The sequence below is a fragment of the Diceros bicornis genome, chromosome 24 (genome assembly GCF_020826845.1).
Source record: "Diceros bicornis minor isolate mBicDic1 chromosome 24, mDicBic1.mat.cur, whole genome shotgun sequence".
Lineage (NCBI taxonomy): Eukaryota > Metazoa > Chordata > Mammalia > Perissodactyla > Rhinocerotidae > Diceros > Diceros bicornis.
Window position 1 is genome coordinate 22,757,767 of NC_080763.1, and position 143,732 is coordinate 22,901,498.

General features: G+C 41.2%; 4 protein-coding genes across 9 annotated transcripts in view; 2 read left to right on the forward strand and 2 right to left on the reverse strand.

Annotated features, from left to right (window-relative positions):
- Positions 1–343: 343 nt before the first annotated feature.
- YLPM1 (YLP motif containing 1) lies at positions 344–67,131 on the forward strand. 2 transcript variants are annotated; one of them, XM_058567356.1, is made up of 21 exons: positions 344–1,327; positions 10,471–10,707; positions 11,881–12,060; positions 12,848–13,842; positions 29,602–31,722; positions 34,329–34,449; positions 39,707–40,127; positions 40,242–40,334; positions 40,555–40,750; positions 41,233–41,351; positions 42,520–42,674; positions 45,147–45,209; positions 45,500–45,619; positions 45,865–46,041; positions 46,129–46,212; positions 46,495–46,578; positions 51,987–52,067; positions 55,221–55,272; positions 60,354–60,484; positions 66,223–66,405; positions 66,738–67,131. In XM_058567356.1, exons 1-20 carry the CDS (start codon positions 458–460, stop codon positions 66,367–66,369), a joined length of 6,447 nt encoding a protein of 2,148 aa, XP_058423339.1. In that variant the 5' UTR covers positions 344–457; the 3' UTR covers positions 66,370–66,405; positions 66,738–67,131. The 2 variants fall into 2 exon arrangements, with proteins under 2 accessions (XP_058423339.1, XP_058423340.1); XM_058567357.1 differs by lacking the exon at positions 29,602–31,722.
- Positions 67,132–85,051: 17,920 nt separating this feature from the next.
- Positions 85,052–106,033, reverse strand: PROX2 (prospero homeobox 2). Its single transcript, XM_058567367.1, has 6 exons — positions 105,885–106,033; positions 97,040–97,120; positions 94,847–96,329; positions 90,944–91,051; positions 89,689–89,883; positions 85,052–88,180 (listed from the first exon to the last, which is right to left on the reverse strand). The coding sequence occupies exons 3-6, from the start codon at positions 96,164–96,166 to the stop codon at positions 87,995–87,997; spliced, it is 1,809 nt and encodes a 602-aa protein (XP_058423350.1). The 5' UTR covers positions 96,167–96,329; positions 97,040–97,120; positions 105,885–106,033; the 3' UTR covers positions 85,052–87,994.
- Positions 106,034–109,897: 3,864 nt separating this feature from the next.
- On the forward strand, positions 109,898–134,887 carry DLST (dihydrolipoamide S-succinyltransferase). Of its 2 annotated transcripts, XM_058567384.1 has the most exons (16): positions 109,898–110,008; positions 110,574–110,607; positions 113,437–113,485; positions 115,731–115,817; positions 116,040–116,095; positions 116,231–116,305; positions 116,528–116,583; positions 117,109–117,220; positions 124,435–124,584; positions 125,123–125,199; positions 126,081–126,178; positions 130,062–130,192; positions 131,645–131,718; positions 132,031–132,114; positions 132,535–132,702; positions 133,899–134,887. In XM_058567384.1, exons 1-16 carry the CDS (start codon positions 109,946–109,948, stop codon positions 134,031–134,033), a joined length of 1,449 nt encoding a protein of 482 aa, XP_058423367.1. In that variant the 5' UTR covers positions 109,898–109,945; the 3' UTR covers positions 134,034–134,887. The 2 variants fall into 2 exon arrangements, with proteins under 2 accessions (XP_058423367.1, XP_058423368.1); XM_058567385.1 differs by lacking the exon at positions 115,731–115,817 and having other exon boundaries at positions 109,901–110,008.
- Positions 134,888–134,989: 102 nt separating this feature from the next.
- The window catches only part of RPS6KL1 (ribosomal protein S6 kinase like 1), an 18,013-nt gene continuing 9,270 nt past the window's right edge, over positions 134,990–143,732 (reverse strand). For 2 of the 4 annotated variants that reach the window (XM_058567377.1, XM_058567376.1), the window contains 7 exons: positions 143,191–143,238; positions 142,655–142,787; positions 140,886–141,494; positions 140,367–140,456; positions 140,127–140,209; positions 138,618–138,713; positions 136,122–138,323 (listed from right to left, as the gene is read on the reverse strand). In XM_058567377.1, the coding sequence (XP_058423360.1) occupies positions 138,213–138,323; positions 138,618–138,713; positions 140,127–140,209; positions 140,367–140,456; positions 140,886–141,494; positions 142,655–142,787; positions 143,191–143,238 (1,170 nt within the window). In that variant the 3' untranslated portion in view covers positions 136,122–138,212. Of the gene's footprint in view, positions 136,081–136,120; positions 138,324–138,617; positions 138,714–140,126; positions 140,210–140,366; positions 140,457–140,885; positions 141,495–142,654; positions 142,788–143,190; positions 143,239–143,732 lie in introns of those variants that run through there. The other 2 variants (XM_058567378.1, XM_058567379.1) reach the window with 2 other exon arrangements.

A 143,732-nucleotide genomic window follows, 5' to 3' on the forward strand; every position in this document is an offset into this window, starting at 1 on the left:
TGTTTTTTGTTGTTGCTGTTGTGATTGTTGCTATTGTGAATGGAACCTTTTTTTTTTTTCATTCAAAAATGAAGCCGTGGAGCGATAGGATCTCTACCACCCCCTTCAGCTGTGAACTCTATGGTTCCTGAGTTCTATGAGAGCATTCTACTCGCGCCTACATTATCCGAACCTGAAGGAAGATGGCAACCGAGAGTCGCCAAGCACAGGGCCGCTCTATCTCGCCTTTGTTCGCCTCTCGGTGGCTACTGCGCAGGCGTAGTCGCTCCAGTATCGTCCCCGCCTTGCCGGTCGCGGGCCCAGCTCAGTAGCGCCGGTGCACTGGCGCGCTCCGTTTACACGCTCCGGGGCCTGTAGGCGCCGCGAGTTCCGGTTGTCGCCGTCGCCGCCGCAGCTCCTGGAGGTCGGTTGCGACGAGTAACGGCGCCAGGACGAGCCGTGCGCCTTCTTCTCCGATATGTACCCGAATTGGGGCCGGTATGGCGGGAGCAGCCACTATCCGCCGCCGCCGGTCCCGCCGCCGCCTCCGGTGGCCCTTCCTGAGGCCTCGCCGGGGTCCGGGTACTCGAGCTCGACGACTTCCGCGGCCCCCTCCTCCTCGGGCTTCATGAGCTTCCGCGAGCAGCACCTGGCGCAGCTCCAACAGCTGCAGCAGATGCACCAGAAGCAAATGCAGTGCGTGCTCCAGCCCCATCACCTTCCTCCGCCCCCCCTGCCACCCCCGCCGGTGATGCCGGGGGGGGGCTACGGGGACTGGCAGCCACCGCCACCACCGATGCCCCCGCCACCTGGGCCGGCCCTCAGCTATCAGAAGCAACAGCAGTACAAACACCAGATGCTCCACCACCAGCGAGACGGGCCTCCTGGTTTGGTTCCCATGGAGCTGGATTCCCCCCCTGAATCTCCCCCTGTACCGCCGGGGTCCTATATGCCCCCGTCTCAATCTTACATGCCCCCTCCTCAGCCGCCACCTTCGTACTACCCCCCGGCCTCGTCTCAGCCCTACCTGCCTCCCGCTCAGCCGTCCCCTTCTCAGTCCCCACCTTCCCAATCCTACCTGGCGCCTACCCCTTCTTATTCTTCCTCTTCCTCCTCGCAATCCTATTTGAGCCATTCCCAGCCTTACTTGCCCCCTTCTCAGGCATCTCCTTCCCGCCCCTCCCAAGGCCATTCTAAATCCCAACTACTTGCTCCACCACCACCGTCCGTCCCTTCTGGGAATAAGACAACTGTCCAGCAAGAGCCTTTGGAGAGTGGGGCCAAGAACAAGAGTGCTGAACAGCAGCAAGCTGCCCCTGAGCCGGATCCCTCTACAATGACTCCACAGGTAAGAAAGCATCTGCCTGAGCCTCATCTTGCACCTAGAGGGCCCTAAGTGAGCAGGCCTCAGGGCTTTAACTAGTGCTTAGCCTAATTCCAACACACGCAATGACTAGCTAATTTACACTCCAAAGGATTCCTTAAGAATCAGAGGTCTGACATTCCCAACTTTTTAATTAGCTAAATGTGGATTATTAAAAAAAAACAGTGTTTGAAGAGGTTTCTTGGTGCCACAGAGTTGTGGGGTGGCTCAAGACTTCTCAGATATATTCCTGGGTTTTCTTTGACTAGCCTCCTAGATTTTGTTGCTGGTGCAAAGGGCTTTGTTTTAAAATTATATTTAAACTAAAATTTCCATTTGAGAGGCAGCATAAAAAAGAAACTTCGCAAAGGGCTGACACTTGAAATGCATATAAACCTTATGAGCAGTTAGCGTCTTTAAAAAAATTATTTTTATTTTTTTTATAATTTTTATTTATTTTTTCTTCCCCCAAAGCCCCAGTAGATAGTTGTATGTCATAGTTGCACATTCTTCTAGTTGCTGTATGTGGGACGCGGCCTCAGCGTGGCCGGAGAAGCGGTGCATCGGTGCGTGCCCGGGATCCGAACCCCGGGCCGCCAGCATCGGAGTACACGCACTTAACCGCTAAGCCACAGGGCCGGCCCTTTAAAAAAATTATTTAAGGGCCACTGATAGCTGTCAGCTTCCTGAATTAAGAGGTCTCAGAAAATGAAGGATGGAAATCTTGTTCTTATCAGGAGCATCCTAATTATGCTTATAGATACATATGCAATACACAGAGGAGTCTCTACACATTTGACTCTTTTGGGAGTCTGTGGGTCATTTAATAAATTGACCCATACATCCTTTTCTCCCATCACTCTAAAGATAGTTTTAAGACATGACCAATTTGTTGCATTGTATTGTTACCATTCACTCCAGAGTAACAGCCTTGGAATTTGGCCAAGGTAAAAAAAAAGTTCCTACTATCTCTTCATTCATGAGAGAGCCATTCCTCTAAACTTCTATTTGAAGTGATACTTCCCACAGAACCATCAAGGTTGAGAGAGTAGCAGTGAAAAAGGAATTTTTGCCTTAAAAAAGAGATAGAACTAAAGTGGAATAAATCATTGGTTATAATTTCTTAAAATAGACACTTTTAGCAGTTACTAGTCTACCTAAGGTTCCCTAATGAAAAAAAACAGGATCTTTTACTTTACAAGCTCAGATTTACATATAAAATATTTCCAAAAGAAGGGGATGCAGTATTCTAATTTTACAGTGGTTTGGCATTAGAAATTAAGAACAGAAGCAAGTTGTTTTAGGTAAGCAAGATGTTGTGCTTGGCATATCATCAGGGGAAAACACTTGAGATGCTGGGGTGAAACAGAATAAGTGATTCTGTTGGCTTACACCAAAGTACCACCTCACCGGGTTATTTCCCCCAGATTCCTTTGTTATAGAGACAGAATTTCTGTTCCCTTTCCCACCCTACTCTGAAATTTCCAGCACTTTTGTTTTCAAACACTCTCAGTTGGTCAAAGCCAGAATATGACATTTATGTTCTCATCTCTACTAGATTGTTTTTCTGGCTTTTAGACAAGTGAGTTGTTTTTTGAGGGGGAGAGGGAATCAGACCAGTCCTTAATAGAAATACCATGAACACTGTTTTTGCTTTTCTGCCTTTGTACCCTTGTCTATAGTGAACTTCTTTTAATGCTTTGGATATTCAGTGCCTCCAATTCTTTGATGAGAGCTGGAAAGAAAGTGGTGGAAGATGAGGCTTAGAGGGTATGAATGGGCCGGATCAGGAACAGTCTTGTAAGCCTGTTGAGGCTTTCTTACTTCTGTCTAGAATTCATCCCAACTTCCTCAGCTCACTCTCCCCTCTTATAGTTGTATTGCTTTCAAGGCACATCTCAAATTTCAGGGTCTCCATGAAGCCATGCCTGAGCTCACTTATCTGGTTTGGTTCTGTTCTTCAGATTGTAAGTCTCTTGCAGACCAGGACTATCTCGCTCGTCTTTTTATCCCCTGTAGCACCTAGGACAGTGCCTTGCAAATTGTAGCCTCTCCACAAAGATTTGTTGAATAAGATAGAAGGGTTGTCAGACTTAGGATACTTAGTTTACTAGATGATAAACATTTTTTTCATGCTGATGCCAATCTCTGACAATTAATCCTTTTGCATATTTATTATTCTTTGATTCATATCTTATTTTTGGAGTGTGTCATTAAAAATTTTTATGGTGAAAGATTTTAAACATACACAAAAGTAGAGAAAATGGGATGATTCCCCCCACATACCCATCATTCAGATTCAGCAACTATCAAGGGCTGACCCTGTGGCGTAGTGGTTAAGTTCAGCGTGCTCTGCTTTGGCGGCCTGGGTTCGTGGGTTCAGATCCTGGGCATGGATCTATGCCACTTGTCAGTCATGCTCAGGTGGCAACCCACATATAAAGTGAAGGAAGATTGGCACGGATGTTAGCTCAGGGCTAATCTTCCTCAGCAAAAACAAACAAACAAACACCAAACTATCAAGATTTTGCCATATTTACTTCACCTAGGCCTTTTTTATTGTTCCTGCTGAAATATTTTAAAGCAAATCTTAGATCTCATGTCATATCATTCCTACATTCTTAATTAGACATCTTTGGAAAAAAAAGAATCTTTTCTTAGGTAAATACATTATAACACCTAACAAAATTAGCAACAGTTGCTTTGTATCATCTAATACCCAATCTATTCAGATTTTCCCTATTGTCTCATCGTACTAATGGAATTAAAAATAATTCCTTGATATCTTCTATGTTAAAATTCCCCAGCGGAGTCAGTGATGTTTTGTTGGTTTGTTCAACCACAATCCAAAATAGACATTTTTGGGCAGAATAATTCTTTGTTGTGGGGGCTATGTTGTGCATTGTAAGATGTTTAGCAGCAACTCTGACCTCTGCCTACTATATGCCAGTGGTGCCCCCAGTTGTGACAACCAAAACTGTTTCCAGACACTGCCACATAGCCCCCAAGGGGTAAAATCATCCTCAGTTGAGAACCCCTGGTTTAGATCAGTCTCTCCTATTCTCTTTTTCTACCTCATGCCATTGAACTTGATGAAAAATGTGTGTCAGTTGTCCTGTAGAATGTCCCACATTCTGGATTTGTCTGCTGTCTCATGGTGTCGTTTTGACTTGTTCCTCTCTCTTCCATGTTTTTTGTAAACTGTAAGTTAACTCTAAAACCTTCTCAGATTTAAGTTCACCTTTTTTTTTGGCAAGTGTACTTCATAACCTGGGTAGTGCTGTGTACTTCATTTGCATCTCATCAGGAGGCACGCGATGCCTAGTTGTCCCACTGTTAGTGGTGCCAAGATTGATCAGGGGTTGACAGTCTGGTCCCTCCACTGTAAAGCTTCTCATCAATCTTGCATCTCATATTTCATCTACTGGTTCATCCATTGATGGTCTTTGAGTAAATTATTTCTTCGTTAAGTGGTTGCACCATGGTGATTTTTTTCTGCCATTTCTTCTACGTTTACTATCTGGAATTCTGTAAAGAAAAACTTTCATTCATGAACCAGGGCTATTTGATTGGAAATACAGTTAGTATAGGAAAGACAGCATAAATGCTTGATACTCTTCTGTTTAATTTCTAGTTTGTAGAGTAAAGAGTTGTTGATTTAATGGAATGTGTCTTTTTTGAAGCATTAACTTTTCTGTGTGTTTAAAAGACTGACTAGGTAAAGTGCATAGTAGCCTTTCTTCATGAATTGTGATTTTATTTATCCTTTTATTCTCAAAACTTATTTAGGTAAAGCTGTTGACTTTAATTAGTTTTTAGTCATTTAATGTTCACGTATTTATTGAGTCACAGTTATGTGCCAAGTACTGTGCTTAGTACTGGAGATGAAATGGGGAACATGGTAGACATGGTACCTCCCTCACTGACTTGTTCCAATGGGGGGAAATAGACATTTAGTAAGTAATTAAGAGAAGTACAGGATGCTATGGGATTATAAAATATAAAATATCACTAGATTGTTCCACAAGGAAACAAGGAAAGGCTTTTTTTAGCTCACCATTGTATTCACAGTGCCTTGCTCAGGGTCTAGCACACAGTAGGTGAAGAACAAATATTTTTTTTAAATGATTGAATATAGCTGGGAGTTCTAACCTAATTGAAGAGCACTCCCTTTGTAAGGGATATTTAAGTGAAACCTGAAGAATGGGTAGGAATTAACCAGATAGAATTCAAAGAATTAAGTTCAGTAAGGCTTACTGAGAGCTCAGGGTGAGAATGGTAGGCAAACTAGATCAGGGAGGGTCTATGAGGACTTTATCCTAAGGGCAGTAGGAAGCCATTGAAGGATTTTACATAGGCGAATGTGACAGACTGGCATTTTTGAAAACTCACTCTGCTTGCAGTGTGGAAAGTGGAATCTAAACGAGCAAGAATGATTTAGAGAGAAAAGTTAATAGAATAATCCAGGCAAAGAGAATAGTGGCTTGCACTTGGTGATAGTGGGGATGGAGAGAAGTGGAAAGACTGAAGAAATATTTAGGCATTAGGATCCAGTTGGAGATTGAGTAGTGTGGAGAGGAAGGTGTCAAGGATGATTCCGGGTTTTCTAGGATAGGCTGCTGGGTGGATTGTGGTCTCATTTACTAGTAAAATAGGAATACCTAGAGGAGGAGGAAGAACAGGTCTGGGGATGAGGGGAAAATGATGCGTTAAATTTTAGGCATGTGTACTGAGTTTGAGGTCCTTGAGACATAAGATTCCAAATGGAGATATATAATTGGATGTTAGGTGTATGTCTGGAGTCTAGGAGCGAGATCTGGGAGACGTGATAGACTTGTGAGTCATCAGCATAAAAATGGTATTTGAAGGCACAGAAATAGATGAAGTCCCCTGAGGATTGTGTGTAGAGTAAGAATAGAGGTTAAAGGACATTGAGCCTTGCCCCGCAGAATCACAGTATCTAAGGGAACCAACAGAAGAAAGGCCAAATAGGTGGAAAATCAGGACAGTGCAGTGCCACAGGAGTGAAGAGAAGACTCTTTCTATAAAGAGGGAGTGGTCAGCTGTGTCATGTACTGCTAAGAGGTCAAGCAAGATAAAGTTTGTGAGTTCTCTTTTGCATTTACTGACATGTAGATTATTGTTGACCTTGGCAGGAGCAGTTTCATAGTGATTGAAGCCATATTGCATTGATTTGAGGAGTGATGGAAGGTGAGGAGATGGGGATGGTGAGTATAGACAACCCTCTCAAGAAGTTTGACTGAAGGAGAGAGAGAGAATGAGGGCAGGATCTGGAGGAAGAGGTGAAGTAGAGGAACTTTTTTTTTAAGATGGTTTTTATGTCACCATAATTATCTGTGACATGATTTCTGGAGTAGAATGTGAACCTGAAAAATACTGAAAGTAAACATATTTTAAATAAACTTTAAAAATGGAAATCTAATGCATTATTCCAAAGAGAGGTTCCCCCTCTCCCTCACTTTGCTTTAGGATATGTGACTTAGAACATTTAATGTTACAGGCATTTATAACAGTCAACCTGGGTAGGAAAGGCAGCCTTCCAAAATTAATCTTTAAAACATCCCACACATGCGTGCACACACACACTCTCTCCCTCTTTGTCTCTCTGCCCCCTCCTCCTTTATATTTTCCTACTTGGGAAATCATTTAGTACCTAGTTCATGACTCTACCTGTAGCAAGTGGTCAGTAAGTGCTTGCTGAATAAATTAGCACCTTTTTTGGTAATGATATTTGTGACAAATAGTTCTTACATCCTTACTTTTTAACTCCATTCAGTCTCTTTTTGAATGTGACATGCTATGATTTTCTTCGACCTATGAACTAACCATGTGAGTTGGAGTTGTCTGATATGATAGGACGTTCACAGGAACTGGGTACTAGTTCAGTTTTATTAGCAAGTCCAGGCGGGTTTTATTCCTTTCTAAAATAAAGATAAATCACCCTTCTTGGGGTCACTGAGGACATTGCTGAATGATGTCATCATTATACATTTTCAGAGCTTTGAGAATGTGCTGAAGCCTAGTCCTAGGATTGAATTAGATCTAGTTTCTGCTTATTGGGTTCAGAGTAAATAGAAATAGACCTACAATGCATACTGTCAGTAAATCAACAAGTGCTTGAGCTCCTAACAAGATTCTTAACCCTAGACTAGGTCTAAGACAAAGATGGGAAGTATGAGAATAAGGTAGGTGCAAATAGATAAAAAATCTAGACCTGTACGATCTTCATATCTGTAGCCATTGGCTTCTAGTTTGTGAAAGACAGTTTTGCATCTTTGTATCTTTTAGTGATGCTTTCAAAGCAACTAAAGGAACGGAAATGTTTAACTTCTACTTGAAAGAGATTGAGTTTATTAATTTTTTTAAGCTGAAAGATAAACTTGTTGCTGTTTTCATTATTTTCATAAAATAATGGAAGAAAGTTGAAAATGTTTTAATACTACATTATTCTTGATTATCATGGTCAGTGTGCTGTTTTTTTATGTTGAACAGTAAAAGTAATTCTGTCCCGGGAGCTGATGATTATATGTATGATAATTAAGACCAAAAAAACCCCGATCATGACCCAAACTTCAAGATGGAGTTAGTTAGATGAAATTTTTTCTTCCCAGTGAATTGGAGCCAGTTTCAGGTCATAGAAATGAGTGTCCTAGAAGAGAAGTCTTCAATTGATCAACAACCATTTATTGACATCCTACTCTGTGTTCCAACAGTATGCTTAAGCACCAAAGAGGATATAAGAAAAGCATAAAACCTTTCTCCCAAGAAAATTACATTCTATGAGTGAAAAAAAAAGATAACAGAACAGTCTCTTTAGTGAGAAAAGAGTATAAGGTATATTTTATGCATCTGTTTGCATGTGGAAAATTGGAGAGGATATACAATAAAATATTTACAATATAGGAAATCCTGGTTATCCAAAGATGATGAATCCCAGTGAATGCAAGTAAAATGAATCCATTTAATATAGGGACCAAAAATTTATTGTAAAAACTAAAAAATTTTGATTTGTGACACAATCTCGAAAAAACAAAGCTCAAAATCATAAAGAATAGCTGAGTCTTAGAATGAACAAAGAATAAATAAAGTATAGATTGGATTTCTTTACTATCATTTTTATGACAGAATTATATGGCAACATTATATATCATTTTTTATTTTGTTTTGGGATATGCTGAAAAATATTTTAGGGATTTATCAATTTTCCCAGGGGCTGTTTTTCAACCTTCGACATTTATATCATTCTCTCTTGCAGTTCCTCTCATAAAAATTCTTTTCGGTTATTGACTGGTAGGACTTCTGCTAGATCCTCAGCTGTCAGTAATGACTTCCAAAGTTCTCCAACATCACTTTCATAAAATCCTACATTTTTATAATTGTACTAGAAATATATGCTATTGTTAATTATAGAAGTATATAGGGTAGTTCATTAGTGAATATTTTAGTGTTATGACAACTTTTTTTTTCCTTGTGCAACCTGGCAACCATGGGGATTATATAATAAATACTGGGATAATGAAGATCCTGTAGTTGTTTCTGAGTGGTGAGATTTTTTTATTGATTTTAATTAATTAGTTATTGCTTATTTGTACAGTTGATTCTCTTTATTTGAGGTATTTATGTTCTATAAAGTTGCCAGGAATAGTGAATTAGTGAATACTGAACCATTGCTCCTAGGGGAAATACAGAGTCAGGGTCCTGTGAGCCTTTGGTCACATTTTCATCAACAAATGAATATGTAACCTTGTTTTATGTGTGTTTCTATTTAAAGACAACTTATTTAATATATATTGTTGATTCACTAACATTGAACTCATCGCCAGCAGCACTGTAACACATGCCTGAATGAAGCTTATCACACATATTTTCTGAGTAAGGTACATCATAGCCTTCTTGCACTTAGGAAAACTAGATAGCACTTCAGCACTATGCTTGGGGGCCATTTTATCACCAACAAAAAAGACAGAAATGTGAAAAATGTGGCCCTAAATAGACCATGAAAAGGACACTTACAGTATGACAGCTACACAAAAAGGCAGGGCGTGGCTGTGTTCTGCCTCAGCTGGGAACCTGCAAGTCAAGCGACTCAAATTTTTCACTGCTGTACACATACCTGGAAATGACCACCAAAGCTCCTTGAGTATTGATCTTGGACTTAGAAATAAATTTTAGCAAATAGGAAAATTTACAAATACAGAATCCCATAAATAAGGAGGATCGGCTATATTTATAATTTTTTTCCACATTAGACTTATTATTGTTGTGATTTTTTATTTTTTGTGAGGAAGATCAGCCCTGAGCTAACATCCAATGCCAATCCTCCCCTTTTTGGTGAGGAAGATTGGCCCTGAGCTAACATCTGTGCCCATCTTCCTCTGCTTTATATGGGACGCTGCCACAGCATGGCCTGACAAGCAGCGCATAGGTCGGTGCCGGGATCTGAACCTGCGAACGCTGGGCCGTCGAAGCGGAGCTCGTGCACTTAACCACTGCACCACCAGGCCGGCCCCTGTTGTGACTTTTTAGAAGTGGAAGCACAAGACAAGGTTCCAGAAAATTAAATTACGGTATAATTTGGAAGACAAAATGAGACTTTTAAGATAAATAGAAAGCATTTTAAAACACAGTATATTCTCATTTATGCATATATACCTGGGTATGGCTAGACTAATGATACAACAGGTGTTTAAAAGGGAGAAGAGCACTGGTGGAGAGAGAAGAGGTAGGACTGTTTGGTTATGTTCGTTAATTATAAGACCTCCGTGGATAAATCTGAACCAACTAAAGACAGGTTAAAAACAAGTAGCTGTGAATACTGAAGGATTTACTCTGATCATTTATCAGAAAGACTGCTGTCACCTCCAAAAGCATGTGTTTTAAGAGAGTAGAGAAATATGTTGAATTAACATGTATGGTTTAGCTTAAATGTATAAATTTAGGGGAGGAATTGAAAGATCTTGTTTACTTATTTGCCTTTTTCAGTGTCTCTTTGGCTTTTCTTACTTGTAGGCACATGAACACAGACACAAATGTAGCTCTCTGTCAACACCAAGTTGCAGATATACAGGATTTTCAAGTAAAATTCTCAAAAATGGTTTCTGTTGTAGGAACAGCAGCAGTATTGGTATCGACAGCACCTGCTTAGTTTGCAGCAGAGGACAAAAGTGCATTTGCCGGGGCACAAAAAGGGTCCTGTTGTAACGAAGGATGCACCCGAGCCAGTAAAAGAAGAAGTTACGGTACCTGCCACCAGTCAAGTACCAGAAGCCCCTCCGTCTGAGGAACCCCCATTACCACCTCCTAATGAGGAGGTACCACCTCCTCTCCCACCTGAAGAACCCCAGGTAACCATAAAATTAATTACTTGGCATTTATTAAATTATTCAGCTTTTTTTCTGATTCATTTGTATATATATTTGTCATAAATGGATATATATTTTCATGTTTTTTTAAGTACATGGAAAATTCCATTTATGAAATAGTCAGATGTATGCCTTATCAGGTTTAGAAAAGGCATTTTTTCATGATTTAAGTGAGAGTGAATAATTAAACACTCTGGGCCGGCCCCGTGGCTTGGCGGTTGGGTGCGCGCGCTCCGCTGCTGGCAGCCCGGGTTCGGACCCCAGGCGCGCGCCGATGCGCCGCTTCTCCGGACATGCTGAGGCCGTGTCCCACGTGCAGCGGCTGGAGGGATGTGCAGCTATGACATACAACTATCTGCTGGGGCTTTGGGGGGGGAAAATAAATAAATAAAATCTTAAAAAAAAAAATAGAATTAAACACTCTTCTGAATTGAGTGTCTCTAAGCACTAAAGGGATGCCAGGGTGTTTTCATATTGGCACTTGAGGGCAGTAGTTAAGAGCTTCAGCTTTTATTGTCAAAGTACCCAGGCTGTAGTCCAGGCACTGCTACTTGCTGGTGGTGACTCGGAGCAAGTTAATCATTCTGTGCTTCAATTTCCTCATCTGCAAATTGGGTATATTCAAGTAGTTGCTATCTTATAGAGCTGTTGATGCATTAAATGTGATAATCCTTGTCACTTAGCATACTGACACAAGGGAAGTTCTCACATTGGTCCAGAGGTCATTGTTCCCCCAAGAGCCTTATGCAGAAACTGTTTAACTATAATAGTTACACTGTAGTCCATTGGTGAAAAATGACTAAGGTGAAAAAGAGATTTCTCCTAGAGTGAAAAGGATAGTAACTGTAGATTGACTTTGTTGGGGAAATAGTGTCCTGTTTAGGAACAGTGAGATTTATTATTCCAGTGAAGACTATGGAATTTATAAACTCCTTTGTATTAGTATCCATGATCACGGTATAAATACAGCTAGATGCTTTATTTAAAGGTAGAATAGCTTTTCTCAATCAGCCAGGGTTGTAGGGATTCTGGACTTTATAATACAGTACAATACTTTATAAATAATTCTTTCTTATTTATTTCTTAAGGTTTCTTATTAATTTAGTTTCTGTTTTATGACTTAACATAAAAATTTATCTTCTCTTTTATCTTTAGTCTGAGGACCCGGAAGAAGATGCCAGATTAAAACAGTTGCAGGCTGCAGCAGCGCACTGGCAGCAGCACCAGCAACATCGAGTTGGCTTCCAGTATCAGGGAATAATGCAGAAGCACACTCAGTTACAGCAGATCTTACAACAGTACCAGCAGATTATACAGCAGCCACCACATATGCAGGCGAGTACCTCCTCAGCTGACTCATGGGAAGTTGCCCCAAGACGTTTAAAGAATTTGTTATTCCTGGAAAAGATTTAAGGGTGAAGAGGAAAGATATCAAATGTTGACAATTAAGTGTTTCCCAAGGAGTGCCCAAGTAGTTATCTGTCACATTACCTGGGGGCTTGGGAAGTCTGGTATTATGAAAATGCCCTTGGGGAGGGTCAGGTATAGTGGAGTCTTCTGATCATGTCAGCCCAGGCAGGTATTAGATACTGTTGCTAAGGGATTTAAGAACCAGAGATTTTATCGTGTAGCTTCAGGTTAACCTGTGTTTTAACTACAAACCACCACAGTAACAGACAAGCAAAAATCCACCAAAAACATCAAAGCAACCAACACAAAAAACCTAAGCAAATACACCATAAAAGATGAAATGACTTTGATACTCGTCTTCTTTGAGGTATAGACTTGTATCTGTATATCTATAATAATAGATCATTTTTTAAGTTCTTAGAATGATCTGTAGTAATATTAAAAACTTGAAAAAATACTTATTGCTGAGATAGGTATTTGCTTTAGTGTTTGGTTGATTTTTTTTCAACTCTGTGATAACTTAAGTCAAAGGAAGAAAGAAGAAGGATCATCATTGAAAGGATTTAACAAGCTTATCCTTAGCCTCCCAAAGTCTTTAGTGTTTTAATTTTCTACGACTTCAAATGCTCTTGATTCATTAATATTTTAACTTATGATTGATTAATTATCTTATATGAATGTCTTGAAATAATTTTTATCCCTTTATTTGTAGACCATGTCTATAGATGTGCAGCTGCGGCATTATGAGATGCAGCAGCAACAGTTTCAACATCTCTACCAAGAATGGGAGAGAGAGTTTCAGCTGTGGGAGGAACAGCTCCATTCTTATCCTCATAAAGATCAGCTTCAGGAGTATGAGAAACAGTGGAAAACATGGCAGGGACATATGAAAGCCACTCAGAACTATCTCCAGGAGAAAGTTAATTCATTTCAGAACATGAAGAACCAGTATATGGGGAACATGTCTATGCCACCTCCTTTTGTTCCATATTCTCAAATGCCTCCACCTCTACCAACAATGCCCCCTCCGGTATTGCCTCCATCATTGCCACCACCAGTGATGCCCCCTGCCCTACCTGCTTCAGTGCCACCACCTGGCATGCCCCCACCTGTGATGCCACCTTCTCTACCAGCCTCTGTGCCCCCACCTGTGATGCCTCCATCTCTCTCTTCAGCAGGGCCACCACCAGTTCTTCCCCCACCTTCCCTCTCTTCTGCAGGGCCACCACCAGTTCTTCCTCCACCATCTCTGTCTTCAACGGCACCTCCACCTGTCATGCCCCTCCCACCATTGTCTTCAGCCACACCTCCTCCAGGAATACCTCCCCCTGGGGTTCCACAAGGGATACCTCCTCAGTTAACAACAACCCCAGTTCCACCAGCCTCCAGTTCTCAGAGCTCACAAGTTCCAGAGAAACCTAGACCAGCACTGCTTCCCACTCCTGTGTCTTTTAGTTCAGCCCCACCCTCCACTTACCATCCTCCATTGCAATCAGCTATGGGCCCATCAGAACAAGTGAATTCTAAAGCTCCTATGGGCAAGTCTACTCTGCCATATAGTTCGTTGTCATCTGAGCAAGGACTTGGGGAGTCTTCGGCTGCTCCATCTCAGCCAATCACTGCAGTCAAGGACATGCCAGTGAGGTCAGGTGGACTGCTTCCAGATCCTCCTAGAAGCAGTTACTTGGAAGGTCCAAGAGGCCCAAGGTAGGTCTGCCTTTTTTTTTGGTTTGGTTTGGTTTGGTTTGGTTTTTTTGTTGATTTAGGCTGAGTAGGCCTTGATGGTATAAAAAGCTTCATTTATATAATTTCTATATACTCTTTGTACTTTTAATTTATATGCATTCCTGGTATACGATTAATAATGTTAGTGTTGCTCACTTATTAGAATGACATAATGAAATCTAGAAATGGTAACATGGCCCATTTGTTTAATGTCACTACTTTTATCCTATGTGTAGAGATTATAGTCCAGGATGAACATAGTGTTTTAAAGTAACACCTATCAATTTCTTACTAACTTTTCAGCTTCAAGAGTAATATTGATTAAATTTATTTATCTTTTTTTGCTTTTCATTTGGCAAATGACTGAATTGGTAACTTCTCTTTATTAGATAATATGCTAGCTGTTGGAGATAAAGATGAATAAGCCAATATTCTGGTGAAATAAGGCAATGAAATTTAGTGTAAAGGTAAACAGGACTTTTATATTATCCATTTGTTCAGGAGATATTTATTAAGTTCCTGCTCTGTGCTTACAGCAGTGAATATAACAGAACAGACAAAATCCCTGCCCCCATAGATCTTATATATCCTTTGTATTTTCCTCAATTTGGGAGATATTTTTCTTTTGTCCAAACCACATTTTTATTTAGAAAAGAACACACAAAAATTTACTCGTACCGTCTAAGTTTTTTCTCTTTACCTTTTAGAAGTGTTAAATTCATTTTTCCAAGTTTGTAAAAATTATATTTTTCTCCCCAGGTTGACATAAATGATAATTTTCCTTTGGAAAACAATTTCAGATTTTTTTCCAATTGGAAATTATAATAGAGTACTCTTTATACAAAATTTAGACAGTTCAGGAAAGTAGTTAAAAAAAGTAAAAGTCACCTAATGCTACCATCTGGAGATAATTTTTAAAATATATGTCATAAAAATGGGATCATACTGAGTATATTGTCTTGTAAGTTGCCTTTTCCACTTATCAGTACATTAGTTAGTTTCCCATCTCAGTGTCAGTGGATCTACATCATTGTTTTTAATTTAAACCTAATTTCAACATTTGAAAACAAAATATCTTTTATTTGTTCCTCAAGTTTATGCTTCTGAAAACAACGTGGCACAAAACTTCATCCAAAATCAAAGCTAATTAATTAGAGGCAATTAACATGAATTCCTCTGGGTACCAGAAGCCTTGCCAGAGGCTTTACATAGGTTATCTTGTGGAGCCTTCTCAACAACCTGTGAACTTGGCAGGTTCATACCCTCATTTACTCTTTATAAACTGGGACTGAGAGGACTCAGTAACTTACTTCAGGATCGTGTAGCTGGGAGAGTAGAGCCTGAGTCCATACCCAGTGGAAGCTGAGTCCACAGGGTCCTCAGAGCAAAAGCACTAGTTAAGCACTGTGTTTAATGTGATGATTCAATGACACTCATACTGTCAGTGATTACAAATACATTTGTAGTCTTGACTTATTTGGCATGTGTATCTTCTTGATTTGAATTCCTGCTTATCTCCTGGATGGAGCATTGCCTGTTAGATCTGGTGACTAATTTGCTATCAGAGAAGTACATTCTTAACACCTCATGAAACATAGATTTCCTGCTCCCTTTTTTTCTATCATATTAATGTTTTCTCTCTTTTGCCTACCAAATCTTGACTTTGTAAATTTAGGACCTATTTTACGTTTTTTCTTGCCTCAAGGTTAATAACTTCAGTGTTACGAGGCTTTTAGCAGCTATCTGGTGCAATATCCCCTTTACAGCAACTCATGTTTGTGTTGTGTTTTAGTTTGTTATCCTGGGTCTTTCACATATTACCTGATTTGTTCCTCTCAGTGATCTCATGAGGTAAATAGATAAGGGAAGCTGAGTTTTGGAGAGGTGATAAATAAATTGCCACAGATAACATAGCTATTAAATGGCTGAGATGGGGTTAGAATCCAAGGCCTTCTGATTTACTTTTAAGTCAGTTGTACTTCTTGGGACAAGCAGTTGATGGACTCTGCTTGAACACTGGCACTGTGATAAGGAACATTGCTGTATAGGATGCTGACAATTTTCTACCGAAGTTGATTTCTTACATTGAACCTAAATATGTTGCTGCAACTTCTAACTGTTGATTCTAGATCTGCCTCTGTAGTGCAACACATAATAAGTTATCCTATCCCTCTTCTTCAGTGTGTTTCTACAGTTATTTAAAGATCACCCTCTAGTCTCCCCAACCCTGCCTTACCTACTCTGCTCTGCCATCACATATTCTCAAATTTTTCTCTTCTTTTCACGCTAACATTGGTCCTAGCCTCCTCCTACTGTATTGCTCACTGTCCTTTGAAGGGCCTTTGGTTTGTCAGTCTCCTTAAGAACGAACACTTACTTCAGATGCAGAGGACCATAGCCCTATTACCAACTTCATTATAAGTAGTGTGTTTATATGGCTGAACAAATTGCTTTTTTGTTTGGTCGGCACTCTCATATTGATTCACGTTGAGCTTAATGTCAATTTGACTTCTCAGGTCTTTTTCACATTAGCTGTTACTAAGTGAAGTCCATCTCATCTTGAACTTGTACAGTTGCGTTTTGTTTTTTTCATTTTCTAAGACTTTACATTTCATCTGATTAGGTTTGGGCCAACATTCTAGTCTACTGAAGTCTTGATAAATGTTGATTATATTGTTTTTAGGTATGAGATATCCCTCCCCAGCCTTTTCAACTACAACTTTGATAAGGGTGGCTTTTTTTTGTCCTTGAATTGGATCCTACTCACATTCTCTACCTTGTTTTAAAAACCTTTCCCAAATCTAGTTTATGTCATTGCCATTTCTATTACCCTTCTACTTCTTTTGCTCACTTAGCACATATAAAGTATAGTTTGTGACTGTTGCCCAGGCATAGTTCTTTTTTCTCCCATGTAACTGGTAAAAAAACATACCAGTGGGAAGCTGGTTAGTAAATGAAAGAGACTGAGGTAAGAATAATCCACACTATTAAGGAAACTTGTGAATTTCCTTTATTAGTCGAATTCAGAGTTTGCTATAAACACATTAACTGATATGGCAAGCCACTCTGTTTTTTGTTTTTAAACAAAGCTGTGTGGAAAAACAAGAATTGAGAACACAGACAACTGATTTACCAGTAGCATACTATTAAAGTAAAGTACTGATAATTACTTTGAGTTTTTGCAAAATCCAGATTTAGGCTGCTTTCTAAAAGCTGTGAATGTTTCCAAAAAGTCGAGTGACATAACTGCATCACATGTAAATAGCATACCACATTGTTGAGCACCAAGGGCAGCTGTTTTGAAACTGTGTGTATGTGTATTATTGGATTCATCAAGTCTTCTAGAAGACTACCACTGCCCCAATGCACTGTCTTATCAGTGGATGTTGGTTTCCCAGAACCTTTATTTTTCAGTAGTAAAATTTATTTATTGAAGGGTAGCATACAGAGATGTCCACAATCGTACACATAACAGCTTAGTCGATTTTCACAAAGTAGACACACCCATGTTATCACTACTCAGATCAAGAAATAGAAATTACTAGTGTCTGAGAAGTCCCCCTCATGCCCCTTCCTCTTTTCCCTAACCCCAAAGATAACCACTATACTGACTTTTTACACCACGGATTAGTTTTGCTATTTTTGTACTTTATGTAAATGGAATCATGCTGTATGTACTCTTTTGAGCCTGGCATCTTTTCACTTCACATTATTTTTTTGTGAGATTCATCCATGTTGTGTCTAGCTATAGTTTATTCATTCTCATTCCTATACAGTGTTTTATTGTATGAATATGGCACAGTCTGTTTATCCATTCTAATATTGCTGGTCATTTAAGTTTTTTTGGTTATTATGAAAAGCATTGCTATGTGTCTTTTGGTGCTATGTATCCCTTTAGATACATGCGTGTGTGTGTGTGTGTGTGTGTGTGTGTGTGTGTATTTAATTTTGTTTAGATATATACCAAGGACTGGAATTGCGTGATCATAGGGTATGTATATGTTCTGCTTTGATAGATATTATCAAACAGTTTTCCAAAGTGGTTGTTTCAATTTACACTCTCACCAGCAGTGTTTCTGTGTTCCTGTTTTTTTGTATCCTCATTAACACTTGGTATTGTTAGATTTTTAAACTTGAGCAGTCTTGGTGTATGTCTAGTGGTATCGTAATATAGCTTTAATTTATATTTCCCTGATGATGAATGAGGTTGACTTCCTTTTCATTTGATTATTGTTCAGTTGAATTTCCTCTTTTATGAGATCCTGATGCAAGTCTTTTCCCTGTTTTTTTATTGGGTTGTGTTTTTCTCTTATTGCTTTGTAGGAGTTCTTTATATGTACTAGATATATCAATTCTTTGTCCACTGCATGTCTAGATTGTCTTGACTATTTCTCACTCTGCAGCACTTTTTACTTTCTTATCCTTCAGTATACCAGAAAAGTAGTTTTCACCATTTACCATCTAGGTCCAATGGACCTTTTTTATTCTTTAAATTTTAAAGTGATTTTACAAATAATTTACAGAAGTAAGAATAAAGAGATAGTGAAAAACAACTTATTAGAAATTTTAATAAAAATTTTAACAGAGTAAAGCTCGGGGCTGGTGCAGTGGCATAGTGGTTAAGTTTGCGTGCTACAGTTTGGTGGCCGGGGTTCGTGGGTTCGGATCCCCGGTGCAGACCTATGCACCGCTAATCAAGCCACGCTGAGGCAGCATCCCACGTACAAAAAAACGGTAGAGGAAGGTGGACACAGATGTTAGCTGAGGGCCAGTCTTCCCCAGCAAAAAGAGGAAGACTGGCAACAGGTGTTAGCTCAGGACCAGTCTTCCTCACCAAAAAAAAAAAAAAGAGAGAGTCAAGCTCTTTGCATCAAGTACATTTTGGCACACAAACATCATAAAAGATGAAATAATTCTGTCACATGTACTTTTAGCAAAACAGAATGGTTCAGGTTCTTGCCACAAAATATTATGTGATAAAGTCCTTTCTGTTTAATAACTAAGTGGATAGCAATAGCACATTTTCTTTCTGTTCTTAGAAATACGTTGTTCACTCATCAAATCTTGAGTTTAAGAACATTCATCTAGGATATTATCATCTGAGGACTCATGTTGGAGATTTCACTTATATAATCAGTTTCACATCTTTGTTAGAGGTTAGAGTGCGGCTGTCTCTGCATTTATCTTTTGATTTATGTAGTTATTTTGACACAGCTTTCTCTGTCACTTTTCTTTTCTTTGTCATTATAGTCAGGAAATGAAAATTTCTCAATTCTCAATTGTGCTTAATGAAGCCTAAAATCAGGCTGCAATATTTTGGGCAATGCAAGGGGGGTGGTGACAGCTTATTTCACCTTTGCTTCATCCCTCTAGGCAATGTCATCATTCTTTCATTTTCTTTGTATTTTAATCTTCTTTAGCATAGTTGGGGATAATTGATAAGTAATGATGAGTAATAATGAATTCTAGGATAAGGAAATCGCAAAATGTTTCAAGATATAGGAAAAAAATCACTAACATCCCATAATCTTAAATTTATGAAAGGATCCAGTGGACCCATATGGTAATTGCAAGATAATGTAAGTTTTGTCCTATATTTAAAAAAGTAAATTTTGTTTTTGTTCTTGGGAAGGCCTATAAAAAAAAAGTCATGAAATATCAATCCTTACAAATAGAACTGTTTAAAAAACCAACAACTCAAAAACTATAATTGGATGCAGTGAACCCAGATAAACCCCAAGGGTTAATGGTGTCTTTCAATTAATAGAAATTCTTGATTTTAATTTAATAGTCCAATTTGTTGATCTTTTCCTTTATGGTTAGTGCTTTTTTGTGTCCTGTTTAAGAAATCTTTGTTTACTCCAAGGCCATAAATACATTATCCTATTTTGTCTTCTATCTTTTATTGTTTTACCTGTTTTGTTTTGTTTTTTGTGGGGAAGATCGGCCCTGAGCTAACATCTGCCAGTCCTCTTTTTGCTGAGGAGGACTGGCCCTGGGCTAACATCCATGCCCATCTTCCTCTACTTTATATGGGACGCCGCCACAGCATGGCTTGACAAGCGGTGCATCGGTGCGTGCCTGGGATCCGAACCGGTGAACCCCGGGCCACCGCAGCAGAGCGCGCGCACTTAACCACTTGCGCCACCGGTCTGGCCCTTTTACCTGTTATTTTTAAATCAACAATCCATATTGAATTGATTTTTTTGTTAATGTATGGTATGAGGTAGGGGTCCAGGTTCATTTTCCATATGGCTGTCCAGTTGACCGCAGCACAATTTATTGAAAAAAAATCATCCTTACTACTTTGTGGGGTCTCCATTATCATAAGTCAAGTGACTATATTTGTGGATATTTTACGGGACTCTATTCCTTTGCTTTGTCTATCCTTGCATCAATGTCATACTGTTTTAATTACTGTAGTTTTATAATAACTCTTGATATCTCTTAGTGCAAGTCCTCCAATTCTGTGTTTCTAGATGAGGTTGGCAAACTTTTTATGTGAAGGGCCAGATGGTAAATATTTTTAGGCTTTGCGGGCCATGTTTGGTCACTGTCACATATTTTCCTTTCTTCCTTTTCTTTTCCTTTCTTTTTTTTTGTTCACCTTTAAAAATGTAAAAAATCAGTCAACTGGATTTGGCCTATGGGCTATAGTTTGCTGACCCTTGGTCTAGATTATCTTGACTATTCTTGGTCCTGTCTGTTTCCCAAATAATGCTTAGCATCAGCTTGTCAGCTTTCAAAAACCTGCGGAATTTTGAGGAGCATTGCATAGAATCTGTTGACCATTTTGGGGAAGAATTGACATCTTTATAATATCAAGGCTTCTGATCTGTCACATCCATTTTTTGGTTGGTTTTAGGATTGGAATTGTGGGGCTCTTCTGTTCTGTAGGTCTCTTAGTAGGATCAGCAAGGGACTGCGACCACTATAGTTTTTCTTTATGCTTCCGTCTGTCATGGTTGTTCTGTTTATAGCAATTACTTTGGGAATTTTGATTTTAGGATCTTGGTTATACATATTGGAAAATAGGTATTATTTCACATGAAAACTAAAAGGGCAGGGGTTTGATTCCAGAATTTAATATCTTGTAATTCCCATGATCTGCTGATTTGAGTATATTTATGTAAATATTGTGATAATCAGACATTACTTTGTTTAAAGGTGTTTGTATTTCTGCCTATCTCTTAAGTTTTTATACCCAACTTGGAGTATATTTTTTATATCGGATTTTGAAATTTTTATACCTAGTTTTAGGGTTTTTATTTTTTAGAGGTTTATGAAATACTTAGCTGTACAAATGAAAATTTTCTAAATATTTAAACACCAAATATTTGTTTATTTTTCTTTTCATCTAACCAATGTGCAATGCATGCATTTATATGTGATTATATTTAGTGAGTATATACTATGTTTGTACTTATTTCAAATACATGTTTTTATATGTTAAAAAGATCATAGTATTTCACTGTATTGATGTAAGGATGGCTTATTTTTGTACATATTTTTAATATGAGTATCTCTTAATATATTTACTCCAAAGACCTAAAAACTCTTTACTTTTATAAATCAAAAAGATTTTGATAGTCTGACATTTTGTAATATTCTTGAACATTGAAAATTTGAAAGTACAGTATTGATAAATGTAAGTGCCGTTTATATGTAGTATTGAAAGTATATTTCAATTGGTTTAACATTTTCTGACCCCCACAATAAAAATAAAATGATGACTCTTGGCTGTTGATCAGCAATTTAATCTGAAAGCAAAGCACCCTACCCTCTCATGGAAACTGCGTGTTATGCGTGCAGGCATGAGGCCTGCAGTAATGCATTCATTACCTTTTACAACCTTTCCGCCATGTTCTCTTGTCCCTACCTATTAGTACCTCCTGCTTCCTTTATCCTTTCCTCTGGTCTTTACACATGTTCTTCTCTTTGTCTGGAATCCCTTTCTTGTCATTTTTGGCTTTACTAATTCCTATTTTTCCTACCCCAGGGGTGGCACTTCAATAATTACTTATTGAGATCCTTCACTGAGTCAAACATTGGGGATAACTCAGTAAGCAAGAACAACATGTCCCATATTTATCAAATTCTGTTCTAGGGCCAGCCCTGGTGGTGTAGTGGTTAAGTTCGGTGCGCTCCGCTTCTTTGGCCCAGGTTCAGTTCCCAGGTGTGGACCTACACCACTTGTGGCCGTGCCATGGCAGTGACCCACATACAAAATAGAGGAAGATTGGTGACAGATGTTAGCTCAGGGCGAATCTTCCTCAGCAAAAAATACCCCAAAACATTCTGTTTTAATTGTTGATTTACTTGTCTCACTCTTCCTATGGACTGTGAACTCCTTGAGGCTAGGTATCAGTTTATTTCCAGCACTAACACAGTACTTGACAATTAATAGGTGTTCCATAAGTGTTGCTTATGCCAAAATGTCTGTTATGGATAAAATTCTCAAGGCTTTCACAGTTTACTTATGAAGACAGTTTATTCATGTTCAGAATTTGATTATAATACTAGATAACATGACAGGAACTCTCACTGACTTGTACATTGTGGAGGATAGTCTTCTCTTGTCACACTTATATGAACTAATAATTGTTGAATTGAATACAAAGCAAATGATTTTATACAACTTTAATGATCTGAGGTGTTATTCCAGGCACTTTGAATTAATAAATGTAATTTCAAGAAAAGGAACCAAACCATCACAAGCCCTGAAACAGCGTATTTTTTTTTCTCTGTAAATGTGAGGCCTCCATCCTTAGCACTGTGGGATATCCTTTGACAAGTCTCTGGTCGGCTCCTTTTCCCTTTGCCCAACAATAGCTGTGCCAAGCCTTGCCTGCTTTGTGTAGACCATCTACGCTAGTGCTGCTTTCTCTGTCTCAGCAAACGTTTTTATTTCGCTTCATATCTTTAATTTAGCTTCCTGCTTCACAGAGGAAATCTAAGCTTCAGGCCCAGGAAAGCTCACCTCCTGCCCTCACCTTTTCTTTACTGTACCATCCTCATCTTCCTTCTTGTCGTCTCACAAGAAGCCCTTCTCCTGGTTAGGGCTAGTCCTCTCTCTGTGCCCTTGAAAGAAATACATTTTACATTTTTATCAAAGTGATACATACACATAATTAAAAGAAAATCAAGAAAAACACCACCCACTGCCCGAAGCCACTCTAGAAGTGTTTCCTAATGACATCTTTTAATTGTTTAGCTGTTTCTTTTGGTAGTGACCTTCATATCACTAAATGATATACTGCTACTTTCTTGTACGTTTTAGATATATGTTTACTTTCTGTTCTGATAGATAAGTTTTAGTTCTTACATTACTCTCTAACCCCATTGCCCATTGTATTTATATCACTATTTTTATTTTATTTTATTTTTTTTTTATTTTTATTTTTTGTGAGGAGATCAGCCCTGAGCTAACATCCGCCAATCCTCCTCTTTTTTTTGCTGAGGAAGACGGCCCTGGGCTAACATCGGTGCCTATCTTCCTCCACTTTATATGGGACGCCGCCACAGCATGGCTTACCAAGCAGTGCGTCGGTGCGCGCCCGGGATCCGAACCAGCGAACCCCGGGCCGCCGCAGCGGAGCGCGCGCACTTAACCGCTTGCGCCACCGGGCCGGCCCCTATATCACTATTTTTAGATAAATCAGTAAACAGTGTTGTTCATTGTAGAGGTAAGTAGTGTGTATACTATGATTACATTTTCTTTAGTGTAGTAACTTTTTTGTAGAATTTCTAGTTGTCTTTCTTCTTGCAAAATTTAAAATAATCTTCCAACCCCAGTCCCAAAAGCACCATTTCTTTTTCTCTTGAGACGATCTCTCTCCCAAATTCATGCATCCTCTTGCTTTTGCCTGGGCTGGTTGGCTGGTTGGTTGCTCTGAAGATCTGCCATATGGCTGTTACTCTGCATTTCCCTTGACTGTCCTCCTGGATTGGATTCACTGTTTATTGAATCTCATGGCTTCCTATTTGTGGTTTAGTGCCTCCTTTTCCTGGAGTGCATGCTCAAATAACTTACTAAGAAATTGTGGGTTGGAGGTAAATTTTCTTAGTCTTTGCATGTCTGAAAATGTCTTTATTCTAACCTCACACTTGATTAATTATTTGGATATAAGATTTGAAGTTGAACATATTTTTTATTATAATTTATTTAAATTAAAAACAAAACAAAAACAGTTTACTCATTTCTCCCACCCCCTCATCCCCCACCTCTGACAGCCACCAGTCTGTTCTCTGTATCTGTGACCTTGTTTTTTATTTATTTATTTTTAGATTCCACATACAAGAGAGATCATATTGTGTTTGTCTTTCTCTGATTTATTTCACTTAGTATAATGCCCTCAAGGTCCAACCATATTGGCACAAATGGCAAGATTTCATTCTTTTTATAGCTGAATAATATTCCTATGTGTATGTACACACATACATACCATAGTTTCTTTATCCTTTCCTCCATTGATGGACACTTAGGTTATTTCCATATCTTGGCTATTGTAAATAATGCTGCAGTGAACATGGAGGTGCTTGTATCTTTTCGAGTTAGTGTTTTTATTTTCTTTGGATTAATACCCAGAAGTAGAATTGCTGGATCATATGATAGTTCTGTTTTTAATTTTTGAGGAACTTCCATATTGTTTTCCATAGTGGCTGCCCAATTTACATTTCATCAGCAGTGCACAAGGGTTCCCTTTTCTCCACATCCTCACCAATACTTGTTATTTGTTGTCTTTTTGATAATAGCCATTCTAACAGGTATGAGGTGATATCTCATTGTAGTTTTGATTTGCGTTTCCCTGATGATTAGTGATGTTGAGCAACTTTTCATGTACCTTTTGGCTATCTGTATGTCTTCTTTGGAAAAATATCTATTCAGATTTTCTGCCCATTTTTTAATTGGGATAGTTTGTTTTTTGCTACTGAGTTGTATGAGTTCTTTATGTATTTTAGATAATAGCCCCTTATGAGATATATGGTTTGCAAATATTTTCTCCCATTCGGTAGATTGCCTTTTCATTTGGTTGATGATTTCTTTTGCTATGTAGAAGCTTTTTAGTTTGATATGGTCCCGCTTGTTTATATTTGCTTTTGGTGTCAGATTCAAAAAATCATCGCCAAGACCTATGTCAAGGAGCTTGCCGCCTGTGTTTTCTTGTAGGAGTTTTATGGTTTTAGGTCTTACATTCAAGTCTTTAATCCATTTTGAGTTAATTTTTGTGTATGGTGTAAGATAGTGGTCTGGTTTCATTCTTTTGCGTGTAGCTGTCCACTTTTCCCAACACCATTTATTGAAGAGACTGTCCTTTCCATATTGTATATTCTTGGCTCCTTTGTCATAAATTAATTGACCATGTATATGTGTTAATTGACCACCTATGTTTATTTCTGGGCTCTCTATTCTGTTCCATTATCTATGAGTCTGTTTTTTATGCCAGTACCATACTGTTTAATACTGTTTACATACTGTTTACTGAAGCTGAACATAATTATTCCTTAAGGTTTTAGGGTCATCGTTTTGTTTTCTTCTGTCACCTAGTCTAGCTGTTGTGCTGTTCTAATTCTTTTCCTTCTTAGATGACTTCTCCCTACTGCCAGAAACTTTTTTTCATTTCTTGTATTCTAAAACTTCAGTGTTTTTTGTTTGTTTGTTTAACTTTATTAATTGTACTAGATACTTAGTGAGCTGGGCCCTTTCCATCTGGAGATTAGAGCCTCTCAACTCTGGGAAATTTCTTTGTGCTATTTCTTCATTAATTTTTTCTCTTGTTTTCTGTTTTTTGCTCTCTGGAACTTTTCATTAGTAGGATTTTGGACCTGCTGGGTTGATTATATTTGTCTCTGTTCGCTCTCATTTTGTTTTACTTTCTGAGATACTTCTCATCCTTTTTTCCATTTTTTAATTTGAGAATTTAAAAAAAAATTTCTGCAGGTTTCTGGTTCTGATCCTTTTTTATATATAGCAAATTGTTCTTGATTTATAGATACAATATCTTGAAGAATCTCTCCAAGGATACTAATTTGAGGTTATTTACTTTTTAAGTTCTCTTCTGTTTTTTGCAGTACCTCTGTTTTTCCCAGATTCATATCCTGTTTATCTTCAGTCTCTTCCTTTCATTTTGGAGACATTCCTCAAATGTGATCCTTGGTTGTCCCTTTATATTTAAGAGTTGGAGACACTGACAAGCTAATTGGAGCTCTGTGTGCATGGGGGTGGGGGCTTATCAACTTTGCTTTAGGTGATAGAGCAAAGAACTGTCTGCTAATGCTAGGGGACCCTCAATTTCGAGAATTTAGAGACATTCAGCCTAGGGAAAGGCTAGTTGATGGTTCTGAATATAGGTTTTAATTTACATATTTTTAGCCCCAAGTCTTATGCTGTTCTTCCTCAGCACCCCTTGTATCTGAGAATCCTGACCCTCTCTGGGTTCCTGTGGCCAAGCCAGCCCCATTTTGATTGTATCTCTTTCTGCTACCAGCACTCTAAACTGCAGCATCTTCCTGCTCCATATGTTCCCACTCATGTTGTTCTTTGTCTTCCAGAATTTAAAAACAAAATTCACATCTGCTGGTGGTCCCCTCTTTCTGTTTATAGTGGGTTTATGTATTTTTTAATTCCTTTTGATGACTCTGTAAAGTGTCAGCTTGGCTAGTCTGAAGTACATTTCCCAGAGTTCCCTTTCTTACACGTTTCTGATTAGGGTGGGTCACAAGGGAGATTTTTGCATCTAGCATGAAACATTTATCCCTGAACAACCAAAACACTCTAACCCTTTCCCCAGAAAAGGATAAAAAGTCCCTTTTTTGACTTTGGGGAAAATCTTCATTCTTCTCCTAGCTGGTTCATGCTCCCTTTTGTACTCTGTAACTTTTGTTCTGAGATATAAAGTTGACTATTATTAATACATTCTTATGTTAGATGATAAGGAAGAAAATCAACAATACTTAACTAATACATATGTATGTGTATTTAAACATATAATATCAAATTAAGGGATACTTATAACTATCAGAGTCCTTATTTCTGCAATTGATCATGTAACCATAGTCGGTATTTATAACTGCCTTCTTCCACTATCCTTTCCATGTTCCCTGTGCTCTCAGCAAGCACCTCACCTGGTCCTGATTCCTTGCCTGGTGAAGTGACCCAAACCTTCGTTCTTGAGTGGTCTGGGCTATTCGTAGTCCTGCCTGAATTGAGTCATTGTAGTTTTCCATTGACTTTAATCACAGGACCTGGAAGTACTAAGAGGTGGTCTAGAGGTTCTCCTGTATTCCAGGCATACTCCTTATCCTCATTGTGGAGTAGTAACCCAATTTCCCCTTGAAAGTCAGGATCACTCACTCCCAAACAGTGCAGTAACTCCCTTCTTTGCCTGTGGGTTCAGAACCCAAAGTGGTCAGGTGGCAGTCTCACTTTGAGTTTAGTAGAGTCGTTGTGTTCCCTGATGGAAGCATTCCTCCCTTTGAAACTAAAAACTTCTAGACCAGCAAAGCCTGACGTCACAGGGATAGGACATAAATATTTTGCTGAAACCGAATTTATTACTCTTCATTGATTTCCCAAACAAATGAAAGAAAAACTCTTCTTTTTCTCATTAAAGGAGTGACAGGCATTGCTGTCCACTCAGTCATCTAAACCAGAAACCTTGGAATCACCCTAAATTCTTCCCTTTCCATTATCATTTTAATCCCACCTGTTAGAAAATCCTATCAGTTTCACTTTCCTTCACATCTCTCACTTTTACCTCCTCCTCTGCGTCCTCATATCAGCCACTGCCTGAGAACAGGATTCACATTCACTTACCCAAATTGTAGAAACAATCTACAGTAAACTTGTCTCACCTATCCATCTGCTACTTTTCTACTACAGCAGTCTTTTAACAATCAGACCATATTTAGTGGCTCTAAGTGCTTATAATTCCCAAATCTTCACCCAGCTGAATTTATTTGCACCAGAGGTACAAAGTCATATGGCTTTAACAAGTTAGAGGTTTATTCTCTCTCAGGACTTATGTGATGGCTCCACAGTATCAGGAATCCAGGTTCCTTCTGATTTGTTACTTCACCTTCCCTTAGCATGTTGCCTTTATCTACATGGTCCAGGATGCTTCACTACCATGTCAGAGCCCGCATGAAAAAGGAAATGGTGAAGACAAGGATGTGCCCTTCCCTTTAAGGATACAACACAGACGCATGTGGAAATCATTTCACTCTCAGCCCATTGGTCAGAACATGGCTACAAGTTCTGGCCACAAGAGAGTTTGGGAAAGAGAGTCTTTTTTTTTTTTTTTTTGTGAGGAAGATGAGCCCTGAGCTAACATCCATGCCAATCCTCCTCTTTTTGCTGAGGAAGACTGGCCCTGGGCTAACATCTGTGCCTATCTTCCACCACTTTATATGGGATGCCGCCACAGCATGGCCTGACAAGCCGTGCATTGGTGCACACCCAGGATCCGAACCCAGGCTGCCAGCAGTGGAGCGTGTGCACTTAACCACTATGCCACGGGGCTGGCACCAGGGAAAGAGAGTCTTTGGTCTGGCTGGCCTTGTGTCCGGCTAAAAATGGAGAAGCTCAGTTACTGTAGAAAAAGGGAGAACAGATATTGGAGGAGCACGAGTAGTCTTTGCCACATGAGATATACAAGGTCTTCTGGAGAGTGACCCTTGCCTGCCTCTTTACCTTATCTCCTTAGTGTGCTGCTTTTCCACTCCTTCTTTCTCGGCTCTCCCTGACTCTGTCTGCTCTTTGCTGCAGCCATGCTAAACTATTTGCACTTCAGAATATGCTAATACTTCCTTAGCCTTAGATGCTCCCCTCATCTCCAATACACTCTGTTAGCCTGAGCTCAGAGAATTTGTCTTTCAAGACTTAATTTAAGCATCTTCTGTTGTATAAAGCTTTTATTGGACAACACACCCCACTCTGGTAGAATTGACCATTCTCTCCTCTGTTGCCCTTATTATATGCAGATAGACTTTAGTCATTGCACCTCTTAGCACTTATTTATACTTAGATCTCTTTCTCCTTGATTATAAACCCTTTGAGGGCACAGATGACATTTTATTCTTATAGCTCTTGGCTGAGGTGTAGTACCTGACAGACAGGGGATGTACACTGTATATTTACTAAATGAGTGAGTGGGTCCATAGCAAAAACATCTCTGTCCAGACTTTATTTTTTTGTCCAGACTTTAAAATGTCAGGGCACATTCTTAAGATATCGCTGGCTGCTGTTTTTTGTTTTTTTTTTTTAACTTTTATCAATTAGTCAAGATGATAATGCTAGCTCCAACAATATTTATAATCATCCTATATTATCTTGTTTCATATTTAGTTTTTAGTTACATTTTAATTCTAAAAGTACTCTCAGAGTTAGCTATGGAATTTGGTATTTTTTTTCCATTTAAAATGAGTGGACTTTTCTGTCTACTAAGGCACAATATTTATAATTTCTCTTTAACAGTTCAGTTATATCAGTGACTTGCTGAAGATGTGTCGAAGTGAATTAGATATTACTGACATGATTTCTGAAGCTTGTCCTGAGACCTCTGAGCACTGCCTCCTTAGCATACTGGTTCTAAAGATATAGATATCTCAGAATTTGTTTAATGACTGAAAGAGTCATTGTTGTAAACAGATATTAAGGCAAGTTGCCTTAAATATTCTTACATGGAGAATTTTTTTTTTCTGCTTTACTGTCTTGAGTAATATCTTTTGTTTTACTTGTAGATTTGATGGTCCTCGAAGATTTGAGGATTTAGGGTCAAGGTGTGAAGGACCGAGACCCAAAGGGCCTCGTTTTGAAGGAAATCGCCCCGATGGGCCAAAACCCAGATATGAAGGTCACCCAGCAGAGGGCACTAAGAGCAAATGGGGAATGATACCCCGGGGGCCAGCATCTCAGTTTTATATTACCCCCAATACGTCCCTAAGTCCTCGGCAGAGTGGACCACAGTGGAAAGGCCCCAAACCAGCTTTTGGACAGCAACATCAGCAGCAACCTAAGTCACAAGCAGAACCTCTTTCAGGAAACAAAGAACCATTAGCAGACACCAATAGTAACCAGCAGAAGAATTTTAAAATGCAATCAGCTACATTTTCCATTGCTGCAGATGTAAAGGATGCCAAGGCGGCTCAGTCAAATGAGAATCTAAGCGACTCTCAACAAGAGCCACCTAAAAGCGAAGTCTCGGAAGGGCGCATAGAGCCTTCTAATTGGGACCAGAATTCTCAAAGTATGGAGACTCAAATGGACAAAGCCCAAGCTGTTACTCAGCCTGTACCCCTTGCAAATAAACCTGTACCTACTCAATCTGCTTTTTCCTCAAAAACAGGGGGGATGGAGGGAGGAGCATCAGTAGCAACATCATCATCATTAACTGCAGATAATGATTTTAAACCTTTGGGTATTGGTCTGCCCCATTCAGAAAACAACCAAGATAAAGGGCTGCCTCGGCCAGATAACAGAGATAATAGGTTAGAAGGCAATCGAGGCAGCAGCTCATCTTACAGAGGTCCTGGGCAAAGCAGAATAGAAGACACGCGGGATAAAGGACTAATAAATAGAGGTCGAGGCCAGGCAGTCAGCCGTGGCCCAGGGTTGGTCAAGCAAGAAGACTTTCGTGATAAGATGATGGGTAGAAGAGAAGACAGTCGAGAGAAGATGAGCAGAGGAGAAGGCAGCCGGGACAGAGGGTTGGTGAGGCCTGGAAGCAGTCGGGAGAAAGTGCCGGGTGGTCTGCAAGGCAGCCAGGACAGGGGTAGAGCTGGCAGCCGAGAAAGGGGACCACCTCGGAGGGCTGGCAGTCAGGAGAGAGGACCCCCTCGAAGGGCTGGGAGTAGAGAGAGAATACCACCACGAAGAGCTGGGAGCAGGGAGAGGGGACCACCTCGAGGGCCTGGCAGTCGGGAAAGGGGACTGGGAAGAACAGATTTTGGTCGTGATAGAGGTCCATTTAGACCAGAACCAGGAGATGGTGGGGAAAAAATGTATCCGTATCACCGAGATGAGCCTCCAAGGGCTCCATGGAACCATGGAGAAGAGAGAGGGCATGAAGAGTTCCCATTAGATGGTAGAAATGCTCCAATGGAACGAGAAAGACTTGATGATTGGGATAGAGAGAGATACTGGAGAGAATGTGAACGTGACTATCAAGATGATACACTAGATCCGTATAACAGAGAGGACAGGTATTCAGCGCCACCATCTCGATCTCATGATGGAGATAGACGAGGCCCTTGGTGGGATGATTGGGAGAGAGATCAGGATATGGATGAGGACTACAACAGGGAAATGGACAGGGACTTGGACAGGGATGTGGATCGGATTGGAAGACCCATGGATATGTATGATAGAAATTTGGATAATGAGTGGGACAGAGATTATGGGAGACCACTGGATGAACAAGAATCACAGTTTCGTGAACGGGATATTCCATCTCTTCCACCTTTACCACCCCTCCCACCTCTTCCACCTTTGGATAGATATCGGGATGATAGATGGAGAGAAGAAAGAAATCGAGACCATGGGTATGATCGAGATTTCCGTGATAGGGGTGAGTTGAGGATCCGAGAGTATCCAGAAAGAGGAGATACGTGGCGGGAAAAGCGAGATTATATTCCTGACAGAATGGACTGGGAAAGAGAACGGTTGTCAGACAGATGGTACCCATCTGATGTGGATAGACATTCCCCCATGGCAGAACATATGCCCTCCTCACATCATTCTTCTGAAATGATGGGGTCGGATGCAAACTTAGACTCTGATCAAGGCCTTGGAGGGGTAATGGTTCTCAGTCAGAGGCAGCACGAAATCATTTTGAAAGCTGCACAAGAACTGAAAATGCTTCGGTAAGTTTACTACTTAAGATCATTTCTTTTGATCAAGACCATTTTCAGACTGCTCTTTTTAAAGTGATGTGATATATTTAAATGGAACCATTTTACTTCCAGTTCTTATCACATAATTTGAATATATATTTCTGGTCTTTGAGTGCTGTTTTAGGGTTAGGGTGGGTGTTTAGGAACTGTGTTAATTATAAACTTATGTCCTGAAATGTGAAAATTTCATAGCCAATCTTGGCTTTTATAGATGTGTTGCTAACATGCCATGCCTGTGCATGTTTCAGGTGTCAAACTTCAACTTTCCAGTGCCCTGGATTTCACAGAGCTTATACGTAACATCCTGTTTATTTTTCCAGGAGTCAGTTTGTTCTCTGGTATTAGGTCTGATAGACTTAACATTCACTAATCGTCGATATAACTTTGGAAAGTGCTGTAAGGATTTACATGTTTCTCTGTCGAATCTGAGAATGGTTTACCTGGAAGCATCCTCAGATTTGTCCTAACCATTGATACTTTCTTTTGGGGGTGGTTTATCTTTCATTAATAATTAGAAGCAGATATCTCTACTTGAGGATGTTGCTTGTTTCTACATAACCAAGTATTTTCTTTGTGAGGTGGAAAATAGAATTTGGATTTCTTGACTTACAATCACCTAACTATGTATAGGTATCTACATAATGCTTCCCATGTAGTATCAATAATAAAAGCTAACATTTATTGCATGTTTACTCTGTGCCAGGAACTGTACTAAGTGCTTTGTATATATTAATTCATTTAATCCTTAAACCAGCAATATCCTGAGATAAGAATGTAGGAGTCATTGACAAATTGCCAGCTTTTTGAGCGATTTCTTAGGAATTAGCAATGTTTCCGGAAATTAAATTAATGATTAGGTTTTGATATATTCCAGTGTATTGTGTTTCCTTCATTTTTTAATTCTGGTCTATGTTTGTGGATTATACCAGTTGAAATTATGACTGAAGCTTTATGACTAGAAAAGTATAATAAGGAAAAATACCTGTAGGTACAGATGAAAGATCAGGTGCCTCAGGCAGCAAAACAGATTTCCATGGTCTGTGGAAGATCGTGGTCTATAGAAGATACACTCTTAAGAGATTTGACTTTTCCAGATTACTCATGAAGATGTGGAAAGCACGCCATAGAACATTTAGGTACTACACCATTCACTTTTAAGTTATAGATACCTTTAATTTAACACCTACTGTGTGCTGGGCACTGTGCTAATAATTTAGCGTATGTTATCTCAATCCTCCTATCTCAAGTCCTTATATCTCAAAGGTCTGCAAAGAGAAGTAGTATTATCCCCACCTCACAATGACACTAAGGCTCAGAGAGGTTAAGTCCACTTGGCTAATAAGTGGCAAATCCAGAATTTGAACCCAGGCTGTCCAACTCTAAAATCTATTTTGTTTATGGAGAACACCAAGCTCATTGGTGTTGCTAACCTGCCGAACTTTCTTTCTTTTTCTTTTTAAAATTTCCTTTTCATCTATTATTGTTTTGCATAGAAATGCTATGCATAAAAGGTACTTCTTCTTCATCCATTTTTTTTAAGCTCTTTCTAAGTAATATACATAATTAAACAAAGTAAATGAAGTGATGGTTAACAGTAGTCATAGGTGACTACAAGTAAGCTGTGTTGTGTTGGTGTAAAGTCATGAGTTACACGAGGCAGGAAATAATCTTTTTATATACTTGACCCTTATTTCGTGTCCGTTTACAAAATGTAGGGAGAAAATTGTAAAAGGTCTGAAGAGGTTGTGGTAGATGTTACACATGTTTAAGGTGAGCATTGTAAGGAAAAGTAAAAGGAATTTGACCAGAGATTTAAAGAAAAACTTGAAGAGTTACATAATTACTCTTTAGGAATATGAAATGTTGTTTTTAAAGGTATAGACTGACAGTTGTTCTCACTGTATACAGCAGGGGCCATAAACTAAAATGCCCACAAGAACCAGACAGGTAACAAAAATGAACAAAAGTGGGCCAGTGTAACTCTGCAGAATGTGGTGAGGATTGTGGCAAACTGCTTCAGTGATGGGCAGCCACTACACCACTCAGCTGATTGTTGGTATGTGGGAATGTAGGCCCAGTGTTACCAAATCTCTTTAAAATTTGAATTTATATGTGAAGTATTTTGCTTTGTAAATAATGGCAACTAATTCAGATTTTAAAAACTGATGTGAGAGCCAAATAAAAAAAACCTTTCTAGGCCATATTTGGCCCGTGGGCCACCATTTTGCAACCTCTGGTCTAAAGAGTATTGAACAACAACAACAAAATAGCAAGAGAGCTTTTGGTTGGATGAAAGAAAAACGTGGCAAGTAGATGAGATGTTAGAATAGGCTAATGAGGCAGGTTGTAGGTCTATCCTTGAAGATTTTCAATACCTTTTAATTATTTGTAGGTCGTAGATGACTGATCAGTTAGCTACATAAAGCAAGAGGGTGTTACCCCGGAGGTGCTCTGTGGGCACTGTAGAGGGTTTTAGAACAAGGTTTTTAGGTCTCTTTTTTGTTCTTTGATATTAATTGTAGTCATTTAGGAATGCAGTAGACATGGCTTATGTACACTGGTGATTTTGTTTACAGAGAACAGAAAGAACAGCTTCAAAAGATGAAAGACTATGGGTCTGAGCCACAGATGCCTGACCATCTACCACCCCAGGATTCAAGATTACAGAATACATCTTCAAGACCTGGAATGTATCCGGTATGGGAAAATGTGTGCTCAGAAAATGAAATGGTTCCTACTTTGTATGTTTGTGTGTTGTTTGATTTTTTTTGTATTACCATAAGTATAAATTTCCTCTGTAAAAAATGTAAATTTTGGAAAATTAAAAAGCTAATGGTAATTGACCTTTGAAAATCTTTATAAGTATGGTCAAAAGTGTGACAGAAATGCTTTTTTCTCCAGGTTTGGATACATATACCAAGCACACCTGCACTATATGGCGTCATGTTCACAAAATTGTAGAATTTTCCTAATAATCCTTTTTGTTCAAATAGTCCTGTTTTCCACCTGGGCAGTCCAAGGGCTGCCCGTGAGCCCTGCTCATGTCTCATAGTCTCCTCACCTCTTCAGGCTACTAGCCCTTCAGCTGGGGAAGGGATCAAACATCATGCCCCAGTTCAGGCAGTGAAGAGAGGTGTTTATGTTAAAGACTTGTATGATTACATTCTCCCTTTGTTTTGCTTTTGTTTTGTTGTTTTACCCTTAAGCCAGTGATGGGCTTTAAAAATGTTATACAAATAACTTTATAACAACACAATGAGAGAGAAAACACTATTGAACGATTTCATCAAATTAACTCTTTTCATTTCTCAATGTTCCCTTCCATCCTGGTCTAACACATAACACTCAACACTCATACGTAGTTGTTGATGTCAACAACCACCATGATGTTGACTCCCCAGATCATATCTCCTGACCTATGTAGGCATCCATCTGCCTACAGGGTTTCTCTCTGTGGGTGTGTCTCCAGTCAAACTCAGCATATTCAAAATGGAGCTCATTATCATTCTCCATTAAACTTGTTCTTTCTCCTCACCATCGCCTAGTCACCTAAACTCAAAACCTGAAAGTCAGCCTACCTCTTTCCTCTGTTCTACCCTTCCATATCCAGTCATTCTATTAATTGATTTTACTACTTCAGTTCTAGCCTTCATCAGTTCTTGCCTAGATTATTTCAGAAACATCCTAATTCATCTCTCTCCATCTCGTTCCCTTCTGATTCACTCTCCATTCTGCTGCCAGAGTGATTATTTTATTTTTTGAAACAGATTTTGAGGTATAATTTACATACCATAACATACCCATTTTAAGCCTGCAGTTTGAGTTTTGACAAATGTATACCAAAAGATTAAAACATTTCCATTACCACAAAAAGTTTTCTCATGCCCTTTTGTAGTCAGGATGACCCCTGTACTCCACTTTAGGCAGCACTAATGTGACTTCTGGCCAAAATGGACATTTTAAAACATAAATCTCACCATGTTGTGCCCTGGCTTTAAAACTCTTGAGTATTCCCCCATTTCTTTCAGGATAAAATCTAGATTCTTTTGCATAGCCTTTTATGTTCTTCCTGAGCTGGCCTGACCGCTGCTTACCATTACTTGCTACTCCACTCTCTCATACTCCATTTCCCTCCACATAGAGCTTCTTACAATTCTGTCAGTGTGCAGGCTTTTGCTTCTCCATGCCTTTGCACGTGCATATTGTTCTCTAAACCTAGAGTTTCTTTTCTGTCTTTTTCTATCTCCTCCTCCAACTAGTTAATTCTTGTTCATTTTTCAGAACTCAGCTCTCTCTCTTCTCTTCCAGGTGTGTAAGACGATTGCCCTTGCATATACCACTGTAACATCTTGTAAGGGCCTCTGTCATAGTCTTTATCATAGTGTATTTTGATTGTTGTCTTGTCTGTCTGTCTTTCTAAACTGAGCTCTTAAGGATAGGAACTATGTCTTTTGTCTTTGTATCTCTTAGCAAATAGTAGAAGCTCTAGATTATAGATCCACTTTCTCTTTTATTCACTTAACAAATCATAAACATTTGTCCATATTGCTACATGCTTTACTTATTTATTTATTTACGTTTTTGCTGAGGAAGATTTGCCCTGAGCTAACATCTATTGCCAGTCTTCTTCTTTTGCTTAGGAAGATTCACCCTGAGCTAACATCTATGCCAGTCTGCCTCTATTTTGTATGTAGGTCACTGCCACAGCATGGCCGCCAACAAGTGGTGTAGGTCCACGCCCAGGAACCAAATCCGGGCCGCCAAAGTAGAACATGCTAAACTTAACCAGTAGGCCACAGGGCCAGACCTACATGCTTTATTTTTGATGATAAATTATTTTAATAAACTATTGTAATAAATTATTAAGATAATTTCTGTTGGACATTTGTTTCTGATATTTCACTCTTATTAACACAACTTTAATGAATGTTTTTATATCAAGTTCTTATTTTAGATAACTTCTTAAAAGTAGTTTTAAATTCCCAAAGTGGGATATTTCCATTAAAGAAAAAGGACATTTTTAATGATTCCTGTAATATAGCTGATGGCTCTCTAAAATAGTTGTATAACATCTATACTATAGCCTTGCAAGCATCAGATATTTAATATTTTTTGTAGATTTAATAGTTTCAATAAAATGATTTAATATCCATTTTTGATAATTAGTGAAAATGAATATTTTCCATATTTGTTCATTATATTTATTGTATAAATTCTATTTTTGTTCTTTACCCATTCATCTGTTTGACTCTTAAGGTTTTTCTTACCAATTTATGTTATCCTTAATATAATGTAGATATTAATCCTTTCTCATGTAAATACTGTAGGGGTTTTCTGTTTCGTTTTTTATGAATGTATCTGTTAACTTTCACTATGTAGTATGAAGAAAACACTTTGTGTTTTATTTGTAGACATAGTCCCAAGAGTTCTTAAGATATTTAAATGTCTGGATAGCTGTGCTCCAGATACAGTAGCTTTGTCCTATATAGACATTTTCTTAATAACGATTCAAGTGCTATAACCTAAAAGTTTACCTTTAGGTGATAGCCATTTGTCTTGAACTGTAGCTTGTAGTGGCTTTTAATTAAATAATGTTGCTTATGTATTAGCCAAATTAGTTTTGTTACTCAAAAAGTTTGTTTTTAAAGCATAGCTTATATATGAGAAAATATGTAAGTAATGTATGTTGTTGGCTCTTCAAGGTCTAAAATAGCTGTCAATTGGGGCCAGCCGAGTGGCACAAGTGGTTAGGTGAGTCCGTTCCGCTTCAGCGGCCCGAGGTCTGCGGGTTCGGATCCCGGCGTGCACTGAGGTCACCGCTTGTCAAGCTGTGCTGTGGTGGCATCCTATATAAAGTAGAGGAAGATGGGCATGGATGTTAGCCCAGGGCCAGTCTTCCTCAGCAAAAAAAAAAAGAGGAGGATTGGCATCGGATGTTAGCTCAGGGCTGATCTTCCTCACACACACACAAAAAATAGCTGTCAATGAAGAACAAGAAAAGCAGGAACAATGAACTAAGAGAAATGGATAACGAGTGTTTGAATCAGACTTGCAAAGAATAAAATTAAATTTATTTGACAATTGGGTTTCAATATTGAATAGATAGGAGCTGTCAACCCAGAGGTTCTACTGTCTCCTTCATATATGTTTCTGTTGACATTTGGTGATTGCTTTGGGAAAACGAATGTAAACATTGCACGCTACAGTGGCACTTCTTGAAGAGATTACTAAATGTCCCATTTGCTTTCTTTGTTTTGTTATTTCCCATTGCTGATGTGTGTTGGTAGCAGCCTTGCCACAAACTGCTATTGTCAACCAGACAAGTGAGTAGAAGTGAGTAGAGTTTGTTTCTTTCACTGGAAATTCACTTTTTCTGGAGGAGATAGGTCTCCAGGAAGATAGTTCATAGCAGAGGTTCTTAACCAAGTGGTAAGCATCTGAATTACTCATTGAGGTTTTTGTTTTGTTTTGTTTTTGTTTTAAACTAATGCCAGGACCTCACCCACAGAAATTCAGTAGGGTTGCGGTGGGCCTGGGACATTTGTATCTAAGTGGCTAACACCCTAATTTTTCTGGAAGGAGAAGAAAGAGAGGATGGTACATTGGGGGAGGGGATGATAGTGTTGAGGGCAAATTTTTCTTCCTTTTTTTAACAACCTAATTGAAGTATAATTTACATACCATATAATTTGCCCTAAAAAGTGTATAATTCAATGATTTTTAGTAAATTTCCTAAATTGTGCAGCCATCGTTATAATCCAGTTTTAGAACGTTTTCATCGTCCCAGTAAGATCCTTTGTGCCAATTAGCAGGTAATCCTTATTCCTACCCCAAGTACTAGATAACAACTAATCTACTTTCTGTCTCTATAGATTTGCCTTTCTGGGCATTACATTTAAATGGAATCAGGGGCTGGCCCGGTGGCGCAAGCAGTTAAGTGCGCGCGCTCCCCTGCAGTGGCCCGGGGTTTGCCGGTTCGGATCCTGGCCGCGCACCAGCGCACTGCTTGTCAAACCATGCTGTGGCGGCGTCCCATATAAAGTAGAGGAAGATGGGTATGGAGAGGAGGATTGGCAGATGTTAGCTCAGGGCCAGTCTTCCTCACAATAAATGAATGAATGAATGAATGAATGCATGGAATCATATAATATGTGGTCTTTTTGTGTCTGACTTCTTTTACCTAGCATAATATTTTGAAGGTTCATCTGTTGTAGCATGAATCAGTACTTCATTTCTTTTTATTGCCGAGTAATAATCTATTGTATGGCTATACTATGCTTTGTTTATCCATTCACCAATTGATGGACATTTGGGTTATTGAATAATGCTGCTATAAGTATTTGTGTGCAAGTCGTTAAGTGGACGGGTTCTTCTTGGATAGATACCTAGGAACGGAATTGCTGAGTTGTATGGTAAATTTATGTTTAACTTTGAGAAACTGTTAAACAATTTTCCAAAGTGACTGCACCAGTTTACATTTCCACTAACAGTCTAAGAGGGTTTTTGTTTCTCTACGTTCTTGCCATCATTTGTTATTGTCTGTTTGGTTAATTATAGGCAATCTACTGGGAATGAAATGGTATCTCATTGTGGTTTTTTAATTTGCATTTTCCTAATGACGTTGAGCATCTTTTCATGTGCTTATTGACCGTTCAGATATCTTCTTTGGAGAAATATCTATTTAAATATTTTTCTCATTTTTTAAAAATTATTTGTCTTATTATTAAGTTATAAGAATTTTTTATATTCTGAATACAAGTCCTTTATTAGATATGTGATTTGCATGTATTTTCTCCTTAATGGTGTATTTCAAAGCACAAAAAGTTTTGAATTTTTAATGAGTCCAATTTATTGAATTTTGCTTTTATGGATTGAGAACCAGATTTTAATTTCCACTGATGTGTGAAAACATGGTGGTATGCTCGTCCACTAAGCCATTTACTCTGTTCTCCAGCCTCCAGGGTCCTATAGACCACCTCCTCCTATGGGTAAACCACCAGGTTCAATTATAAGACCCTCTGCTCCACCAGCAAGGTCATCTGTTCCTGTGACCAGGCCGCCTATCCCAATACCGCCACCCCCACCACCTCCCCCTCCACCTCCGCCTCCTCCTCCAGTGATAAAGCCACAAACTTCAGCTGTGGAACAGGAACGCTGGGATGAAGATTCTTTCTATGGCCTCTGGGATACAAATGATGAACAAGGACTGAATTCAGAATTTAAATCAGAAACTGCAACAATTCCATCTGCTCCAGTGTTACCACCCCCACCTATTCACCCTTCCATTCCCCCTCCTGGCCCAATGCCTATGGGTATGCCACCAATGTCCAAACCACCACCAGTGCAGCAGACTGTTGATTATGGCCATGGCCGAGGTGAGTAATGGTGGTGAGCTTGTATTTGGAATTCTAAAGGAATTATTAGCTTTTCAGTTTTGGCTTCCTTAAGCTTCACTCTTACAGTGTTTTATCTCTGATTTTGTTTACCAGATCTGTCCACTAATAAAGTTGAACAGATACCATATGGAGAAAGAATAACTCTGCGCCCAGATCCACCACCTGAAAGGTCAACTTTTGAGACAGGTAGGAGTCCTAAAGAGGTCAGTATTTTTAAACCTTTTAGGGCCTAAGTATCACATGGTTTTCCTTTTGGTGAGATTATCTGGGCTTTCCTTTAATATAGCTAAAAGATTATTAAGTTGAATTTAGGGTAACAATTTATACTAAAGTTAGATTTGTACATTTCTGCTTTTATTTCAGAAAAAGAGATATAGTTCTTATTTTGTACTAATTGTTTTTGTAGAACATTCAGGCCAACGTGATCGTTATGATAGAGACAGAGACCGTGAGCCTTATTTTGATCGTCAAAGTAATGTCATGGCAGATCATCGAGATTTCAAAAGAGATCGGGAGACACATAGAGACCGAGATCGGGATCGTGGTATTATTGACTATGATCGGGATCGATTTGATAGAGAACGCCGACCTCGAGATGATAGGTATGCTATGGAAAATATCTTTGCCAGGTGTGCAAATTACCATATACTTAAGTTCAGCAAAAGTCAGTGTTTCTAAAGGAAATTTAGTAAATGACATATTCGTCTCATGTATGTGTGTGTGTAATTTGAAGAGCAGTTCTGGACCAATTTTCAGGAAACTAGATCTTGAGTTTTGCCAGCTTGAATTCCAGAGAATTAAATGGGAGATGGAGATAGCTAGAAAGGAAAGGAAATAATATTGTTGATAAAGGTGCAGTCATTACTTAACCTGTAGGCAAGCAATTTATTTTTGCAATTCATGAGCTCTTTAGATGTGTGTATGCAAAGCAGATCTAACTGGAAAAACAAAATAAAAATATAAATATTGACTATGTGGAGTAACTACCCATAGAGAAAATTGGGCAGATAATGATGTTGCATTATAAGACAGAGACCTCCAAATATTTTTTATTTACCAAAGTACTTTCTGTTATACCTTCTAGGACTCAGTCATATCGAGACAAAAAAGACCATTCCTCATCCAGAAGAGGGGGATTTGATAGGCCATCCTATGACCGAAAGTCTGACCGACCAGCCTACGAAGGACCATCCATGTTTGGAGGTAGAGCGGTGCCTTACTAACTATAAGAATTTTGAGAATGTAAACAATGAGATATGCTTTCTGTTGTAGCTATGGATTTAAACTTTCAGAGTAAAATGCACTCGCAAATTTCTCAGAGATGGCAGCATTATCATCAAAAATAGCAGTGTAATTAAGGAAATAAAACATAAATTGCTTTTTTTTTTTTTTTTTTTTTTTTTTTTTTTTGTGAGGAGATCAGCCCTGAGCTAACATCCGCCAATCCTCCTCTTTTTTTTTTCGCTGAGGAAGACGGCCCTGGGCTAACGTCGGTGCCTATCTTCCTCCACTTTATATGGGACGCCGCCACAGCATGGCTTACCAAGCAGTGCGTCGGTGCGCGCCCGGGATCCGAACCAGCGAACCCCGGGCCGCCGCAGCGGAGCGCGCGCACTTAACCGCTTGCGCCACCGGGCCGGCCCCCATAAATTGCTTTTTTATATTATTAAAGAAATTTTGGAAAATAGAAACAAAATCACTTATAATCTCACCATCTGCCATACCACAACTATTATAATTTTGTATATGTCCTCTCATTCTCTCTTCACATACATGTTAATGAAGTTGTAATCAAAGTGTAAATACAATTTCTTTATTGTGCTTGTTCCACTGATATTGTACCATGTACATTTTTCTATATGTTAACCTAGTATATGATATTCCATTGAGTGTATAAAATATAAGACTCTTACTGTTGACCGTTTAGGTGGCTTTTAGTTTTTCTCTGTTATAAATTACACTTAAACCAGAGACTCATACCTATTTATAAGAACAGGCTTTCCTAAGCTGGTGACTCTTGTACTTAAAACTGTAAAGCAGAAGTCATAGATGGACTGTAAGTCATACTTGGGACCATCCAGCAAAGTTTATATTCTTCTACGTCCTGTTGCTTAACCTTTTTCCTAAATTTAATACAAACAAGGATGAATTCAGTATTTTTCAAAACATTCTATTTGCCTGAAATCATACCTAAATCTTTTCATTTTCTTGATCTCAATAGATTTACATTACCTTAAACTTTCTCTAATTAAGATTGAAAGTGGCCCGTAAATCCTCATGCAATACTATTACCTTAGGAGGAGTGGAGAGAGTTAAAATTTAAAATAACTACTATATAAATAATAATTTTATTCAACTGCTGGCGTCCTAGGAGAACGAAGAACTTACCCAGAGGAGCGAATGCCTTTGCCAGCTCCTTCTCTAAGCCACCAGCCACCTCCAGCTCCGCGAGTTGAGAAGAAGCCAGAATCTAAGAATGTGGATGATATTTTGAAATCCCCTGGCCGAGAGAGCAGACCTGAGAGAGTGAGTAGTCCTGTGTAGTTGACTAGTTTTCTTGCAGATCGGAAGCTAATAAGAGATCTTGTTAATATCCTGAACAGAATTTCTCTACTTTTCTGTGACACAGTAATAATATCAGATTTAAGGCATCTTACCATCTCCAAATCATCGTATAATCTCATAAACTGCCTACCCTGTAGAATCTGAGAAGTTAGAGCTTAATTGCTTCACAAAAAAGATGTTGAAAACTTTAGGAAATACTTCATAAGAGCTCAATTAATTGCATTTTGAAGAGGGGAAAAGTGGATTTGGTTTTATGGTATGTGGAACAAAAAGAGGGAGAATTAGGAGATTTGATTAATTTGGCTTATTTTTCTAGTGACCTCCAAATGCATACATTCTTAAATTTATCTTATATTACAAAATAATTAGGTTGTATTTCAATAAACTGGTACTGGAGATTTCCATCAGATACTTTGACTGCATATATGTATATGTCATTGTTTTAAAGTCAATTTCATCTTTTATAAGTTTAGCTACTCCACCTTTTCTGTGGTTGCTGTTTGCATGATGTATCTTTTTCCATCCTTTTTCTTTCAATCTGTTTGGGTCTTTGACTCTAAAGTATGTCTCCTGTAGACAACATATAGTTGGATTGTGTTTTTTTATGCAGTCTGACAATTTCTGCCTTTTAATTGGATTAATACATTCACATTTAATGTTATTATTGATATAGTTGGCTTAATTCTATATTTGGATTGTTAAATTATATAGAAATACAATTGATTTTTGCATATTGATCTTATATCCTGCAACATTACTTAACTCATTTATTAGTTTTAATAGATTTTTAGTGGATTCCTTAGGATTTTCTATATACCCGATCATGTCATCTGCAAATAGAGATGGTTTTACTTCTTCCTTTGCAATCTAGATGCCTTTTATTTCTTTTTCTTGCCTAGTTGCCCTGGCTAGAACCTTCAGTACAGTATTGAATAGATGTGGTAAGAAGAGACTTCCTTGTTTTATTCCTGATCATAGAGAGAAAACTTTCAGTCTTTCACCATTACGTGATGTTAGCTGTGGGTTTTCAATAGATGCTCTTTATCAGGTTGAGGAGGTTCCCTTCCATTCCTAGTTTGTTGAATGTTTTTATCATGAAAGGATGTTGGATTTTGTTGAATGCTTTTTCTGTGTCAATCGAGATTTTTGTTTTTTATTGTATTGTGTGTGATTTTATTCTCTTGTATGTGATTTTCTATTGTATGTGATATTCTATTGATATGATGTATTACATTAATTTATTTTCAGATATTAATCTGCATCACTGGGATAAATCCCATTTGGTCATGGCGTGTAATTCTTTTTATATGTTGCTGGATTCAGTTTGCTAGTTTTTTGTTGAGGATTTTTGCTTCCATATTCATAAGAGATATCTGTAGTTTTCTTGTGATGTCTTTGTCTGGTTTTGGTATTAAGGTATCTGCTTAATTTGAAATGCTGGCCTAATAAAATAAGTTGGGAATTGTTCCTTCCTCTTCTGTTTTTTGGAAGTGTTTGTGAAGAGTTGGTATTAATTCTTTACCTGTTTGTTAGAATTCAGGGATGAAGCCATCTGGGCTTGGGCTTTTCTTTGCGGGTAGTGTTTTGATCACTAATTCAGTCTCTTCACTTGTCATAGGTGTATTCAGATTGTCTGCTTCTTCTTGAGTTAGTTTCATGAGTCTGTGTCATTCTAGGGGTTTGTCCATCTCATCTGAGTTATCTAATTTGTTGGTATACAATTGTTTGTAGTATTCCTTTATAACTCTTTATTTTTGTAAAGTTGGCAGTCATGTCCCCTTTTTCATTTCTGATTCTAGTAATTTGAGTCTTCTGTCTTTTTTCTTTGTCAATCTAGCTAAAAGTTTGTCAATTTGGTTGATCTTTTCAAAGAACCAGCTTTTGGTTCCATTGATTTTTCATTACTGTTTTTCTGTTTTTTATTAACTTCTCTAATATTTATTATTTCCTTCCTTCTGCTTGCTTTAGGTTTAGTTCTTCTTTTTCCAGTGTCTTAAGGTGGAAGTTTAGGTTATTGATTTGAGATCTTTCTTCTTTCTTAATATAGGCATTTATAGCTATAAATTTCCTTATAAGCACTCCTTTAGCTGCATCCCATAAGTTTTGGTATGTTGTGTCCTTATTTTTATTTATCTCAAAGTATTTTCTGATTTTTCTTTTAATTCCTTCTTTGACCCGTTAGTTATTTAGGAGTATGGTGTTTAATATCCACGTACTTGTGAATTTCCCAAATTTCTTCTTACTATTAATTTCTAATTTTAATTCATTGTGGTCAGAGACATACTTTGTATTACTTCTATCCTTTCATATTTAAGGTTTGTTTCATGGCCTATCATGTGGTCTCTCCTAGAGAATGATGGGTCATTTTTAACTATAAGATCTCATTGTAAAAAAGTCCTCTCTGAGTGATTTTTCTTTTTCATTGTGTTTCAGATTGTGGTTATAATGAGAGGATTGCCTGGCAGTGGAAAGACACATGTTGCAAAACTTATTCGAGTGAGTATGGGAAAGTCAAAGAATCAGTTGCTTTTGTTAGACACTTACCTTCTTAGCAAGCAGTGTGATACCGATATAGATATTTCCCATTTGATCCATTCTGGTTGGCCCATTTGGTAGATGCTGTCCCATATATATTTTGATCTGCTTAGACAAATATTTTTGCCTCTGCTTGACTTGAAACCCTCAGAAGATTGCATATTATTCAGTCATGAGAAGGAACTTGGGTGTAAAATTTATTAATTTATTCCATAAATTCTCTTTAACTTTCTTGACTGTGTGATTCTTAGGATAAGGAGGTAGAATTTGGAGGACCTGCACCCAGAGTTCTAAGCCTGGATGATTACTTCATCACTGAAGTGGAAAAAGAAGAAAAAGATCCAGATTCTGGAAAAAAAGTGAAAAAAAAGGTATGGTATATTCCTCTCAGAGTACATCCTGATTCATTAATAGTATTGAAAGGAAAGCATGTTCAGAGAAAAATGTGGCTTTTTTGAAGAAAAAGAAAGACTTCTCTCTTTTTTGAACACAAACTGTAGTACTCAGGTGTGAAGGAAAGACTGCAAAGTCGTCTCTATCCAGATGCGAACCAGGGAAGAGGTTTAGGATGATTCTTTGCTTTTGCTAACTCCCTGTCTCTTTTGGGGGATCTTAGGTAATGGAATATGAATATGAAGCTGAGATGGAGGAGACCTACCGTACCAGCATGTTCAAAACTTTCAAAAAGACTCTGGATGATGGGTTTTTCCCCTTCATCATCCTGGATGCCATCAATGACAGAGTTAGACATTTTGACCAGTTTTGGAGTGCAGCAAAAACCAAGGGATTTGAGGTATAGACTTAAAAGAACTTGAGAGTACTTTGTGTTATCATGTAAGGGCTGCATTTGTTTGCCTAATCATTATTCACTCTTTCTTAGGTGTATTTGGCTGAAATGAGTGCAGATAACCAGACCTGTGGCAAGAGAAATATTCATGGAAGGAAGCTTAAAGAAATAAATAAGGTGATTTTTGGAAACATAGAAGGTGTTTTATTCTAAACCTCATTTTGTCTGTATCATCACTGTTGTCTAAAGTTCTTGTTTATCCCCTTTACTTTCAGAATATCTTTTCTACCTGCTTTAGTAAATGTTTCTTATCCTTTGTATCTAAGTGAAAGAAGTGGCCTGGCTCTTCCTAAAACTAGCCTGTTAGACAAAGTATTGGTTAAGTTTGTCTTGGATGCTCATTTGCTCTTTCTTTGAGTAGTTTCCAGAGATAACTTGACCTCCTAAATCTCTCAATAGATGGCTGATCACTGGGAAACTGCACCTCGTCATATGATGCGTCTGGATATTCGTTCCTTGCTGCAAGATGCTGCTATTGAAGAGGTGAATGTCCTTTGGCTCGAAAGTAGCGCGAAAAAGAACTTTTTTTCACCTTTTTTACTTTGAAAAAATTTTAAACTGCAAAAAACTTGCATGAATAGTGTAAGAACACCTGTACAGCGTTCATTGAGATTCACCAATCGTTAATATTTTGCCACATTTTTCTCTATTTAGATATATACATCTTCTTCTTCTTATTATTATTACTACTGTTATCAATATTATTGTGGACCCATTTGAGAGTTAAGTTGCAGAACTCATAACTGTTCAACCCTAAATATTTCAGTAGGTATCTCCCAAGAACAAGGGCACTCTCTTATGAAACTAGAAGTCTTAATTATCAAATTTGGGAAATTTAACATTGATAAACTGTATTAAGTAATATAAATTTCCTGAATTAATCTCATATATAGTCCATATTCAGATTTCACTAGTTGTTCCCATGATATGCTTTATGACAATAAAAAAAAATCCAGGATCCAATCCTTTTTTTTTTTTTTTTTAAAGATTTTATTTATTTATTTTTTTCCCCCCAAAGCCCCAGCAGATAGTTGCATGTCATAGCCGCACATCCTTCCAGCCACTGCACGCGGGACGCGGCCTCAGCGTGGCCGGAGAAGCGATGCGCGCCCGGGATCCAAACCCCGGCCACCAGCAGCCGTGCGCGCGCACCCAACCGCTAAGCCGCAGGGCCAGCCCGATCCAATCCTTTTAATATAAAAAAATAGTTTCTCAGCCATGTATTGTCATGAAAGGTAAAGAATTTTTGAAGAGTATAGGCCAGTTGTTTTGTAGAATGACCGTCAATTTGAGTTTGTCCGATTGTTTCCACATGGTTAGTTTTAGGTTAAACATTAGCAGGAATGCTACATAAGTGGTGTTGTGTCCTCAGGAGCCGTATGCCGTCAATTTATTTCATTATTGGTGATTTAAATGTTGATCGCTTGGTTCAAGGGGTAGCCATTAAATTTTTCTACCTTTTTCCTTTGTAATTAAGTAATCTGTAGGAAGATACTCTGAAATTGTTAATATCCTTTTCCCCAACAGATTTTTGCTCAATGATAATTCTTACCTAAATCAGTTATTAATTTGGTGAAAGTAAATCTTTATCATGGAAAGGGAGAGATTTTTCTCTTTTAATCAGTTGTGTACTCCTGTTTCGTTTTTCTCCTCCTATGAATGAGAGTTATCAATACTCAATGTTGTCATTGTATTTTTATGTGTTTTTACCTCCCATGCCACTCCCCAACCCATTTCTTTCTGGCTTCTGCCCCAGCTATTCTCCAGAGACCCTCTCACTGAAGATTTCCATAACAGTAGACAATTCTCACTTCTCCTGTTGCTTTAATTTCGCAACCACATATGACACAATTGACCTTGTCCACCTGCTTGAAAACATTTTTCTCTTGGCTTCTGTAAGTCCACCTTCTAGTTTTCCTCTTGCCTCTCTGGCCATCCGTTTTCAGTCCCCTTTGCTGGCTTCTTTTGCTACCCAGTCCTTAAGTGTTGGAGTCCTTTAGGGCTCTGCCAGTCCTAGGCTCCAGTTTCATTCTGCACATTCTATATAGGTAATCTTAATCTTTCTGGTAGTGGCTTGGATTGCCACTTATGTGCCCATAATATTAAATTGTAAAGTCTGGAATTAATTATGTCAATATCTTAATAGCAGTTATATCTAAGTGGAAGGATTATGGGTGATTTTTATAATTCCACTGTTATTTTCCAAATTCTCTACCAAAAAACATATATTACCTTAGTACACCTCAAACTCAACCTATCCAATATATAATTTATCCAAACCTGTTCCTTTTCTAGTATTCTGTATTTTAGTCATTAGATCCACCAATCACTTAGTTGCTGAAACCTTTACTTTTTACTCTCCATTATCCTTGATTCTTTACTCTCCGTTAAACCAACATTCGACCCTATCCCTCCATCATGTAGTCAGTCTACAAGTTTTGTAATTTTACCTTATAAATACTTCTCTAATCCGTCTACTCTCTATTTGCATTGCTACCATTCTGGGTCAAGCTACTATCATCTTACTTTTCACCGTACCCTTTCTCAAATTTTGAAATTTGAATCATAGACGTTTTTTACTTGATTGGAAAAATACTCACTAAAGTTTTTAAAAAGAAATCCTAGTAATCCATAGGCCTTCACAACAGATAACCATCAACTTAGCATGTCATATTTTCATTTTCATTTGTCTCCAGGTATTTTTTGGTTTCTTCTTTGATTTCTTCATTGACCCAGTCGTTGTTCAGTAGCATTTTGTTTAATCTCCACATATTTGTGACTTTTCTGATTTTCTTCCTATAGTTGATTTCCAGTTTCATACCATTGTGGTCAGAAAAGATGCTTGGTATTAATTCAATCTTCTTAAATTTATGGAGACTCCTTTTGTGGCCTAATATGTGATCAATCCTGGAGAATGTTCCATATGCATTTGAAAAGAACATGTATTCTTTGGTTTTTGGATGGAATGCTCTGTACATATCTACTAGGTCTATCTGTTCTAGTGTGTCATTTAAGGCCAATGTTTCCTTATTGATCTTCTGTTTGGATGATCTATCGATTGGTGTAAGTGGAGTGTTAAAGTCCCCTCATATTATTGTGTTGCTGTCTATTTCTCTTTTTATGTCTGTTAATAATTGCTTTATATATTTAGGTGCCCCTACATTGGGTGCGTAGATATTTACAAGTGTTTTATCCTCTTGGTGGATTGTTCCCTTGATCATTATGTAATGCCCTTCTTTGTCTCTTTTTACAGTTTTTGTTTTAAAGTCTATTTTGTCTGATATGAGTACTGTTACCCCAGCTTTCTTTTCATTGCCATTTGCGTAGAGTATCTTTTTCCATCCCTTCACTTTCAGTTTGTGAGTGTCTTTAGGTCTGAAATGTGTCTCTTGTATGCAGCATATATATGGGTCTTGGTGTTTTATCCAATCAGCCACCCTATGCCTTTTAATTGGGGCATTTAGTCCATTGACGTTTAAAGTAGCTATTGATAAGTATGTACTTACTGCCATTTTTTAACTTTTTTTCTCAGTGTTTTAGTAGTCCTTCTCTGTTCCTTTCTCCTTCTATACAGAATTGATGGTCTCTTTAGTTTGACCTCTGTCTGAAAGCTCTACTCTATAACTCCCCTCCTCCCTCATTTTATGTTTTTGATATCATATCTAACCTCTTTTTTGTGCATTTGTATCCATTGCCCTCTTATCATGGAAATAGATAATTTTTCCTATTTGTGGTCTTCTCTTTTCCCCTTAAATCAGTCCCTTTAACATTTCTTGTAGCACTGGTTTCTTGGTGACAAACTCCTTTAATTTTTGCTTGTCTGGGAAATTCTTGATCTCTCCTTCCATTTTGAATGATAATCTTGCTGGGTAGAGTATTCTTGGCTGTAAGTTTTTTCCTTTTAGCACTTTAAATATATCTTGCCACTCTCTTCTAGCCTGTAAGGTTTCTACTGAGAAGTCAGCTGATAGCCGTATGGGGTTTCCTTTGTATGTAACTTGTCTTTCTCTGGCGGCTTTTAGGATTCTCTCTTTATCTTTAATTCTAGACATTTTGATTATGATGTGTCTTGGTGTGGGCCTCTTTGGGTTTATCTTGTTTGGGGCTATCTGTGTTTCCTGTACCTGGATGTCTGTTTCTTTCCTTAGGTTAGGGAAGTTTTCATCTATTATTTCTTGAAATAGATTCCCTGCCCCTTTGTCTTGCTCTTCTCCTTCTGGGACACCTATAACACGGATGTTAGTGTGCTTGATGTTGTCCCAGAGGTCCCTTAGACTGTCCTCACTCTTTTTAATTCTTTTCTCTTTTACCTGTTCAGCTTGGGTAATTTCTTCTAGTCTTTCGTCCAGCTCGCAGATCCGTTCTTCTGTATCCTCTACTCTGCTTTTGAGTCCGTCTAGCGAATTTTTCATTTCCAGTATCATATTCTTCATTTCTGATTGGTTCTTTTTTATATCTTCCATTTCTTTGTTGACATTCTCACTGAGTTCATCTATTCTTCTCCCCACATCAGTGAGCATCCTTAACACTCTTAGTTTTGAACTTCCTGTCGGGTAGGTTGCTCATTTCTGTTTCACTTAGTTCCTTTTCTGGAGTTTTGTCCTGTTCCCTTACTTGGAACGTATTCCTTTGCCTCCTCATTTTGCCTCTTTCCCTGTGCTTGTGTCTACGTATTAGGTAGGTCAGCTACGTCTCCTGCTCTTGGATAGGTGACCTTATACAAGTAATGCCTTAGGAGTCCTGCAGTGTGCTTCCCTCAGTTCCCAATGTTCAAGGGGTGACCCCTCCGTGGGCTACGTGTGTCCTTCTGTTATGGCCTGTTTGCTCTCCCTGTATGCGTCCAGGTAGGCCGAGTTATGCTCCTGGTCGGTCAGCTGTTGTAATGCTCAGCTGTTTGTAGTTGTTGTGGGCCCTTCAGTCTCTTTATCAGGTGTGGGGAGCCCCACCTCAGTTGGCTGCAAGTTCTAATACCACATTTGTGTTGCAGTATTTCTTTTAAGTGAGTAGGCCCCCAGCGTGGCAGGTTGTTAGGCTCAGGGGCTTACAATTGCTATAAGCCTCCAGCCTTTAGGTCTCTTGTCAGCTCTCTGAGGATTGCAGCTGGGTGGGGCTGGCCTCAGGCACAGGAGCACCCAATTGTTTCAGACTTTGGAAGGTGGGGCAAACCCCCTATGTGGGTCTTTGAGAAGCACAAGTCTTCTGCAGCTGACAAGCCCTGCTGCCCACAGGTCCTCACACACAGTCAACACAGTCCTGCCCCATGTGTGTGCCCTGACCTCCCGAAGTGGACCCAGTCTCTCCACAGCGGGAGCCCCCCACAGTCCACCACTGCCCCACACTCTCCACCCGCTCCTTGATAACCATCAACTTAGAACAGATCATTATACTCAACTTGATATGGAATTATAAAGATGGATATCTCAGGAAAATGAAAGGCATTCTGTCTTTTATCAGTTCTATTTCAAAGTTTAGGGTGTTAAAAATTACTTTGTATGGGGGCTGATCTGGTGGCATAGTGGTTAAGTTTGGGCGCTCCACTTTGGTGGCCTGGGGTTTGCAGTTCGGATCGCAGGTGTGAACCTATGTACTACTTATCAAGCCGTGCTGGGGCAGGCGTCCCAAATACAAAGTAGAGGAAGGTGGGCACAGGTGTTAGCCCAGGGCCAATCCTTCCTCAGCAAAAAGAGGAGGATTGGCAACAGATGTTAGCTCAAGGCTAATCTTCCTCACCAAAAAAAATAAATAAAATTACTTTGTATGTAACAGTGAGTCTGTGATATCTTGCTCTGGGCAACTGTGCTCATTTCGAATTTCGGTGAGGGACTCAACATTTTCCTAAATGTTAACTCAATCTTTTTTTTCTTTTTTTAATTGTTATTGGGGTGGTATAGGTAGAGATGGAAGATTTTGATGCAAATATCGAAGAACAGAAGGAAGAAAAGAAAGATGCAGAGGAAGAGGAAAGCGAACTGGTAGGAGACAGACCAACCACTTTGAACAAAGTGTCTCTTTATTAAAATTCTTAAGGGTTTAAATTCAGATCTGTGGTCAGATTACTTCTGTTAATAAGCACCTTAATGGTAAAAGTTTCCATAATCATCTTCAAGGAGACTTTTGGATACTTTTTATTTTTCCCCTGACCAAAAGAACCCTCTACTGTGTTGTTACAAGAAAATTTTAAGAATGCTAAGAAACTTACCCTTGTACTCACTCATCTATTTGTGGGTGGCATTAGGAGAGTATACTTTTTTAAGAAAATCAATTACATATGAAAGGGCATTCTTACATTCCAGCAGATATGTGGTACAGCCTACCCAACATATGCATAATTGTCTCTTCTTTGCTACAAGATCTCAAAATTGAGTTTATGTCAACTGAAGCAGAAGAACTTGTTGAGTGAGGAGGCAAAGCGTTGACTGCTGGATTTGTTCTTCTGCATTTTATCCTATTAAGTGATTAGGAAAATGATTTGACTGTGTAGGAAATGCATTTTGCTTAGGCTGATTAGAGGCTTTCATAGTGTGGGTTCAAAGCTCCTGTGTACCTACTGTAAATGCTTTTGATCACACCTCTGTAGAAATGTTTGCCTTACCCTGTCATTCAAGAATATGCGACCTATTGAGTTATGTTACTTTTCAGTGTTTGCTAATGAGGTACAGAAAATAGCAATGCCTTGGAATAATAGTGTTGCTTTTTAAATTCAAAGTATTATTCGGTTTATTTAATATTTCAGCCCTTGCTAAAGCTGCTTCTTATAATCTTCTGAAAATGTACAAAGCAAGAACTCTGATTCCTATCCCCTAGAGAATACAGACTCTCTAAGGAGTGGTCTCATCAAACCCATGTGTGATATAGAGAACTCTGGATAGAAATTGTGTGTTCATATAGAGATGGTGTCAACCTCTACATTCTTAGATTTCATATGTGGATTAAAAAATAAGCTTTAAAGTTAATGACATTTGAGTCTCAGTATGTTTTTTTTCTTTAAACGAAGTATTTTTCTTAATTAGGTTGTAGTTTGACATATATGATCTAAAATGTAGGCAGGAAATTCACATGAAGGTCCACGCTGTTCTGGAATATGGCTAATGACCTCTTTAGCTCCTTGCAGCGTGTGTACTAGAAAGTGATCATGTGAGAGGTCTATAATGTTAGCTTTCTGAAGCTCTGTCTTCCTTTTGTGGAAATTTCAGTTCAGGATACGGTTCATAACATCTCACTTGCTTAGGTGTAGGGCAAAACTTGGAACTTTTAATTGAATTCACTATTATTTTTAAAAGTGAAACACTGTAATACTATATTTTTACATCAGAAAAAATGGCAAGGAAGACTTAGCACTCTACACTGCTGGACTATCTCTTTTATTTCCAAGCGGCCTGACATTTCAAGCAGTGAGAAGATAATATAGTTGTAAGGACGAACTGGGTGGTTCCAGCAGGGGGATGTTAATATACTCATTTTGCTTATCTTTATGTTATAAAACTTCTCTTAACCCATTCAAAAATGCAGAATCCAGATCTTCTACTATTGGGTTCTATTCCAACAGTAAAAGATCCTTGGAGAAGTTTAACCAAAGGGTTAAGAGCAAGTCTCATGTCATTTAGACCATTTTAATGGAATTCTCAATAAACTTTGCATTTTCTACTCTGTGCTGATTACTGCAGCTGGATGAAATCCAAACTTTTCTTGGTTAAGAGAATCCTTTTGGGGGATCGTTGGTATGATATTTTGCCTTCTTTAGTGCTTCAGTGAACCTAGTAAATATGACTCAGAATTTTTTAATATATTATTCTAGTGATGCTTAAGGTTTTCAGATGATTTTTGAGATATAACTTGTACAAATTTCATCAGTACTTAACTTTTAGCACCATCACTTCAGATAGCTTTGTCTTGGTTTGTTCTAAAAATGTATTTGGAAAAGATGGTATAATTTATTTATAACCTGAAATACTATAATAAGTTGAAGTTGAATTATTAGTCTGGCTTAAAGACTAGAAATGTATAAAACCTACAGGTTTCCTGGAAGAATGATGATGCTCTAGTAAACTCTTACACAAAAGCTATTATGACATGCTCGACATACTTTCCAACTTACTTGTGTGTCAGTCTATTCTATGAACTTGAACATTCCCAATAGTAGAGAGATATATTGATTCTTAAAAGAAGATGCTGACACCTTTGATGAATCTGTCCTGTAAAATAAGTCCTAATATTAAAGTTCTGTATGTTAGGGCCTAATAGAGAATAGAGTCCAAATGAAGGAAAAGGGGAATCATACTAAATTACGTGGAAAAAGCATACACTTGCCAGATGAATAAACTGAAAGGATTATCACATAGTTTATTTAACGTACATTGGGAAATTTTAAAATCTTATGGGACTTTGAAATAAAGCCCAGGTATTTTATTAAATAAGATGTGAATTGCCTGTGGAAATTTCTGGTTTTTCATATAATAGGAAAATGTAATTTTAAAAGACATAGAAATAATCATCTAGTTTCCAACTGATGAAAAAGAAATGCTCTGAAATTGATTCATAAAATTAGCTTTTGTAAGATCTAACTGATAAATGGATCGAGTCATTTTAAAATGAAGTTGAACTTCATAATTATGTTCAGTGATACCAAGTTTTCTCCTTTCTTTTGAGTATTTAAATTATACTGGAATATAAAGTAACTGTCTTGAAGAACACTCTTTGGAGCTCATGGCTACTATCACTTGAGAATAGCAGTTATATTTAGAAAATAACCTATCTAGTAGTATAAGTCCTCTGCTACTCTGAATGATATTAATATTAGCACAGTAACTACCGTACATTCTTGCCATATTTGCTATACAGCTGTTGTTCAGACTACAATTGTGTTGTCCTGAACTGTAGCTGCCTCACAGCGCCTTCATGATACTATTCTGAAGTGACTCCTCTGAAATCTGGGCAGTGAAGTTTGGTGGATTTGGTAATTCAGTTTCTTCAAAAATAATGAGACTGTGTTTTCCCTAAGAATATATTGATAACTAGTAAGTGGAAACTGAATCCATTCCCAGTTTTAATGCTTTTCCGATTCAACAGTGATATGCATGTATGTGTCTCTTTCTAACCCTTCGAGCTTCTCTCTGTGTACAATTTAGGGTTACATTCCGAAAAGCAAATGGGAGATGGACACATCTGAGGCAAAGCTAGGTGGGTATTTCCTTTTTCCTGTTTTTATATGTGATACCTCATGGTAATGGTCATAGATCTTTCTGCTGTACGAAGAACAGATTTCCCCAAATTTCTGCTTAAACCAGGATTTTTGGCCTCCCTTACATCCTCAGTCTGTTTTGCTAGCATTCAGTTTAACTAGTTATATCTTGTGACAGTGTGAAAGAAGAGTATTTTAAAAGAACTACCTTCCATCCACTTAAGGTTTTTAGAGTAAGCAGAAATATGTGATAAATTTAGTAATAAAATACTGTCACTTCTAAAATCCATTCTTTTATATTAATCAGAAATGTTGGCGCTGAGGAGATTTCTGCTTTTTTAAGAGAATATTTAACTGCGATCCAAAGTTAAACCTGAATATGAATACTTTGGGCAATCATGTTAGTAATAATAATAAATATTGAAGTTTAAAAGTTAATTAAAAGGCAATTATTTTCCTTGTATGATAAATTAGAGTTTCTGTGTGGAGGGAGGTACATATATAATTCAGGTTTTTGAGGAGCCCGCTTTCTAAGATTTCATTCAAATTTTTCTTCAACTTTAGTGCCAGATTACAAGGTAAACTGGTTAGAATGATTGTCTAAATCAAAAATTGGAGTTGCTTAATGTGAGGTTATCTGTCAAGCAGAAAATCATACATATCCAGTGGATTTTCCTCCAGTATTTCATGGTGATACTGCAAAATGTTTTCAGTTTTTTTTTTTTTGACCCTCACTTAAAGAGAACCATTTAATATATTGATTAAGATGTATTAATAAGTCATCTAAGAAAATGTGATAAGAACTTTTTGAAAGATTGATCATACTAATGTATGAAGTATGACTGTTGGTCTCTGCATTTCTCTTCCTGGTATCATGCAAAACTGAAGTAACCATCTAAATATCTTAAATTTGTAGAACAAATTTGAGTCATTTAGCTGCTTCACTGTTTGGGACACATTGTCTATGATTCTGACATCAGAGGGGGTATATTTTACATACAATTGCATAGGCTATGCCTTTCATTGTACCCAACTCTTCATGTTAGCAATTGATGTTGACCTATGTTAAAAAGTCCTGTGTTAAAAGATAGTTCCATAAACTGTAGTATTACTGTATTATTGGGGTAGGTGCTTTGTTGTAAAGCCTAGAATTTTTTTCTAGTGTATGTCATGTGAAAATTATATGTGGTTACTGACATATTCTACTAGTCTTCCCTCTGTGGGAAATCTTAATAAAAACCAACTATCTCCTTCCCTAAACCTTTAAAACATTTATAAGTGTTTAAGTGCAATTAGATATGTAGGAAAATAATAATCACAAATTACTTTTTTAATACTAATGCTTTAGATCTGCTTATTTTGACGTTAGATTAAGTCTGTCTGAAGTTCTGTACTTTTAGAATAACCTGTAAGACTGTAAGATCATTTTCCTCTTCTCTGGTTCTCTAAATAATGATTATCTTTTGGGGTAAAGAGAGATCATAAATAAAGAGACAAAGGGATTGTAAAAGTGATAAATATTTTAGCTGAACATATACTCTTCAGAGGCCTTATGTGTAATATATGTTCTAGGATAATGCTTTTTTAGACTTGAGCCAGTCCATTTTCTGTTTTCCTTTCTAATTTCTAAAGAGGAAGGAAAATGGAATTTAGTTATGATGAGTATTCAAGAAAACATGATACTAATTTTGGTATTTGATTTCTTCCATTTGCTTCTCAGAAAATACATTTTATACAGATTCAATCCATTTTAAAGACAGAATGTTAGACAATGAATTCCAGAAATGGATGTGTTAAATAAACCATTTCAGTTAAAGGCACTGAAGATCTAGTAATGAATCTAGAAAATAAATTCTAGCATGTTTGCAGTTGGGTTTTTGTTTTTAGTAAGAGTGACAGTGATGTTTCATATAATGATTTGTATCTTGCACCACTCTGTTATCTTGAGAGCTAATCCACCTGTGGAGAAAGGCAGATTGAGTGTGAGCGTTCTTACAAGTGCTTGCTTCTTTGAGATTGGTCCATGGAGCCAAATGAGAAGAAGACTCTTCTCTAAAACATAAGGATCTTCATCTGAGAATTAGCCTGTTTATGTTGCCTTCCTTATCATAACAAATTCAATAGATTTGATTACCAAGTACAATTTATTTTTCTGAGTACTTTACCTACATTCTTAAGTTAATCTTGGTAACATGATTATGATGGATGGAAACATATTAAGCTTTAGCAGTGTTACACATTTAGCCAGAAGAGCTGAATCTGTAACTGAGAAATTTTAATTCACAAGTGAGTCTGCCAATGAGAAAATACTCACTTAACCTATAATTTTTCAAGCAGCTGGTTAAATCTCATTGCAGATTCTTGATCTATGTTCATTAAGTATAGTATACAGTTCAAACTGTGTTGGAGGGTTAAATTGGAAGTGGTGTAATTTTAGAAAAATTCAGAGCTGGCCTGAGCTACATCTGGCATGGATGTCATGGATGTTGAAGACTGCCTGTGGCCCACCTTCAGTTGCACCTAACTGGCTCCTTCCCAGCTGGGACACAGGCACCCTAATGCAAGGGTGGGTGTTACATGCCACATCAGATGCTGGGATTCAGCATTGAAGCTACTTAAATTTCAGTGACATGATTTTGGTTTCTCAAACTGTGAGAAACCAAAACAATGTTTGAGACTGTTATCATCCTAATTTAGATTTCTCCATATTGAGTACTTTTGCTTTTCTCATCTCTGTCGTTTGTCTCCGCTTATGAGTTACTGTGTATTGGCCTTCTACACATCGGGCAGTTTCATCTCTTCACGGTTGGAATGCAGTTATTATTTGTATAGACACATAACCCTTGTATGTTCACCATGAACAAATTTTCAGAAGTAACCATTTATGTTTAGAAAATACATAGATGTATCTAAAAAATTTTCCTGTTGTGCTATATTATAGTAATATATACTGTTTTGAAGATGTAAAATTCTGTGACCTTCCAAGTTGAATATATAAACTGTCATCTTCATCTTAAAACTTCATCTTTTGAAACTCAGACCTCTGAAAATCATTAGTATGAGTGTATCGGACACCAGTCGTGTTCCGTAATTAACACCCCAGGTTACTCTTCCCTCACCTTACGCGATACATCTGTGTGTTTGGGTTTCCAGGATGCCATGTGGAAGAGGTATGAACCTTTCTTCAGCCCCAAGAAAGAAACTTTAAACATGTTGTGCAAAATAAAATTTCAAATTAAACATTACAAACAAGGGTGTTCAGACTAGAAATACATGCTCCTCTGAATGTCCGTGTGGCAAATATGGGACTCCTGGTTTTGTAACTCCTGTCATATACCCAGTGTATGAGGAAAAGTTCTTGCAGTTTTCATACTGCTCTTCTGCATTGATGCCTGGCCACGCTCTATTCTTGAAATTGAAATATGAAATTTTTCCTTTGAAGTATGTTAATGTCGAAGTTGATCTTATTAAGTTTAGAAATCCTTTGAGGTTTATTTAATAATAAGTGTGTTGGAGCTTCCTGCTCTTCTGGTAATACTGTACACTGTTGAACTGAGAACAGTTTTATTGTTTGTGGGACTTTGTTTTTCTAATACCATGTCCCGTGTCCCTGTGCAATCAAGGGGTCACTTCTTTAAGAGCTTGTATAATATGGCCTGTCATATACGTGTAGATAGAGCCATTTGGTACAGCATGTGATTTACAGAGGAGATTAGGACTGTTTCTATTGAACTCATCCATGTTAAAATTTTTCCATTGTGATATGATAAAAATTTCTTGAGTTTTGTAAAGTGTTGTAGTTTGCCTTGCTGATTTTTCACTAATATTGCTTTATCGGGGAGGGGATTAGGAAATAAAAAGCTTCACCAAGTATGCAAAATCTTATTGGTTTTTGAAGCCTGTATGCTATGTTACAGTTAGTTGTGTATGAAACTTTTACATATGAAGCATAAACTCACCCTCTCTCCTTCTACTGCTTTCATTGTACTTTTCTTTTCATATCAAGTTCTCTCCAACCTGGTGCCTAAAAGATTTCTATTGTATACACTCTGCACCCTTTATGGAGTTCAATGAAGTGTGGTTATTGTCTGTTTCTAAAGTTTTTAGGTTTTCTTTTATTGACCTGCTTAATATCAGTATGTCTGTATAACTACAGATGATTCAAAAATTTAGTGCTTCAATGTAACTAAAAATATATATAACTCATAATATTTCCCATGTAGAATTCAAAATCAGTATAAACAACCACCAATAAAAAAGACCACACGTTTTCATCGCGTATTCTTCTTGAAGACATCTAAACTCATATCTCATAATTTCTGAATCAGCAATCCCTGTTCATTTAATTGATTACTGTTTGGGGCCCTTGGAAAGCCTACCCCTCTGAGATTGAGGATTCAGAAAGAAAATTCAGATCTGGTTACTTTGGCTGACGAGCCCTTAGTCTCAGGATGGTCAACAGCACTTCATAGTTTAACCAAAGAAAATGATGATCTGTACAATCAATTTACTCATAAACATTAACTCGTGGCAAATCCTCTCACAGCAGTCAAAATCTCAGGAAACTGTTAATCTAAAACCTTTTTAAACATTAGCTTGGCTCATTAAGTTCTTGGTACTACCTGTTTTTCATATGACACAGTATCATACACGATTGCAGATGAAATGGGCAGTGTTAATATTGTACTAAAGACAAAAAAAGAATGGAAGAAATTGTTTTTAGAAAAACTCAACTTTGCATTTTCCTTCAGAACATGAGAGCGGAAATGTTGTGATTTGGGGCGGGGTGCGAGGACAAGGAGGCCAGGAGACAAGTGCCTTTCTTGCTCTGCCCGTATTTGTTACTTAAACCAACATCGTAATGTAGTGGCTACCAGTATGAACACCAGATAAACGATGGAAATTGCACAGAACTTGATATTATCTCAGCCAAGAAGATAGCTTGGATCTGCAAGTGATGCTGCTCTCAAAAATGTGGATGTGCCCTCTCACAGTGTTCCAGCCTTCTTTTCCCCTGTTTGTGTGTTGTGTGCAAGCTCACACTCTTCCTTAATGCTGCGGCTCTGTGTTTGTCCCTCAGACAAGTTGGATGGCTTGAGAACTGGTACTAAAAGGAAACGAGACTGGGAGGCAATTGCCAGCAGAATGGAGGATTATCTTCAGCTCCCTGATGATTATGACACTCGTGCTTCTGAGCCTGGGAAGAAGAGGGTAAGAGACTTTGTCAATAACCACCAACGGCTGAAGGGCCCATTTAGGCATCTGGTTTTAGAAAGCTTTAGGCAGATAATCATATGAATGTTATTTTTTTAGAATGATTTAGTAACACATCCAATAAAAGAGTCAGACCTTGCAAATTATCAGATCAAAATGTACAAGTAACTTAAAAATTGGAGAACAGAACCTCACGTGGCTAGCATGCTGTCAACTTGAAAGGAGTTTAGAGTGGCCACTTGTGCCATTTTGTCATGGGGCAAAGAGCCAGAGTAGAATGCAGAATAGAATGTTGAAGAAAAATCTGTGGGACTTCTTAATGGATTAGATATAGAGGGTCCAGGAGTGGATGGAATCAAAGGTCACTCTTCAGGGTTCTGGCCATAAGCACGACATGTATGTGCTTATCTGAGTGCCATTTACTGAGTTAGAGAAAACGGGGGGGAGTCGTAGGTTTGAGAGTGAAAAATCAGAAGTTCAGTGAGGGACCAATTAAGTTAGAAATGGTAATAGGCCTCAGGACTCCAAAATTTAGAAGTTCAGATAGAGATAAATGTTTCAAGAAGTAAAGAATAGTCAATTGTTAAATGATACAAAGAAGACAAGTAAATTGGGAAAAGAGAAATGGCCGTTGGATTTGGCAACATGGGGATCTTTGATGATTGGTCAAGAATCATTCAAGTTTTCTTAGAGAGTTGAAGGGCAGAAGCCAGTTTGGAGCAGATTGAGGAAAGAATAGGAAATGAAGAAGTACAGAATAGCAAATGTAGACAACTTTTTGAAGACGTTTTGTTATGAAAGGGAGCAGAGAAATGAAGCCAGGATGTTGGATAGTTCTTCCACACAGTTGTCAAATTCAATAAAAGTGGTATTTGTGTATATCTTTAAAACAAAATAACAAAGCAAAATGGATCATATTATATATGATCGGCATTTATAATTTTCCAGCTAATCTGTCTTTATCTTTCTATATAAGTATATACAGACCTCCTGTTCTTTTCAAATGTCTGCCTAGTGTGCCATTGTTTGGTTGTAAAATCAGTTATTTATCCAGTCCCTTATTGGTGGATGCTTCTGCTGTTTTCATTTTATTGCTATGGTGCAAGTCATGGTGCATATGACTTGGCATCTTTTTGAAAGTATATCCCTAGGGTGGATTTTTAGCCCTAAAGTTGCAAGCTCATAGAATATGATTTGTCATTTTGACAGATATTGTGAGATTGTTTTCTCAAAAGGTTACACCTGTTTATACACCCTCATGTAAATAAGTGCCTGTTTTTCGAAACTCGCACCAGCAGTGCTGTTACCAAATTTTTAAACTTTTGACAATCTAATAAGTGAAAAAAAAATGGTATCTCATTTTTGATTTCTTTAATTAAGAATGAGGTTGCAGGGCCGGCCCCGTGGCTTAGCGGTTGAGTGCGTGCGCTCCGCTGCTGGCGGCCCGGGTTCGGATCCCGGGCGTGCACTGACGCACCGCTTCTCCGGCCATGCTGAGGCCGAGTCCCGCATACATCAACTAGAGGGATGTGCAGCTATGACATACAACTATCTACTGGGGCTTTGGGGGGAAAAAAAAATAAAATAAATAAAATCTTTAAAAAAAAAAAAATGAGGTTGCATATCATGTTTCTTTACTTTTACACATCATTTATTTTTTAGGAATTTCCTTAATACTTTAATATTAAAAGTTTATTGTAAGTGGAAAAAAATGCCAGTAAAACTTCCCATTACAGTGGCTACCGTTACAAAGAATTCTAGGTTTCAAAGCTCTTGCAAATACTTCAGTCAGTCACTGGGCCCGCCCTTGTCTGTGTGGCTTGAGGAGGTGGAGAAGGGAGATCTGATTACTGTATGGGCCCAGCTCCACTCAGGGACTACTTGTACTGATACCTCTTATTCCAGTTCTAAGCTTGGGGCAACATAAGTGAAGTAGCTTTTCTTTGGGAATAATAATTTGGTGTAGTTTGGTAACAATGAATAATCTCAAATGAGAAATATTTTTCTCTAGTTTATTTTTAGTCAGATAACTTCTCTTCAATAAGGAGTATGTGAGGGCTGGCCCTGTGGCTTATCGGTTAAGTGATCGCACTCCAATGCTGGCAGCCCGGGTTCGGATCCCAGGCGTGCACCGACGCACCGCTTGTCCGGCCATGCTGAGGCCACGTCCCACATACAGCAACTAGAAGGATGTGCGACTATGACATACAACTGTCTACTGGGGCTTTGGGGGAAAAATAAATAAATAAATAAAATTATAAAAAAAAAATATATAAGGAGTATGTGAGCCCATGTAGCTTACTTGGTAAGCTGGGTGGGCAAAGAGAACTGAGCTGTGCTCGTCTAGTTCTTTAAAGTGGCTCCTCTTTAACTCTCCTCCCCTGCCTCACACCCTCATTTCAAATAGTTTTTAGTGCTCAAACCACTCGTCAAAATCAACATCAGAGCACAAGCAGATCCTACAAGTGGGTTCCTGGGATTAACTTCCACTGTAACAAAAAGGTAGTTCTGTAAAGTTGATCATATTAGAATTTTACAAAGTTGGCTAGGTTTTAAAATATAATTTAGGGGCCAGCCTGGTCGCGCAAGCGGTTAGGTGCGCGCGTTCTGCTGGGTTGGCCCGGGGTTCACTGGTTTGGATGCCGGCACGCACTGTCGCACTGCTTGGCAAGCCATGCTGTGGCAGCGTCCCATATAAAGTGGAGGAAGATGGGCACAGCTGTTAGACCAGGGCCAGTCTTCCTCAGCAAAAAAAAGAGGAGGATTGGCAGATGTTAGCACAGGGCTGATCTCCTCACAAAAAAAAGAAAGAAAGAAAATAAAATTTAGTTTTTAGAAATCTCACTTACCTACCTTGGCTATAAAATGGTAACTCAAGTGGACATTTTTGTGTGTATGTGAGGAAGATCGCCCCTGAGCTAACATCAGCCAATCCTCCTCTTTTTGCTGAGGAAGACTGGCCCTGGGCTAACATCCATGCCCATCTTCCTCTACTTTATATGGTATGCCGCCACAGCATGGCTTGACAAGCAGTGCCTCCGTGCCTGCCCGGGATCCCAAACGGCGAACCCCGGGCCGCCGCAGTGGAGCACATGCACTTAGCTGCTTGCGCCACCGGGCTGGCTCTCAAATGGACTTTAATTTGTTTTACTTTGATGACTGTGGAAAGTGAACATTTCCCTTGTTTTGTTTGCTGAACTCATACATTTTTGAAATATTTGTAGTGACAATGGATGAAATATATGTACCTCAAACCTTTGAGTGTTAGTCAAGATTTTTCTGTTGCAACAATTTTTTTTTACGGTTAAGATAAATGGCAAAAAATTGAGATTGTAAATTTCAATAAAAGTACCTCTAGGAGGATTAGGAGGGACACTGACATTTAAGAAGCCATTTCTAGCTGAAAGTCATTGTTCTGCTCCTTCTATTTTTAGTGTTTTGGTAATCATTCATTCTACAACATTGAATGTCTGTGTGTCAGGTCTGTGGATGAAGCCTCCACCTCTAGTGGAGGAGTCCAGCATGTAGATAAATAATGTTGATATAGCATCAGTGTATCTTAGAGATGTGAACAAAATACAGTAGTTTCCAAAATATTTTAATTTCAACTTTAAAATTTTGGACATTTGTGCTAAAACATATTGCTTATTTAAAAAATAATTACGTACTTTTTCTTCTAATCTCATATTCTTTATTTTATCTGAGTTTTAAAGACTTAGAATTTAAACTGTGGATTTAAAAATTAGCTCTTAGTTTATTCAGGGAGAGATTAATCAGTGTGTTTAACTCTGTGCTAAGGATGTAGTCTGGACTGGTTACCATTTCTTTGTTCATGGCCACAATCTGTCTGTCTGTCCTTCATCCCCTTACCCATTGTGGTCTTTTGCTAAAATGTGTACGCTTGATCCCAATGGGAACTGAAAGAGTGTGTATGAATCTATCAAAATAAATACTTCACCGTTAATGGGCAGAAGGCCCAGAGATCTTTGTATGCTTATTACTTATTAGGCTTTCTTAAGGCCCATGAAGGTAATTGAGCAATAGGTTTTCTACACACTAAAAAGCTACTTAAAAAGAATCAGGTATTATCAATTTCTCACCGCTGCTATTACTATGTATCTTCTCTTTGGCCAAGTGGTTGCTGTTTGGAGAAGCCTAGTCATTTCATTAGTAGTCCTGTAAATGATAATAGGGAAGGCCAGTGTACCTCTGAGAGCAATAATGCATTTCCAGGTCCCGTGTGAAGACCATGGAGTATGCATGCTCTGGTTCCCTTTCCTTGTCACAGATAATAAATCACAAGCCATATTTAAAATACAGTCTCTGCAGACATTGGTACTGTGCACTGCAAACCAGTTTCATAGTCTTTCTTCGAGTATTTCAACTTTTACAGAATATGATGTATCTGCTTATATTTTTTAAATTATTACTATAAGAATATATATTATTAAAATTTATAATATATCTGCTTCTATTTTTAAATTATTAATATATAGAATCTGTATTTTTTAAACATCAGAATACCAATAGGAAATATCCCTGATCTATATATTTGTAGTTGTCATCTTGCCATAGATGATATCAAAGTCAGTTTCTTGGTCTCTTTATCTCATGAATGAACATAATAATACCAGCTCCCTATTTTCTCTCTAAGATTAAATTTCAAGGGCCGGCCCCGTGGCTTAGCGGTTAAGTGCGCACGCTCCGCTGTTGGCGGCCCAGGTTCGGATCCCAGGCGCGCACCAACGTACCGCTTCTCCGGCCATGCTGAGGCCGCGTCCCACATACATCAACTAGAAGGATGTGCAGCTATGACATACAACTATCTACTGGGGCTTTAGGGGGGGAAAAAATGAATAAATAAAATCTTTAAGATTAAATTTCAAGAAATATTTATTCTGTGAAGATAAATAAAACTCAGTCCTTGATCTAGGGTGTTTATAGTCTGTTAGGAAACGCAGATCTATAAATGGATAATTGCAATATAGTGTGGAAGTTCAAAAGTAGACATGTCAAAATCCAGAAGTAACTCCAGGGAAGCAAAGATTAATTAGCTTGGCAGAGGACAAGAGGGATAAAGCAGGGCTTGATGACCAGACTCATGCCAGCTGGACAAGGTTAGGGCAAAGATGTGTCAGAAAGAGAGGCTAGTATATGCAAGGTTACAGAGATGGGTAATGGCCCAATGTGCTCTGAGAGCTAGAGTAATTTTGTACTGCTTGTTTAAAATGCCATAGGCACTGCCCAGAGATGCTGCAGGAGAGTAGACAGGGCCAGATCCAGAGGGACCTGTGTGCTTGGATTTTATTCGGTAGGTAGGGGAAGGATTTAAAGCAGATGAGAGTCACAACTATGTGTATTTTAGGAAGATCACTCTAGCAGAACGGATTGGAGGGAGTGAGAACGAGACAGGAAGACTAGGTAAAGGTTGGTGCTTTACTTAAAGGAAAAAAATGAAGTTGGTGAACTAAAAAGGAGGGACAGAGGAGATGGAGGGGATGAACCAAGAGCTGACCTGTTCAGGAGCTAGAATGGTTAGGACTTGGTGATTGACTAGAGAGTTTTCTTTCTGTAACTTATCTGTGGCTTTCTCCAGTTCTCCCCAGTTAATTTCTAATTTTTTAAATTCCTAGTTTCAAATTAGTTATCCTGCCCCTTAGACTATCCAGAGAGGGAAGAGGCCCTTTGCATGTTTATTTTTCCTAAAGCCCAGCCTAACGCTATGTTCTTTTTAGGTGAGATGGGCAGACCTGGAAGAGAAGAAGGACGCAGATAGGAAAAGGGCCATAGGTTTTGTGGTCGGACAGACTGATTGGGAGAAGATCACAGATGAAAGTGGTCACCTGGCTGAAAAAGCCCTCAATCGAACCAAATATATATGAGACTTAGTTTTTGAATGGAGTCATTGTTCCTCTAAGGTAAGGGTACACAGTCCTATAAATAGCCTACTGTGTGGTTGTTTTGAAGTGTTTGAGATAAAGAAGACAGCATGCTTTGCTAAAAATGCTTCTCTTCCTGTATTATTTTCTGGTTCTAAAAGAGTAAGTATATGCTAGTTGCCAACATTTATAGTACAGAGTGTGTGAAAAGGAAGCAATTTTCTGCAACCTGGCTCACTTATAAAAATATGAGACTTGAGAAAATCTTGGGTTCTGTAGATTTGGGAAGGAGTGGAGTGATGAGATACTAAGGTCTACTGAACTTTCTGCATGTTCTTTCCTGGCATGACAGCCTTTTCTTTTCTTTCCAGGTGGTTCGCTTTGAGGTGATCTGAAGCCAAGGCCTCATGGAACTTCGTTGTGTGTCACCTTGCTTCCACGTTTCAGTTTTTGTTTTGTTTCTACTGCTTTAGTTTTTTAAAGTTCTCCAGTGTCCCCACGAGGTATTAGAATCTTGCTGTACCCAAGCAAGACATTAATTTTTCTTTTTAACTATTTTTGGGGAGGGGAGGGCGTGATAGCTTAACTGCTGAAGCCAGGTGGGGGTCTGCTGGAGGATTCCAACAGAAAATATTTCTTCCACTGTACAATGTCACAGACTATCTCTATCATCATTGCTTTGTGGCTGTTTTTGTTTTTTACTGTATGTAACTGGTAGCTGATTGTACTAAGATTAAAAACAATAAACTTTCACGATAAAGCCGATGAGATTCATGGGCTATACAGCATGGGCCCTTTTCTCTTGTTTTCTTAATTTTACTTTTATTGCTTTTTTAATATGGTGTATTCTAATTACATGCTAGCTGAACATCTCAAAACTTCTTTCCCATGGAATATTATGTAGCTCAATGATTCCATAGCGCATGTTGTAAACACAAGGCTCAGTGATGTTCAACACACTCATCTTTGTTTTACAGCTGATTTTTCTCTCTGTCTTTGCATCTTGAAGACTAGTAATTTCGAATATTCATTAGTTCCCTGGAGCTCATCTGTTCTGTAACATGATGTTTTATTGCTTCATTTTTTTTGATCCTCCCTCTGTTCCTCCCTCTCTCCTTTCCTTCCTCTTTTCACTTTCTCCCTTCATGCTGTGTTATGTTTTGATTTTTCTCTGATCTGGCTTTGACTCCAGGTGGATAGAAGTGATGTACTGCATGGAACTCAGGAGCTTGTTGCCTTACTGCTGAACTTGAATTGTTGATTTTTTTAATCAAGATTGCAGAGGAGCATGGAGATGCAGAGTCCTCTGGCAGGCAGCCTTTAAGCCTGTCAGGTTTTCAGGTTCTTGCCAGATTGCTCATTATTGGAAAGCATGGCCTTCTGCACAGAATCTCCTCTCTTGTGGATAGTACCAGGTGGAACCTAGAAACATACAGAGCTAAAACCCAAATATCATTCCTATTTAAAAACAGAAAAGGAGCTCTTTTCCCTTTTTCATTCTGCAAAGAAAAAAAAATCATTTTCTAGCGTGAGAGAAGACAAATAAGAGCCTTCTTCCTCAAACACGATTTGCATTTTGTAATCCAACTCAGCAACTTGTAAATTTGTTCACAAAAGCCTTGAATATTTTGAAATGTTCACTTGGGCTACAAACAAAAACCTTTTAGTTTTATGACCTACATTAAATACTGTGTGAATAGAGATAATATTTATTAGCATTCGAATAGTGTCACTTTGGGTTCAAGAACTTGAAAGTATAGTACTGAAGACTAATTTAATGGGAAATCCTGACAACTTTCTGTACTTTTATCTTCCCTGAAATTCTGAATGTTTTCATGTAAGAGGCTTTAAGTTCAGTAAGTCGATATTGAATGTATAATTTGCTACATTAAGTAACTTCCACAGTTTGTAATATTTAACAAGCTACTTTGGTTGCTTATTGGCCAACAATACATTTTTATGTCGATCTTTCTCAGCCGCCTTTATTATGTTGAGTGATGGTACATCACAAGATAGCCAATAGAATTATTGTTTGTACAAAAACCCACTTACAAGATACTGAATCTGCTGAATGTCTGTTCTTATCAAAAATACAATTTCCAGAATATGTCCTTTAGTTCAGAAGAAAATGAAGGCATGTATGTTCTCTTAGAGGATGTTTTACTTCAGTTTTCTTAACCTTTTTATGTTCTGGCTGACAGTATTCAGAATGCCAATGAAATAAGAAGTGGTAAATACCCAGGAATCACTTTAAATCCGTCATATTTTTGCTTTGCAGTCATGGCTTTGTGTCTGCGATCTTATGCCAAGAGCGGGTGGGGAAGAGTGAACGGAGTCGGAAATAGCCTCTGCTGATTTTTAGAAGATAGAGATAAACATGACTTTAGGGGGTGAACATAAAATGTTGCATACTGTGGGGTACTAGAATAAGAAATAACCTCAATGAAAGGAGATAAATGAAGAAAGATAAGGCACCAAAAAGAAAGTAATGGAGACTGTCAGTTGATGTTTGACTTTGCTAGTCTGATGTGGGGCTGTTAAGAAATCCTTGAATTTTGCATCATCACTAGAAGCAGAATAGATTAGAAAGTCCAAGAGTATCTTGGAGAAATTTGGTGTGGGTAGAAAATGCCTTGATAACACACATTTTAAGTTTATTAAGAGATGATGTCCTGGGAATATAGAGGATCAAACCTCTTTTTATTTGCTAACATTTTACTGTTACTTTATTAACATTGTTTTCCTTATGATCTCAGAAAACTGCTTGGTATGTGTTTTAAAATTTTATTGTAATCATGTTAAGTTTATTTAAAATCTTTTGTGGTGTCTTGTGTCTTAACACAAAATAGTCTGATGTTGGGGAAAGTTCCTGGTATCCTTAACGTTTCAGATCTTTTAAACTAAACGTAAAACCTCTCACTTCAGTGATTCAACTCTACTTGTAAACTCCCTGTGCAAGTAATTTGGTAGATGAGATGCAGAAATTTTTCTATTTGGGAATCACTTTTTTAGGCTTAAGTTGGCATATTCAAAATATGTTTTGACTGATTACAGAGATAAAAGCCATCCATAATACACTAAATAATCTGTTTGTTGACACTTATTTGATTCACATAATTTTCTAGAAGTTCAAATTTGATGCAGATATCAATGATTAATTCATAAGTTTATTGGCAAAGATAAAATCTTTAATTTTCTGGTTGGATTTATTTCCCTAGTGCAAGAATTCTGATTGCTCATTGGGCAAACCAAAATAAGTGCCTTCTCATCTAGAGATCAAGTTTTAAATTCTGAATTGGATTGACTAAAAATTTCAACCTAAGTGTTCTTACTTTGGAGGCGCCTCCGCTTTTTTGTTGGTGTTTCATCCTGCTAACTGTGCAAGTTGCAGGTATTTTGGTAATAATAGGTGTCTAGAGCCTGGCTTACTGCTAAGAGTGTAAAAGCACCAGGTTGTCAGCTACAAAGAGGCCATACAGCTGTTTCAGATAGAGTTTAGAGTTTAGAGCTAGCAAAACTGATAATCAGTTTTGCTAAGCCATAGAAGAATGATTCCTATTTTTATTATTGACAGACCCTAGTGCAAGTTCAGTTTCCTCCCTTGGAAGCTATATGACCTTAAGCAAATCATTTAACCTGTCTGAGCTTCAGTTTCCTCATCTGTAAAGTGAAAATAACGAAACTTACGTATTAAAGGTTGCTGTGAGGAGTCAATTGAGATGACGCTTGTAAGCAGTTTGGCGCAGTAAAAGCTCAAAAATCGGTAGCTGTCGTCATCATCATTATTACTTTTTAACTTGTTCTCATGTGCTTTTGAAATTCAAAATTTTCCCTTGGCTTGAAGATAATTGTCACTTTTATAGTCAGCTACATGGACTGAGCTATGCCATATGAAATAGTGCAGGGTGCCGGGGGAGGGTGCTGGGGGAAGAGTACTAATTCAGAAGCATTTTCAGGTAATCAGTGAATCTGACCTTCAGAACTAGTATGGAGGCTTAAGAGGCTTAGGTGCAAAAGATGATTAATAAACACCCAGGAGGGGCTGAGTAGTAACGGAAAGAAGTTGCCAGACCACAGGTGTGAACAAAGGTGAAGGCACTGAAGCCTTGATTTTCACATATTCAAAAAGAAAATAGTAACTTTGTGAATAAGTAATATTTATATGAATACATGATATAAAATTCAGAAGGTTCAAGAGTGTATATATATTAAAGTCTTCCTTCCATCCTAACCCTCAGCCTCCCACTACCCTACCTGTAAAGGCAACCAGTGTTGCCTGTTTCTTTTGTGTCCTTTCAGAAAAATTCTGTGGATAAGCATTAAGTATTAACATTTTTGTTTTGGTTTACCCAAATGATAGAGTGCTACACACACTACCTTGTTTTTTTTCTTTTTAATAGTGTGGCTTAGAGGTCATTCATATCATGTATAGAACATTCCCATTCTCATTCTCTCATTCTCTCCCACTGGCTTCTCTCCCTCCCTCCTCCCCTCTTCCCCTTCTCTCCCTCCCCTTCTCCTCTCCCTCTTTAATTTTTCAAAAGTACTTTCTTATTGTAAGGAGGTTTACTGAAAATTTTTAGAGATTGCTTCAACTATATTCTTTTCGTGGCATGGAATGTATATTGTGTGGGTGTGGGTATATTTCTATACAATTTTATCACATGTGTAGGTTTGTGTATCCAATCCCATCTTCCTCTGACCTCCTACCCATCTCTAACCCTTGGCAACTACTAATCTGTTCTCCATTTGTATAATTTGGTCATTTAAAAAATGTTATGTAAATGAAATCATATAGTATATAACCTCATGGGATTGGCTTTTCGGCCTTTTTCACTTGGCGTAATTCCGTGACATTCATTCAAGTTGTTATGTGTATCAATAGTTTGCTCTTTTTTATTGCTCAGTAGCATTCCAGCCCATTCTTTTTTACAGCTGCGGAATATTTTATGTCTTTACCATAATTTAATTTACTAGGTCTCTATTGACAAGTATTCATGCTCTTTTTGCTCTTATAAATTGTGAATTTCATATATCATATATGAAATCATATATATGATCATATATGATCATATATCATCACTCTTTATACTTACCTAATTTCTAGCAATGAAGGAACACTACCGATGACATCCTTTGCATAGACATCCTCAGAGGATGACAGGCTCTTAAGGGCCAGCACAACACAGCAGTGAACTATCAAGAGAGAAGACAATAATGCCATGACAGAGGCAGATCTTATTTCCTGGAAAATCCTGCGTGATAGGATTCTGACAAAGCAAAGAACCATGGTGTCTCTTAGAGGGCCAGAGTGGCCAGAGGCTGTGATGGTTCCCTGGTCCACATATGACTGAGTTAAGACCTTAGGCCACTGTCCTTCGTACCTGGATATTTATGTCCCTGCACCTCAGTGACTGATCTGATGTCAATTCTCAGACTCCGTTGCTTTCACATTTGACCAGAGTCAAGGAGCATCCTTACGACTGGGGCTGAGCTTCTGCAGTTATGGACAGCCCTCTGCCTGCCGGCAGGATCCTGTGATCCTATGAAAAGCCTGTAGATTTAATGGTTTACTATGTAGGGAAAGACTTGACTTGAACTCTTCTACTTAAGAGGCTTGAAATTTCTACCAAATATTCATATTCTTGTTTTTGACAATATTGATCTAGATTACAGATCTCTCTTCTATGATATTTGAAGAATTGAAATAATCTCTTCCACCGTAACTTGAAATCCCACTCTCAGATCTATTGTTTCTGACAGTGAGTTCCTACTTCTTGACTAGATATATCTAATGTTTATTTCTTTTACAGCATCTAGCTCAGTGCATGCCTCATATATCTGTAGAATGAATAGAGGGGATGTCTCCTGTATGTATGGCAGTGGTCACAAACTCATTCAGAGTCGGACAGGTAACAAATGAGTGAGGCAGAGGGTGGAGACTGGCGAACTGGAGAACAAGGTAGGTCTGGTTAAAGGGGAGGCAGTACCTGGTCAGCCACAGTGTATTGTGGCCATGTGGGGATGTGGGTCTTGTGTTGCCAGATTTTCTGGGTTTTCAAGAAAAGTGAGAAATCTGGATTTTTATGTCAGATCTTCAATGTTTTAGAATGGGACTTTTTCTGTTTTTTGTTTGTTTTTTTTGTAAGTGCTTTGGCCCACACAGCCTGCCTGCCATTTCAGACTTGAAGGCTGCCAGTTTGTAACTGTTGATATTTAGAGAAGAGTTTGGAGAGACCTTAGATCTCATTCCTATCACGTCCTTTCATTTTACAGATGAAGTTTCTGAGGCTGAAAGAAGAGAAGTGACGCTCAAAGTCTCACGGTTACTTGATGCAAAACAAGGCTAGAACTTGGGTTTTCTGGTCCATAACCCGGTACTTTCCTTTTCCTTAACTGCAACACCTTCTTTATGGGGGCCTTCATAAGTTCTAGGACGGTGAATCCTCCAGTATTGTGACCTGGAGATACATTCTGATCTAAATATATCTATCAGGAGCAATGTGATTGACTTGATTACCTCTGAAACCATCTTCCTTGAACTCTCACAAGTATAAGGTAGCTGTATACCTAGGATTTCATTATTATTTGTTAGATTGTTTGATACTTTTTTTAAATCACAGAAGCTTAAAATTTTGGCAATAGTATTGAATTAATTATTGTACAAGAACAGTGGGATTTTCTCTACAGAATAGAGAAAATCATTCATGTATTGCTGTTCACGTAACTTATAGAAATAATTTTGTTTTCTGTAATTTCTTATGTAATGTAACTAGCATATTTGCTTTAGCTCCGATGACGAGCATCTTACCTACTGCACTTGGAAGTTCCCTGTTACACAGCTTATTAAGGCCAAATTCATCAACTTGGCAGTGAAGTCTGTCAATAACGCGATCCCAACTACTTCTCCAGCTTCCTCTTCCACTCTTCTTACCAGGTGTACAGTACACTGCAGGTGCACTGTGTGACTTACTGTTCCTCAACACTGCCTAAAATTTCCTGTTTTACTGCCTCCATTTTATCTCATCTTTTATAAATTGTAACTGTCTTAAGGTCCAGCTCACGTGCTACTTTCTCCCTGAAGCTGTTCCTGATCTTCCTGTCTTGCTCCCTCCTCCCAGCTCTCACGGGGCTTTGCTTGTATTTATCCTGTGATCTCTCTTAATTTGCCTTTCTAATAGAGTAACTTGTATATCTGTCTATTCTTTCTTCTCCATAACTTCCCTAATCCAAAAGCAAGCTCCTAGAGGGTAAGGACTATATTTTACTCAGCTTCCATGCATGTAACACCTAATATGCAATACCTGCTATGTATAGTTGGTGCCCGACAAGCATATTTAGAATTGATGATGTGATGAATTTTAAATGTAAAGTTAATTCATATAGATGAATATCTGTGTAATTCACAAAACTCCAATTCTTGTGTTTGCTTTTTCACTGCCTATATATCTTGTGGCTGGTGGCATATTCATAAGTATTATATAAACCAGACATCCCAAATTCAACTGCCTGCTATGGACAGGAAGATATCATAAGTGAGAGAGAATTGGCCAGTAGTTTCATAATGGCATATTAAGTTATATTCTTTCATCAAAACATATTTCATTTGCAAATCAGATGTGTAGGAATATTCTTAAAATCATGGAAAAATATCCTCTTTCCCATTTTTCTTGAAACATTGATACTGTGTGTCTTTAGTTTTCCTACTTTTGGTAGAGATGTAAGTACAAGTATTAATTAATTTTCTTCTCAACTTTGCTGTGAGAAAAACAACAGCAAAAGCAGAATGATAATGGCAACTGACTCAGCCTCACTGTTGAAGAGGCAATAGGGCATGATGGGGACTGGGATGATGCGGAGTGGTTGCCATGAAGCAAGGTAGACCCAGTGTTACAACATGAAGATAAAGTGGAAATCTGGATTTTTATGGAAATATAAAATACTGTTTTTCAAAATACTATGGGGACAGTAGAGTAAAGGCAAAACAAGTCACATCTGGAGGCCACATATTACCTGCAGGCCATCATTTTCAGATTTCTGACATATACCAGAAAGGATGGTGACAATTCTGAAAGACAGTTGTTGCAAAGAAGATATTTATAGGAGAGGAAACATCAGGTCGTATTACAGAGATTGTATATAAATATTTGACCAGCACCTTTTAACTGATATCTTGGAATGAGCAATTCTGTTTTCCTTGAGCCAGTTAGCAATACATACATAATATACTGGTGCTGAATTTGCAATGGGTTAATTTTTGTACATTGCTTGCTTTCACACTGAGGCATGTATATTACCCCCCTTTGGGTGACATCCTTCCAGTGCCTCTATTTATCAAGATGCAGGTAAGCACCTTGTGTGTGCACAAATAATGGGCACACACCTATCCCAGAGAAAGAAGACAGCAAGAATTCCTTTTGATTAAGTGGAGCAGCTGAGCAACCATACCCAGGTGTGAATTTGACCAGAATGTTCTGCTCTTAACTCTCCATTGCTTTCTACTATTTCCACTGGGGAAAGAGGATGCATGTCATTAAAGCGTCTTTGTTGGCACCTGTCAGTGTCAAGGTGGGTATACTTTTGCTATGTTTGATTTCTTAAAGTATGTTTTTGGACATTATCTTTTTCAGATTTATTTCAGCCATAAAATATGAATTCATTCTCAATATTAAAAAAAAAATTAAAATATTATAGGTAATACTGAAACCCCTATTGAGCAACAAACACCTTAAAATCTTAGAGGTAATTACTGTTATCATTTTGGATTGTGACTTTCCAAACCTTTTTCTGTGCATTTGTATACATATATGTGTACCTACAAGGATATGGTTTTATTGTTTTTTTACGTGAGTGATATTCATTGCATATTGTTCTACAGACCCATTATGTCTTGTGTGTGTATATATGTACACACACAGTGACATATACATATGTATATATAAATATACATACTTATGTATATGTGTATATTCCATGACATGTATATAACATAGATTATTTACCCTTATTTGTGACAGTTTTTCACTGTCGTAATATTGTTGCATTGAACATCCTTATAAATGCCCCTTTTGGACATATTTTCAAATTTTCCAGGGAAAATACAGAATAATTTAATTACTGGGCCATAGGGAAACAATTTCTCCTTTTATGTCCTCCTAATAATTATCTAAATATGTGTTTTAGAGAGAGTCCTAACTTAAATGTCCAGGATATCAAAAGAAATTATTTTCTTGGTATTTTAAAATTCCAGTTTTGTACGCTGTTTATTTGAATTCTGCCTTTTGAATCAATTTGAAATTGATATGGATAAGCAAAATAGGTTCTAAGTAGTAGCCATAGTTCAAAACTAATAAGCTTTTGGGAATAGGTGCTGTGTTTCAATGGCGGGGAAATTAAATTTTCAATTAAGAAGGTAATCTCTCTTAATCACGAAGTTCATTTTTCCAAGTCTTTCTCTGCTCCTTTTGGAGTTATCACAACTAGATCCACAGGTACAATGAAAATATTTTCTCACATCACACATCTTCTTTAATACTAGTTTGAATAATCCTCAAAAACATAAGTTTTGATATTGTACGCTTGCTTTTCAAAAAAAAAAAGTATTAGTTTAGTGAAGTCTAGAATACTCATTTTTCTTGAGAGGATTTAGTTCATTTATTTAAGTATTAAAACTTTTATTAAAAGAATATTCTTTACACAAATTACTAATATTGGAAGTGAAAGAGGGGACATCACTACAGATCCCATGGACATTAAAAGGATAACAAAGGGATACAATGAACAACTCTTTGCCTACAAATTTGATAACCTAGATGAAGCAGACTAATTACTTGAAAGACACAATCTGTCAAAACTCACACAAGAAGAAATGGATTATTTGAATAGGCCTATATCTAGTTAAAAAATTGAATCAATAATTATTAGCCTTCCAAAACAGAAAGCACCGGGCCCAGATGGGTTCACTTGGAATTCTACCAAATATTTAAGGAAAAAATTATACCCGTTCTCTATGATCTCTTCCAGAAGATAGAAGCAGAGGGAATACTTCCTGACTCATATGATGAGGCCAGCATTATCCTGATATCAAAACCAAAGACATTACAAGAAAAGAAAACTACAGACTACAGATCTCTTATGAACATAAATGTAAAAATCCTGAACAAAATATTAGCAAACTGAATCCAACAATGTATTGAAAGTTTTGTACACCACAACCAAGTGGGATTTATCCCAGGTATGCAAGGCTGGTTCAACATTCAAAAATCAGTTAATGTAATCCATCACATCAAGAGGCTAAAGAAGAAAAATCACATGATCATATCAATAGATATAGAAGAAGCATTTAACAAAATTCAACACTCATTCGTGATTAAAAAGCCTCAGTAAACTGGGAATAGAGGGGAACTTCCTTAACTTGATAAAGAATATCTAGAAAAACCTACAACAAACATATTTTTTCATACTTAATGAGAAACTTGAAGCTTGAAGGAACAAGGCAAGGATGTCCCCTCTCACCACTGCTTTTCAACATTGTATTGGAAGTCGTGGCTAATGCAGTAACACAAGTAAAGGAAACAAAAGATATACAGATTGGGAAGGAAGAAGTAAAACTTTGTTTGCAGAAGATATGATTGTCTATGTAGAAAATCGTAAAGAATCGACAAACTGCTGGAACTAATAAGCAATTGTAGCAAGGTTGTAGGATACAAGGTTAATATATAAAAGTCAGTTGCTTTCATAAATACCAGCAATAAACAAGTGGAACTTGAAATTAAAAACAATACCATTTACATCAGCACCCCCCCAAAATGAAATACTTAGATATAAATCTAGCAAGATATGTACAAGATCTATGTGAGGAAAACTACAAAACTCTGATGAAAGAAATCAAAGAACTAAATAAATGTAGAGATATTACATGTTCATGGATAGGAAGACTCAATATTGTCAAGATGTCAATTCTTTCCAAATTGATCTATAGATTCAGTGTAATCCCAATCAAAATCCCAGCAAGTTTTTTTGTGGATATCGACAAACTGATTCTAAAGTTTATATGGAGAGGGGCCGGCCCCGTGCCTTAGCAGTTAAGTGTGCGCGCTCCGCTGCTGGCAGCCCAGGTTCGGATCCCCGGCGCGCACTGACGCACCGCTTGTCTGGCCATGCTGAGGCTGCGTCCCACATACAGCAACTAGAAGGTTGTGCAGCTATGACATACAACTATCTGCTGGGGCTTTGGGGAGAAAAAGGGGGGAAAAAAAAGGAGGAGGATTGGCAATAGACGTTAGCTCAGGGCCGGTCTTCCTCAGCAAAAAGAGGAGAATTGGCGTGGATGTTAGTTCAGGGCTGATCTTCCTCACAAAAAATAAATAAATAAAATAAAATTTATATGGAGAGGCAAAAAAGACCCAGAATAGCCAAGACAATATTGAAAGAGAATAACAAAATTGGAGGACTGACACTACCTGATTTCAAGACTTACCATGGAACTACAGTAATCAAGACAGTGTGGTATGCATGAAAGAATAGACAAAAATAAATAAATGGAACATAATGGAGAGCCCAAAATAGACCCACATAAATATAATCAGCTGATCTTTGACAAAGGAGCAAAGGCAATACAATGGAGCAAAGATAGTATTTTCAACAAATGGTGCTGGAACAAGTGGACATCGCCATGCAAATAAGTGAATCTAGCCACAGACCCTACATCCTTCACAAAAATTAACTGAAAATGGATCACAAACCTAAATGTAAAACCTAAAACTCCTAGAAGATAACATAGAAAATCTAGATGACCTTGGTTTTGGTGATGACTCTTTAGATCACCAAAGGCACAACTCATGAAAGAAAGAATTGATAAATTGGACTTCATGCAAAATAAAATTTCTGCTCTGTGAAAGACACTCTCAAGAGAATAAAACAGGCCACAGACTGCGAGAAAATATTTGCAAAACATGTCTGATACAGGACTATTATCCAAAATAAACAAAGAAGTCTTAAACCTCAACAACAAGAAAACAACCCAGTTTAAAAATGGGCCAAAGATGTTAACAGACACCTCACCAAAGAAGATATGCGGCTAGCAAATAAGCATATGAAAAGATGTGTCACATCCTATGTCATGAAGGAAATGCAAATTAAAACACCAAGATGGCACTACACACCTATTAGAATGGCCAAAATCAAGAACACTGACAACACCAATGCTGGAGAGGACGTAGAGCTACAGGAACTCTCATTCATTGCTGGTGGGAATGCAAAATGGTACAGGCACTTTGGAAGACAGTTTGGCAGTTTCTTACAAAAGTAAACATACACTTTCCATACAGTCCAGCAGACATGTTCCTTGGTGTTTACCCAAAGGCATTGTAAACTATGGCGACACAATAACCTGCATGTGAATGTTTATATAGCAGCTCTATTCATAATTGCCAAAATTTGGAAGCAACCAAGATGTCCTTCAGTAGATGAATGGATAAATAAACTGTGGTACATCCAAACAATGGAATATTATTGCACTAAAAAGAAATGAGCTATCAAGCCATCAAAAGACAAGGAGGAAACTTAAATACATATTACTAAGTGAAAGAAGAATCATACACTACACGCTGTATGATTCCAAGTATATGACATTCTAGAAAAAGCAAAACTGTGGGGACAGTAGAGATTAGTGGTTGTTAGGGGTTAGAGGGAAGGGAGAAATTTTTAGGGCAGTGAAACTACTCTGCAAGATACTATAACAGTGGATACGTGTCATTATACACTTGTCCAAACCCACAGAATGTACAACACCAAGATTGAACTCTAATGAAGACTATGGACTTGGGGTGGTGCTGATGTATCCATGTAGGTTCATCAGTTGTAACAAATGTACGGCTCTGGTAGGGATGTTGATAATGGGGGAGGCTGTGCTTGTATAGAGGCAGGGAGTATGTGGGAAATCTCTGTACCTTCTGCTCAGTTTTGCTATGAACCCAAAACTGCTCTAAAAAGTAAAGTCTGCTTTAAAAAAAAACAAAAAATATGCTTTGAGGATTTCCTGTTTTTCATATGAGCCTTCTGCTTTCACTAGATATGAATCTGAGAGTCTGTAGGGCCCCTACAAGATCTGAAAGGCATTTCCAAAGTTTATTGTCAGGGAAGGGTATCGACAGTGGAGGCTTAACCAAAGAATTGGTAAGGTTCTAGTTGAATAAGTGCTTAGATTCCTTAAGCACTTGAACGTATGATTACTCTTGTCTTTATGTATGCATGTTTGGAAGAAGGATGAAATATGAAAAGTGCTCCATGTGAAGAGCTGTGTGCTAAAGCAATAGTTATTAAACTTTACATATAAGAATTACCTGAGGATTTGTAAAAACTCCCAAAGCTCAGGCTACACCTCATAGCAATTAAATCATAATCTAGAGGTGGGATTCAGGCATCGATAATTTTTAAAGCCCATCAGATAGTGCCAATGTGCAGCCAAGTTTGAGAACGGGTAGGCTAGAGGAGATTTTAAATTTTATTTCATCTCCATCTAAAGATAGGTTCATTAATCACAATATCCAAAGGCCCTGGTTTGTTAGTAACTTTGCAGGTCTGGAAGATGTTGAAGATGTTGGAAGGATACTTGTCAATAACAAACTCCTTAACTGCAAAATAAAATCCACCTAGCCTGGAAGAGTTAATGCAGTTTCCGAAGGTGCTTGATAGCGAAGGAACAGTTTAGGCACAGGGAGAATCTGGCTTATTGGGAGCAAATAAAGCCAAGATTGAAAGTGTCTCTTAATCTAAAACACTTATGTGCCCCAGGGTCTGAAAACAAGCTAAGACCTTCATAGTTGAGGTGAAGTTTCTTAACAATAGATAGAAATGACTTGTGGTACAATGTTATTTAAACTTGAAAGTTTAGAAGAGAAATCTGATTTGTGGAGGAGGTTGTAGATGGGAAAAGAGAAGTGCAGGGGCCAGGAAGGACAAATTGCTTATTTTTCTATGACTTGTTTCTGATTCCGAGGAGAGCAGAACTAGCTGATAGTTCTGATTATCTGTGTACTCGGAACAGAACAAAACCAAACAAACCCTAACAAAATGAAAATTAATCTGCTTTGGTATTTAAGATAATTAGGTATTTGTGGTTTTAAGTGTCCTTATAAAAAGCACTGTAATCTATGGTGGTGTGGACTTTTATTTGCTTCTTCCTTGGGGGACATCACTCCTTCAGTAGAACTCTGTCTCAAAGATTCTGATTCTACATGAAGTGTGTTTTTTTTTCTTTTTATTTTGAAATAACTATAGATTCGTAGGAAAATGCAAAAAAATTTACAGGGAAGTCTTCGTGCATCCTCCACCCAGCCTCCCCCAATGGTAACATCTTATATAAATAGAGTTATGTATGGCAACCAAGAAATTGACATTGGTAAACTTCCCAAAACTTATTCAGCTTTCACTGGTTTTACAGGACTCAAGTGTGTATGTGTGTAGTTCTGTTTAGTTTTATCATGTGTATTTTCATGTAACAACCATTACAATCAAGATATGGTACTCCATATGGGATTTTGAAGATCCGTTAAGGGGTATGGAATGAGTCACTTTTCTTATAATCCCATCACCAACCTCAGTTCAGGACTTTGTATTGTTGGGGACTGCTGCTTTGAGGCGGTAGGTAGCCCATAGCTTTTACAACATACAGTGGCTTTTTAAGTCTTTTTCACATGGGATCATCATTAAAGTTGTGTTTCTCAATAACTATGTTTTGGGGAGGTAAATCATGGTCACTTTATTTGAAGGAAGGGAAATGATAAGTATATAGCCCAAAGCATAAAAATCTGCTGTTGATCTTCATTGTGGGGGCAAATCTACCAATTTTGGCAAAACAGCAATGGACTGAGTGCTAGGAAGTTCTTTTTCTGCCGAGTTTTAGAGCATCTGAGACTTGCTCCATAATTAGCGCATCTTTCTAGTTCCTGAAACAGTGAGAAGACTGTCAACCTCCCAGAGAAACGTCCTGGTATGTTTGAAGTGAATGTTGAACGCTTAATAGCATATTCTAAGCGTTGTCAACATATTAAACTCTTCCACACTTACTGTCTCCAGAGCTTAAGAATATATAATCATTTCCACCATTCACGCGGCTTGAGGATTTTAATTGTCTTTGTACTTGTATCAAAACTAAGGTCTTTGTACTTGCTATATCAAAACTAAGGTATTTAGGAATGTAAGTCCAGTGTTATTAAGCTTTCTGTTTCCAGGATTTGCTGATAAATCTACAATCTAGCAACACTGTGTGTGTGTTCTGGTCTAATACCTGCATCCCACTGTCTTATTTCTGACACTATTTTTGGCAAGAGTTCTTTATTTTTATTTATTTATTTTTTTGTGAGGAAGATTGGCCCTGAGCTAACATCTGCCAATCCTCCTCTTTTTTTTTTGCTGAGGAAGACTGGCCCTGGGCTAACATCCGTGCCCATCTTCCTCTACTTTATATGGGACGCCACCACAGCATGGCTTGCCAAGCAGTGCATCGGTGCGCGCCTGGGATCGGAACCGGCGAACCCCGGGCCGACGCAACGGAACGCGCGCACTTAACCCCTTGCGCCACCGGCCAGCCCCCGTGAGTTCTTTAGTTTTTTTGTTTTTTGTTTTTTTTCCCCCTCCAAAGCCCCAGCAGATAGTTGTATGTCATAGCTGCACATCCTTCTAGTTGCTGTATGTGGGACACGGCCTCAGCGTGGCCGGAGAAGCAGCGCGTCAGTGCGAGCCCGGGATCCGAACCCGGGTCGCCAGCAGCGGAGCGCGCGCACTTAACCGCTAAGCCATGGGGCCGGCCCCATGAGTTCTTTAGAAGATAAGAATTCTGGAATTTGTTGTGGTTGGTCCAGAGCCAGTAAGCTCAGCCCTGATGAAGTAATGGGAGATGTGATGAGAAATGAAGTGTCTATGCACGATGATAGTCATCTTGCGCGAAGGCAGCTTTAGGGTCTTGATAGAGAATATAATCTGCCAGATATAATTGTGGGTTTTTTGTCAGGGATTTAATATAGTGAGAACTCAGCAAAGCGTTAAATCAGTAATCCCATTGTCTCATGAAGCTTGATTTGAAAAAGTCAATTTATTTAGAAACAGTAGCCAGAAAAACATTGAGAGTCTTAAATATTCTGGAAAAGATAATCACCAACCCACATTCATGAAAGAGAGGAGGAAGGTAATCCACATTAATTACTATAAAATGAAAAGGACCAGAAAAGAGGCCAGATTAATTTCAATTAAAAAGTAAGCTTATCTTTGTGGAAATGTAGTCCTAAACATAGATTTTAAATGTTAGGAGAAGAAAGCCAGGGTCGTGCCAGTATATACTCCCCCTAAACACCCACCCAATCAAGAAAGCAATGAACCAGCCTCTTTTAACAAGTGGAACAACTACGAAGATGTTTTGAATAACTATACAGAAGTTATTCAAGATACTTATGGCAAGAAAATATTCAAGCCAAAAACAACCTATTCAATGGACATTGATACAGCCCCCAAAAGCAGTTGTTAAAGGTGGCAAGTTGAATAATTTTAGAAATGTCATATTAGTCACTAAGCTTATAATTAAGAGGGTGTCAAAAATGCAATGTGTTGGCCTGTAAAAGACAAGCTGGTTGATATCTTAGCAACCAGTTAGCAAATAGCAATAATAGTTATATCATGTATCAAGTAAACATGTCAACATAGGATTGTTATAAAGAATAAATGAGGGAATGCAGATAGAGTTTATAGCACAAGGCTTTTTTTTTAAGCTAGGTTTCCTTTACCTCTCAGAAAACATTAACATCAGTTTAAAGCTAGGTTTATGGGCCGGCCCCGTGGCTTAGCGTTTAAGTGCACGCGCTCCGCTGCTGGCGGCCCGGGTTCGATCCCCGGCGCACACCGACGCACCGCTTCCCCGGCCATGCTGAGGCCGCGTCCCACATATAGCAACTAGAAGGATGTGCAGCTGTGGCATACTATCTACTGGGGCTTTGAGGGAAAAAAATTAAAGCTAGATTTTATGCTGTCATCACAGGTATTAGTGTATGTGACTGCATGGTTATAGTAAAAACGAAATTCAGAGTATGTTTTACATCAGTAATGTCACACATCAGTGCTGTTCTTAAGCTAAGAAATAATTGTTTTTCACTGTAAAGGAGCACAAATTCATGACTTTGCTAACAGTTTATGACTGCTGAGTTAAAGCAAGGCTAACATTTACTGAGCTCATACTGTGCACTAGGAGTGTGCTGAGAATTTCCCGTGTATTATTTGACCTAAACCTTAAAACAGTACTATGAGGTAGGTACTATTATCTCTTTTTTACAGATGGGACAGCTGAAGCCCACAGGATAACTTGCAGAGATCCAAAGCTGTTAGGTGCTTGAGCCAGGATGAAAACACACTCCAGAGCTCATGCACCTAACCACACAGTACTCTACTTAGGAAAGGTATTGGTTGAGGGCGAAAGTGAGGGTAGCTGGCTGCAGATCAGATAACCAAGGATCAAGTGCGGAAAGGTACCGGGAGAGACAATAATCTTGCCTAAGGCTAGATTTCCAAGCCAGGAGCAGTTATCATGGAGACAGGAGTCTGAGCCACAGAAATCAGTAAATATGGAGAGTAAAAGGGTTTTCTAAGGAAAGACTAGGACCTGATGTTTGCTTGAGGGGTGACTCTGGAGAATTTGAAAATGGCAAAACAAGAGTTTGTGAGTGTGAAGGGGTAAGATTGTGAGAAACAAAATAACCCTGAAAGACTCTTGGTGAAAGAGTCCTCAGTAAGTAGACTGTAAAACTCGTGAGGTTTGGGGTGGATGTTCCTCTACTGTTTTCATTGTCTATCTCTGCCCTTGACATTTCATCAGACGTTCCCTTCTTCCTCTGGAAGCTGGCCTCTGGTTTTTTTTAAAATATGACTGAGCATTCAACTCCTGGGCGCTTGGTTACACTACTTAGGTTTGTATAGTCTGAAAGAGCTGCTTCTTGGTCTATAGGAATTGTCCACCCTCAAAAATACTCTTTCCGTGAATTATCTTTTTCTGCATATGCACGCTTAATACATATTTTTAAGTGTAGGTACCATGATCTACCTCAAAGATAACAGCATGCGTTATTAATACTCTCAAATAGGTAATAAGAGCTCATTCTTCACAGTGTGTGTTGTTTATACTTAAATCTGACTAAGAATATTTTTTTACTTTCATGAGAAGTATTATTATATTTGCCATATTGTCACAAGCTTATCTTTCCCCCCATAGCGTTAAACCCTGAAGCAATTGTTAAGAATTATAGAGTACTTTTCAAATTCAAATTTACATAATTTAATCATCAGCTTGATAGAACTATAACTTATTTTAGCTAACATGTTCTTTATCTCTTTCCCACCCACCACTGTTTCATTATGTTTTCTGATTTTCTCAGTCCTGAGAAACGGATCTTGCATTATGTGAAATTGATGCAAATGCCTAATAGAGTTTGTGTAAAAACATCAAAGGATTTTTTAAATTTCTATTTTGTTTTGAATGCATGTATCATCAAACTATGTTTGATCTGCTTTACAGAGCAAAGAATCAGAACTATAAAGAAAAGAGCTAGAATCAAAGATTATGAAAATTTAGAATATAGAGGACTTCATCCAGGAAACTGGTTATAAAATTTTAGCTAATTTTATAAGAATTTTAAAAAGATTTTTTTTTTAATAATTTTTTAAAATTTATTTACTTTCCCCCCAAAGCCCCAGTAGATAGTTGTATGTCATAGTTGTACATCCTTCTAGTTGCTGTATGTGGGACGTGGCCTCAGCATGGCCGGAGAAGCGATGCATCGGTGCGCGCCCGGGATCCAAACCCGGGCCGCCAGCAGCGGAGCGCGTGCACTCAACCGCTAAGCCACGGGGCCGGCCCTAAAAAGATATTTTCTAAAGGCATGTGAAAAATTGTGTTGTGGAAGTCTTATCTTAAATTACTACTTTTTCTGAGAATTCTATATTTTGTCATTGAAAACAAAGACAACTTTTTAGAAGTGGACCTGTGGACCTCCATATAGTGATGGGTCTGGGACGCAGAACTTTATTAAAGAATGTTATCTCTGCCACGTGTGCTTTGCCCCTTCTCTGATGGAAAGGAAATGGATCAGGCACCCCTTATATGTCCAGGAGAAGCCTTTGGCCTCTCCACTGCATGAATCTGGTTTGGAGCTGTGTATACTATATGAAACCATGTTTGAAATAAAGGTTTCTAATGAACCTTTTCCTGCATGGAATGCCAATTAACTGCCTGCTTTTAATTGATAATTGGCATTAACTCCTCAAAACTGCCATCGTCATAAACCACAGTCCAGGCCTTCTTGTCCACCATTGAAGGATTAGACAATTATGCAGTATTTGACCAGACTCTGAACATGTCTAATTTCGGAAAGAATAGCCCCCACACATACCTTAAGGGAGAGAAGGACCAGACCTTTGGCAATGTTATGACTGCTGAAAGAACATAATCACCTTCTCAGCTTACTCTCAGAATATGTTCCCAACAGAGAAAGAGATATACTTGGTAGAAACAGAAAAATAGAATAAAATAGGATTCTTCTGCTGGCAGAGTGTATGTATTTATACATTCCTCTGTGTTTAGCTCAGTGGTTAGAGAACATTTCTGGAAAGACTGCAGGACACAAATGCTTTCTATTTGAGCTTGTGCATTTCATGTCATTGGTCCCTTGGACAAGGTTCACTGCCCTGGAGGTGGCTTGGCTCAGTCTTTAAAACACACACTAATGAATTTCAGGTTCGGGACAGAAAACGGCTGCTCCATATCGGACAGTCATGTGAACTTGGAATAGTTTCCCATGAGTGTCCTAAAAAGCTCTGTAATATCATTCTGGATAGTGGGTTCTTCTGCGTCTCCAAAGACAGATAACTGATTGCCATTGCTCCAGGTACTCAATGCTGGCCTACTCTTAAAACTGAGATTTGGCAGATTCCTTTATTTTTGTAAAGGGAACATTGTGGGAGAAAATAGGGCAAAGATAATCTGAGTGCAACTGGGTGTATTGAAGGACACTTAAAAATAACCTTAAAACAACTGAAAAGATTGGTTTGGGCTGAGTGTGTTTGTTTTGTTTTTCCTCTCAGCTGTTTGAAGAGAAAAAATTTTTTAAAAAGTCATATTTCATATCTTTTTATGTTGATACATCTTGTAATAGTTTAGGGGTTTTATCTCATCTGATCCAGCCCACTCGAAAAGTCAAGAAAGTGGGGTAGTCAAATATGGAAACTTGTTTTATGTAGGTGGGAAAGAAGTAAGCTAATGGAGTCCCAGACACTCCTTATCAGAACGACAGATCCAGAGTCCTGTGTGACCCCCACCCCAGCCTGCACACCTCTGGCTGACAAAGACTTGACTCTGACTAGCTCAGAAGACAGATGCAGGTACTCAGCTTTGCAGACGTCTTGCCTGTACGCTCAGAGTGAGTCACAATTGGTGTTGAGCTGGTAGGAAAAAAAAAATGTTGATTTCCTGAATTTCTTTATCTGTGAAAGATTGACCATGGACTGTGATTTCCTTGTGAGGCTGTGCACAGGCTGTGCAAGCCTCTTGTCTGGGTCTCAGTTTCCTCCTTCCAGATTTAAGCAGGGTGGGCCGGATGATCTCCAAAGGCCCTTTCTGGCTTTCACAGTCTGAAGTTCAGTTTCTTCTGCACATAGGAGGTGGGTGTATCAGTTGCAGTGGTCGGCTAGAGATTATTTGGGTTCTCCAGCTGATAAAGTCTTCCAGCAGATGAATCTGAATGAACAGCAACACTCAAGTCCTGCAGAAAGTTTATGTTGAGCTTGCTGGAATGACCACTGGAAATCCTGGGTGATGAAGCACTTCTGAGTGCTAGGCAGAGGTTATCAGATGACAGTGCCCCATCGGTGCTGGATGCTTACTGGGGCTCGTGGAGAGGCAGCATGAGGTGGTTCAGCATACAGCCTGGCACCGGAAAACCTTGGGTTCCTCCACACTCCTGCCCATCCCTACCAACCCAAATGCCCTAGCCTTATACTTTGGCGACTTACCTCACAGTTCTAAAACTCTGTTTGGTTATTTTTTAAATGAAGATAATATCTACTTTTCAGGATAAAAAGCTTGAACATAATGTATTTGAAAGTGTCTAGCAAATAGGTGAAGCTTGATAAATAGGTAACTAAAACCAGCAATTTGTAAAAAACCCAAATAAGATAATCTTACCTGAAAGTCAAGGGAGGGAGAAACTAACATTTGTGTAGTAACATTTCACAAGAGTACTTTAGGACGTATTACCTTTTAATCCTTACAACCTCATTTTACAGATGCAGAGACCCTGCAAGTTCACAGAGTCACGACACCTGAAATCAGTGGAGTGGAGATTTAATTTTCCAAACTGTTGTGTTCCTTTTACAATGTGCTACCAATACCATTACACTTGGTTGATATATTTTATAGTTAAGGTTTAACATCTAGATGATTCTGGAAAAGGAAATAAATGATCAGAAGTGGTAATAGTACCTATTTGGGGGATTTCTCCTTATGCCCTTTTTATATGACTACAGCTATACTAACTGCCATTTAAGACAAACGCAGGAAACCCTGGCCAGTTGCTCCTCACTTTGTAGGATCTTAATTCCGAAACAGCTCCTGGGGATAGCTGGAAGATTTGAATATCTCTGGGATGTCACTGTCCAGTTTCGAAATAATTTTATAAATGGGTTTCTTCCAGGAAGGATCTGAGTCTTTCCCTGTGGAGACAGCCCTGAAGAACTCCTGTAACGTCAAGCTGGCGATTTCCAAGAAGCAATCTGGGACCTGCATTCCCAAAGAGACCCACCAGAAAGAAAAGACGTGAGGCTGTGAGACACTGGCGCAATACAGACCTTACTGCTTGATGCTGCCTGTTCCTTGCGTGGTGGGCTGATAAGAGCGTCCATGCTCTACTGGACCCTGAATTTTGCAGCTCTAGGAATCCCCTGCTGCCTCATCAAATACAAACCTTAAAATGATGGTACCAATGAGACAGCCCTGGGAGAAAGCATATTAGGGATACTCCGTTTGTAGGAGGAACTGATTCCACTAATGGGTGATGTTCAAGTGGGAAACTCAGACTCTGATTGATATTAAATCTGTGGTTCAAAAGAGGTTTTTAGTATTCTTTTCCTTGGTGCCTAATGTGGAAAGGAGTGCCCCCAAGTTTATGACTGTGGTACCTCATTCCATCATCTTTTGGGGCTGGATCCAAAGGACTTGGAATCATTCCTGCTTCCAAAGTGAACCATGAGGTTGACGGGGGCTCAAGAATATGTTCCGGGACCTCACCCAGACTGGCACCATAAATGGTGGGGAGTCCCACAGGTCCTCCAGACCCAGCCTGGCCCGAGGCTTGCCACCACTGCATGCCAAATGACCACCCACACGTGGAAAGATGTGGCAGCACTGCCCCTCCCACATGCCCTGACCCCACGAGCCTCAGAAAGAGGCTTAGGTTTCCAAATATATTCTGACGGAATATCTGACTAGTGGATGCCTTCAGTTCTTCCCTTTTTTAGACGTATCAATAAACTGCTCTTTGTGATCATGGTCAAGTGAGAAAGGCAAGAAGAAGGAAGTGTAGTTGGTGACCAGATGCACCTGGCACCTGCAGAACAAGATGACAGCCTACCAGAGCTGTCAGCCACACACAAGGAAACGTGTCTGGATTAGGAGTTCTCGCCAGTGACACTTAACACCACTTGCTCACCCTTTACTGACACTTAACCTCCAAGGTGCCACCAGTGTGCCTTCATAGAGATCCCCAAAGGACTGAGAAGCTTGAGTACTGTTTATTCATTATTTCCAGAAAGGATTTGAGGTGACTTGCCATGAAGGGCCCACAAATAAAACTGTTCAAGTGAGAATAAAGATAAGACCCAAGTGAGGAAAAGAACAGAAATTGTTGTAGAGAAAACCTAGGCCAAGACTAGGTGCTGCAACCGAGCCCAGCATTTAGTCCTGGGCCTCCTGGCGCTGAGGCAAAAAGGTCAACAAGTTATGTAACTTGGTAATTACAGAATATTAAGTCTAAAAGGGCATTACAGCTAGCGGACCTCTGCTTAAGTTTCAGAATGAAGACTGGCTGTATATTCTGTTTGCAGCATCGACCTGTTGCCTAAGAGAAGATATTGAGGCCGTAATCTTTGTGGATGATACAGAGCTTGGCCCTAGGCTGGCCTGGCTCTCAGTGACTTAAGGACAGACGCAGAGGAGGATCTTTTCTAAAACTCCAATCACAAAGGGAAGGCACTCATCAGACCGCCTGGGACCCAATTACATGATCTTACCTCAAAGTCATTTCCCTTGTTATAGTGCGTATTGAGAGCTCGAAAAAGTTCTGAGTCGCGGAGAACCATCAGCATCTTGGGATTTGTGACACCATCTGAAATCGCTTGCCGGGCAAATTTCTCCATTTGGATGTAATAAAACTCACGAAAGTTGCTGAACCACTTGATCATCTGGGAGATGATGCAGCGGTTGAACTGTACAAACAAGGGGTCCATCAAGTCAGACATTTTCCGTGAGGTACTCAAACTCAGAACTGTCAGCTTCCAGTTCAACATAGGGGTTAATAAGAATGGCTTCAACCAACATTAAAAAGGACTTCCTTTAAAAAAGAAGCCATGGCTGTTTTCCAAGCCTATTCACTCATACACAGAAAAATCTGAGCTGGCTCTCATGCCCATTAGAAAATAATTGTTTTTTGATATACTAGATTTATGAAGGTTTTTTACCCACAGAAAGCTTTCCGTGGTGTCTAAGTGTGACTTTGGGAGGGTCCAGGGTCAAGGCCAGTGTGGTACCAGCTTCTGCTGCACCCAGGCAGATTGCATGGCAGCCCCGGAGCCTTCTGCCGGGTAAAGGGCCAAGGGAAGGGGTGAGAGTGTAGATCAGAGAGCAGTTTAGTGGCAACTTGGAGTTGCAGAATGAAGCAAAGGCAGAGCTTGGTGCAGGGATCAACCAAGCAACTGAATATGAGGGAAAGACCTGGAAAATGCAAAGGAATGATATAGATATAAAGTATTAATAGCCCTAACCCAACACGTAGGGTAAAGGGGGCCCCTAGAAACTTTTTTTATGGGAACAGGCAAGGTCTGGTTCCAACCATGAGAGCTTGGTTTTCCTTATAGTCACTCTTGATCTGTATGCACCTTCACTCAGTTTTGAAACACAGCAATTTGAATGTCAATTTGACAGTGTCCGACCCTTTATATGTTCTTTATTTTTCATAGTGTCCCCAGCAGAGAGAGAACACTAGGCCAAAGACGGCATTTACTAAGGGTTCTCCCTCCCTCCCCATGTGTTTCTGGGTATTTCTACAGCTCAAAAACTTAAAAATTCAAATACCCGACCTTCCTAGCCCAAAGTTATTCATGATTATCCAGGCAGAGTCTCAGCCCAGACTGGAAATTGCACGAGTCCACCAACAACATGAAGGGGAGTAACGCGCATGTATGAGGACCTTGGACTTGCCTCACGCCAGGCAAACCGCCTGCCACTTGGGAGTTGTGCAGAGGCAGAACCTCAATTGAATCACTTTACCTGCACGTCAGGGAAATAAGCCTTCAGGAGGTTGGAGCTGGGGTAGCGTGTGAAGAAAAACATTAGCTTGGCCTTCTTCAAGTGACCAGGGTTGAGCCCCTCCTGGATTTATCCCAGCGTCAAGGAAAACCAACACCAGTTTATCAATTTTATCAAATTATCCAGTGAATTGTCCTGTTCCTTATGGTTTCTATTCTATTTTCTTTTTTTCTGGGTGAATGGTGTATTCGCTCCATTTTTCTGTCTCTAGCAAGTCTGAGCAGATGAGCTTTTTCTTTCTGGATGCTGAATACCATATATGTATAGTAAAGTTGCAAAATTTAAAAACCCTTTAAATGTGTAAAAGTTCTGTGGCATCTAGGATATCAAACACAGTTCATTGTACTTTGTGTGTGTGTGCTGTCTGAATAGGATGGGGAGAGATGGCAGCTCTGTCCCAGATAAACCATGTCTAAACTCCAAGTAGAGCTTTCCTTCCCTCTCTGCCTCAGTTTCCTCATCTGTAAAGAGAGAGGAGTTGCCCAGGTGGTCCCCATTCTGGCTCTCATCATTGCCTTTGCAGTATTTAAGCCAACAATCGTCTACCCAGACTGAGGATCAGATCACAGTTTGCTTTGGCTCAAAAAGCTTGAACTGCTGGGCTGCACCTGCTCCCCATTCGCCCGGCAGAACTTTCCCTCATCTTTCCTGCCTCAGCTGAGATGCTCCCGCCATGAAACCTTTCCTTGCCGAGTTAGGCCTTCCTCACCCTGGGCTACCAAGGCTCTTTTACAAATGTCTGTTGTAGCAATGACTTTATTGGAATTTTTACTGCATGTGTGTTTCCCCATTTAGACTGTGAGCTCCCTGAGGGCAAGGACCTTATCTTTTCATCTTGTATTCCACATGCCTGGCCCAGTGCTAGGTACATAGTAGGTGCTCAATAAATGTACATTGGATGAAGGAATGAGTGAGTGATTAAATGGTCCACCTTAGACACAAATACAAAAATTACATTCCGACCCATCCCTCACTCGGAACAGATTCCTTCGCCTTTTACAAGGGCGGGGAGCTGTGGGGTGACTGCCTAGTACCAGGGAGGGAGGGGAATGCAAGAACACTCAGCATCCCAGGGGCAATCCTCAGGCTGGAGGAGAAGCACTGTACAGAGTAACCTTGGAGCTCAGGGCTGAGAGCTGCAGCTTTAGGACAATTAAGACTCTCAGTGGGACATATCAGTTTAGCCAAAAGAAACCAAACCATCTGATTACAGTTACAGCTGGCCCTGGCACCCAGGCTGCTACCCAGAGGAGCCCAGCCCCTACCTCAGTGGCCCTACTTCTTATCCTTCTTACAGGTTCATAAATGCTGTAGAAAGAATCCTGGGTTTGGGAGTCCAAAGACCCAGTTTTAGATACTGATTTTACCACTTGCTATCTGTGTGACCTTGGGCAAGCCACTGACCTTCTCTGGGCCTCATCTCTAAAATGTAGAGTGTAGTGGTTAAAGCTTGTGCTTGGCAGTCAGATTCTGTGTTTAAATCCTGCTCTGCATGTGTCTGTCTCATGACTTTGGGCAAGTTAGTTTGCTTTTCTGGCCCTGCCACTTGGATACCTGATCTAGAATGGGTGCTTGAGGATTGTGAGGTAACATAGGCCCACAACCCCTTATCTGAAACTCTGGGCCAAATGGGGTTCAGATTTCAGAATTTCTGTTATTTTATAACAGTAATATGGTATGTGAGCCATATGTTAGTTAACGCCCGGGGTGGGGCTATGGCAGCAGCCTGTAATTCGATACATTAATATTCCCACAGCAAGAGGGATGACTGTTTGCACTAAGTGGGATAGTCTATAAATAGCCTCCAATCAATGCAGGTCAGCTTTTACCACCAAAAAAGTTCCCATCATCCTTAAGAAAAGAAATCATAGGGATTTTCAGAGCGTTTGAGTTTCAGAATTGTAGCCAAGTGGTGGTGGGCATGTCCGTGTGAACGGCTGGTAGTGGTGCCTGCAGCAGAGAAAGTGCACAGCAAATGCCACCCTCACTACTCTCCCATCGTCCCACCTGCTCTACCTGTTTCACGGGCATGTTGTGTGAATGTGCAAGTTCTTTTGCACTTCAAAGCAGCTTGCTCTTAGGTGGTTTTCATGGCCCACAGAACAAATCTCTAAAGCCCGAATATAGGCAGCAGGAATGAGGGAACAGTTGGGGGGCCAGGATGCTGTCTGGGGACCCCAAATCATTCCGAAGGTTGCCAAGCACCTCACCCATGCAGCCAGGCCCAGCAGATGCGCCCTGAAACCTCCTGAAGCTCTCTGAGCCCAGTCCTCATTTCACGGGCCGGGGCCAGGCACACAATAGGTGCCTGAGAAATATCAGCATGCCCCTCCCAAGGAAAGCACAGCAGAGAATCTCTGGGGACTGAGTTCTTGGGGTTCTTCCACCACTGCCTGACTTGAACAGGGAGTCTTAACCAGGGGCCTTTTATTAAAGGCATGGACAGGTAGCCTTTCTCACACAGGGCAACCGCTTGATTAGAAAATCTGTGTTGATATCTCTATACCTCCAAGAAGACTCCCTAGCACCTGAAGAGGCAATAGTGGCAGGTGAGGTGTTCTTAGCTTTGGTTTTACAGTTGCTCACTGCCTGCAAGGAAAGCGGCCGGCAGTGCCTGAGCTTTTCCAACCTGTGACCAGCAGGGGGCGCTCATAGCATTTAGGACACAAGAGCCGGCCCTGGTGTGGCGGTAAGCTGGTCCCAGCGCGTCCTGCCATCCTCACTACAGCTTGCCAGGCAGCGGGCACAACTATTCACACCTAGATATATGACTCCAGAGACACATTGACCTGTGGAAACTGGATCAAAGACTGCCCGGGAGAAGCAGCTGTGTGAGCTCAGCTCGCTAAAAAAGCAACATCCAAAATATGTTGTCAGGAACTTTAGTTCTACGAGATGCTTGTTGGAAGAGGGTTCTTTGGTCATATGAGTTTGGGGCTGCATACATTCTCCTCTTAGAGCTTCACATTGGATTTCAGCATGTTAAGGTCTCTGAGAAGTCCCACAGTAAAGAAACTAACCCAGTATTTACCCAAACTGCTTTTTTCCCCCTAATTCAACAACTATTAATATCCTGAGGGAGGGTGACACTGGGAAACACTATTTAAGAGAGTGGGGTCTGCCTAACAGTTGCAAAGATGATGCGATAAGATCCAGACCCCTGCAGACCAGCCTGGGCCCCTCAGCTTTCCCCACGAGGGCCTCCTTTCCCTCCATGGCCCAACCCCTAGGCTCTAGTCCTCTCAGCTGCAGCTTAGAAGCTGTTCCTTAAACTAACAGCTTCTTATCCCTTCCAGCTGCCGCTCAGATCTAGTCCCTGAGGAAAACTTCCCCTTTCCCATCTGCCCCAGGAGTTTCTGGTCCCTCCTATCTTCCCCATGAATTACCTGGACAGTGTAGGCTTTCCCCGGGGAGCCAAGAGGTTGGAGGAGCCGTGCTTCAGATGAGCTCACTCCTCTGACCCTCTCTGCCAATGTGTGTGGGCAGCCGACAACCAAATGATGGGGTTTCTCCTTCCAGAGGGTGTTTATGGTGTTTGGGAAGCCCATTTGAGTTTAAAAACAAACAAATAAAACTCTTTCAGACCCAAAGGAATAAGTCAGTAGCGGTAGAATCTGTGTCACATAAGAAGGTAAAGAAACCTTCCCAGCATCCTTAAATCCCAGAGTGTGGTCACCACCTCTTCAGGAACCTAATAACTGGGAGCCACAGGGAAGGAAGGCCTAGAAGCAACATTAAGACCATCGGGAAAGCAAAGCTATTCCCTATGCCATGTAGTTGTTTGTCCCCACCTCCCCTCAGCTTCCAGGTCTCCTGTTTCTCTGGGCGGTGACAATGAGAACTTCAATTACTAGTAAAGGATATGTGGACAGAAGGAAAAGGAAGTGCATCCGTGACAGCCTGCAGGCCACCCTGCTCCATCTTCACCGAGGGAAGAAGGGGCAGTCTTTCCACACGGGTGGAAGTGAAGGGCAGCGGGTACTGCTGCCGGCTCAAAACCGACGGTCGCAGTTTCACAGCGCCCCAAGGTTGCAGGGCAGACTCTGAGGAGGGGTGACTTTGGGAAGATGAGTCCTGGGGAAGACAGCTGCTCCAGTGACCGTTGGGTCCATGACCCAGAAGCTGGCTAAGAATCTGATTTTCCTGGATGTGGGAAGGCACAGTCAAGGGACAGTTTGCTGGAGGACCCTGATAGGGTTTGGGGATCATTCTTGGAGAGACAGGGTACCTAGGAGAATCTAGAGGCTTGACCAGTGATAAGTTTCCCAATGGGACCCCAGCCTGTGGCTGAGCCCTCCTGGGCAAGGCAGCCAGAGGAAGTGGATCTTTACAGGCACCTCCGTCAGGAGGTGAGGGCTCACTTTTACTCTCTGGCACCAGCCCCTGGAAGCTTCTGCCCAGCTGAGTTAGGTGGCCTGATGGATCCAATAGCACCTTTTGTAATACTGAGTCCACAGCCTGAGACACTGCCCCCGTCAATTCTTTCCTCAGACTCTCCAGCAAAGCCCGTGCTGCCGAACGAAGGAACCTGGGTTCCTCAGACTGGTATTCGACCTCAGACACTCTGTGTTTTTCCACCCCGGAGAGGTCCCCACTGGAAACCTGGTGGTGGTCACTGTCCATAGCCCAGGGCCTAGACCCGCAGCCATTTTTCTGCTTTACACTCAGAGGGCCCCTCCCCTTCTCAGAGCCTCCTGGGCCCTGAGCGGTGTCCCGGAGCTCGGCAGCCTGTAGGATGTGCTCCTGCAGATGTCTCAGCTGTTGCTTCAGCAGATGAAGCTGTTCTCTCACCCGAGGGCCCCCCTTCCTGCTACCGTGGCCCCTGGCTGGGCCAGACTTCAGAGGGCCTTGCTGCACGGGAAGGCTCTGCTTCCTCTTCCGCTCCTGGGCCCTCCCTGGGCAGCACAAGCTGTCCCTGGCTCGAACATTGCCCGGCACCAGAGGGTCAGGGGAGAGGCACATGCCTCGGACGATGGTCTCCACTCTGGCCCTCTTTGCTTGGATGTGCTCATCCCAAAACCAGTCAGGGTCAGCGAGGCTGGAGTCGGGGACCAGGCTCCAGGGAAAGGGGGAGTCGCTGCCCTGCTCTTGCGGGGATGGGCTTCTCTCCCCTTCCATACAGATTTCTGCCAGATGGGAGCAGGCCCGGGACAGAGGGGAAAGCAAGCCAGAGTGTGGGTCCATCCCCCGGCTCCACAGTCACTTGTTCAGAGCCTGTGGGGTTACTTGGGGCTCAGTGAGGGAATGCCTCCTCCAAATGTTGTAGCTGGAGGGGCACCCAGAGTGGGCCGGGTCAAGGATCAAGTGGTCTCTGTGTTGCCAAGACTTATGAACCTCAGGGCAGACTCTGAAATTAGAGACAGAAAGAAAACAGTGCCTGTGACTTTGAGCAATGCTTTTCAAACTTGAATGTGCAAACATCACCTAGGCTCTTAGTAAAATGCAGACTCTGATCAGCAGGTCTGGAGTGGGGCAGAGAGTCTGCATTTCTAACCAGCTCCAGGTGCTGCTGTGCTGCTGTCTGGACCACACTTCGAGGGAATTCCCAAGAGCAATCCTCCTCCTGCCAGGGCATAACAATAAAATAATAATGATAATAAAAATCATAATGGCAGCTAACTGCCTAACTGGCATTATGTCAAGAACTTTACATCCATTACTTAATTTAATTCTCATAACAGCTCCGTGAGAATGTTGTCATTCCTATTTCACAGATAAGAAAACAGGCTCAGAGAAGTTAAATTACTTCCCTAAGGTCATACAGCTAATAAGTGGCAGGCTGGAGTCAAAACAAGATTTGTCTGATTTGGAGTAACTTTCTTAGTGACTACCTGCAACAGAATCACTGGGGGAACGTGTTAAAAGTAGCAAATTCAGTAGACCCCACTGGTCCTGCTGAAGCAGAATCCCCTGGTGCTGGGGCAGGGGACCTGCACTTGAAACAAGCAAACCAAAGTCTGAGAACCAGCTGTTTGACCGCTACTCTGTCCTGCTCCTGGAAGAATCCGATTATGCATTCATCGTTCAACATTCAACAACTATTTATTAAGCACCTACTGTATACATCAGGCCTTCTGGGCACTTGGGGAGACAGTGGTGAACAAGATCGCAGAGTCCTGCTCTCCTGGAGCTGGCTGTCTACAGGGGAAGAGAGAATAAACAAGTAAATTTTCAGGTCATGATATGGGCTATGAAGAAAAAGCACAAGAAGGGGTTGGAAATTGGGATGAGGGTGTGGGGAGAAGGAGGGAGCTATTTTAGGAAAGGCTGCCGAAAGCTGTTTTATTCCCACAAAGTATGAAAATACATTGCGCCTTACCCAGGAGGCTTCTGAGAGCAGGTATAAGGCACTTCAAGTTGACGAAACATTCGTCCGTGTTACCTCATTGCAACTCACTCCAACCTTGAGAGTCAGTGTGATTCTCCCATTTTACAGACGAGGAAACCGAGGCTCAGTGAGGCCAAGAGTGACTCTCAGCTACTAAGATTCCAACTCTTTTGATGCAACCACAACCCGGCTGCCTCCCTGAAGATGAAAAGACCCGCAGGAGAGACCAACTTCTCTGTCTGTTAAGCCAATTCATCCTTTCCTAGAAGAGTCAATGAATTTTTTTTCCTTGACAAATTTCCACTCTCCTTTGCTTCTCTTGTGGCAAATGCTGGCAGGAGAAAGTTTGCTTTCCTCCCCCACTTTCATCCTAAAGCCTACTTGGAATTCTCTACCTGGGGCAGATCTCAAATCTTCTGCAGCTGGTGGTTCTAGTCTGTAGACATGGCCACAGCCTCCACCTGGAGCTGCCAGGTGACTAGCAGAGACCCCCAACATAAGCTCCTGGTGAGCAAAGTCACTCTAAGCACCAGGGCAGAGGGTGGGAGGCAGTGACAGCTGCAGTGCCATCATGGGGAAAATGCCACTAAAAGAAGGCTAGGTTCTCGGGTTCTCCAGGTTCTCAAAGAAGGTTCTTGCTTTGAGTCAGTAAGACATTTGTAAATTACTAAAATAAAAATACAGGGTCCCGCCCATTGGCGTAGCAGTTGGGTGTGCAAGATCTGCTTCAGCAGCCCTGGGGTTCGCAGGTTCGGATCCCAGGCGCACACTGACACACTGCTTGTCAAGCCATGCTGTGGCAGTGTCCCATATAAAGTAGAGGAAGATGGGCATGGGTGTTAGCCCAGGGCCAATCTTCCTCAGCAGAAAGAGGAGGATTGGCAACAAGTGTTAGCTCAGGGCTAATCTTCCTCACACACACAGGTGCAAAAATAGATGACTTGCCAAATGAATATAAATTAAAGAATTTGTTATCACCAAGTTTATACCCACAGTTTGGATGGTTAACCACCTCTTGGAGAGAGAAACATTTAGCTTTCTGTGATCATTTGACAATGAATATATGTTGTTTGTATAATATGAAAAAATTATTTTTAAATCAGATCTTATCTAATAAGTATAATTGGATCATTAAGCATACATTAGCTGCTTTCTAACTAATAATTGTTACTAAAGTGGCAAAACTGATATTTTAACCAAGAGGGACTGTACAATAATAATACAAACTATATATATTTTCAGTTTAATAGCTTCCAAAAAGAAGAGGGAATTGATTATGGTTATTCTAACTGCTTAGTGAACATTTCCTGCTTCGACTCAAAATTTCCAAGCCCAAACTTTACAGCTGTCCCTCTGCCTCACATTTCATACTGCCTACCTTGCTGTTCAAGCTGGAAACTGGGGAGTCTCATTGACACCTGCCCAACTCCTCATCCTCAACATTGATTTGGCACTATGTCTTGTAAATTTACGGCAAAAATGTCTCTGAACTACATTCCACCATGCCTTTCCCATTATACTTTCCTGATTCAGAATTTCATAACTTTTCACCTGGACAAGTCCAATACCTCCCGACTGGTCCCCCATCCTTTAGCCTCTCACTCTGATCGTTCTTCTACATTCATTCAACAAACATGGATTGAGTGATGACGACAGACAAAAATCCTCTGCCCATGTGGAGCAAATATTCATGCAAAGGGAGACAGACGTAATAACATACTAAGTAAGTAATGGAAGGCTGTTATATAGGGCCTTGTGGGCCATCGTGAAAATGTTGGCCTTTTCTCTGACATAAACGAGGACCCATTGGAAGGTTATAAGCAATATGACCTGACTTAGTTTTAAAAGGATCATTCTTTACTGAGTGGAGAATAGACTGGGGGTGGGGAGCAAGGGTTCCAATAAAGAGACTACTTAGGAGGCTCTTGCAATAATCTGGACGATAATAATCTAGATGAGATGTCTTGGAGCAGAGTTGTAGCAATGGAAGTGGAAAGTTGTGTCAGATCCTGGATATATGTTGAAGTTGGAGCCAATGGGATTTGCTAATAGATTGGATGTGAGGTGCAAGAGAAAAAAATATCACGGATGGTGACTCCAAAGTGTTTGGCCTGAGTGACTGGAAGGATAGAATCGCATGAACTGAGACGGGAGGGCTGCAGAAGGAGCAGGTTTGGGGAGGAATATCGGGAGTTCAGTTTTGGACATGTTAAGTTCGAGGTAATTATTAGACATCCAAATGAAGATGTTGAGAAAGCAGTTGGATAAATAAGTCTGGGTTCAGTGGAGAGGTCTGGGCTAGAAATATAAAATTGAGGGTTGTCAGTATGCAGGTGGATGGGCTCACCAAGGAGTGAATGTAGACAGAGAGGAGAGGGGGGCCAAAGTCTGAGTCCTGGGACATAGCAACATGAGGAGGCTGGGGTAAGTGGGGAGTCAATCAAGGAAACAGAAGGAGCATCAATGAGTAGGGAGAAATCTAGGTGTGTGAGGTGCTGGGTGCCAAGTGAAGAAAGGCTTTCTAGGAAGGGGGTGAGGTGGAGTCACATAAGGATTGTGAATTGACCATCCGAGTTAGTAATGTAGAATCATTCGGGATATTGATCAGAGCAGTTTTGGTGGATGGAGGGAGAAAAAGCCTGATTGGAGTAGATTTAAGGGAGAGGACAAGAAGAAGAATTGGTGACACTGACTATGACAATTCTTTCAAGGGTTTTTGTAAAGAGAGAAATGGTTCAGTGGCTGGAAGAAGTGGGGTCAAGAGAGGATTTCTCAAGATAGGAGGAGTAACAGCATATTTATAGGCTGATGTCAGTGATACTGTAGCAAGATAAAATTTGTTAACGTGGGCAAGAGGGGGAGAATTTCTGGAGCCAGTCCTTGGGGAGGAAGGAGAAGGTGAACTGTAGTGCACACATGGAGGGACTGACTTAGAGAGGAGACCCCTCAGCTCATCCATGGTAGCAGGGGGAAGGCAGTGCGCATGGTCAGGTGCTGGCAGGTGGGAGATGCAGTGATGGGAGTTGGTGGAAGCTCCCTTTTGGTCGTTTCAGTTTTTTCAGCGACATTGTCATTAACATTAATTTTCTAAAATGTGGTCTGCTTATGCGCCTCCATGGAATCAAAGTCTTTGCTAGCTTCCTGTTGAACATACGGTTCAGATGTCTCAGCTCCTCGTCAACATGGTCTTAATCTAACTCTTCTGGAGCCACTGTCCTCAATACTTACCTAGGTGTAAGTATTGCAGTTGGGCTGTCCTGGGCTTTGTGTTCCTGGAGCTTGCCAAACTCCTTCACACCTCCATGTCTTCGCACTTACTGTTTCCTCTGCCTGGAAGGCCCTTCTCCCACTGTTCCACTTGACAAACCCCTACTCCTCTTTCAAAATCAAACTGAAATGTCACCTCCTCTCTGAAGCCATCAATGTCTCTTCCCCTGTAGATAGTGAGCTCCCTCTATGTGTCCCCAAGTAGTGCCTGACTGCCAATTGTCACCAGATCGATGTACTCAGTTGAATACATTGTTCTGTATGCACTTCATTTAGACTGATTTTGTCTCCTCATTAGAGGTACTTTATTTTAGCACCCTCTAGCACCTACATGGAACCAAATTAATACAGAGAGAGGCAGGCAGGCAGACAGACAGACAGGTAGGTAGGTAGATAGAAAGGGCATAGAACCACCAAGTTTGCCAAATCTTCCTTGTGGCTTATTTAAGGCATTGTTTCTGAGATTCCAGGTAGTCTGTGTGTTTTAGAAGGCAGAACTACCAGGGAAAGAGACAGGGCTCAGTGTGCTTAATGAAGCAACAACCAGCAGGAATGTCTTGAGGCTAGAAACTGGAAATCCAGCCAGACTGCTGTGGTTGGGTGCCCAGAGACGTTAACGCCCACCTCTTTAGGACAACCATGGAAACCCTGCCTCTGGGCAGCAGAGAAACAGGAAACCTCCGTGCTGTGCCATGGCCAGTGTGCTGCCCAGAGCCCTTTATCTGGGTGTGGCCTGAAGCAGCACCGCTTTCTGTTTGAAAATTAACCAGCAGCACTCTCATTCACTGATAGAAGTAGCATTTGTCACAACCCTCTAAAAATAGCTTTACTGCTTTTCTGAGATCATTTTACTTCCCAAATACAGAAATGTATTAAGAGGAAAAAAAGACACCTATAATGCTGGCTCCCACACACAAAAAAATTACAGTTAACATTTTGGTATTGGTCATTTTTTCCAAACATTTTTCTCTGGGTACAGATAAATTTACATAATTTCTCAAAATTATATAAGTGAAAAACAAAAATGGAATTATAAATACATAGTTCCATAGCTTCCTTTTTTTTTCCTCTTTCGTGTCAATGAATATCAATCTACAGCAACGTTGTGAAAGCTGATGACATTCCATTGTGTGGGTGTACCATAATTTATTTACTACTTTCCCTGTTGGCAGTTAGGTGCATTCCTATGTTTTCACTGTCATAGCAGGGGAGATAATAATGTATGAAGGTTGAGAGCGTGGACCTCGGAGTCAGGCTGCCTAGATTTGAATTCCTAAAGCCACTTACTAGCTTTGTGACCTCTCTGTACCTCAGCTTTCTCATCAATAAAATGGGAATAACTGTTATACTTACTGTTAGCACTGGGTTGTTGTGAGGATCCAGTATGTTTTTTAGAACACTTCTTGGCACATAATAAAATGCTGATAAGGGTTAGCTGTTGTTATTATGAATAATATTGGGATGAACCATCCTATCTATATTCCTGGGAACTTATCCTATTATTTCCTTAGGATATATTTCTAGAAGTGGAAATTCTGGGCCAAAGACTAGGCATTTGTTAAACTTTTCTACTTGTTGCCCTACTGCCCTCCAGAAATATACCAACTGATTGTGAATGGAGATGAGAGACTGAAAGAGAACTTTAAATTATCACTCTGTATACTTCTATATTAATAGAATTTTTATAAGGATGCATTCATGCATTATTTGTATATATACTTTTAAATAGCCAAGAAAGCCATTTGCTTTCTTACCAGCATATCTATAAAAGAACACGTATCCCCCATCCTTATCAACACTGGGCATTGTCAGTCTTTTAAATCTTTGCCGATAACGATGGGTGAAAATGTTATCTCATTATTTGTTTTCTTTGCTTCTCAGTAATGTTCATTTCTCATATATTTTTGGGGAAATGCTTACGTGGTATATGTTACAAAATGTAAACATGTTTATACCATTTGAGTCAATGATTCAATGTCTAAGAAGTAAAATCAAGAAAATGATGCTGGGGGCCGGCCCTGTGGCTTAGCGGTTAAGTGCGTGTGCTCCAATATTGGCGGCCCGGGTTGGGATCCGAGCGCACACTGACGCACCGCTTTTCCGGCCATGCTGAAGCGGCCTCCCACATACAGCAACTAGAAGGATGTGCAACTATGACATACAACTATCTACTGGGGCTTTGGGGAGAAAAAGGGAAAAAAAAAAAAAAAAACCTAGGCGGATTGGCATGGATGTTAGCTCAGGGCTGATCTTCCTCACACACACACAAAAAAGATGCTATAACCACAGATTTATGTTAAAAATGATCATCTTAGTATTATCTTTAAGAGTAGAGACTGGTTAAATAAATTATAAAGTATGGTATCATCTATAGGATGCTATATTATGCAGCCATTTTTTAAAAAATCTTGTTTAAGAAGAGTTTATAGAACATTATTTTATAATAAGTGGGGAGGAGAGAAAATTACTTATTAAAAATACAAAGAAAAAAGATGAGGAAGAAACATTAAAATGTCAGCAATTGTTTATGGGTGATGGAACCATGGATAATTTTTTCTCTATTTCTTCTTTTTACTTTTCTGTATTTTCTATATTTTCAATGGGTATGTTTTCACTTTTGTAATTTTAAAAAAAGGCAACCCTTGCCTTTGATAATTAAAAACTTGCATTTATGGGGAGGCTATGCATGTGTGGGGGCAAGGGATATATGGGAAATCTCTGTATCTTCTGCTCAATTTTGCTGTGAACCTAAAACTGCTGTAAAAATTAAAGTCTATTAAAAAAACAAACAAAGCTTGCATTTTCTGTCATTGATTCTTTCCCAGATATATGTTCCTGGGCACCAGACATAAAAAGCCCCACTGGAGAAGCAAATTTAGCTACAAACATGAGCACAGAACACAAGGCTCATGAGATAACTGCAAAGTTATGTAGGATTTTATAGCTAGAAAGCATAAAATGAGAGTAAGGTTGAATTTCAAAGTAAATCATAGACATAAGAAAGAAGCTGTATGTCGTCTCTTTTCGGCCGAAGTGTTAGAGGCATGGGCACAAGATGAAAAGACAGCCAGTGTCTGCAGCATTATCGACTGCACAGTTCACCTCCTAACGTGGGAGCCCTTCTGCCTGCAAGTCGGTGTGTCCAAAGAGGCAAAAGGGAAGGGCTGCGCATGGGGCCGGCTGAGGTGAGACCAGCAGCTCACAGGCTCTGTGTCCCCTTCTGTGGTATGTCTACATTCAGGGAACAGCAAACACCTCTGACACACTCCAGCAGGGCCTCTGGGAAACCAATTAATAAGCAAGGTGGGCTATGGGGGGTCCTTAGATAAAAGGCACCATGCAAAGCCCAAGAGATGCCAACTCATTCTCATCACTGTTGTTCACACTCCGTCCAGATTTATACAAGAAGGTCTATTGTTATTTCCTTGATAAAGTTCCTGCCAGGTTTTTGTTGGGAAAATTTAGTGTTTCTCTTCGCAAGATTTTGTTCATTCATTTCCTAGATTCAGTTGGATTTCAACTGGACCAGCCTTGTGCCTAATAGATAACCATCCACAATATGGTTGGAGAAATATTGAGGAAACCGCCTTGTCCTGAAACAGCCTCTCCTGTGCAGACATCATGGGATCTAAGGGTCCACCACTGGTGATTCATAATAGTGATCACTTAATCACACATTTATATAGGAATACATTTTTGTCTGACCCACAGTATTCCTGAACAGCTTCCCATCCAAGTACTTAGCAGGCTCAGCAAACTTTTGCTGCCACTGTAAAACTTGTTCAGGGTGGCACATCTCAAGGTCACCCAGCATTTTTACGCTTTACTAAGGTGTTTTCATATACAACCTCATCTCTGTTTCATTCTCTAAGATGAGGCAACTGGGGGCCTCCTGCGTCATCCCCATGTGGCTGCGGGCCAGAGGCAGCCCCATCCATCTCTGGTCTAGCCCTGAGCAGCTCTCCCTGCCCCACTGGCTGATGGTGGAAATGGGCAGAGGAGGTCAGACTGAAGATCCAGGCCACATGGCCCTGTCCATTGACAGACATAGATACAACCAAGTCAGAGGCCCTGGTGGTCTGTGTCACTGGTGCCCACGAACTATAGAATGATCTACCCGGTGTTGGACCTGTGTTGGACTCGCTAGCTCTGATGTGATCTTACACCAGCAAGAGGCAAGTTAACTGCCTCTTTTCCCCCTCAGTTTCTTTGTCTGTAAAATGGGGTTGATAACAGTGCTATCTCCTAGGGTTGTGGTGAGGATCACATGTGGTAATATGCCCAGTGCCTGCACTGTCCAGCACTGATAACAGGCAGTTATCCTTAAATTACAGTTTCCTTTCCCCCAGGGATGGGTCTTGGAGGCCCCACAGCCCTGGAACTGTAGCGCTGGAAGGGACTTAGAGATCACCTGGTACAGCGGGCGGTTTCTAGACTTTTAGATTTCAATCGTTAATAAAATGAAAACAAAAAAAAAATTGGACCAGCTCAAGAGTTGCTGACATTTTATTTGCAGGTAAGGGCACAAAAAATAAAAAATAAGCATACAAAAGACTACAACCTACAATCATTTTTATTTCATAAAAAGAAGAGAATCTTAACCACCTTGTTTTTTTTTTAAAAAAGGGCATAATATCCAAATAAACTTAGCTTTGTAAAAATCTCTTTACATTGTCTTTTCTGAAAACCAATGAAAGCATCACAGACCAGAGTTAAGGTACCTTAGATCTTCATATTATGTTCTTGCTTTATGGATGAGGCAAGCGAAGCCCAGAGGGGTGAAGTGACATGCCCAAGGTCACACAGTAGCTGTGATGTCTCATTGCTATCTAGAAAAACACCCCTGGACATGAGCGATCCTTTCATGTGGCCAAGACAGGCGCCCTGGGCTGGGAGATAGGAGGTCTGGGCTCTACTCCCAGCCATTTGCTCATGAGCTATACTTTCTGCCTTTTCCGCTTTTCTAAAATCTTGCCCCCTCACTCAAGACTGGTGTGAGAACCTAATGACAGAAGAGCTTCACGAGTGCTCCTGAGATGCATACCAGAGTATTACGGAGTGAGGTCTTAGGAGTGGAAAGTCTTGCTGCCTGATTTACTTGAAAGTACTTCAGCCAACAAAAATAGATGAAGCAAATATGGCAACGTATTAACAACAGTTAAATCTAGGTGATGGATATATAGACAGGTATTGTTATGCCAATCTCTCCACTTTTCTGCATACTTGAAAATTTTCATAATAAACATTCACCATTAAAAAAAGTGCTCTGGCAAATGGAAGGTAAATGGAAGGGATGGTGTTACTCACGGAGAAGATGCCCTCAGGGAGGTCCAAGTCCTGGGCTCTGAAGCCAGGTGGGGCCCGCCACCCCAGGAGATGGAGCAGCCCGCTCTTCATCAGCTTGGGCACACAGAGCCACAGTCAGGAAGTGATTTTGGTTTCCCTGCTTCCTCCCCGGGCAGGCCTGGTGCCTGTGGCTGGGTGAGGGAGGCCTCCCACCCCTTCTCAGTCAAGGCACCATCTGACAGACCCCGCCCTGACGCAGCCGCTGGCAGTGGGGACAGTGGGGGCTGCATAGCGCAGCCAACCGGTGTGGGGGGCTTATGAATATGCAAATAGAGGCCAGAGCTGGTTGGCTGCCCCCCCCTGCCATCTCCCACCCACACCCCAACTCAGATGCCAGAAAAGCCAGCTCAGAGAGGAACTTCCTGAGATCCCATATCTTCTGTCCTTGCCTAAGGAGCCACAGAGCCCCTTGCAAATTTGGAGGCTGAATTACCTACCTTCTCCCACTGCATGGGCCTCAAGTGGGGAGCTCCTGACCTCTGCTTCCAAATTCCCCAGCGAGGCAGCTCCAAAGTGAACATCTTTCTCCCTGTCCTTCAGGCATCCTGAGGATACTGAAACCAGCCCAGCACCAAAATATGGCATCTCAGCTCTGCAGGAATGAGCAGCTGTGTGGCCTCTTCCTCCAGCAAAGGTCCAAACACTGCTGGCGAGGCTGTTTGCTGGGCCCAAAGCCCCCATCTCTAGCAGAGCTGGGGAGAACTCACTGGCCAAATCACCTACCTGGGAACATCACTCAAATTTTGCCATCTTCTCCTCCTTCAGTTTGGGAAGTGGAGTGAAGGTTATGAAATAAAGCAATGAAAATCAATGAATTACAGCTCAACTCAACATGGAAAAATCCTCAAAATACAACGTTGAGTGAAAGAAGTAAGTCACAGAATAATATGCGCACTGTGATTCCATTTATGTTATGTTTAAAAATAGGCCAAACAATGCTAGATTTTCACTGAGTATTCATCTATCCATTATTTTTTATTACAACTGCATGGAGAGAGAGGCAGATAGATGGAATCTAGGTATCATGAACAAAACAAAGTCAATATGGGGTATAGTCTCTATTTTAAGGAGCCCAGAGGTGGAAGAATATGCAAATAGCCCCATCTACCATCTGGTCAGTAATACTCAAAAATATATAAACAAAGATCTGAGTGTATGGTTCAGACCACACATACGAATATTGGGGGATTTCTGGTAAGGAAAAAAGAATGCTGTGTGTATTATTTAAGGTGAACTGCCCACTCTGGGGTGTTTTTTATTCATTAACTGAGCCATTTATCCTTCCTAGAAACAAAATTTTTCTTATATAATTTGAAAGTAAATACATCTTTTCCTCAATTTAAAAAATAGGCAAAAACATGTATAGTTTAGGGTACATACTTATTGAAGCTACAATGAAAGCAAGGGGATGGTTACTATGTAATTCAGTATAGCAATGGTTAACTCTGGGAGGACCAGCAAGGGGGCCACATAGGGCTTCTCCATTCCTTAAGCTGGGTGGCGAGTGTGGGTATTCCCTTTATTATTTTTCTTTAAATCATACATACATATTTATATATCCTTTTGAATATATGTTACAATAAAAGTTTTTTTTTTTTAATTCTCTTTTGAACCTGCCATAAACACAAGTTTATGAACTTGTATTCGTAAACTCCTGCCTCAATAGATGATGCTGTGTCCTGGGAGGCTCTAAATACAGAAGTGGGTGTGAGCTTATTGGGTTGCACCTTGGATTCTATGGAAGCTCATATGTGAATCTCAAGGAAATCAATTTTCACCTTTATCCTCTGAGAGGGACTTTGCACGCTACTGTGCATGTATGTGTGCACACGTGTGTGATGTCTAAGACTGTAACATCTAAGATTAACTTTATTTATTTTTTTAATTTTATTTATTTGTTTTTTTCCCCCCAAAGCCCCAGTAGATAGTTGTATGTCATAGCTGCACATCCTTCTAGTTGCGGTATGTGGGACGCGGCCTCAGCATGGCCGGAGAAGCCGTGCGTCGGTGCAGGCCCGGGATCCGAACCCGGGCCGCCAACAGCGGAGCGTGCGCACTTAACCGCTAAACCACGGGGCCGGCCCTAAGATTAACTTTAATGATCACTGAAACTCCAGAAGAAATGCTTTGCCACATCATCCAGGCCTGAGCTTCTTAGATAAGAATCCTAAAAGTTAATTATTTCAAACTGAAAAAATTAAGTAGCTATCTAAGAAATATTAACATCAACCCCTGCAAGGGATTGCCATAACTCCTGATTACTCTTCTTGGACTCGAGTCATCTCTTTCTTCCTGCTGCTCTGCCCAGGAGAGGAGACATACAGGTAAACAGGACATTACAATGTGACGTAAAGACACAGACACAATGTTTTGGAAGCTCAGAAAAGGTATCTGTTAACTCTGCCAGAGGGGATTAGGAAAGGATTCAGAAGAGCTGAGGCCTTAAGCAAACAGGAGTTGGGAACAACCTGGCAAAGCTGTGAAGGAGTAAAATAGCACATTGGGGCAACGGCCAGCAGTGTCCTAGGACTAGGGCTCAGCACCTGTGAGAAAGGGGGGAGGATCACAGCATAGCCATGGGCCAGGTTAACAGATGTGCCTGATCCAGGAGAAGAGTTTGGAATTTATCCCACCAACAGGGAGAAGCAATTGAAAGACTTTAAGCAGGGGAGTGACAGGATTAGATTTGCATTTCAGAGGGATCTTTGACACAGGTGTGGAGGATGGGTTAGAGAAAGTGAGCGTGGAGGCCCAGGTCCACTTAGGAAGATTTTAAAACAATCCAGGTGGAGGATACTGAAGACTAGATCAGGAGCAGCAGCAGGGCAAGGATATTTTCTCTATTTCTAGTTATGGCTTCTGCCCATCCTTCCAGAATTCCAGTGCAAGGCCGTTCCGAGTTTGGATGAGCGAAGGCACCACAAAGGTCTTGAGGACGAAGCAAGATGACTCAGCTAAAGAAACCAACACGAGCAGGCACTAAGTGGCTCATTCACTCATTCTTAATCCAGCCAGAGGCTTACAGAAAACCTTTTCTATTAGGAAAGTGAGCTATAAAGGTGAATACTCAGGGCCTGGCGACTTAAGGGGAGGGGAAACTAAAGAGAAGGGGGTGGGTGCTATGTGCTTTCACTTTGAAGGCAGCAGGCAGAACTATGTCCAAAGCTGGGAGGCCCAAACTCAGCCTGCCGATATTTATTGTGCACCTAACCTACACCAATCTCTGTTCTAAGTGCTGGGGATACAGCAGTGAACAAAACAGACAAAGTCTCTAATGTCACGGAGTTTATATTCTAGGGGTGGAGCGACAAATGAACAGCCTCCAAAATGCACAGAATATATGGGGAACAATTAGCTTGGCTGGAGAGCGTTTGAGTAGGGACTAGGGAAGAGCAGGAGATGTAGCAGAAGTAAGGCTACTTGGTGAAGATCCTCGGCTGGGTAAAAGGGCAAAGGCAGCCCTTCAGAGGTTCCTTGGGGCTCTGTTTCTTTGTTCCGGGGTTAGGGAGGCAGGGAAATGACCTGGTTTTTTTTTTACATTTGAGGAACCCGAGGCTCAGGGAGGCAATGTCACCTGCCCAAAGCCACACAAGTGTAAGATCAGGCAGGCATGTCCGCCAAGGTCCGAGTTCACAGCCCGCCCCCGCCTATCGCTCTTTTCCAGTAGAGCAGAGGAGGAACCGCGCGGCGCCCCGGGGTCCCAGGAGTGAAGGGCGCCAAACTCAGAGCCAGCTCCGCGGACAGGTCGGGGAGGGCTGCACTCGGGGAGTCGCCGGACAGTCGTAGGCCCCTTCGGCAGGGCCGGCCCGGGCCGGCAGGTAGCGCCGCGAGCTCTGAGAGCACCCCCGGGCTGCCGGGCTGGGACGGAGACTCCTCGGCGGGCCCGTCGGTCCCCCCCGCCCGCCAGTGGTTCGCTCCGAACACCCCTCCCCGCGCGGCGGGTTTCCCGGCCAGCCCCACTTCCGGTTGCTGCCGGGCCCTATATCCGGTGTCCGCCCGCCCTCGGCCCCGCTACCGCTGCGATGCTGTCTAGGTCCCGCTGCGTGTCCCGGGCGTTCAGCCGCTCGCTCTCCGCCTTCCAGAAGGTATGGTCCGGCCGGGCCGGGGGCCCCCGTGGGTGAGAACCCCGCTGGCGGGCAGGTGGGCGGCCTGGGGGCAGGGGCGCGGCGCGCCGGCCAGGCACCAAGGGCACCGGGACGCGGAGGCCGCGGGCTGGGCGGCTCGGGGCCGCCGTTGCCCTCGGGGCAGTCTTGCGGAGCCCCGCGGCCCCTCGCTTTCCCCGGGCCTCCGGCGCTGCGGCCCCTGCCGTACCCCGCCCTCCGCGCCGGGGCCAGGGAGCCGCACAGAGCAGCGCCCGCCGCGACACGAGACTCGGAGTTTGGAGGAGGCGCCACGGAGTCCCCGACGGGACCCGGGGGCCGTCCCCTCTCCTGTTAAAGTCAGCGGGTGTCAGTCCGGTGGGGAAGTTGAGAGCGTTTGGCAGGCGCCGTGCGCTGCCTGGGACTGAGAACCCTGGCTGTTGCATTTACGTCTGGAGTCATGAGATTCACCTGTCACCAGCGCCTGAACAGCTTTGAGTCTGTACTTAAAGAGCTGTTTATTCCTTGCGTTTATCCCGGGTGACGTCGATAATGTCTTCTTTCTCAACAGGGGAACTGCCCTCTAGGGAGACGTTCCCTGCCTGGTAAGTTCTGCCCTCGCTGTCACCTAAAATGTTCTCCTCCAGGGCAGAGCAGTATGCGAGGAAATCGGAATGCCTCTGTTTCTCCGCATGATTTTCAGATAGATAGGAGTGAAACAAAATGTTATTTAATAATAACAGCTGTCATTTATTTATTTAGCACATGGCTACTGAGTTTCTGCTGCATGTCGGGCACTGTGCTAAGCGCTCACCCGAGACAGCAGGTGACAATTTTTGCCCTCCTGGAGTGTACAGTCTAGTGGGAAAGACAAAGTGTAAATTGCTAAACAAATGAGCAATCATGAATTTTGGTTAAATGCTGAGAAGGAAACAAATGAAGGTGGACAGAAGAGGCCTTTTTAGTAGGTGACATTAAAGCTGTGACCTGGAGGCTGTGACAGAGCCAGCACAGTGACGAGCAGGAGGAAGGGAATAGCATGTACAAAGTCTTTGGGGAAGGAAAAAGCTTGTCAGTGCTCCAAAACTGGAGAAAAAGGTGATTTGGCCAGAGCATTTTAATTAAATGAGATAGAAGATGGTGTAGAGACTATTGGAAGGAATTTAGATTATATCTCAATAATTTTTTATATAGCTGGAATAAATATTTGTTGAATGAGTCAGTCTTATTGTGGGCTTTCTGTGTGCTAAGCATTGTTCTGAGTACTTTCTGTGAATTTTTCAGTTAATCATCAAGAAACAGTAAGAGAGGTATTCTGTTTTACAAATGCATAGCCCAAGGCTAAGAGAGGTTAAGTGCCTTGACCAGGGTCACTCAGCCAACTATTGGTCAAGCCAGGTCTGCCTGACTCCTCAGCCTAAACTTTTAACCCATCATGTTATCGTTTACTCCTGTACTCAACAGATCATTTATTGTGTTCTTACTACATGCCAGGCATTGTGCTAAGGGACAGGGATACAGATGGTTCCTACTCTTAAGGATCTTAGGTGCTACCTGGGGAGACAGCAAATATACATTTATGCACACATAAGGACATAATTACATTGTGATGACTGTGAAAGAGAAGTGTAGGGTGTAATGAGAGGGTAGGATGATGTAGCCCAGCTTGAGAGGGTGGAGAGTGCGGTGGGAATGTCAGTAAAGGCTTCCTTGAAGAAGTGACATTTAAGCCAAGTCTTCAAGAATACATAGGAGTTAGCCAAGAGAACTATATTCCAGGCAAAGGGAATTACTTGTGCAAAGGTTTTCAGGCAGGAAGGGACTTGACTGGTCATAGAAATGGAAAGGAAGCCTGTCTGGCTGGAAAGATAGGGAGAGCTGACAGTACAGGAAAGTGTAAAGTTTTTGAACTTTATCCTAAGAGTCATGAAAACATAGCACCTAGTGCAGTGTTAGCTCATAGTGGACTCTCAATAATAAACTTTTTTTTTTTTTAAGATTTTATTTATTTATTTTTCCCCCCAAAGCCACAGTAGATAGTTGTATGTCATAGCTGCACAACCTTCTAGTTGCTGTATGTGGGACGCAGCCTCAGCATGGCCAGAGAAGCGGTGCATCGGTGTGTGCCCGGGATCTGAACCCCGGGCCGCCAGCAGCGGAGCACGCGCACTTAACCGCTAAGCCATGGGGCCGGCCCAATAAATATTCTTTTTAACTGGAAATCCTAAAAAATGTCAGTAAACGTTTTCTCCATTTTATAGACTGGCAGGATAATGGCAAGAGCCTTGTACTTGAGGTTTGCATCGTGGCTCAGGGCTTCACCTTGGGCTAGTCACTTAACCTCTGGAAGCCCTACTTATATGTGAAATGGGAATAATGGCAGATGGTTGTTTCGCTTCAGGGAGTTGTGAGACGTGAAAACCAAAATGAGGTTATTATGTGAAAGCTTTTTATAAACCCTAAAGGACTGTACAAATGAAACTTGCTGTAGGATAAATTCTAAGTTGGACTCAGAGTTCCAAAAATCACTATAGGCTGCTGGCTGTTCTAGCTCAAAGACATGCTAAACTTGGGATTTGTGCTGCAGAGTTGTTGGCTGCTGGACAAAGAGGTGACTTATTTGACTCTGAAACTCTGAGGAGGTGGGCGCAAGAAAGAGCTGGCTCCCATTTGGTGTCTCCTGAGCCCATGGCTCAGAAAGATCTGAAAAAATAAGACATATGAAAGAATATCTTCAGGTGAGGCAGCTGTAGTAGTTAGTTGTCAGTTGGGGAAATGCAGTTATCTGTGATAAAGGACAGTTGGTGGGGCAGAAAAGGGGCTCCCACCTTGTAGAGTGTGACCAGAGTGGAAGACCTCAGGAAGAGGGTGGGAAGACAATACCATACTGAAAGAGGGATAATGATTTGCTCAGTTGCAAAACAAGCTGGAGACCCTGGGTCTAAAGTAGCCCTGTCTTTGCTAATACGGTTCAGGCAGTAAGACTTCCAGCTCAGTACATTTTAAGTTACCAGGGAAACAGAAACCCAGACCAAATATCCCCCTGCTTCTAAGATTAGGTTATGTGTGGTCACAGGTTAAGCCATCACGTGTCTTTCTCAAGCTTCAATTGTACTGGAAGACTTGGGAAGTAGAGACATTTTATTATGAAAACATTGGAATAATGAAAGTTTATGTATTTTAAGGTAAATAAGATTATAAAACTACCTCTGGCTTTACCCTTAGAATTCTCACCTTTCTTCTTCAAACACATACCCACTCTCAACCCTACATACCCGTTGCTCTCTGCCATTATGGTTACTTTGGTGGAAAAGTTTGAGAAGCAGGACTCTGTGTGTTGAAGATTGTATTGTTGTTTGCACTTGATCCTGCTGTATCTCAGAGTTAGGGGGTGAACAGACTTCTTTGGTTAAGAGTTGTTTTGTTTCTTGCAGGGGTCTCCTTATGTCAGGGACCAGGTTACCCTGACAGCAGGAAGATTGTGTAAGTATCATTGGGGAGCACAGATTTGTGGTCACGGGATATTTAAGATACCAGTTCTAAATTTCACCATCTGATTTCTTCACTGGCTTCCAGGCCTGGAAATTGAGGTGGTTATATTGAGTCCCTAGACCTAACCTCGATGTTAATTTATTATGTGTGATGGACCTTGAGCTTCAGCCCCATGTCAAGTGCTAGACCAGGAGTGTGCCTATCCTCAGGTGTTTTAATTATAAGGAAAGTGAAGTTGGAACCCTCTTTTTATGGGAATAGATATAGAAGGGTGCTCCTAAATAGTCTGGTTGGATACAAGTGCAGCCAAAGGGCTGGAGGTTATATTTATTGTGGAGATTGAGAGCATCCTCTTGGTAGCGTATTCATTTTAGAAACAGTAAAAGCAAAAGACTAGTCGGTTGAGTCCTGCGACTTTGACTAGTTTGGAGGGAATGCTGTTATTGCATCATGCAGCATTTGGAGAAAGGCCACACGTGTGTTTCACATTAACTTCTGCTTATGAATGTTGCTTAATGCTACTTTGTATTCCAAGCATTTGCAGGGTGGTGGTAAGAGGATGCTCTCTAGTTACCTGTTAAACAGCTATCAAGCTACTTTCTCTGTAGGGAGAATCTTCAAAATGAAGGGTCAGCAGATTAGCTCCTTCTCTGTGCATCACAATGGAATTTTTTTTTTATTGAGAAAATGATGCACTCTGTATTAGAAGTATGAATTCCTGCGTTATTTTTGGAGGGCAATTTGGCATTCATAAGTCTTTGAACTCTGTGTACCTTTTGATCTAGCAGTTCCATTTCTAGGAATCTAGACTGAAGAACTCCTGGTATACCCAGATTTCTCTCAAAATTGACAAACAGGGGATTGGTTAAACTATGCCATGTTAACGTGTTTGCAGTATGGTAAGTGGGAAAAAAGCAGGTTATAAAATGATTCCATTTTCTACTGTACAGTATAATCCTATTATAAATGTTCTTTTTGCTGTTTCCAAATATTCTACAGTGAACATCTAATACTTTTTATAATTTAAAAAATTATTTAGATTCAAAATGTACTCCTTATCTGCCATGTAAATGAAAATTGGAGCAACTACAAATCTCTATGCAATAAATACAACAAATTACTATTTGAAAGTAAATTATTAAGACAAAAACAAAACCTAAACTTTGAGGGGTGAGGTCACACAGTAGAGTAGGGTATCACCCTAACCTAATATCTGTTTTTGTGCTGTGTTTTGGTTTTTTTCTGTGAATAAGGTACCCACTTTATTTTAAAAATCTTTTCTTGTAAAACTACTTTTGGTTTTATGTTTTTATTTAATAGGTTATACATTTACATAGTTCAAAAGTAAAAAGAGTATCCATGAGAAGACTTTATCCTTGTCCTCCAGTGCCACCAAGTTCCTCTTCCCAGAGGCAGCCAGTGCTGCGGCTTCTTGAGTATCTTCACAGAGCAGTCTCCACATTTGCACCTTGCCCCTTAGTTCTTGCCCATGAGCTTGTACTCATACATAGTTATAAACTTTATGCAGAAAACTTTGTGTTCTGTATTTTTTCTATAACATGTTTTTTCTCTTGATTCTACATAGATGTTATGGTTATTTTGATGTTATAAAGGTTAAAATATCAAAAGGAAACTTAAATCTGTTTTACTTTTCTATTATAAAGGTGCTTGTTGTAGAATATTCAAACAATTTTGAAATGTAGAAACTCCCTGTCAGTCCAAATCACTCTCCCAAAATGTGTATGCATGTGACAGATAACCATAGGTACGGTATATACCCATGTCTCCTGTTCTCCAGAGGTAACCACTGTTAATGGTTTTGTGCATACAAGGTGATATCATTCTCCGTTTACCTTATTTGAAGTTAGTGCCATATCAAAAAATACCTTGGTCTTTTGAGGTTCCTCTTGAATGAGTCCAGATTGGACTGATGTGCTGCCTCTTAGTAAGAGAACAGAATAGGAGATACTATGAGTTTTTTGGTTTGTTTTTGTGGGGTTTTTTTGCATATAACCTTTGTTTTACTTCCAAGTTAACTATCTCATCTTACTGCCTTGTCTGATCTAAATCTGTAATTCTAGGTAGAGAAATTCTGTTGTATGGCACAATGGCATATACCCCAAGGGCATGCAATTTATCTCACTTGGATTTAGTTAAGGAAAAAAACCTACTCAGGAAGCTAAGTCCTTTTGGTGGGTGTGCAAAAGGACCAAGATGCTTATCTTTTTCTTCAAAGAACCAGATGTAAGTCTCTATATTTTGAGAGCCGGCATTTCACTGCAGCACAGGGTCCTGGACTCACCCAAGGAGCTCACTACTTAAGGTACCCAAGTCATTCAGGCTCTGCTCTAGACCTGCTGAGTCAGAATCTCTGGGGATGGGGCCTGGGCATGTATGCTTTGAAAAAGTTCTCCCCGGTGACACTGATGGGCACCCCTGGTCAAGAATCACTGATTTAAACGGAAGATCCATGGTGTGCCTTATCTAGACTAAAATGTGAGTGGTTCAGCTGCTAAAGGAGTTTACTTTTATGTTTCTTTTGTAGCATTAACAGCAGTAGTGTCTTCAGCGTTCGCTTCTTCAGAACTACGGCGGTGTGCAGTAAGTACCTGCCTTATTGGGAATGGAGTTTTACTAGGAAGAGCAACAATCCACTGAGTTTAACTAAAGAAAAACAAACATTTTTAAAGGAAAAATATAGACTACTTGTGATTTTCTTTTTTGCTCTTTTCCTAGAGGAGGATGTGATTACAGTCAAAACCCCAGCATTTGCAGAATCTGTCACAGAGGGGGATGTCAGGTGGGAGAAAGGTAAGATTTAGTGGCCTCTCACTTCTTAAGTTTAAACACTTTCTACAAGTCCCCTCTCTCACCGTGATAATCAGTGGGACCTATGGCTCCACCCTTTTCTCTACATGCCATGTGCTGTCTCCTGGCCCTATAGGAAAGAGGTCTTGTAACACACCTGCCAAAAGGGATTTTGTGGCTACTGGAGGCTGCCCCCTAACAGATAGCCTTTGACTGTCTTTTCAGCTGTTGGAGACACAGTTGCAGAAGATGAAGTGGTTTGTGAGATTGAAACTGACAAGGTAGGCTTGTCCTATATTAGTGCCCATTTTTCATGTCTCCCCTTGGTTTCTTAACCTAATGAAAGAAACAGGGGCTGACTGTTAATGTTTAAAGCTAATTTTTTAACTGGCTCTAACCTCAGTTGTAAATGTGTTAGAAGAGCTCATTTAAAAAAGAAAGCTTTGAAGTTTAATTTTAGATCCTTCTAGGTGTATGTATTATGTACTTTAGTAGTTTTAGTTTTGTAGCCTTCTTTTTTTTTTTGGTGCATGAGCTGTTTCCCGTTGTCCTTCATGTATCACTTGGAAGCAGATTAACTGAATATTGGTTTAATGTTTCTGAGAAAGGACGGAAAGGGTGAATCCTCACAGTAGCATTGACTTGTCATTACTCTTACTCTGAAAGTGTGGCCTTGGCATTTCTATATGCAGGGTTTTGTATATCAGTGTTGCAACTGTTGTGACTCATATTTGAGATTCTGTACAGTTAACTTTCTAATGCTGAGTAAAAATTGGACTCTTTCTCCCTCTGTCTTCGTTTTCCAGACATCTGTGCAGGTTCCATCACCAGCAAATGGCGTCATTGAAGCTCTTTTAGTACCTGATGGGGGAAAAGTAGAAGGAGGCACTCCTCTTTTCACACTCAGGAAAATTGACGGTAAACAAGTTCTCCAGGTTGTCAAGGTCTCCAGTATTCCCCCTTGAAATTGGGGCTGAGCATAATGTACTAATTCCTTGATACCTGAAAGACTGTTTGGCATTCCAGCTGCCCTTAGTTGAGGGAATAGGAGGGGTGATATTTATATAGTGTGAAGTTTAAATGTCAAGTTCTAGAAGAAAAGGATATTAAAAAAATAAACCTCATAATGCTCAGTTCTTTCCATGTATGTTTCTTATGCTAGACCTTTTTTTTATTTTATTTTTTTTTTATTTTATTGTGGTCACATTAGTTTATAACATTGTATAAATTTCAGGTGTACATCATTATACTTCTATTTCTGCATAGATTATATCATGTTCACCACCCAAATGCTACTTACAATCCATCACCACACATGTGCCTAATCATCCCTTTTGCCCTCCTCCCTCCCCTCTTCCCCTCTGGTAACCACTAATCCAATCTTTGTCTCTTTGTGTTTGTTTGTTGTTGTTTTTATCTTCTACTTATGAGTGAGATCATATGGTATTTGACCTTTTCCCTCTGACTTATTTCGCTTAGCATAATACCCTCAGTGTCCATCCATGTTGTCACAAATGGCTGGATTTCATCGTTTCTTATGGCTGAGTAGTATTCCATTGTGTATATATACCACATCTTTATCCATTCGTCCCTTGATGGGCACTTAGGTTGCTTCCAAGTCTTGGCTATTGTGAATAATGCTGCAGTGAACACAGGGGTGCGTGTATGTTTACGCATTGGTGTTTTCATGTTCTTTGGATAAATACCCAGCAGTGGAATAGCTGGATCATATGGTAGTTCTATCCTTAATTTTTTGAGGAATTGCCATACTGTTTTCCATAGTGGTTGCACCAGTTTGCACTCCCACCAGCAGTGTGTGAGAGTTCCCTTCTCTCCACATCCTCTCCAACACTTGTTTCCTGTCTTGTTACTTATAGCCCTTCTGGGGGGCATGCAGTGATATCTCACTGTAGTTTTGATTTGCATTTCCCTGATAGTTAATGATGTTGAACATCTTTTCATGTGCCTGTTGGCCATCTATATATCTTCTTTGGAGAAATGTCTGTTCAGGTCTTTTGTCCATTTTTTAATTGGGTTGTTGTTTTGTTGTTGATGTATGAGTTCTTTATATATTTTGGATATTAAGCCCTTATCAGATATATGGTTTGCAAATATCTTCTCCCAGTTGTTAGGTTGTCTTTTTAGGATTCTGTGTTCTGTTTCTGTGAAAAATGTTGGTGGAACTTTGATAGGGATTGCATTGAATCTGTAGATTGCTTTAGGAAGTATGGACATCTTAACTGTGTTAATTCTTCCAATCTCAGAGCATGGAATATCTTTCCATTTCTTTGTGTTGTCTTCAGTTTCTTTCAGCATTGATTTTATTTTATTCTTTTTCTTGCAATTGTGAATGGGATTGTATTTTTTTTTTTTTTTATAATTTTATTTATTTATTTTTTTCCCCCCAAAGCCCCAGTAGATAGTTGTATGTCATAGCTGCACATCCCTCTAGTTGCTGTATGTGGGACGTGGCCTCAGCATGGCCGGAGAAGCGATCCGTCGGTGCGTGCCCGGGATCCGAACCCGGGCCGCCAGCAGCGGAGCGCGCGCGCTTAACCGCTAAGCCACGGGGCCGGCCCTGGGATTGTATTCTTAATTTCTCTTTCTGCTGCATCATTGTTAGTGTATAGAAATGCAACTGATTTTTTGTATGTTGATTTTGTATCCTGCAACTTTTCTGTATTCATTTATAATTTCTAAAAGTTTTTTAGTGGATTCTTTAGGATTTTCTTTATATAAAATCATGTCATCTGCAAATAGTGATGTTTTGCTTCTTCCTTTCCAATTTGGATCCCTTTTATTTCTTTTTCTTGCCTGATTGCTCTGGCTAGGACTTCCAATACTATGTTAAATAGGAGTGGTGAGAGTGGACATCCTTGTCTGGTTCCTGTTCTTAGAGGGATAGCTTTCAGTTTTTCACCATTGAGGATGATATTAGCTATGGGTTTGTCATATATGGCCTCTATTATGTTGAGGTACTTTCCTTCTATACCCATTTTATTCAGAGTTTTTATCATAAATGGATGCTGTATCTTGTCAAGTGCTTTCTCTGCATCTATTGAGATGATCATGTGATTTTTATTCTGCATTTTATTACTGTGGTGTATCACGTTGATTGATTTGTGGATGTTGAACCATCCCTGCATCCCTGGAGTAAATCTCACCTGATCATGGTGTATGATCTTTTTTTTTTTAATTGTGAAATTTTTGTTGTACATTATTTTTGTCAGTCACCATATAAGTGCATCTCTCCACCCCTTGTGCCCACCCCCCCAGCCCCTTAGCCCCTGGTAACCACCAGACAGTTGTATCTGTCTGTGTGTTGGTTTATCTTCCACATATGAGTGAAATCATGCACTGTTTGTCTTTCTCTGTCTGGCTTATTTCACTTAACATAATACCCTCCAGGTCCATCCATGTTGTTGCAAATGGGACAATTTTGTCTTTTTTTATGGCTGAGTAGTATTCCATGGTATATATGTACCACATTTTCTTTATCCAATCATCAGTCGAGGGACACTTGGGTTGCTTTCATGCCTTGGCTATAGTGAATAATGCTGTGATGAACATAGGGGTGCATAAGCCTCTTTGGATTGTTGATTTCAGGTTCATTGGGTTGATACCCAGTAGTGGGATAGCTGGATCATAAGGTATTTCTATTTTTAATTTTTTGAGGAATCTTCATACTGTTTTCCATAGAGGCTGCACCAGTTTGCATTCCCACCAGCAGTGGATTAGGGTTCCCATTTCTCCACAGCCTCTCCAGCATTTGTTAGTTTTTGTTGGTGATTATAGCCATTCTGACGGGTGTAAGATGATATCTTAGTGTGGTTTTGATTTGCATTTCCCTGATGATTAGTGATGTTGAGCATCTTTTCATGTGCCTATTGGCCATCCATATCTCTTGTTTGGAGAAGTGTCTGTTCATTTCCTTTGCCCGTTTTTTGATCAGGTTGTTTGTTTTTTTGTTATTCAGTTGTGTGAGTTCTTTATATATTATGGAGATGAATCCCTTGTCAGATATATGGTTTGCAAATATTTTTTCTCAGCTGGTGGGTTCCCTGTTCATTTTGATCCTGGTTTCGTTTGCCTTGTAGAAGCTCTGATGAAGTCCCACTTGTTTATTTTTAGTTTTGTTTCCCTTGTCTGAGTAGACATGGAATTCAAAAAGATCCCTTTATGGCTGATGATCCCTTTATAAGTAGTGTACTACCTATATTTTCCTCGAGGAGTCTTATAGTTTCAGGTCTCACCTTTAGGTCTTTGATCCATTTTGAGTTAATTTTTGTGTATGGCAAAAGAAGATGGTCTACTTTCATTCTTTTGCAAGTGGCTGTCCAGTTTTCCCAGCACCATTTATTGAAGAGACTTTCCTTTCTCCACTGTATGTCCATAGCTCCTTTGTCAAAAATTAGCTGCCCGTAGATATGAGGTTTTATTTCGGGACTTTGAATTCTGTTCTATTGATCTGTGTGTGTCTGTTCTTGTACCAGTACCATGCTGTTTTAATTACTATCACTTTGTAGTATGTTTTGATCACGGTGTATGATCTTTTTAATGTATTGTTGTATTAGATTTGCTAGTATTTTGTTGAGGATTTTTGCTTCAATGTTTATCAGTGATATTGGCCTGTAATTTTCTTTTTTTTTGTGTTGTCCTTGTCTGGTTTTGGTATCAGGATAATGTCGGCTTTGTAGAATGAGTTAGGAAGCTTCCCCTCCTCTTCAGTTTTTTGGAAGCGTTTGAGAAGGGTAGGTATTAAATCTTCTTTGAATGTTTGGTAGAATTCACCAGGGAAGCCGTCTGGTCCTGGATTTTTATTTTTGGGGAGGTTTTTGATTACTGTTTTGATCTCCTTACTGGTGACTGGTCTATTCAAATTCTCTATTTCTTCTTGATTCAGTTTTGGAAGGTTGTGTGATTCTAAGAATTTATCCATTTCTTCTGGATTATCCAATTTGTTGGCATATAGCTTTTTGTAGTATTTTCTTATAATCTTTTGTATTACTGAGGTGTCCGATATAATTTCTCCTCTTTCATTTCTGATTTTACTTATTTGAGCCTTCTCTCTTTTTTTCTTGGTGAGTCTAGCTAAAGGTTTGTCAATTTTGTTTATCTTTTCAAAGAACCAGCTCTTGGTTTCATTAATTTTTTTTCTATTTTTTTTAGTCTTTATTTCATTTTTTTCTGCTCTGATTTTTATTATTTCCCTGCTTCTACTGATTTTGGGCTTTGTTTGTTCTTCTTTTTCCAGTTCCTTTAAGTGCACTGTTAGATTGAGATTTTTCTTGTTTGTTGAGATAGGACTGCATTGCTATAAACTTCCCTCTTAGAACTGCTTTTGCTGTATCCCATAAATTCTGGCATGTCATATTTTCATTTGTCTCCAGGTATTTTTTGATTTCTTCGTTGACCCAGTTATTGTTCAGTAGCATTTTGTTTAATCTCTACATATTTGTGACTTTTCTAGTTTTCTTCCTATAGTTGATTTATAGTTTCATACCGTTGTGATCAGAAAAGATGCTTGGTATTATTTCAGTTTTCTTACATTTATGGAGACTTGTTTTGTGGCCTAACGTGATCAATCCTGGAGAATGTTCCATGTGCATTTGAGAAGAATGTGTATTCTTCGGTTTTTGGATGGAATGTTCTGTATATATCTACTAAGTCCATCTGTTCTAGTGTGTCATTTAAGGCCAGTGTTTCCTTATTGAGCTTTTGTTTGGATGATCTATCCATTGGGGTAAGTGGAGTGTTAAAGTTCCTTAGTATTATTGTGTTACTGTCTATTTCTTCTTTTATGTCTATTAATAATTGCTTTATGTATTTAGATGCCCTTACGTTGTGTGCATAGATATTTACGAGTGTTATATCCTCTTGTTGGATTGTTCCCTTGATCATTGTGTAGTGCCCCTCTTTGTCTCTTCTTACAGTTTTTGTTTTAAAGTCTATTTTGTCTGATATGAATATTGCTACCCCAGCTTTCTTTTCATTGCCATTTGCATGGAGTATCTTTTTCCATTCCTTCACTTTCAGTTTGTGAGTGTCTTTAGGTCTGAAATGTGTCTCTTGTATGCAGCATATATATGGGTCTTGTTTTTTTATCCAATCAGCCACCCCATGCCTTTTAATTGGAGCATTTAGTCCATTGACATTTAAAGTAGCTATTGATAAGTATGTACTTAATGCCATTTTTTAACATTTTTTCTCGGTGTTTTAGTGGTTCTTCTCTGTTCCTTTCTTCTCTTGCTCTCTTCCCTTGTGGTTTGATGGCTTTCTTTAGTATTATGTTTAGGTTCCTTTCTCTTAGTTTTTTGTGTATTTAGTATAGGTATTATGTTTTAGGTTCCTTTAGTTTTTGTGTATTTATTATAGTATTATGTTTAGGTTCCTTTCTCTTAGTTTTTTGTGTATTTATTATAGGTTTCTGGTTTGTGATTACCGTGAAGTTCATATATAGTAACCTGTGTATATGGCCATCTATATTAAGTTGATGGTCTCTTTAGTTTGATCTCTATCTGAAAGGTCTACTCTTTGACTTCTCGCCTCCCACATTTTATGTTTTTGATATCATATCTGACCTCTTTTTTTGTGAGTTTGTATCCTTTACCCTCTTATCATGGAAATAGATAATTTTTCCTATTTGTGGTCTTCTCTTTTCCCCTTAAGTCCCTTTAGCATTTCTTGTAGGACTAGTTTCTTGGTGATAAACTTCTTTAATTTTTGCTTGTCCTGGAAACTATCTCTTCTTCCATTCTGAATGATAACCTTGCTGGGTAGAGTATTCTTGGCTGTGGGTTTTTTCCTTTTACCACTTTAAATATATCATGCCACTTTCTTCTAGACTAGACCTTTTCTTAAGGATATAATAGAAATGAAAAAGATTCTAAAGACAGTGATTTTTTTTTTTTTCCCCTCCTCAACCCTGCCATCAGAACCACGTGGGGGCTTTGAAAATAATGCAAATGCCTAGACTCCATGGCCCAGGGATTCTGATATATTAAATCTGGGATTATCAGATCCTGGTTATCTATCATAGTTTTTGTTGTTTTTTTTAATGTTCTCCAAATGATTCTGATACACAGCCATGGCTGAGAGTCACTTTTAAAGTGAGAAGAAGCAATATTTCATGGTGCAGTTATGGAGAATTCAGTGTAGTTTTTTCACATCTATTCTCTCATAACATTCCTAGAGAGGATTGGTATCTCTCTTGGGAAGAAATGAGAAATAAGGAAATGAATTTGTCCTGGACCTCACAGTCATTATTAGAGATCAGAAAAGAAAATAACTTTTTCTGATTCTTAGTTAAATGCTGTAACTAGTAAAATCTATTTCTTTCTCATTGTTAAAATAGTTAAGCAGAGAGCTGGTCGAGTGCATCAATGAGCTCGATCAGGGCAAGACCAGAAGCCCCGAATGGAAAGAATGTACAGTAGAAGGCTAGAGAATAAGATTTATTCTTCCAGTTGAAGAATTCCATCTTCTGATCATTCATTCCTTAAAAGAATGTTTTTCTAATTTAAATATAAAACCAGATATGATGTTCAGATGGGTAAATTAAAAATAAACATCTAATTTAAAGTTGTGAGTTTATTGCTTAACCGCTTTATTGATTTATGAGAGACATCTTGGATGAAATGCCTTGAACTCTTAAGTCTAAATGAGCCCTTGATTATTTACAACTTTTATTTTTTAATAGTTGAGTATGCTTTCAGATGTTATGTTAAAATATAAGGTGAGACTGTCAATATTACTATCACTACAGATAGGTTACTTTTATGTAGGTGTTTCAACCTCTTAAATTCCATGGGTTTATTTTGCTTAGAAGGTTACATTTCCATGGGCTTAGTAGGTGCTTTGAAAGTAGTTGCTGAATTTGATGATCAATAGAAATTTGTGAAATCAGGAAGGCAGCTGAATTAAGTCAGTTATCTGATAAAGGACATGTAGGAGCCCTGGGGAATAGAAGAACAGTGCCTTATATCATTGTGTGTGTCTCATAGTGCCTTGCATATATAGCAAATACCCAGTAAACATTTGTTAATTGATTGGAGATAGAGCTTTTGCATCTGCAATTTGGTTGCTTTACATTCCAGACAGTGCCAGTGGCATCTATTTTTCTTGTTTTCCAGCTGCTCCTGCCAAGGCCAAGCCAGCCGAAGCTCCTGCTGCTGCAGCCCCAAAAGCAGAGCCTACAGCAGTTCCTCCTCCCCCCCCAGCATCCGTACCCACTCAGATGCCGCCAGTGCCCTCTCCCTCACAACCTCCTGTTAGCAAACCGGGTAAGCCTCCACCTCCCATGTGTCTTTATATGGGAGGAGAATATTTCATCTAATGTCATGTTCCCTCCCAGGGTAAAGTCTGAGACTAATAATCACTCTGAATAGGCTCCGTTGGCTGCTTTGTAGAAAGAACTCTAGACTTTGTATCAGAAGACCCGGGTTTGCACCCAAGCTTTCTATTTACAACTGTGTGACTTCTGGCTAGTTACTTAACTTCTCTGAGCAGATTGTTAATACCAGAGAAGTTGATAGTTGTGAGCAAATTGTTAATACCAGAGAAGTTAATAGTTGTGAGTAGATTGTTAATACCAGAGAAGTTAAGTAACTAGCCAGAAGTCACACAGTTGTAAACAGAAAGTCTGGGTGCAAACCCAGGTCCTCTGATACAGATCGTTCATTTGTGAAGTGGAAATGGTACTGATACACCTCAGAATATCTTGAGGATTCAATGACAGTACAGTATGAAAGCACTGGCACATACTCAGTAAATGTTTCTTTCATTTTCTGATGCAGCTGTTCCCCCTCTCTTGGTTTTTAGTGTCTGCAGTAAAACCCACTCCTGCTCCTCCAGCAGCTGAGCCAGGAGCTGGCAAAGGTCTGCGTTCAGAACATCGGGTAAGCCACTGAGGACCACTTCCAGGAAACAGACAGAGAGGCAGTGTTGAGATTAGTGGAGTGTGAGTATGGTGGTGCTTACCATTGAATGGCTGGCAGCTCACTCTCTTGGTCTTGACAGGGAAACTGAATTTAGGAAGTGACTTGTTCACAGTCACATAACTGTCAAATGATAGGACTAGAACCTGAGGTCTTCTCAATACTTGTCCAGTGGTTTTTCCCACTCTGTTATGCTACCAGTGAAATGCCTTGGGTGAGTAAAGTATTTGCAGGGGATGGTAGCTTAGTAACGCACCCTCTCCCTCCCACTTCAGAGAGGTGGTTTGGTGAGCTCTATTCCTATGCGTCCGGGATACTTAGCTGAGGGCTACATAGTAGCAGTAGCTGTCAGGAGCAGGCATAAAACCTCAAGGAAGTATGGTCAAGAGTGTGGGTTCCTCTGCCTGACAATATCTCCTAAAAATACTACAGCCTCAAACGTTTGTTGCTTATAAGTTTCCATTCCACAAGTAGCTATTGTCATGCAAGTCTTTATCACCAGAAGTTGCCCTATTTGTAATGATTCTTGAGCTGGCTAGCCCTATACCACATTCTTCCTTTTCATAAATTGGTTTTGGTTTTTAAATCAAACCGTTTCCTGAGCCTGCATTCTTGGTCAAACTTTAGGTGCATCTGAGAGAGTAGATTTTGTCTGTGTTTCCTTGTTCTTGCTCAGGAGCAGGGCCACCCCAGGAAAGAGGAAGCCTGGAGCTCTCATTGTACTTAGATCCTGTACTCCTTAACCATCCAGTCCTGGCAGGCAGAGTGCTCCCTCAGACTAGTAGGGAGTGCTTGATCCACAGAGACCAGACTGTCGGTACTTATCCCACTTTCACTTTCAGGAGAAAATGAACAGAATGCGGCAGCGCATTGCTCAGCGTCTGAAGGAGGCCCAGAATACATGTGCAATGCTGACCACTTTCAATGAGATTGACATGAGGTGAGAGCACTATGTCTTGTAATCCCTGTGCCTTTTCTTTTGGAGAACACTTGAACTTGCCCCAGTCCCTACCTAGTGCTGATTCCAAAACTAACTTATCAGGGAGGAGGTACTGGTTTACATTTCTTGTTGACTTACACAGAGTGACCCACTGGTTTCATTCTCTAGTTGACTTTCCTAATACTATGTCTGCCTCCTCTATGACTTAAAAAACAGCCTTTTGGAATTTTATACCTGAATCTTGTGATTTCTGATAAATGAGGCTAGTAATAGTCTTAAACTCTGATGACTAATGTTGAGTTGCCAAGTTGAAATAGGGCAACCAGGCCAATAAGGCTTATGCCTGGGCCTACCCCTTAGGATGGAGAACCACTTGACAGAATGCCCAAAGCCGGGGCACCACACCCTGCTCTTTCTCACAGTGACTGCTGCTTATACTGTTCCTAAGCGACTCAGAATTGGGTGGGTGAAAAGGCATAGGCTTGTCGTCTTTCACCTTTTCCAGCTTTGATAGTGAAATGGAAAGCAAATTGTGTTTTTAGAGAAAAACTTCAGAATATTAACTATAGGGGCTAACTCACTATACCTGTTTCTGTAGTGAGCTAATTGTTGACTGACTTATTTTCTTCAAGATTTTGATGTTTACAAGTATCAGCACTGTAGGGAAGAGAATGTAGTTAAATTTAACATTTTTTGAGGGCTTACTGTGTATAAGACATTATACCGCATTTAAGGGGGATACAAAGATGAGTGAAAAAGAGGGGCCAGCCCGGTGGCGTAGTGGTTAAGTTTGCACGCTCTGCTTCGGTGGCTCGGAGTTCATGAGTTCGGATCCTGGGCACGGACCTACTCACCGCTTATCAAGCCATGCAGTGGCAGGCATCCCACATATAAAGTAGAGGAAGATGGGCACAGGTGTAAGCCCAGGGCCAATCCTCTTTAGCAAAAAGAGGATTGGCGACGGGTGTTAGCTCAGGGCTAATCTTCCTCATCAAAAAAAAAAAAAGATGAGTGAAAAAGAGCTTACTATTTGGTTTGGATAAACACAAAGTAAAGTCTAGAAACATGAGTATCACAGGGCCAGCCTGGTGGCGTGGTGGTGAAGTTTACATGCTGTACTTCGGCGGCCAGGGTTCGCAGGTTCAGATCCTGGGCGCAGACCTACACCACTCATCAAAGCCATGCTGTGGCAGCAACCCACGTACAAAATAGAGGAAGAAGGGCACAAATGTTAGCTCATGGCCAATCTTCCTTCCTCACCAAAGAAAAGAAAAAGAAAAAAAAAAAGTATCAAAAGGATACAAAGAGTATGAAATGGAGAAGAGAATGAGATCATTTGTTTTTGAGGTAGGGGGCTGAGGTAGGGAGGGTAGGGTCAGGAAAGGCTTCCTGGAGGGAAGAGAGTTTTAATAGGCCTTAAAGAACCGTTAGCATTTTGACACAGGTAGCATTGTGGAGGAAGGTCATTCCGGACCATGTTAACAATATGGACCTGACACAGATGGGAAAGTACAAGATACATTTGAGAAATATCTGCTGTGAGGAAATAAGTGTAGGAAAGAATGGTAACTTTTATCCATATTTCAAAATGTTTTGAATGCCAGGGAAAGAGTTTATATTTAATTCAGAAGGTAAATCATCAAGTCTTCAGGCCATCTCTTTGCTTCTTTTTGTCTTAAGTGTTTAGTCTGCTAATCTACTTTTCATTAGGGAAATTTATTTTCCTTTGGAATGGGTCTGAAAAGTATAGAGAAGGCAGTGGTTTATTGACAGTGTACTGTGGCATTGTTCACAGAGTAGGGCTCTGTGGCCTATTTCACTAGATGTCATCCCTTCTATTTTGAAGCTCCCTAAAACGACTGGATGTTATTCAAGCTCAAGATTTCTGTCCTATCCATAGGATGTAGGGAAGGACCTTGACTAATGCATCCCAAAGGCTGCAGCTTATGTTTCAGTGCATTAGGGCTAAATTGTACATAAATTGAATTGGACTTTGAAATTCTACCCAATTCCTTAAGACAAAACATGTAAATATTTATGGCCTTGAAAGATGCAGTTGGCCCAACAGCTTTGTTTGGAAGGTAAATGCAATAGCTGGATCTCCTTTCAGCAGCTAATCGAGGTGTCACTTAACGATGGCCTGGGGTCTCGCTGCAGTCAGTAATCTGGTTTAGATTGAGTGCCCTTTGGGTCTTGTGCTGATCAGCTAACCCATAAGGGGCCTTTCTGAGACCTCCTTCTCTTTCCTGTTGTCCCATTCTCTGCCTCCAAGGGCAGAGCTCTGAAATAGAAACTACTTAATGACATGACAATAGCACTTGGGCAGTTTTGAGAGCAGAGATGTTCATCACTTCTCTTTCCCTCTTCTGCAGCTCTTATGTCTTGGGAACCAGTAATGTCTTTAGGGTGGTAATCCTAGCACTAAATAAGGTTAGACTCAGGAAAACAAACATTTTAAACCCAATCAGTTCCCCCAGGAAAACTTCCTTTTTCAAAAACAAAAGGTCTAAAGGGGGGAGTTGAAGTTATACCATCTTTCATGCTCATGTCGATTTAGGCCATTATAGGGAGAAAGGGAGAATTGAGCATTTGGGCTTGAGATAAAGTTAAATTCAATTTCCGTCATGGAACTGTATGTATTCCCATAAATACTGAGGTTTCTGCAGCAAAATGATGGGAAAACCATTTCCCATTCACTCCGCAGTATGTGTGTGGTATGTATATAGAGCAACCAGCCCCGAAGGAACAAAGGACTCCTCACATTGCGAAGGCTTCTCAGAGGCCCTGCTACTCATACTTTTAAAAGCTTAGGTCCACACATGGCCACTTTTCTAAATACCAAGGAAACCATGTCCTTTAAACTAATCTTAAGGGCAAGAGCTGTGTCTTCATTATCTTTGTATTTTCGTGTCCAGCATTGACCCTCACATGTGGTAGGTGTTAGCACCTGTTGGAAGGACCAAGCAGATGAAACTGCTAATTCTGGGGAGATGAAGAATGAATCTGCTGACTTTCCCATGAGCCTAAAAGAATGCTGTATACTCATCCATTATATAGTCATGACTGCTTTTGCTCACATGGAGCCCATACACTTGTGGGGTTTGGTTTTTTTTTTCTTTTTGTTTTTCACTAATTAAGAGATAGGAAGAATGTCACAAGGAAGTCATAATCAGGTTTTATGGTGTTTTTAAAACTAATTCTAACAAGAAATAAAAAGAATATTGCTTATTTTGTGGACTTGATGCTTAAAATTTTTTTTTTCCCAGGGTAGATAGCTCATGATTTTAGTGTAGCTAGAAATCACTTGCTCATCTAGAGCAAGAATGTTGGTGTGCCATGTGATCTCTTGTTCATATTATCGGTCACTGTAATTTGTGACTTCTGGCATATGAAGGAGCCCTGTGAAGGGCTCAACCCACCTTAAAGACAGATTGGACTTTGTATCCCAGTTTTGTAAAGGAACAAGGTTATTGTGTTGACCTCTAGTGGACTATTTCTTTACTTTTTTTTTGGTGAGGAAGATCAGCCCTGAGCTAACATCCACGCCACTCCTCCTCTTTTTGCGGAGGAAGACTGGCCCTAGGCTAACATCTTTGCCCATCTTCCTCCACTTTATATGGGACGCCGCCACAGCATGGCCTGACAAGCGGTGCATCGGTGGGCACCCGGAATCCGAACCCAGGCTGCCAGCAGTGGAGCGCGTGCACTTAACCGTTATACCATGGGGCCAGCCCCCAGTGGACTATTTCAAAACCTGAACTTAGGTAGATGGTCCAGAATGAGGGAAAAAAGCTTACCCAGTTGTGTCCATGGAGTTAGAAATTGGTATAAAAGTCAAAATCAAGGCTTTGTGGTCAGTTTGTTTTGTAATGTGTTTTTGCAGTAACATCCAGGAGATGAGGGCTCGGCACAGAGATGCTTTTCTGAAGAAACATAACCTCAAACTAGGCTTCATGTCGGCATTTGTGAAGGCCTCAGCCTTTGCCTTGCAAGAGCAGCCTGTTGTAAATGCAGGTGAGTTTGCGGTGGCCAGAATCACAAGAGGTCCTGGGACGTATGTGTTTGAACACAGACCTGCTCCTACAGACAGAGACACAAAGATGGGGGTCAACAGACCAAGGCTTTTTATTTCATATCTGTGAAAACATGAGTGTCTTCCCCAGGGATTTCATGACTCACCTTCCTGAAATAGCATCCTAATTACCTTCTCCCCACTAGCTGGACAGAATAGTTTCTCTTCCTGGTGCCTAGCTTCGCAGCTGCTCTGGCAACAGGCAGTTCTGAGCCAGCCCAGCTCTCCAGGCTTCTCATGTCAAGGTGGAAGCTCATGTTCTGGCTAGCGCCCGCCTTCTCTTAAACCCTAAATCTTGGGGTCTGACTTCCACACTTGGCAAGGCTCCAGAGTGACCTTTGATTTCTGGTCAGTGGACCTCATTGGGAGGTCTTGGGCTTGGCCCTTCTTTCATGGACTTGGTGCTTGTTTTCCTTACTTTTTGCTCACCTGCATCGTTGAAATGTTGACCTACCAAGCAGTTCTTCTTCCTATTAAATCAGTTCTCTGTTCCCTGAAAGATTAGAGAGGGGACAGTGACACTTTGGCAACCCTCAGCAATGCCAGGGTCCCTAAAGATCTACAAATAGAGACCCTAGTCCCTTCCATCTTAGTCCCCTAGGTAGAAGGGCTGTCTTTGTTTTGCCCAGATGTGTACCTCCTTATTTCTTCTGATCCTCTCATGCTTCCTGATTGGCTCTCTCCATCCCTTTCTTCTGCCTGCCCATACATGTAGGAATTTCTAAGAATTCTTTTGGCCTCTTTCTCACTTGACATGCTTTTCCTGGGTGTCTGACCTAACAGTACAGCGTAGACTTTCTGTGGAAAATGATTCCCAAGCCTTTTCTCATGAGTATTTTCTCATGGGCACTAGACCTAAATTTTCAGCTGCTGGTGTGCTCTCTCAAGCTAGCATATTAAAGCCAGACCACCCTGCTTCCTCCTAAGTCACCTAGAAACCACCCTGTTTCCTCTTGAGTCTCCTAGAAAGAGGCTTCCCTTGCCCCTTGTTGAAAGTGGACAGCAGAATGGGCAGCATCCCCCGCCTACTTTGCTAATTTGCCTTTTTTGGAGCACTTCTTCAACCTAGCAGTTAGCTAAAGGAAGGCTTGAGTGGAATTAGTTAACAAGAACTTAGTGCATACCTATCCTATGGGAGCCAGTGTACTGAGCTCTTTGAGGGCTGCCAAAGAAATGGATACTCCTCCACTCAGGCTCAGTCAGGGCACTTGGGAGATGTTACAACTGGTTGGCATGGGAGTAATAAGTTCCCTACCACTTGTAAGGAAGTGGGTTTTGTGCTGGTTGGTCAGCCCCCACTGTACCAAGCACTGGGGATTTTTACTCTGTTCAAATATTACCTTATTAACCGAGGCCTGGGGGGTTGTATGTAACATGTGTTTTCTCTCTCATAGTGATTGATGATGCAACCAAAGAGGTGGTGTATAGGGATTATATTGACATCAGTGTTGCAGTGGCCACCCCACGGGTATGTTGGGGCAGAAAGTGGGCAGCTCTGGTCTTAGACTCTCACCTTATCAGTGTGAAGAAGCAGACCCCTGGGGGAGATCCTTTCTGTAATTCTGTCTTTTTAGAAGGGCGTTAGTAAAAGAGTAACCTATTTTTGACCATACCACATTCTTTTATCTTAATGTCAAGCCTAAATATTTTAGACTGTGTTAATCACATTGAGTAATTGAGATGTTCTGGGGAGGGCAGACCATTGGCTTGAGTCAAGGGAGTTGTAACTATAAAGGGTACTGTTAATTTGCAACTGAACACAGCTTTCCACTCTCATCAGGGTCTGGTGGTTCCCGTCATCAGGAATGTGGAAGCTATGAATTATGCCGACATTGAGCGAACCATCAGTGAACTGGGAGAGAAGGTAAAATAGAAAGGAAGGAGCATGTATATGAGTTATTGGGCAGGTCAGGGAAGAGAGCCTGGGGAAGGCTGGGCTCCCCTGTGAGCTGGAGCCTCACTTTGTTCCGTAAGAAGTGCACATCCCCTGAGAACGGCAGTCACCCCCAAGAGCCGAGGTATGGATATCTGGCGGAGCTTAGCATACTCTCATAACTGAAGATCTCATCAGATGAGACCTGCTGGGAAAAGAAAAGGTCCTGAAGTCCTCTTTTTCTCTGGTGGAACGCTAGTCACAGGCGTTTCAGCTAAACAACTTGCATGCTGAAGCTAGAACTTGGACACAGTAGATCAACGTGATCTCAGATACAAGCCTTCTGGACATCCTTTAGGTAAAGAAAGCTTGGTTAACTTGATATGTCAATTATGAAATCTTCGTTTTTAGGCCCGAAAGAATGAACTTGCCATTGAAGATATGGATGGTGGTACTTTCACCATTAGCAACGGAGGCGTTTTTGGCTCGCTCCTTGGAACACCCATTATCAACCCCCCTCAGTCTGCCATCCTGGGCATGCACGGCATCTTTGATAGGCCAGTGGCCGTGGGAGGCAAGGTAGGAACCATCACTGCTAAAGTCTTAGCAGCTAGGTGATGAGGAGGGGGAAATCTAAATGCTAATTATAAAACATTCACTATAATTTCAGGGATAAATTCCATCTCTTAGTTTCTAATTAATAGCTAAGGCACTGATTCTCAGATTGTGGTGTGTGGATCTGCATCATCTGGGAACTTGTTAGACATGCACATTCTTGGACCCCTTCTCAGACCTACTGAAGCAGAAACTGCAGATGATTCTGATGCACATTAAAGTTTGAGAACCATTGAGCTAAGAAAGCTTGCTCCTTCATCTGGGGCCAGTCAACAAGCTTCATTCTCCAGGTTGCTGTAGGGGGATACAGCTGGAGACATGGTCCTTGCCCCCAGGAAACAGAAGGGAACAATGCAGAGCAGTCTGCGAGCTGTCAAGTTGTCTGATAAGACTTAAAGGTTCTCCGGGAGTTCAGGGAATGAGGTCAAAGGGTCTTGAGTGGGTGTTGGAAGAGATGTTGGTAGGAAAATGTTTTCTGGGACTCCTGTGTTTAGAACCTTTTTGGTTCACTGACTCCTTTGTGAATCCAAAAACCATAGACCTTCTCCCCTGAAAATGCTCACACACCCAACTTTGCATGCTATTTCAGACAATTTGTGGACCCCAGGTTAAAAAAAGTTTTTTTTAATTACAACCCTAAAAAAGAAGCTGCAGACAGCCAGAACTGAAGGAGAAACTTTCCATGTAGACAACACATCAGTAAGAGGGGAGAATGTGTTTTAAAAAGGCAGTTGTGGGGCTGGCCTGGTGGCGCAGCAGTTAAGTGTGTGCCTTCCACTTCGGTGGCCCAAGGGTTCACAGGTTCAGATCCTGGGCGCACACCGATGCACCACTTGTCAAGCGATGCTGTGGCAGCGTTCCATAGAAAGTAGAGGAAGATGGGCATGGATGTTAGCTCAGGGCTGATCTTCCTCACAAAAAAAAAAAAAAAGGCATTTGTGAGGAGACTCGTATTTTCTTGGTTAAGCTTCTGAGTGTGGGAGCTTTGCACTAAGCGTAAGCCTTGGTCTTTAAAAATATTCTAAGTATCTAGAAGCAAAGTCAATAGGAAGGGCTCTGGAACTGGGAACTCTCTTATGAGCTGTGCTTTCTCATCTCCCTTCTTCAGCGGGGCTTTCTCTGCCCTGCTGCAGACAAACCTGTCAACTTCTCCTTTCTAGGTGGAGGTGCGGCCCATGATGTACGTGGCACTGACCTACGATCACCGGCTGATCGATGGTAGAGAGGCTGTGACTTTCCTCCGCAAAATCAAGGCAGCGGTAGAAGATCCCAGAGTCCTCCTCCTGGACCTCTAGGAGGAAGCCACGCGCCCTACACATTGACCATGCAGGAACTGAAAACCAGTCTTCTCCCTGTCCCCTCATGGGTCCCAGGTTAGCCTGGTGACAGACAGGCACATGCTGTTGGCCTCATGAAAGGAAGCCAGACCACTATGTAACCAGCAGGTCTTTTCTTGGTGTTCCTGTCAGGCTCTCTCCCTCTCTTACACTCGAATATCTTATTTCCTTAGGCTTGAGGGAAAGAGAGAGAGCCTTAATGGATGCTCATTAATATTCCTGCCTTCCTCCATTAGTCCTCTGCAGAGATGATTTTGCTTCTTCCCTGTGCCACTATACTATAGGACCATGTGATTAAGTTTCTACGATTTGAAAGTCTGTTCTCCAGAGATGTCTAGTGGGGCGCTGTGCCTCCCAGGCTCAGAGCAGCCTCTCTCCTGGCTGTGCATATTCTCACTCAATTCCACTGGAGGTATTGACCACAGGCCAAGAGCTGCTGCTTTGCTTCTTAAATGGCACCTTCATTCTCACCTGTCATTGACTTCAAGACGCCTCTTCTACCTCTTCCAGGAAGTACAGGCCAGGGGATCTGGGTGGGAGGGGAGTGGGCTGTGTTGAGAGGGGAGAGGGCAGATTCTCCCTGAGGTCATATGTTATAAACAAGACAGGAGCAGAACCCAGGCCTACCCTCACACTCTCCATCATAGCCTCGCACCAGGAAGACCCATTTTGGCAGTCACACACAGCTGTGGTTGTGCCAACCACACTTTCCAGACTGCTAGGAACCATTCTAGCACATTGTTCTCATTTAGAGCAGATTCAAGCACATCATGGCAGTGGGACAGAGCATGGTCACACCCAAGGGCTGGAGCCTGGTTGAGATTGGAGTGAGAGGCACTGTGGATTGGCTCAGATTGACTTGGGCTCTTAAATTTCACCGGTATAAGCACGTGGACTGAGAGGCAGTTTTGTTCCTTCCTGCGTCATGGCCCTTAGGGAGTGGGGCCTTAGCTCTTCCTCTGCAGAACACAGGTCGGGGGAGGATGGACTATGGTGGAAACCAGCCCCAAGATGGTAGTACACAGTGGGGAAACGGCTGATGTCACCTCTGAGGTACTGCCTTTTGGGTCTGGATGCAATCATTGGAATTCCTTGGAGGATGGTTGAATGTGCACATCTTGTCACGAAAGCTACTGGACTTCATCGTTTTGTATCCAACTGCATCCAGGCCTGAGGCTGCTGACACTTGACACCTGCAGCCGTTTATTTAGTGCAGAGTGCCCAATTTGTATCTTGAGCGAGGAAGCTAGGCCTGGGGGGTGGGGTGAGGGGAATGGGTGGGGGCCAGTACTGAGTGCCTGCAGCATCCACTATGTCTTCACTATTCAGAACTTGTAACTAAAATATTTAAAGAAACTGATTTTAAATGCAAATTAAAGGGCAAATGTTCTCAAACAGGGTTCTTGCTTCTCTGTTCATTTTGGTTACTGAGGTTGTACAGGTCTCCAGCACTGTGATTGTCATTAGCATTGAAAGCCACGTAATGTCCCCTTGACTACCTGTTATATCTCAGACTTGAAATAAGTTAACACTGTACTAATTTGACAGAAGACCAGGAAAGTGCCCTGGCTTCCTTCCAGTGAGCTCCTCAAGCCTAGCAAGCCATATGCTTGAAGAGAAATTGGTTCCTAGCTTTGTGAAGCCCTTTCAAACACTAACAGACATTTGCATTTTTGTGGGGACTTGCATAATTTCTGGGATGGTTTGGGGAGAGGTGGGGCAACTCTTAGAATTTTGTATTTTGGACTTGATTGCCACATGTGTACCAAGGATGCTCAAAGTCATAACAAATGAGGGTAGATCACCTCCTGGGAGCAGTGGTCTGTGAGGGTGAGTGGACAAGGTTGGGAGCTTACCTAGACTGACTACAGGTGACAGGCATGCTGGTGTCTAGGCTTAAACACAGCCTGGTCTTTCCACACAGTCCCTGCCTGCTGATCTTGCTTGAAGTGATGCCATCTATATGAAGGTGTCACAAGAACGAAGTGGCTCCCAGAGGGTAGAACTAGAGTTGGTAGAAAAATTTTAGTTCAATGAAGGGAAAAATTGAAGAATTATCTATCAGGTCTGGGGCATGGTGCTAGAAGCTTTAATTTCTCTAGTACCTGCAAAGGAGGTATCCATGTTGTATCTTATACAAAGGAGGTATTATACTGCGGGACCACAGTATTCAAAGCTCAGGGCCTAGCAATGTGCCAGATGTGCAGTGTTTATTGCGTGGATGAGGTCCAGAAGTTCCAGAAGCAACTCGCACTTCATGCAGCAGTGGTTGGAAGTGGTCTGGCCTGACTTAAGGAGCGTAGCGGAAGGAACACAGCCGTGTGAACAGGCTCTGACCAGGTCCTATTATTAACCTCTTTGAACAGGAGCCACCATCCGTCTCAAGGGGTACCTGTGAGGATTAAACTGGTATTTCCCCAGGCACCATGACCCTCTTCTAACACTTCTCTTCCTACTTTATTTCCCCCAGAGCCCAGTGCCCCCTGCATGCCAGCACTTCCCCTCCAGCTCAAAGCTGCTCTGCAGGGCACAGGCTGGCATGCTGTTCACCACCAGCCCTGCTTCCTACTTCCTAAGCAGACTTCCAAGCTCATTCTTGACCATCATAGAGCTTCCCTGGGGGAGCCTTCCAATCTCACCCTTCAGGCAGGACCACTCTCATTGCATTAATGAGGAAAAGACACCATAGGCAACAGCAGGCTTTATTGCGGGGGACGGGAGGTAGGGGGACTGGTATGGGCAAGCCCCGGGGAAAGCCGGGACCATACACAGGCTGCACTTCCCCATGTCATCTCTGTCCCAGAGTCATCCTAAGGAACTGAGTGTCATGTGCTCCCCACAACCCAGGTCCCTACCCCCAGAGTTAGGGTTGGGCCTTCACAGCCTGACTGGAGGACAGCATCAGAGGCGCCACCTGGTGGTGCCGGAGACACACCAGTGAGAAGGAGTTGGGGGCAGAGCTGGTGGAAATTACTGTCTTAGGTGCCACGCCCCACTGACAGGGTGAGTCCTGAGAAGAAGAGGCCCCCAAACTTGGAGAGGGGGTTGTCTTTGGGGGTAACTACCCCAGGTCTTCAGAGACCAGAAACATCTTGCTTCTGGCTAAAAGCTTGGGCAATCGTTCCATGTGTTTTGTGGTTTCTCATTTCCAAAAGGGATGAAGTCACAGTGGGCAGTGAATTGAGTGGACCCTCAAGACTAAAATGCAAAATGGTAAACAGGACCAATGTCCGAGAAGGGAATCCTAATGGGTACAACTTATTTTAGTGGTTTCAGCCTGGAGGCTGAATTGTGGTCTCCTCTCAGACCTGTGGGGCAGGTTCCCCTTTCTCTCCACACCAGTGGGCTAGCTGCGGAAGGGAGCTCTTGATTCTGTTTTCAGAATTGCTCTAAATGGCAGAGCTGTGCATCCCTCCCTCTCCCCATTCCTTCTTATCCTTATTTTCCTCCCCTCCCTTCCTTTTGCTCTCCAAAGTCTGAAATCACAAGTGGGTCATCCTGTCCCCCACTTCACCCCATGCCCCCTACAGACTTCTTCCCTGCTTTCCAGCCTCCCCACCCCCTGCAGGAGTAGCCTGGTAGAAGAGGCCCACTAGTTGCATGGCTAAAATGACCAGCCAGGGCAGCCCTGTTGTGAGTCCACTGAGCCAGTGGACCAGTGTCCTGAGATGAGTCTCTGAAGATGTCCCAAGTGGGGCACATAGCAGATAGTGAGTCACAAAACCTTGTGGTCAGCTCAGCAGGTGGTTGGTAGTTCAGAGCTAATGCAGCGGAAGGCACCCTTTAACAAGGTAGATCTGTGTTCAAGGTACAGGGTGTGTGTTCAACAGGTATCTGTTGACTGATGGGTGGAGGGATCCAAGCTGCCTAGCAAGATGAGATCTCCCTGTCCCTCCACCTCAGGAGTGACTAGAAAGGATTTCTCCAAGAGCTGGCTGGGAGACTCCCTAGGTCCTTCCTGGGCAGTGGTGATGATTACTTCTGAGGCCCATGGGAGGGGCCTGAGCAGGAAAAGCAACTGGCCTGCATTCTTTGCCTGAGGGCCACTGATTACAGGGGCCAGCTCTGGGTGAAGGCAAAGAGAAGAGAGGTGATCCAGACCAGTCCAGATGCTTCCATTGCCCACTCCACCCCCTCTTACCCCACTAGTTTGCTCCACTGGATGGTACTGAAAAATGGGTGGGACTTGAGTTTGTTGACGCCGCCTCCTCCAGCGCCCAGGCGCCGAGTGGGATCAAACTGCAGCAGCTGCGGAGAAAGGCCCCGTCAGCACTCAGCAGGCCTTCCCGGCCCCATTGCTGAGGCCTGGGCTGACCTCCAGGGAGCCCAGTCTCCTGGGGCTCACTCTCTGCCAGCCCAGTTTTACCCTGGGGGACATTGGTGGTGTTTGGCCACCAACATACAGAAATTTATTGTCCCTATTACCCTCCTGCACCCACATCAGACATCTAGTACGCAGCACAGCTTGTTCACACACAGGGTTCTACCCTCCTAGCGCCCGCCCACAGGCCAAGCGACCTCCCTGGGCTGGCTGTACCTCACCTCTCTCAGCAGGGAGGCCGCTGGGTGACTGAGCCACTCGGGCAGCTGGAGCTGGGTGTGCGGCTGGATTCCTGAGGGGTGGCTCTGGGACAGTGTCTGGAAAACACAGGGAGGGGTCTCTGAGGAGACAACCCCAGGAAAGTCTGTACACTCCAGTGGCAGCCAGGGTTTTATTTATCCCCGTGTCACATCCCATGGGGATGATGATCATGTTATGTTGATCGTGGCCTTTTGCTTTGCATCTGCTGTGTGCCAGGCTGTGGAAGATGCCTGCCATCCATTATCCATAATTTCCACAACAAGCCTCAAAGTAAGTATTAGTATCCCCATTTTAAAGACAGGAAGCAGGCTCAGAGAGGTAAAGGGACTTGTGCTGAGTTCAGGGTTTGAACCCAGGTCCCTCTGGCTCTAAGCTTGCTAGAAGCCTCGACCTTGGGTTGCAATCAGGGCAGGCACTCTATTAGGAACAGCACTGGAACTTGTGTCCTTATAGAAAAAAAGTCTCCACAGGCAGCTCATTTGACAGCAGGCCATGGCATGCTACCGTCAGGGCCAAGGCAGAGCTGAGACAAGGGAAGACCTCTCTATGCTCCAGAAGGGGGCAGCTGTGGAGAGCAGAGAGGTCTGTCTGGAGGTCAGGAAGAGCTGCAAGAAGCAACTGGGAGGAAGTCAGGAGCCCTGGGCTAGGCAGGCGGCGGGAGACCGAGAGGAGAGAACCACTGTCTGGGGATATTTGCAGCCAGGGCTCTCAGAGGCCCCGGCTATGGGACAAAAGCAGGAGGGAGCCAGCATGGACTGGTTGGATCTGGACTTCAGGTCACACTGCATCCACTCCTCCCATTTCTTGCTCAGATGCAGTTTGGCCTCTCCCTTTCTGCCGGACCTAACCAGCCCTGGGTGCAGTGCTGAGTTCACGGGGGAGGACAGAGGGCAGAGGCTGCCAGCCTGAACAAGGGTGTTTGCAGGGGGAACCCTGAGCTCTTGGCCGACCCAGGCTGCACAGAGCAGCTGCTGGCCTGCATGAAGGAGGCCCTCTCTCTTGTCCTCCAACCAAAGTCTGGGGGTTACAGCCCAGAAGGGTGTGGATGGGAGAGTGAATAGTGGGGAGAAGAAGCTCAGGGGAAGAGTAAGTGGCGTTCCAGGGAAGAAGGGCTGTGTCAAATCCCACCCTCCCACCAGACCTAGGCCCGAGCATTCTCTTCCAGAAACCTTCCCTGACTATTCCAACTCAACTTTCATTCATATAAGTTGACAGTCTCACTAGCTATAGCCACTAGTGTGGTGGAGGTGCTAAATGTGTCCATGGCCTTGGTGGGAGTGGATTTCTGTGTCTCTCATGGCCTGTGGGGGCAGCTGGAGGGACAGCTGTGTTGGCAGGACACCTGGCCCAATGGCCAGGTCTTGGAGACCCGGCAGCCCTAGCCCCAACACTGGCTGGTTGGACTAAGCCCAGCCCGTCCCGCACTCAGTGATACCCCCCAGGGCTCCACACCCTGCCCAGCTACTCACCATTCCAGTCAGCAATTCATAAAGTAGAGACCCAAAGCTCCACCAGTCACAGGCTTCTGTCAGCTCAGAAATCCCTCCCACCTCTGTGGGAACAAGAAGGCACATGTCCCAGCCTCAACCAAGAGGGCAAGTCTCCACTCTACTCATCCCACCCAGACACGGCCCATTCCCTCAGCCTCCAGCTCAGCCCGCACCAAGGCACCCAAGATCTAGGGGCTCCCAGGCCCGCTCCCTTCTTGCCTGGGGCGCTGTAGAGGTTGTCCAGAGCCTCCCTGCAGCATTGGGGCTCCACTTCTGACCACTGGCCAAAATACGTGAGCCGGATGTGACCTTCCATCCAGTGTGTGCAGGGCAGAATAAGGGGGACAAAAATTGCAGTTAGTCACTGTTGAGCAGCTGGTATGCGGGAGGGTACTCCAGGGATCCCCCCAACAGTCACAAGGCAGGAGCCAGGGACTGCACTGGGCAGAGCCTCCCTAGGGGCATAGCCCCCGGAAGCAACCAGGTATTCATAGCAACTGCTGCCCTGGACTAGTAGCGGGAAGGGACTTGTTTCCCAGGCTCAATCTTGGCCAACCAGACCAGCAGAGTTCTGCGTGAAAGGGCTGGGGGAGGCAGGACAAGAAGCAGACAGCCCCTGCGGTCCCGTTGACTTTGGGGAGCTCTTGTTCTCTGTCTTGGGGCTTTGGGAGCCCCCATCTGAGGGGTGGGGTAGGGTGAGGGTGGCCTACTCCCCTCCCCCAGGCCTGGGGCACCTACCTGCCTGGTCCAGGAGCAGGTTCCGGGGATTGAGGTCCCGGCACAGCACCCCCTGCTCGTGCAGTGCCTCCAGGGCCACCAGCGTCTCAGCCGCCCACTGCTTCACCTGCTCTTCCCTCACACTCCAGGTGCCCCCGCCACACCCCAGGCTGGCCCCATCCGCTGAGTGGCGGCTCTGACCTCTGCCTCTGCCACAGCTCTCCAGCACCTGGCCGGCCCCCTTGCGAACCCAAGGGAGCCCCCAAGAGGACCCCATGTCAAGGCTCTGGCCAGGTCCCCGCCTGGCTTGGAAGTGCAGGCGGCCACTTGGGGCCTTCGGAAGGTCCGAGGAGCAATTAGTACTAGTCCTGGCTGAGGGTTCACCTTCAGCCTCTCTCTGGGGTCTGATGGATGGGGCCTCCCTGGCTGGGGGGAGGCTCCGAGAAGTCCATGGAGGCTCCAAGGGGATTCTGTCCTGCAGGTGTGTGTGGCCCAGGGGGAGCAGCGCTGGCGTCCCGAGGCTGACGGGGGAGTTGAGCTGAGCCTTCATCCTTTCCAGGCTGGAACCAGACCTGAGCCCAGACTGTTGGGGGCACGCCTGGGAGAGCAGGTGGGACCAGAGAGTGCCTCCTGGGCCATGCAGAGGGAGCGGCAAGCATGGGGGCAGGGGAGAAGAAGAGTGTGGACACCAGGTCCCTGTCCCATTCCTGCCTCCCCTCTGTCTTGGGTAGGGACCCTCTGCCTTCCAGGTCCTCACCTCTGCTCCCTCCCTCCCTCAGCCTAGCATGCCCTCTCCCTCCTCTGGACTCACCTAGAGGACCCAGCCTCACAATATGGCATGAAATAGGTGCTTAACCCCTAAGGAGATGTAAATTACTGTTAATGTCCTTGGTTTGGGTGGTGGGTTCACTGGTGTTCAATATGCTATAATTTTTTTTTTCTTTTTTAGGGAGAATAGTATAATAAAATTTAAGTAAGTAAAATAAAAGGCCAGGCATGGACCTGTGATGACTATATGTCATGACCGAAGGATGTGTACCTCATTAAAAAAAAAATCATCAGGGCCGGCCCCGTGGCTTAGCGGTTAAGTGCGCGTGCTCTGCTGCTGGCCGCCCAGGTTCGGATCCCGGGCGCGCACCAATGCACTGCTTGTCTGGCCATGCTGAGGCCACATCCCACATACAGCAACTAGAAGGATGTGCAACTATGACATACAACTATCTACTGGGGCTTTGGGGAGAAAAAGGGAAAAAAAAAAAAAGGAGGAGGATTGGCCATAGATGTTAGCTCAGAGCCGGTCTTCCTCAGCAAAAAGAGGAGGATTGGCATGGATGTTAGCTCAGGGCTGATCTTCCTCACACACACACACACAAAATCATCACTCTAATAGGTGATCAATGAATGTCTGTTATGTGCCCCAGTTCCTCTCCTTAGAGCTTCAGTCACCGCCACATCACATGGCCGTTCTTAGGGAAGGGTACAGACTAGAAGAATGAAGAGAGCCAAGACTGGAGAAAATGGTAACAAAGAGGACATCTGCATAAATGCTCTCTCGCCTGGCCAGGATGTCATCCTCCTCCTCAGGACATCCCCTGTCCCCTTGACACCACACAGAGGCCCATAAGAGCCCGATCCTGCCATCATCCTCCAGAACGCCTCGGTCCCCTGGCAAGTGCTACACATCTGGGGCAAGTCACCCTCCTCCCCAGGGCCTAGCATTTTAAGAGGATGAAAGAGGATAACATCCCAAAGGCCTGAGGCGCTGACAGAGGCCCCTCAGGCCCCCTCACCTTGCACATGCTCCAGGTGCAGGAAGATGGAGTCCTCACTCACAAAGTACCGCAGCAGCTTGGTCATGTAGGGGACACCATGCGGGATGATGGTCAGCCGCTCCCGGCTTGCCACATGGCACCTGGACAGGCTCTGGGGTGGGGGCAGGGCAGGCAGATCAGCTGGGGACAGGCCAGAGGCTGCTCTGCTAGGGGATGTTCCAGCCCTGGCTTCAGGGGCAACTGGATAAGGGATCGGAGCCACCTCGAGGAGCAACTGCCTCCCCCAGTTCCTGACCTGGCCCTCACCCCTATTTACACCATGGAATCCAGGTCCTCCACCCTCCGGGCAAAGGATGACGCAGGATGTGTGTGTCTGCCTGTGTGGAAGGCAGGGGGCATGCTCAAGGGCAGAACAAGCAGCTTTTGGATTTGGAAGGAGCAGGGACTTCAGATACAGGTTCTGGGTTGGGGGTTCCTCAGAGGGTGGGGGTCCCAGGAGCTCTGAGAAAGTCCCAAGGGGAATGCAGAATGGCAGGGGGCTGGGCGGCACCTGCCTTCACCACGAAGGTCCCTCCAGTCGCTGGGTCCTGGACCAGCTGCACCTGCCGAGGTCCAAGAGGCAACAGTCAAGGCACATGCTAGTTCCTGGGGTTCCAGGGCCCCAGCACCAGCCCCCCAGGTTCCTCCACTGAGGCCAACTCACTCCACGGGCAGGGCAGAGAGGGCAGTTTTGGTGGTGCAGAGTATGCCCCCTGCCCCCGCAAGCTGACATCTATCCTGTCCTGCTCATCCACCCTTGTTAGACCTGCAGATCTTAGCTCCGGTGCCACCTCCTCCAGGATGCCTTCTCAACCCTCAGGTCGGGCTGGGGCCCCTAATCTGTCTTCAGCGTTCTCTGGGCTCACCCTGAGAGGAGCGCTGTCACACTACATCTAGTTTCCTGTCTCCCCACTGGATTGTGAGCTCCGTGAGGGCAGGGACCACACTGTCCAGCTCTGCATTCCCAGAGCCCTGCACAGCGCAGGGATGTAGTAGGTGCTTCACGCACGTGTGGTGAGTGGTCCATCCTGCAGAGTTGGAGGGTGTCATGGCTGGA

Bases quoted from the DNA above. Each gene is read 5' to 3' on its own strand.
- DLST (XM_058567384.1), top strand. From the start codon at position 109,946: ATGCTGTCTAGGTCCCGCTGCGTGTCCCGGGCGTTCAGCCGCTCGCTC. The intron at 116,584-117,108 runs GTAGGCTTGTCC...TTCGTTTTCCAG, and splicing joins GTGAGATTGAAACTGACAAG to ACATCTGTGCAGGTTCCATC. The intron at 117,221-124,434 runs GTAAACAAGTTC...CTTGTTTTCCAG, and splicing joins CACACTCAGGAAAATTGACG to CTGCTCCTGCCAAGGCCAAG.
- YLPM1 (XM_058567356.1), top strand. From the start codon at position 458: ATGTACCCGAATTGGGGCCGGTATGGCGGGAGCAGCCACTATCCGCCG. The intron at 13,843-29,601 runs GTAGGTCTGCCT...TTTTACTTGTAG, and splicing joins GAAGGTCCAAGAGGCCCAAG to ATTTGATGGTCCTCGAAGAT. The intron at 42,675-45,146 runs GTGAGTAGTCCT...ATTGTGTTTCAG, and splicing joins GAGAGAGCAGACCTGAGAGA to ATTGTGGTTATAATGAGAGG.
- PROX2 (XM_058567367.1), bottom strand. From the start codon at position 96,166: ATGGACCCACACTCTGGCTTGCTTTCCCCTCTGTCCCGGGCCTGCTCC. The intron at 91,052-94,846 runs ATATCCTTTACT...ACGCTGGGATAA, and splicing joins TTCCTTTTCCTTCTGTCCAC to ATCCAGGAGGGGCTCAACCC. The intron at 89,884-90,943 runs GTAAAGTGATTC...TTGTTTGTACAG, and splicing joins CTTATTTCCCTGACGTGCAG to TTCAACCGCTGCATCATCTC.